We start from the raw sequence: 107,152 nt of genomic DNA on the forward strand, positions 1-107,152 counted from the left end.
TAATGACTTAGTGTCTCATAATAATGACTTAGTAAGTCGAAATTTCGACTTAGTATCTAATTATTATGACTTACTAAGTCATTATTATGAGATACTAAGTCATTATTATGACTTACTAAATCGAAATTTTGACTTAGTATCTCATTATTATGACTTAGTAAGTCGAAATTTCGATTTAGTATCTCATTATTATGAGATAGGCTACTAAGTCATTATTATGATTTACTAATTCTAAACAAAAAACCCAACCCTGGCGAAAACGGGCTTCCATACATGCGGATATATCGGATAATGTCACGATCGTTTCCAATAACATTTTCCTAATAATTAAAAATAACACTTTTCACTTCAACCTAATCTTGTACGAAATGAATAAAGATCCTTAAAACTTTTAAGTTAAAAGTGGCCTGTGCGTGCACCTTGAACACGCGTTTGTGCATGTGTACGAGTGCGCATGCGTGGCTGAGAGTGCGCCGTCTGCAGACAGATCAAGCAGTGTGCACCTGTTATTAATGAACTATTTAGGAGGTGCCTAACTGTGTGCTGTCAATGAAATCGTGTTCGACCTACGAGTATAAAAAGTCTGCTGTAGGAGTGCTTTGGGATCTGCTCAAAATGTCTTCTGTGAAGTTGTTAATTTTAATTGTAGTTTGTCACCAACGGGTGTATGCAGGTATGTAGGGACGCAGGGAATGTATATTAATAGCACTTATAAATAGGCACAATTCTCTTAGCATTTCTGTTATGCTTATTTTAGCTTAAATATATTTTTGATTATTTGCTACTAACATGAATGGGCTTTCTAAACCAAAATGCTATTGTAATATTGCCTGTCAGTCTTTGATGGTCATGAACATCCTTTTTTTTGTGTTTTGTGTTTGAATGTTTTGTCCCTAGGTAACAACCACAATGCAAGATCAGCCGAGGTTGAGCGAGTTGTTGCTGACTTTCTTTCATTGAAGGAAGCATCTGATTTAAGCATAAAAGGTGTGATTTATTTTTATTTTTGTATTCCCATGACTGAAGTTTTCAGTTTATTGATAGTTCTTACTGCCTAACTGAGCAACTGATGCTTCTATTTAGGAATGCCAAGAGATTCTTTGAAAAGTGTAATGTCTTCTCATAACATCAGTTCTGAAGAAACCGTTGCCAGACAAGATAATGCTGTTGCTATGGGTCCCAATTCCGGCCACCTAAGTGGCAACAACAGCCAATATGCTGTTGCAGTGGAATCCGGTTCAGACCACATGTATAGAAACAACAGCCAAGGTGAAGCTGCACTGGAGCCCCCAATTAAACCCGGTTCAGATCTGGTTCGTGGCAACAAGAGTCAAGATTATGTTGAAGTGAAATCTGGTTTAGACCACATATATGGCAACAACAGCCAAGGTGAAGCTGCACTGGAACCCCCAATTAAACCCGGTTCAGATCTGGTTCGTGGCAACAACAGTCATGATGTCGAAGTGAAATCTGGTTTAGACCACATGTATGGCAACAACAGCCAAGGTGAAGCTGCACTGGAACCCCCAATTAAACCCGGTTCAGATCTGGTTCGTGGCAACAACAGTCATGATGTTGAAGTGAAATCTGGTTTAGACCACATGTATGGCAACAACAGCCAAGGTGAAGCTGCACTGGAATCCGTAATTAAACCCGGTTCAGATCTGGTTCGTGGCAACAACAGTCATTATGTTGAAGTGGAATCCGGTTCATACCGCGTGCGTGGCAACAACAGCAAAGATGTAGCTGCACTGGAATCTGGATCTGAGGTGGATGGCAACTACAATGAATACACTGGTTCTGAGAAATCCAGTTCTAACCCATCAAAGTCTGGAGACTCAAACAAAGATGCTGGTTTCACAGAGGAGTTCAGTTCTAATCCACTAGAGTCTAGTTCTAGCATTGTCATTCTTTATGGTAACTTTAATCTGAGTGAAAATGCAACAGCTAATTTTATTTCCATTGCCTCTGATGTATTTAGTATTAGTGTACCATAATAAATCTTAAAGGGATTGTTCATCATAAGATGAATATTCTTTCACTTACTCGGCCTCAGGTTGTTTCAAACCTGAATACATTTTCTTTGTTGAATAAAGACATTTGGAAGAATGTTAGCAATTTTCCTGAAGGGACAGTGCTAACATTCATCCAAATATCTTTCTTTGTGTTCAACAGAACAATGTAACTTATACAGCTTTGAAATGACGTGAGGGTGTGTAAATGGCAATTTTCATTTTTGGTTGAACTGTCACTTAAGTTATTTTGAATGTTTTTGCCTCTTGTGTTTATTTGTACTTTTCTCCAAATGGCATGCAAATGCAATTAAGCAGAATATTTAAATGCATCCAATGTAGTGTATGGTTTGGTCATATCTTGGGTCCTAGCAATGTTTTTTTTTTTTTTTTTCATACTAAGCTGTTGGAATTTCTGATCTTTTATATTTGTAATTTTGTTAACTTCAATGTTTAGGCTACCATTTGGCGTAGACGTAGCCTATATAACAAAATTGCTTTCACATTGGAGCAATATAAAACACACCATTGATTAAGTTAAAATGGGTTTCCTTTGTACTGTATTGTTGTTGATTTGAATCATTGGGGTATGTTGGACAGGTATCTGTTGGCATGTGCTTGTTATGTGGTAGACTTGACACGTGTTCAAACTAACATTCTTTCAAAAAGTGAAAATTAACTGTTGCCTTCAATTAGAGGAGGTTGTTGGGGGATATAGTTGTGGGTTGGAGTCATTTTCAGGCCCTATCTGCTCCACGGATGACTTTGAATAGAACAACACGAAAAGCATTCAACACTGACTGATTTGACTATCAGAATAAATTGTGATGTGGCGATTCATCTGAAACCCTTTAGACCAATAAACTACCAACAAAAGATCATTTGAAGTCATTGTGTTTGATTTCTGGCTCTATTATAAAATATGATGCTATTTGACTAAATGGACTTTTTTATTTATTTTAATTTTACCATAAACTTCACTTGACGTATAGGCTATGGCCATGACATTTTTTTTGGAAGTGTCATCTGAATTGACAAACAAAAATAATCCTTATAATGCATTTTTCATTACCAGGGCTTAATCAACTCTATTTTTTTGTATGGAAATTTTAAATATGAATCCTAATAATTTCAAACAGATATGTTGCCCGGACAGGCCAGAGGTGTCAGAAATAGTCTATGAAATATTTTTTGTTAGCAATATGGTTGCTAATCCCCCTCTGTAAAACTGATTTATCACTCAAACACAATACACACAAAATTAAGCATTTCATTGTAACAACATGGAGAGGCTGTCGATTAATATTACATCTCCACCCTCAGGTTAAAAAACGCAGATGCGTAATTACACCTAAAATTTGCAAAAAAATCTAACAAAACCTTCGGCTAATAAGGTTACAATATAGGCTAATACGAATACATACATCTGCCCCACCTAAAGTTATGATCGGGGGTTGCTACACATACCTCAACTTCTGAAGAAGTCTTCGAAGAGAAGTTTGCATGTCTTATTATCCTGGTTTTATGAATAAAAACAACTGAGAAACTATGAAGTCTGACCTCACCTTCACCCAGTATAATTAATTAATTGATAAAACATTTCCAGCTGAGCCCATATCTATTAAATAGCATGACAGGAACAGTTTGTTAATATTAAGACATTTTTTGAGTGTGGTAAAGTTTGGAATTTTCTTGTATAGGCTACTTCTGTCATTTGGGCTTCAGAACCTGTGAAGGTTGAAAAAGTGTCTGTTCGCCACAGGCTATGTGTTTCTAATTTTCTGTGGACTTTAATGTTGTGTATGCCACACTTAGACATTTGAATAAGAATATTGTAATCCATTGCTTTAGTTAAAGCCCTTCCTTTAATTTTAAGGTATAGCCTTAAGGTTGCATGAAGTTGGCAACAAATGTTTTCTACCAAATGTAAAAATGAATACCCTCAGTAGCAAATCACTAATGATTTAACAGTAGGTTGTAGGTTTTTTGTTGTTGTAAAAAACAGCCGAAATAAACTTTTGTATTTTTTTGTAAAATTAGGCTTACAATAAAACATGATTACACAAAATGCATTGTATACACTAATAAATCAGTTAGGTGGGTTCATATGCTACGAAATATGTATTACATCTTTTTATAAATTTGTGAGCTCGAGCACCTCCCTCAACACCATGGCAACAGATGTAACGGTTTCTTCAGCACAAGACACGAAGAGTCGACATTTTAAAGCTAGTACAGCATGTAATGTTAGAGAAAACTGCGCATAAAACTATTAAATATTCTGATTGAGTTTGTAAACTTGTAGCCTATTTGTTAAATTTGGCGAATTTAATTGACTGTGGCTGAGACCAGTAGGCTACGTTGTCGCGTAATGTTTTTGTTGCTACAATCAAGTCTTATTGTGTTTCAGAGACCTTAAACAATTTGGATATATCGGGGATTGAAAAAAAATGGATGACACAAATGACAGCAAGCAGGATGATGAGGTGTCTGGAGTATATTCTCCGAAGCAGCACATTGTCAGAGTGTGGAATGTGTTCATTTCTTTAACGTGTTTGGTAGCTGTAGTGCTGTGTCTGTATGAGGTAAGATATTTTTTCCCAAAAGTCCCTGATCGTTTTGAAGATTACAACTTTTCCCTCCACACAGATAAGAAAAGTATTTGACTTTTAAAAGGTTTTCGTGGCAGGGGCAGGTTAGGTTGTGCTGTTAAACAATACCTGATCCAGCCAACAGGTGCCACTGTTTTTAAAAAAGGTCATTTATGCAAGAGCTGCTGAGCTTTTCCTGCTGACCCGCAATATTGACTTTAACTAGACTCCTTAATATAATATCTAAGCTTAATATACTGTTTACAACGTAAACATATGTTCAAATCAAAGATAAAAGGAAAAAATCTTCATTTCTGAATATTTAAAAGGTTCAGTTACCGACATTAACATTTAGTCAGTTAGCAGTTTAGCAGTTACCTATATTTTTGAGGCTTCCACATAGAGCCAACAGGTACCAAACAAAAAATTAACTAAGAAACGATTTTGCTCATACTTCTCATTTATTTAATTTTACAGCTGTTTTTTAACTCGACCGTCCAATGGATTGTCTTCATGAGATACTGTCTTGATGTGAGCTTCATCTTAAACATCATATCGCGTTTCTACATTGGACATGAAGATCATGGGGTGGTCATAATAGACCCCAAGAGGGTCCGGAAAAAGTACCTTGAGACTTGGTTTTTGTTGGACTTCTTGTCTGTTTTGCCACTCGAAACTTTGAAAATGGCCTTCTCTGACCTGACGTTCATCCAAGCAAATAGATGTCTGAGAGTGTTCAGGTTGTTTGGTTTAATATGTAGGTCTTGCTTACTTCATATGGATTCTCAAATATATACTTTGATAATATATGTTCAGTTTATGTATACTGATTAAGTTGTTATGTTTGTAGCCTCATTCAACAGGGAGCCAGACATCAACAAAGTTTATGTTACAGCTCTTCATTGCTTCTCCATTGGCATCCTGTGTTTTCAAACATCTGCATGCATTTGGTGAGTCTCTGTACGCTCTAAAAGGGTCTGTTCATAAAAAATGTCTTAACTTCTTATCACAAATAGAGAATGGGAAGTTAGGTCACATCGTGTTGAATGTTGCGGCATCTTGGGAGGATGGCTGCTAGTGCGTTCAATGCAGTGTTTCGTTTTTCTTGTTTGATAAGGAAATATAACTATGGTAGGTCGGTGTTGCTGTGTTAAAAACTGCCACAGCATTACACAGAGTCGTTCAGGAAAAGCATGGTTCTTTCACTTTCGATTTCTCCGGTACAAATCAAAACAATAATAGTAGTGGAGTATTATCCTTACAAGATGGCGGCACCACTGCAACATGCAACATAGGCTGTGACGTCAGCTTCACATTCTCTATAGAGTATTTCATTTTCAGTGCAAAATGTTTAAGACAACACAATAATATTAGTGGTTTGTTATAAAAAAGAAAAGCAAATGGGATCTTGTGACTTGTCAGGTTTCGACAAGCATGTGTTGGAACTTCTGAAGGTCATCCAAGGCGATGCTTAAAAATGAGTTGGTTGCAGCTGCGACCAGACTGTAAGTTTTCCATAACAACAAAAAAACAATTACAATTAAGAGAGCAGAACAATAAAAACACATCGAAAGACAGCAGAATTCGATGGCATGAGGGAAAACAACAACACAACAGCGATATGAAATCCTTAGAGGGAGTCCTTGTAAATATGTTGGTGTTTCCGCATCTATATTTTAATATCGTTTCGTACAGAAGATACTTGTACTTTCGCTACATTTCAAAAGATTTATAGTCATTTAATTATTGTATATGTTTTTTTAAAACTATAGAATTAAACAAAGGTAACTGGGAATCAAAGCTACTTTTTTAGCACCCTTTAATCACCCTTTGTTTAGAATTAGTAAAAAATTTGTTTATGTACAGGTGACAAGTTTACATATGCCTGCGAAATTATCCTTTTGATATGATCACTGTTTGGACTACTACATTGATGTCTGCTTTCTCTCTTGTGATGGATGATAATAAATAATGTTTTTCTTACAGTTTCTACCAATGTGACAGGAATCTCAGATGTGGAGTACTATACTGCATCATTGTACTGGGCAGGTATCACACTTTGTGCCATAGGGTAAGTGAAGAAAAAGCATGTCGAAGAAAAAGCATATGCTTTCAGCATACATCATAATCGTGATGATAACATGAAACACATGCGTTTTTAGATATGCGCAGGCAATCTATTCACTGTAAAAAAAAAGATGAGACGACTTAAAATAATAAGGCAACCTATCACAACTACGTTTTTGAGTTGACTGGTTTTTGCACTTACACTTTAACATTGATCACACAAACCTCAACCATGGTAACATTCAAAAACCATCTAAAAATATTTAATAGTTGTCATTCGTGCTATATTGAACAGATTTGGGGATGTACATGCTACATATTTGGAAGAGGTCACTGCTGCATCATTTGTGATGGTTCTTGGACTGCTTTCCTTTGGAATCATCATGACCAATATGAGCTCATTGATAAGCAACATGGATGCACAAAGGGGAAAATTCTATCACAGAATGGAAACTGTTCATCATTATGTGGTTTGTAAAACAGGGCAATGTTGGCTTGCTCACCGGGAGACTGCATCTATTTATTTATTAGATACTATTCTTTAGAATGATCTTGCTTGTTCTATAAACACCATGCACTGTACAGTGTTTTACCTTTTTGTGTTTTTCTGTTTTTCTTATTTGCTCCTGTAAAGCTGCTTTGGAACAATGCACATTGTGAAAAGCGCTATATAAATAAATTTAATTGAATAAAAACAAGATTGTAAGATTTAAGTTCTCCATACGATATTCCTGTTTATAGTTGTCTTCCCTTCTTATTGAAGAAACATATGGGATTACCAGAGGAAATCCAAACATGGGTTCACGCGTATTATTATGGTCTATGGACACATCAGAAGGGTCGGGTCATTGCAGGACTGATGGATGATCTCCCGTTTGTGCTGCATTCGGATGTTCTGAGCTGTTATTACAAACCTCTGATAGAAAAAGTAAGTCAGCTTATAATTTCTTGAGATTTAAACAGCGTTTAGCACAAAGAAAAGTAATAAAAGTAATTGTTATTGATCTTTCAAGGTTAAGTTATTCAGAGAAACCGAGAGTGGGTTTAAAAGGGCATTGTCGTTGAAATGTAACACCTACACCTACAGCCCTGGACAAATTCTTGCTGAAATTGGAGAAGTGTATCCAAATCTGTATTACATTAAACATGGACTTGTGCAGGTATGCCTAACATAAGCTACCAACACAACCAAAAGCACATTCATGAGTAACTTTGTATTACACTAGCTATCAAATTCATAATATCGACAGTTTAAATGCAATTTAAATGGTTTGATTGGAGGTTTATGGTGAAGATCCTGGTGATGAGATTGCCACTCTACTGCCTGGCTCATTGTTCGGAGAGGTAACGTATGACCTATAAATGATTAACTTAATAGACATTTATTATGGACAGTATTGACCACTTTCCTCATATACAGTACATCACTTATTTTAAAAGCTTTCTTTCCAACTGCACAGTTTAACCTCATTCATTTGTTGTTTTAGGCACATTTGCTGTTCAGCATTCCCAGAAATGTAACCATATGTTCGTTGACATTGAGTGAAATCTGTGTTTTGGAACGAAAAGATTTTCTATTGCTCTTTGCTGACTACCCTGAAAGTAGGAACATTTAAATTTTGAACTTGTATTACTCATCTTGAATTTGTCACTAATAGAGTTTCACATCATTTTCTTAAAGCCGGCGAGAAGATTGGCAAAGCTGCGAAAGAGCGTCTTGAAAATTTCACGTATCCGCTACAAGAAGCGTTTGCATATGGACTTGCTCTGCGTCCACAAAATGTAGTATTTCAAAAAGACCTGAGTACCAACTTTCAGGTAAGTCGCTAATAGTTTGATTAAATTTTTTGGAATGAATGTAAACCTTGTTTTAGCTGGTTTAGAAACAGCCGAAGGATATAGTAACATGAGAGTGGTCCTTTGATCAGTTTCAGTATCAAGTTCAAAGTCAAACGTGACCATTTCTAAGCATGACTTTAGACCTGTGTTGTAGGAAAAGGCTAAAAGGATTTTCAGATCGTTGTTGGATGGTTTTTCAAACCAGTATAATCAGATTAAATCTCAAATAAAAAGCAAAAAGACCAAGGTGAGAAAAAGCATCACATTGAGTCCAAAGACCTGTTTTTTACGCTTGAAATACAGTCCAGCCCGAAATTATTCATACCCCTGGCAAATTCTGACTTAAAGTTACTTTTATTCAACCAGCAAGTTTTTTTTTGACCGGAAATGACTTTTCTTCCAAAAGATAATAAGACGATGTAAAACAGGCATCATTGTGGAAAAAAAATATTTCTCAGCTTTTATTTACATTTGAACAAAAAGTGGCATGTCCAAAATTATTCATACACTCTAAAAAATGCTGGGTTATTTCTGTAAACACATTTTTGGGTTAATTGTGCTGGGTCATAATTTTGGGTTGTTTGAGGTACTGTAAACACACAGTTGGGTTGCTCATGCTGGGTCAAATGGACTGTAGGGGTTCTTTCACCACTTATTTTGACCCAACCGGTTTGTTCCCTTTTTCCACTTCATCGAACCTTCTGGATCCTTCAAGCGTCTCATTGTCAGACGGCAACGCACATCACAGCAAGCTGATTTTATAAGGTAAATTAATATGATAATATGATTATTTTTAATAACTTGTGGTCAGAGCACACTGATTTTACTGTTTAATGCAGTATTTGATCTGTCTCTGTGCGGAGGAAGTGTTTTATTCTGTGATTGATTAACGTTAAGTAATTTAGCAGCTTAGCATGCAATTTTTTTTACAAAAAAAGTCCTTAACAATCGCTTTATCGTTATGTTATATATATATGTGTGTACGTGTGCATATTTTTACTTTAAAGGTTTTTATCCTTCACGTTAAATCCTCATGAAAATGTATGAACTAGCCTTAGGTCAGAATTACATGGTATAGTTCGGTTACTGTTTGCCTACTGTAAGGCTTTGTAATGTTTAGTCAGAATTAGATAATTTCATGCAAAACTTAATCTAAGGGGATATTTTTTCAAGTGTCTGCGACGTACCGGATCCAACCAACTAGCAATAATTTAAGATTTAGCATTTTCGCACTTTTTTCCCTCAGGTAACGTTACCGTTAGCTGCATTAGCTAAAAGCTAAGCCTCTTAATCTCACTGATTATTACAATTAATGACAAGAATAATGTTTGGAAAATTAAACAGAAATTTCCTTCTGACACACGACAGCAAACGATAGAAATAACTGACTTTTATTCCATTTTCCAGCTGGTAAAAATACTAGTGTTCTAATAATTTTGGCCATCACTGTGTGATATATGTATATCCTCAGAAGTAAATGATATACAATATGAATGTAGTGAATGATGTAAAATACTAAAAGTGAAGTTTGAAGTTTTCTTCTAAAATTAGCATTTTTATAAGGCCTCTGTGTTTGTTCATTAAATGCATTTTAACTTAAATTTTAGTTATGTTTTAAGACTAACTGTCATATATTTAACAGGTGGGGACTTTCATGGTGGAATACTTGCAAAATGCAGAGAACAGTGATGTATTCTGCACATTTTGTGCCTTTGGGACGAGGCAGCAACGACATCCCAGACCTTCACCATTGTTTCGGGACATGCCATTGAAACTGACTTGTTGCTCGGTTGATCTGTTTCAAGTCCTTTTCTGTGCTTGATGTTAACTAAGCAGTCTCTTCCTACTTAGAAATTTCTCCGGCATGCAGTTTATCGTATTGATGGACATGAGTGAAGAGGGAAGTTTTTGAGGACACTTGTAACATGCTTTAAGTTGTCACATGTATTGTCTGTTGTTTGGAGTCTTTGTTTGGCTTAGTTTTAATGGCACACTGTTTGGACTGATTCTCATGTGCCAATAATATATTTTTGAGTGTTCTAATGCTGCAATGTTGACATATAGAATAGGAATCTACAGTGCTTAATTCACCCAGTTTTGTGTTTTTAAAGAAACTGATCTACAATAACTTGTTTTTATGTGTCTGTAGGTGTTGGATGAAATGTATGACAATTGCACCCATTCAATAAATGTAAAGAAATAAATGGAATAAAAATGCATATTTACAATTGCATTTGTTTTGTGTAATTGTATTACAGAAAAAATATAATAATTTTACATTCCCTTGAGATTATTTATTTTTATTGGTAAATATAAAAGTAGCAAGGCATTGGGAAAACATATAACCCAATGTTTAGGTTATGTTAACCCAGAAACACAGTTAACCCGACCCACTAGTTGGGTCAAACAAACAACCCATCATTTTGGGTCAAATGGTTCAACCCAGCACTTGGGTCAAAATAACCCAGCGCGTGTTCTGTCCCATAGTTACCCAGCAGCTGGGTTAAGGTTGGGTTATTTTCTTACCCAGCAATTCTTAGTGTGTACCCTTTGCAAACTGTCACAGTCTATGGGATAATCCAAATATCTATACCATTCCAAATAGTCCAAGCTGTTCTAAAGCATCCTAATTACCCTGATTCATTGGGAACAGCTGTTTTAATCAACTCAACAAGTGAAAAACAGAAGCTCTCTGCTGTTGGTTCGTGGGCAGTCATGGCTAAGATGAAGGAGCTCACTGAGGACCTGCGGCTGCACATTGCGGCTGCACATTGCGGCTGCACATTGCGGCTGCACATTGCGGCTGCACATTGCGGCTGCACATTGCGGCTGCACATTGCGGCTGCACATTGCGGCTGCACATTGCGGCTGCACATTGCGGCTGCACATTGCGGCTGCACATTGCGGCTGCACATTGCGGCTGCACATTGCGGCTGCACATTGCGGCTGCACATTGCGGCTGCACATTGCGGCTGCACATTGCGGCTGCACATTGCGGCTGCACATTGCGGCTGCACATTGCGGCTGCACATTGCGGCTGCACATTGCGGCTGCACATTGCGGCTGCACATTGCGGCTGCACATTGCGGCTGCACATTGCGGCTGCACATTGCGGTATTATTATTATTATTAGTAGTATAGTATTATACAGTGAAGTATTATTAAAAAATACAAGACGTTCCGCACTGTGAAAAATCTTGGAGTACGTGGTTTGAAGCCAAAAGGGACACCTGTGCTGGCCAGGAGGATAGTGAGAGAGGTTAAAAAGAATCCAAGGATCACCACCAAGGCCATCCTGATGAATCTGGGCTCTGCTGGTGGCAACATCTCAAGGCAGATAGTCCAACGGACAGTGCACACCGCTGGGTTCTACGGACGCAGACCAAGGAGGACACCACTTCTGAAGATATGGCACACAAAAGCCCGCTTGGCCTTTGCAAATGCTCATCTGGACAAAGAAGACTTCTGGTGTTCTGTTTTATGGTCCCATTGAAAAATTGAATTGTTTGGCCACAATGATGTAGCCTTCATGAAGAAATGGTTAGCAGACAAGAACATCTACGTTTTGCAGAGGCCCAGCTAGAGTCCTGACTCAAATCCAGTTTAGAATCTGTGGAGGGAGCTAAAGATCAGGGTGATTGCAAGGAGACCCTCCAACCTGAAAGAGTTGGAGCTCATCGCTAAAGATGAATGGGCAAAATTACCAGTGGAGACATGCAAAAAGCTGGTCAGCAATTATCGGAAGCATTTGATTGGTGTAATAGTCAATAAAGGTTTTTCTTGGTGATTATTGAGAAGGGTATAAATAATTTTGGACATGCCACTTTTTGTTCAAATGTAAATAAAAGTGGATAATTTTTTTGTCACAATGATGCCTCTTGGACATCGTCTTATTATCTTTTGGGAGAAGCCTGTGCCATTTCCGGTCAAAAAAAATTGCTGGTTGAATAAAAGTAACTTTAAGTCCGAATTTGCCAGGTGTACGAATAATTTCGGGCTGGACTGTATGTGTTTTATACCTCAGTATTTATATCAGTTAAAGCTGTTGAATATTTGGTTATGTTTGTTTCATTAGCGTTTTTGGAAGAGAACTATTCACCCTGATCAGGCTTTTGCGAAAAAGTGGGATATTTTTTTTTTCTTCTGCATCGCTCTTTCGGTTTTTCTGGAGACATGGGTGCTGTTTTTCACCAACAATACACACACAATGGGTATGTAACTGTTCATTGTTCACTAGCGAAAGAAGAAACAGTTTAATCTGTTATTAATGATTGAAAATTATCAGAAAATTAAGTAATTTCTTATTTGCTAGAAACTAGTGGTGGGCCAACCCCGTTAACGCAGTGAGACTTTTATCGCGCGATAAAAAAAATGTCGCCGTTAATCTATTCTCAAAGTTGGGTTGGCAGCTGGGTCTATACTACTCAAGCTATGATGACTTTCACCTTGATATTTTAGCGCGGATGTATACCAGCTTAACTGCACTGTACGGGGCGAGAACGAGATTTTTCAACTCGCGTGATTCGCGGAAGCAGAAGCCGGCTCATCATCTCATAACCAGGGCTTCATTCGCGCGATTCGCCCAGCAAGTAGGTCTATTGGCTCTTTGCATTAACATATAAATCACTCGCGCTTGACACGCCATTCGCGTTTGGTCTGAACACAACATTACGTTACTGTGAAATTACCGCATCAAACGTGACGTGCTAACATGGATGCAGCTATGAAGCCGCCGGGTTTGCTTCAGGGAATATTCATTTTTAAGAAGCTTCCCAATAGAAACAACGACAAGACTAAGGTTGTTTGCACCTTGTGCAATGCGGAATTGGTTTTAAAAAAAACACTTTCTCTCAACAGGTAGTTGAAAACAGTAACTTTGTATTGAGATCTAATGTATTATGGCTCCTGTATGACATATCGCTTGTTGCTCCCTCACTCTTTGTAAGTCGCTTTGGATAAAAGCGTCTGCTAAATGACTAAATGTAAATGTACTGTAGGAGCTCTTCCAGTCTCAAGTACCACCTAAACACAAATCATCCCTTAGCTAATGCGGAAGTAAACACAAGTTCATCTTATTGAACATAATTTAATTTTCATCACCAATTATCATAGTAAAACAGCTTTCTCAAGCAGTTTGTGATGCATTTTGGAAACAGGAGATGAGCCCCTGGTCTAATGCGCCACCTGACTTGAGAAACCCGTTCTCAAAGACTTACTTTTAGTCATTATTTGGGTAGCACACATATTCTGAATGCCTTCGGCAGAATTCAAATGAGCCATTTTAATCTAGATTAATCTAGATTAATTCCAAAATTAATCTAGATTAATCTAGATTAAAAAAAATAATCTATGCCCACCACTACTAGAAACATAGGTAGAGCTAGAGCATATGTAAAAAAATATACAGGCACACATTTCCATGAAATGATAAATCAGGTTTTTTATAACATCTTACAAAACGTCTCAAGGGCCAGAGCTGAATGTTTTATAATCCTGGTTTTTGTTGTTGTCTATCCAGGACTTTACAGTGAAAGCTGGGGTGCTCTTTACCTCGCAGTCGGTGCTCTGATTGATATTGCTGCTGTGTTTGACATACTCGTAACTCTGCGGACTAAAGTTCTAACCGAAGATGGTAATATGACAAATGTCTGGCTTTGTTGTGTCTCTGACAGTCTTCATCATAGAGTTTTATGATCAGCAACATCATACATGAACATGAAATCTGAAAGAATGAACTACTCTAATTGATAGAAGTTAACCCTAAACTTCCTTTGACTTTTTCCGCTAGGATATGTGACCAGTTTAACAGTGATATTTAAAACATATCAAAGATCTCGGAACCTGTATTATGATGTCCTTGCTATTCTACCCCTGGATTTCATTTCTTTTGCTTACACTGGTACTAAACATTGGATAATGTTAGGCTCATTAAGAGCAAATAGGCTTATTTGGCTTCGTAAGGTACGTAGACATTTTACTGTTTTTGCTGCATGCTATTTTATATAGAGAATGTTTTGGTCCTTTTTTATAATTGGAATGGTAGAAACAGATTATTTTGAATGACTTTGGTTAAATTCCTGATGCCTGACAACATCAGTTATATTACGGTTTCAGATTTATCTGTATTTCTGCAAAAAGGAAAGTGACATATATAAAAACCTGTTTGTACAAAGGACAGCAAAATGCATCTTTCTCCTCACTTTCTTTGTGCACTTTTGCGCTGGCGTCTTGTACCTTTCAGCATGCTCAGAAGTAAAGTGAGTTTAGTTTTGTTTTATCTAATAGCTCTGTATTTCCTAGATCATATTTGACACATTTTGTTGATTTATTCTTTTTTAAGGTGTCTTGAGGATTCATGGGCAGGAAATGCTGGACTTAATTCTAGTCAGAATAACTTGTATCACTATATATATGCCACATATTGGACAATTTCAATAATGACAAGTGTGGGTAAGTTCTTGATAAAGCTTTTTAGGGGAATTTGAATCTATTTGCCTATAAGTCTTTACATAGAAATAACAATATATTATATAGTCCTATTAAATCTCAATCATAACTCTAAACCTCAAAAAGACAAATTGTTGTTTACAAAATTGATAAAAGTATGTTTTGCAGTGTTATGACACTCTTCTTGTTCTTTTCAGGATATGGTGACATTTTGCCTACTTCTCCGTTAGAACAAATGCTGGCTATAATTGTTGGTCTTACTGGTTTACTGATCTTAAACTACATTATTAGCCAGATTATTGCCACCATATCTGGTGAAAATGCTAAGAGGTGAATTTTTGACCACAGACAATCATTTTAATCTGATTTCATGTAGAAAAGGTTCATCCAGCGCTTTTTTTACTTGTGCTTAGTGCTCAATACAAACAGTTTCAGTTACATTTGTACAGATACAATTCTGTTGCAATATGTTTCGGTAATTGTGATGAATTTACACACGTTTTTTTGCACAGGGTAAGTTTCCAGAATCTTCTTTCAGCAATGCGTCACTTCATGGAGCGTCACGACCTCACTGTATCCCAAGAAAACCGAGTTATGGAATACATGAAACATCTGTGGTCTAAATACCAGTATGTTTACCTTGTTCCTTTTCTCCAGCAAATGTATACAGTATTATGTCACAGTTGTGGCTTCAATCTGACTATTTTGCCTTTTTATTTTCATCAATGAACAATTAAAAATGATGTACTGTATATAAAGTGACCTCAGCAGAGGTGGCTTCTGTTACTATATTCCTAGGCAGACACATTACAAATTTTGAATGGCTGTAATTACAAAATACCTTTACGTGAGAGGCAATATGATACTTAAAGTCCCTGTGAACCGGAAGCGATTGTTCACAGGGACTGTGAACAATCGATTGTTTGCAATCGATTGTTGCGATTGTTTTTATTTCCATATTGAATTTTGACGCATTTCCAAGTGAAATGGAATTTTGATTGAGAAAAATAGTAGCGTGGCTTTCGTCTTTCTCTGCGATTTGATTGGATGTATAAAAACAGCAGTTGCGTTTTGAAATAGATCTGGCAGCAGACTTACAGTTGCATGGGAGGAGTTAACGGATGCTCCGCCCAAGCCGTCTAACATACGTCATCTGGAGAGTCCAAGATGGAGAGTCATTAAAGGAGATTTTCTGATTTTAACTAAAGATTATGAGGGCACACACATTTTTAAAAGAGAATCATCAGCATTGATAAACTATTTACAATAAACTCAGCATTATTTCATAAAAAAATAGGCATTGTCATTTTTTATCTCACTGGGACTCTGGGAATACATTCAATGCCTTATCAATGCATCCAATAACAAAAACTTGATCATTCTGTTTATCTCTGTGCAAAGACCTCTCATTTTACCAGGACACTTGTGAAAACAGCTTTTATTTTTTTCAGAGGTGAGGCGTACCCAAGAGGGCCCTTTATTATGCGGGACTTGCCAGCTGAACTTAAGAGGACTGTTCTCATGGCAGAAAGAGGGGAACTTCTATCAAAGGTTATTTTATTACTAACCTTATCAAAGAAGTAATCTCCTTTAACCTTTATGAAAAAGATGTATTGTTCTAATAAGCGAAGGCCTTTAACACAGCACTTTTAACATCTGGGGAAAGTAACAGACCTAAAGAATCGATTTTAATTATAATGAGAGGTGATTGAAAAGAAACACAAAGATTCCTTTTTTCCTACAGATTCCTTACTTTGCAGAAGCGGGACATTCATTCATACAGGAAATTGCTTCAATCTCAGCTATGTACTTCTTTCCTAAAGGAGAAATAGTCCAGTACAGTAACACTATCACAAGAGAGCTCTTTTGTATTCGGAGAGGAACGTGTCAGGTCAGAATAAATGTTCATTTTAAATGTTGTAAAATCTCCAGTCCAGTACCATTTCAGTTCACATTTAAAGCATGACTACTACGACTGTCAATCAGTTCAGAATTTTTATTTAAGAAATGACATCATTTGCATACCAATTTCTTTTGTGTTTTATTAAACATAAGCCTTAATTAAAACAATACTTTGTGGTAAATTGTATGAACCGATGAGTTGTACTATTACCTGAGAGAGAAATATTGAAATATTTTTGTAGATTTTGAGCGATGACCTTTCAGAAATAGTTGGTCGCTATCGGAAGAGGATGTATTTTGGAGAGGTACAGTAATGTTTGTATGGTCGGCTATGTATTGTTTATTTGTAGTTTACATGTTTTCATTTGATTCACTTTTTTTCTGTCTTTGTTCCGGCAGGCAGGATTTCTGTTCGGAAAACCCGCCATGTTGACAGTGCGCACAATGACATGCTGTGAAATTTTATCTATCGATTTTGAAAAGGTCAGAGTAGTTCTTGAGAAGTATCCTGTGCTGAAACGGTAGGTTTTCTCAACCAAGTACGAGCCAATTACAAAACGTTCAAGTTAGAGACCCTTTCATGAGAAAACGGTCCCTCCTCTAGGCAAATGGAAGAACTTCAAACAAATTCCGGATACCACAAGACCTTGGAAATGATGGTGGAGAACAAAATGAAGAGGCAAAGGAGAACTGAAGAAGATGAAGCTGATGCTGTACACAAGAGAAAGAAAGTCCTGTTGACATTTCATGGCCGTAGATATTGCAAGAAGTCAAAATGCTGTGAGTCATTTTAAAAGCTTTAAAGGCCAAGCGAGGACATTTTTCTATTTAGTGTCAGTATATCGGAATATCTGTTCTATTTTTATGCTAAGCTCACTTTGCATTTTAGAAATAAAATATGATAAATCTTTCTAGATGTTGAGGATTTTGGAAACATTCCAATCTATGCTGGATTAGAGGAAGAAACAGCTGCTGAAAAATACCAGAAACTTCAGAACAAACGATTAGGACAACGGAGGCCAAAGTAAGCAAAAAGTTTTCTTGTGGTAGCTTAGATGAAAATAAAATGTGCCACTGTTATTGACCTCTGACAGTTTTACATGTTAGCAGTTGTTCTTCTCAGTAGACAATAGAGGAGTTTAATAAATATTTGCAACAATTTGGGAGGTTCGAAATTAGAGATGAATCCCTTTACCTACAAATAAATACGAGAAAGGAAATTCAATCAATTGACTGTTTAATTGATTACGTGCTCGTGTGTGTTTGTGTCTCTACAGAACTTTTTGGGAAAACATTCTTCATTTCATCTTATGGTCTTGCCCATCAGTTTTCTTAATGAAGTAAGTTTACTGATAAAAATTGCCCATATTACATTTGGAGAAAACCCCTTTGTGCAAAGTGGTTATTATTCCTAAAATACTTCAGGAAAAGTATTGTTCTTAACAGTGGTTCAGTGAAATACAAGCATAACCCCATCATATTTTGCTCTCTAAAAGCGATTTTTTCAAATTTGTTTTAGGAATGCAATTGTGCCCAGCAGTACAATTTTTGTAAAATGGGTGATTCTTCGGATCGTACTAGCCATTGCAGTCAGCGTCATGTCCTCTTTGCTTTTTGCGTTTTTACATTACAAAATCGAGCTGTGGATTGCTTGTTATGCACTCGGAGTTCTGTGCTGGATAGACATATACATCCGCATGCATGTTGCTTTCTACCAAGACAACGATCTTCAAGTCGACCCGCTGGAAATAGCGCATCACTACATCAAAACCGGCTTTCTTGTGGATTTCATAACTTGCTTTCCCTGGGAAATTGTGGGTTGGCTGGTAATATCACCCCACAGTGAAAATGGCTTTTATGCCAATAATGAAGCATTGCATCTGTACGCATACCTGAGGATCCCTCACGTTTTCCAGTTATACCGCGTGCCTCTTGCGTTTTCATACCTGCAGGAAGATATTACTAGAGAAAAGAACATCATCACTTTCCTGAAGTTGTTGTTATACTGTGTTCTTTTTATACACTTCAGCACTTGCGTTATGTTTGCAAGCGTTTGCCCAGCACAAGATCTTCCCGGCGATGAGCACAGTTATTTTTTACCGATGATAAAGCACAACTGTACACCGTCGTCTTGGGTGTCACACTTGAACAACTCATTTGATGTGGACTATGGTATGTATTTCTCTTCAGAACATTGATTAGTGATTTGATTTGAAGATGGATTTGCCTTTTTTTACCATGTTTTTCATATTACAAGTATAACCTTTGTATATAGTTTTTAATATACATACATGTTAAAATGGCAATAAAACAAAACGGATTTCTTTCTTTCAGACACTGTTACTTTCCCAGAGTTGTATTTAGTGAGCTTTTACTTCGCCACCACAACAATATGTAGCATTGGATTTGGAGACATCTATCCTCATGAAACTTTTTCGGTAAGGACCGTATTATTCATAATATGAGTGAATCTCATACATCTAGTAAAATATTTATAAAAGTCTACATTCAGCAAGATGATACTTCTACGGTAAAATATGATTAACATTCAGGTTTTGTTATTACAATAAACTTGTTGTTTTTTATTTTTTATAATTATTTTATAAAATATATTTTTATTCTAAAAGTAAACAATCAGGGGCTTAAATGTTTTATTCAACGTTTAAGCTAGATTTTTTTAAATTGAGTCAAATGATAAAAAAAATTCTCCCCACTGAGATTTCTTTTGGGCATTAAACAGAAAACCATCACGATCGTTGTCCTTATTGCTTCAATGCTGTTTTGGGGCTGGTTATCCGGAACTATCACCGCTATGCTGGCCAATGCAGATGCTGTCAGATCTGCTTATTCAAGGAGAACCGAGAGCATGAAATTATTCTTAAAGGTACACATTCTTTATATTATAAACACGTATTTCTGTTGTATTAAGTTCTTATAAAACCTTTTCAACCTACACAATTTTTTATTTTATGAAGAGCCACAATATAACTGGGCCTTTATATGAGAGTGTCGCTCGATTTTACACTTTCCGATGGATACGCACAAAAGGAATTGATCAGGACAAACTGTTTGAGTATTTGCCCACTTCACTAGTTGGTGATATATCAACGATTCTTTATGCAGATTTTATAGCAAAGGTAAAATATATTCTTGCTTTTTATTTATGTAAAGTGTACTGCAGTTCTGTAATTGTTTGGTCTTCTTTTACCGTAGGTGTTTGGTCTGAATATCCAGAGGGAGGAAAGACAAGAATCTGAGACACATGTGTTGTCTTCTCTCAACATCAAAAGAGCAGGAAAACTCAACGTAATAGCTTTTATAAAATGAAACCTTCATTTGCTTCTTAAAGTCCTTTACATTTACTGTAGTTATTCAAATGTAATAGGTCAAATAACCTGTCAGTCTAATATTAACGAGGTTCTATTGCAGAAGCCATTTTTTGAGATGATGTTGACAAAGGATTGCCGGGAGGACCTAGAAACTGATGGATGCTTCATTCGCCTGTTAGCCAGAAAAATTTACCCGTCCCTTTACAGAGCCAATGATTACATATACAAGAGACATGACTTTGGAGATGAGGTATATTTTTTTTATTATATGATTATTGTCCTTGCACTCCTTATAAAGATTCCTTCAAATTAGCAAATTATATATCCACCATTTGACCTGAAAGCAGTTTTTTTTCCAAATATGTTTTTCATAGATGTACTATATCGAAAAGGGAGAAGTGGATGTGTTGTCTAACAATAAATTAACAGTGGTTGTCAAATTAAAAGCTGGACAGTATTTTGGTGAAAGAAATTTGCTGTTGGGAGAACCAAGAGCTGCCACACTAAGGTTCATATTGCTTTTCTTACTCTTCTTTATTGTGGTATATCAAGGATGTTGGTATATTGGGAATGATGGTTAGGCTTGAACTGTGTTTCTTACACACACGAAAGTACTCGGAGGATGAATTTTAGATGAGATTTACATGCAGAGTTAACAAAGTTAAAGGGATAGTTCACCCCCCCAAAAAAAATTCTGTTATCATTTTCTCACCCTCAAGTTGGTCCAAACCCGTATAAATTATTTTTTTCTGTTGAACACAGAGAAAGATATTTGGAAAATGTCAGTAACCAAACAGATCTCATCCCCCATTGACTCCCATAGTATTTAATTTGCTTTGGCAGTAAAGGGGAGATGAGATCTGGTTGGTCAATGACATTCTTCCAAATATCTTCCTTTGTGTTTAACAGAACAAAGAAATGCATACAGGTTTTTAAACAATCTGATGGTGATTAAATGATGACAGAATTTTCATTTTTTGAGTGAACTAGCCCTTTAAGTGTCTGTTTACTTTTCTACCCTCTACTTTCTTTATAGAGCTGCAACAAACTGTGATTTATATGTTTTATCAAAGAAAAGTCTTGATGAAACATTCCAGTATTACCCAGACATGTACAAGCAATTACAAAGAGCAAGTGTGATGATGAAAGAGGAGTTACACAAGGAGCATCATTGCATTAAAATGTCCAGAAAGCCTAGACCTGCAGAAGAGTTTTCCCTCAGACAGACTGGATGTAAGTGTTTTTTGACAATTGCTGAGTCCCAATTCGCCTACTTATACTATGCACTATGAACAGTTTTTTTAATGGAAAAGTATAAAAATTTTAGTGTTTAGCAAAAAAATATACACGCACTGGGACATACTTACACGAAGCGGAAGTGGCCGGTGTTGCCTAGACAACATTGTGGCCATTTACTGTCACACACATCATAATACAGCTCTTCTTTTCATTAAAAGGGGTCATATGGCGCTATTACGCTGTGTGTTATAAGTTGCCCATGGCATGTATTATACACATAAAATTGTAAATATTTTTTACATAATATTTTTGGTCTCGTAACAAGTTGCATACCCCCACAAATCTATGTCAGTTTGTGGTATGATTCAACTACTACCCTAATGTATACGGGTAAGGTGGGCATACCTGTCAGCACATTTGTTTTGGAACCTGATGTTTCAAATATGGTTAGAGGAAGTTAAATCTGAACCTTAAATCGTATATAAACATTAAATTACATCTAAAACAAACGATAACATTTGTTTAAGCCGTATCATATCACCCCTTTAAGGTATTTATTCATTCATTATTAGAAGGGTCATCGGAATGTATAATTCTGATTGGACAGTCACGACATTTGCAGGTTCGTTATTCCCAGATAACAACCTTGCAAAACACAATCTAACCCGGATGCAGCAAATAATTTTGACATTTTGACAAATTAAATATAAATATGTCTTTTAATAATGTATACATAATATTTACAAATGATTCAACCAATGTTACGAGAATAAAGTCGAAATGTTACGAGAATAAAGTCGAAATGTTACGAGAATAAAGTCGAAATGTTACGAGAATAAAGTCGAAATGTTACGAGAATAAAGTCGAAATGTTACGAGAATAAAGTCGAAATGTTACGAGAATAAACTCAAGTTTTTTTTAATTTTTAACGTGCCACTTAAACGCCGTTGTAATTTAGGACGGATAGTCTGCGGATTGGAAAGCAGAAATTGATTTATACTGTATTAGCCCGGTCACACACACTGCGTAGTATCTATCCAAAATGTACAGCCCACTGTAACCCTGACCTATAGCGAAACAGTGCGACACAACAGTCAAATTTTCACTTATTCAAAACCAAATGAAGAACTAAATACATAGATTTGACACAAAGAGCATAATCTATCTCGACTGATAAAGCAAATCTATGGAAGTCTAGAACTTCGTCAGATGAACCCATGTACTGTGACGCTTGTTTTTCTTACAGATTTTAAACTGCATCGTGAGTGTATGGCTGAGGCAGAGCAAACGGCTCTGGACAGCACTTGGTGGACAGCAGTCAAAGAAATCTTCATGAATCTTTTCATCCTCTTGAGAAGAATACACAAAAAAACCATTGACCCTGAGAACACTTTCCGACTGGCCTATCAGTATATTTCATGTCTCCTGATCACCGTCCTTTTCTGGGCAATAACATACATGGTGTGTATTCTACACAGTAACAATTTACATGTTAAAGGGATGGTTCCTCATAAAAAGGAATATGGTCTCCTCTCTCATTCTTTCCTCAGCACTCTGTGTCTGACGTTGACTGGTATATCTTCCTGCTAACACTGATTATTGAATCCATTATGATGATTGAGGTATGTTGCATACGGGATGAAGGTCAGCACTGTTTTACATTCAGCTCTAGATTATTCCCAAAGCTTAGACACTTTTGCTTTTTCGTGCCTCCTTTCTTTCAGGTCATCCTGAAGTTTCACATGTGTTATTATGATGATAGCGGAGCATACATTTCAGACTACGAATTGACATCCCAGAGCTACTTGAAGAGCAAAGTGGGATTCGTCTTCGATGTGGTCTGCTCCCTTCCATACAGTATGCTATTTTTGCACCCAATGTTCAGCAAGGAGCTGTCTACGTTCCTCTCCGTGATTGTTTATGCTCGCATGGCTCACTTACCTCGGCTTATTACACTGTTAGTGTTCATGTGGAAGGAGGAAAAATTAATAACATCCAAGTATGTGTTACTGAAATTGATCATTGAACTTGATTTGAACTTTTATTGAAATAAGTTTAAACAAAGTGTTCATTATTCAATTGTTGTACAATTACATTTAAATAGTTTTCTTGTTTTTTTTTCAGTCTGTTGTGGATAAGAATCATCAAGTACTTTGTACATGCAGTTCTCTTTGTGCACTGCGGGGCAGTGTTGTGCATTTTATTTGTTAGGATGTATGGCATGTTGTCATGGGTGGGTGCGACAGGTAAAGCATTTTTTTTAACTTTAAGAAACTTCTGTATGATTTTGTTTGCACCCCAGATTTCATGTTTAATGTTGTTGCTTTGTTTCTCTTTACAGAAATTTACTTCTTCCCTGAAATGTATAGATATGCTTCCTACTGGGTGATCCAAATCTACACAACAACGGGTTACGGTGATATAGTCGCAAAATCCTTTGGGGAAATTATCATGTGTATTATGATAATGATCCTGTCAAAAATGCAAGTCGTTTTTATCATGGGACATCTCACATCTACGCAAACAAACAAGAGGGTTCTCCAGGAAGCCTATGAAGAAAAGCTAGAGGTAATTTGAAAACAGTATAGTTACTGAAAACTAAACTTGCTATTTGGGATTTTGAGAGGACAAAGTGTGCGTTTTTCCTTCAGTCCTGTTGTTCTGTACTCAACAATGACTTGAGTTTTAAAGGGTACTACACTCAAAAATTTAAATTCTGTCATCATTTATTCACCTTCGAGTTGTTCCTAAGAAAGATATTTGGAAGAATGCTTGTTACCAAACCGATTTTGTCCCCCATTGTCTACCATATTAGGAACAATACAATGGTAGTCAAAAGTGCTCCAGGGCTGTTCTTCAAAATGTCTTCAAATTTTATACAGATTTGTAACAACTCGAAGGCATGTAAAAGATGACAGAATTTGAATTTTTGGGTGAAGTTTCACTTTAAAAAAGCATGATATCTGTTTTAGACTATTAAGACATACATGAAGCAGGAGAGAATCCCAACCAAGATACAAAAGCGTGTGATGGCGTTCTATAGTTATCGATGGAATCGCACCAGCGGGACAGACGCTGAAGACTTGTTCAAAGACATCCACACCTGTTTGAGAACAGAGATTTTGTCAAGGTAGATAAACGTAGCTCAAAAGCTTGTCCTGTTTTGTTTTCAACAAGCTGAAATTCCCATAGATATACTGTATCTGTGATTATGTCAGTTTCAGCCACATTAAGCATTTTTACTGTACTTGAAAATATTTGAATGCTTTTGAATGCTTAGTGTGTAATTATCTACATCATTTTGCTTGTCTGCAACCCCTGTGGAAACACTATGTAGCATCTGCGAAAAAACTTTGAAACAGGATCTGCTGTTCATCAAATACCCCAGCCCATTTCTAAGAGAACTTTGCACACGTATGATCATCAGATGTTTTCCTATTGGTGAGCAGCATTTATTGGATATTTCCATTCAATGGCATTCTCTTTATTTCTTGGAGCAACTGAAAACATTTCTCGTTTCAGGGGAATTCATTTACAGAAAAGGAGACGTTGGCACTGGATGTATTTAATATTAATTGGCAAGGTGAAGATATGCGCAGACTCGAGAGGATCAAAGATCATTCATCGTTTCTGTGCGGGAACACCTTTTGGGAATCAGTTTTTAATAAAACGCACCCTCTTCAAAGACACTGCCATAGCAGAAAACTATGTAGATGTCGCCATACTGTCCAAAGAATCTTTTGAAGCTGTGGGTTTGTTATATCCAAGCATTATGAGGAAGCTCCTTAAGGAAGCCTCTTCTAACAGTCCAGTACAGTTGTAAAGCACATTTATAGTGGCCAGTAGTTGCTTAGTGACTATATAGAAAGTGATGATTATTGAATTTGATGGAAAATACGTTTAAGACACAGTAGTTTAGTAGTGTAAGATGTATTAATTGAGTTTAAAAATTGGTTAAATAGATAACTACATTATTCATTTATTATTTATTGTTATGCATTGTTACTCTGACTTCAAAGTGTTTATAGATATATGTTTATATTTTGTACTGTCTTTTAATTGTAATGTTTTATAATCCACATTCTTCCTTGTAGACATGTGCAGTATTGTGCAGCTGAATAGAGGGTGAAATACTGCCTTGGATAGAATGAAAATACTTTAGGAATTAAACGTTGCTTTGTGCTGATAATTTATCTAAGAAAATACTCTTCACCCTAGAAAACGTATGAAACGTTGACAAGGTATTGAGGTGTGTGCTAGTTTAAATTTAATTACATTTTATTGAATAAAAGTATTTTAAATGGTAGTTTGTAAACATGACATGTTTCTGATTTATTTGTAACGTTTGTATCTGGACACTAGATGGCACTCCAGTTCACACTCAATTCCTCCCTTGTTATGGCGAGACTGTTTTATTTATTTATTTATATGAATTCACTCTTTCGTGAAGCACCTTCTCTTACAAAAATGTATTTCTCTTTGTATTGAGTCTAGGGGGTCGGAAATTCACGATTCTTTTTAACGAGGCAATTAGAACGTCTAAGTATAAATAAATGTCCTTTAAAATGTTTTGCAGTATAATAGTTAAAATGAGTTTGCCCGAATGCCTGGGGGGAAATGCTTGGTATGTATTGTTCTCAGTTGCATTTGAAATAGTCGTGGTTTGAAGGTTAGGTTCTGTTGGCATGCCGTCGTGTTATGTGGTACAGTTGACACGTGTTTGAAAGAACAAGAAAAACAAACATTTTATAGAGGGCGTAAACTTCATTTATGAAATGTTGCCAGAAATAAAAATAACAGCACGATTAAAAGAAGAGATCATCTCCAATTTTTTTTTTAATATCAGTCTTTGGCATCTTTCCGTTTCTTTAAATGAAGTTCAGATTATTCAAAATGTAACCTGCTTTCCGAATGGTTCATTTTTAATGCAGCCAACCCAGACGTCATTGACACGCCACGCACATTGGTAGGCACTTTCATCTTAAAATGCTGATTGGCTGAGATTTCACGGGACGCGACCAATCAGCGGCTAGCTCTCTTCCCCTGACATGTTTCGAATTCAGCTTCCGTTGTGAGTAACAAATGAAGGCTGTCTTTGAAGGCGACGCTCATGTTTGTTTACCGATGCTAGTCGCTAAAGATTTTATATCATCAAAAACTGGGCAGACCGGTTTTACTTAAGAATTCTACAGAACTCCAATTTATGGTCGGTAATTACCAAAGAAGATACTTCGTTTCGCCTAAGGCTGCATGAAAAACCGGTGATTCTTCTCAATCTTTGTTGTGGGGTTTAAATCAGTCAGCGATCGAGGATTTCAATGAAACAGGTCATGCCACGTCCAAATAGTAAAATAAGCTCGTCTGATATCAAATATAAGGTGAGCGTTGATCACATCAGGTGAGAATATCAATTTGTTGCTATTTTGATGCAAATCCATCTCTCTCTTGATGTCGTATGCTGATCGGTCTGCGCAGCGACGCATCCTCAATAAATAAACGAACACGACTTTGACTTTTATAAATACACGATACACCTGATTATTGTTTGTTATTCCAGAACAGAAGTAGATGTTTTTGTTTGTTTGTTTCAGGAGGATGTTTATAATGTCAAGAGGACGCCCTCCTCTCCCCAGGGAGGCCCTAAGAAAAGATCCGCCTTTGTTGATCTGACTAATGTGAGCTAAGAACTATAGAATGGCTTTTTGTAACCTTTATTAACATCATGATGTTTTGTATTTGTTATAATATTTAGATAAAATATGGATATTGCTATCAACTGATAAATGTATACAATGACAGAATTGTAATTTGCTTCGGATAGAAAATTTATGATGCACAAATGCATAAATGTAATTGAAGTGTAAAGTCACACTCACAAATGTGAATAAGCAAAACATTTCACTAAAAGAAGTTTGATATGTTTGAAATGGTATCGCACAGTGACAAATAAAGAAATTGTAATTTATATGTATCATTGTATTGTGTAGAAATTGTGTTTAATGGGCCTTTAAATATTGTTGTGGGCAATGAAGTGGACCTTGAGGTCAAAGACTGGGATTTCACTGTATAACAAAATATAAAAAGGCTTAACTGTTCAGAACACCATTTTTGTTTCCACAGACGACCAAAATCCAGACAGGCATCCAAGGAAATAAGTCAATAACAGTCTATAAGGCTCCAAACCGCAAAGTGATCACCAAGACTCGTGTCATCCAGAAAGAGTAATTCACTCATTGAATGTAAATGTACTGGTTCAGAAGTTTACAGGTCTAATTGGCTAATTTGTCCTTCAATTCTGCAGTTGTAAGGATTCCTCTTCTGAAGAACAGCCTAAGAAAGCTGAATTTAAAGCAGAGGGATTGCCAGAAGATTGCTTCAGTGTGTGTCAACCTGATGAGCAGTCGACAGTCCAACAGCAAAAGGTTTAACTCCTATGAACTCTTTTACTTTAAGTGTCACAAATTTTTTTTTTCAGCATTCCAATTTGGCCCAGAGCAGAATATCTGCTGATCCGTCTCTTTACACTACGTAATATAAATATTTGACAATATTATTTGCCTTTGCCTGAAGGAAACCCCAAACCTTTTTTGTCAGAAATCAAAGTATTATAGTACCTTAAATTCATTCTTTCTTCTGTAAAGTTTTCTCTTGCTGTCTGTGTTTACAAGGTTTGTGTTGCCCGGGTGCCTGAGGAGTTTGACATTGATAAGGAACACATCGGTGATTGTTTAATGACACCAGAGTATGCCAAAGACATCTTTGACTACCTCAAGAACAGAGAGGTGGGATTTGTTGCATGAGATGTCACACATTCAGATGGAAATGTGAAAGTTGGTAATGCATTGGACGACTTGGTTAAAGCTCTCTTTGCTGTTGTAGAAATGGCAGAGACTCACTAGTTGGGGGACGTTTCTCTTTTTTTTTTATACAATAGATGTGGAAAATTCCACTATATTTTATGTATCAAATGTCCATTGCATTTGGGGGATATTTTGTGGATTAAAGATTCATGGATTTGACATTTTCAGGGGGAACTTGCTCTGCCCTTGAAATTCACTCTCTGGACTCAATCCCCACAATTCAAACCCTGGTTATACCTGCAGTATAAACAGAGCACAGGCTTTATGTTAGATCAGGGAATTTTTTGCTCGTGGATTGCTAACTGAAAATGTGGACAATACTCATGCATGTAATTGCAATTGCATGCATGTTTAATAATTACGTTCTTTATGTTTTGATGTCCAACAAAACCTTTTATGTAATTTTACCATAATAAGAGTTTGTTTCCAAAATGACAACTTTGTTTAATCATGTTTTTATTGTGTTACTTTGCTGTATTTGTTTTTTAGATATTGTGGCTTAAATCAAAACAAACCAATTGCAGTTTGATATATAAAAAATTAACACATAAATCATCTCGCTCTCATGGGTTGACGGGTGGGCGTGCTTTTAAATTTTTTGACAAGTTGACCATGTCAGGCATGAGATGAAAGCACGTTTAACTTTGCAAAGAACTCAGATTGCAAAAAAAATCCTTTAACTTTAGCATATAGGGTTTCCGCACAAAAATGTTAACTGATTTTTTTTCCCTGCACAGGAGAGTTTTGTATTAAGTGATTATATGCAGAAGCAGCCAGACCTAACACAAGACATGAGGGGTGTTCTGGTTGACTGGATGGTGGAGGTACAGGTGAGTGATGTAATTTACTAAGGGTGGGAACCAGCAGGGTCCTTGCAACACAAAATGCTTTTATGTTTAAATCACAGTTTGATAATATTGTTTAGCTAATCTTAAGTCATATCTTGATGTATATAAACTATCACTACTGTTTTACATAGAGATGACTACATAGTGGTTAACTTTCACTGTGGTAAGTTATTGTTATTCTTTGTAATGTGTCTTCATTGTCTCCCTGTGGATGAAGGAAAACTTTGAGTTGAACCACGAGACGCTTTATTTGGCTGTGAAGATCACAGATCATTACCTGTCAGTGGATGTTGTTATGAGGGAGTCATTGCAGCTCATCGGCTCCACTGCCATGCTCATCGCTGCCAAGTTTGAGGTGAAGGAACAAGATATTTTGCTTTCTATCAACAATAGAAAGCAAAATTAATTTTTAAACCGCAAAATGAAAATTTTCTCCGAACTCACACCTATGCCATCCCATTTGTACATAAATGCCTTTCTTCAGTCAAACACTGTTTTAAATACTTTATTTTCACGTAATATCAGTATGTGGGTCCAAAAAGTACATCCATCCATCATGAAAGTTTTCTAAACAACTACAGTGGGTTCAAAATGTCTTTGAGGGGAAACAGATAACATAGCGAAATTGTAACCAAAACAAACCCATAAGAGTGCTAAATGTGAATGTAACGAGAAGATTTATGTACTGATTTTGGATTATGCTTTATGGAGTGTCAATATAGATATGTACTGTAAAGATGGATGTTTTTACATTTAGCTGAAAAAAGGAGGTCGTATAGGGTGCTTAACAAATTTATTCCTGCCATAATAGAAAACACCAATATTTTAGGAAGCTGTCAAAAACTTGTTTAAAACTTAAAAGGTTATTATCAACATTCAACCATTAAATCTGTGCAAGTAAATAACTGTAATTGGGCATCTGAAAGAAAAATAGCAAATAGCTTTTTTGCTATTTGTATTGCCTTTCTTCTAAAACAGTAAATTTGATAATTCATGGATAACTAAAATGACAATATTTGACATGAGAAGTACTACAGTGAATAAATAGCTTACATATACTGTTAGATAGTCATAACCGAAACAAAACAAATGTATTGGTAATCACCAATACTGTTAGTTTCAGGCACCTGTGGCACATACCTTCCATTGAGGGCTGATGATCTAATGAATCACTGTAGATCTGTTTCTGAACTGAACTGTTTCTTTAAAGGTATTGCTCACACAATAATTCAAATGTGTGGTCTTGTCACCAGGAACATTGTCCTCCGTGTGTTGATGACTTCCTTTACATTTGTGATGATGCCTACAAAAGACGGGAGCTACTGTCTATGGAAGTGAACATTTTGCAGGCACTCAACTTTGATATTAACATTCCCGTGCCTTACCGGTTCCTGAGACGCTACGCAAAGGTCAGGATTGAGGACAGTTGTAACCATATATTACATTTTGTTGCCATGTTACACTTGACTTCTACTAAATGTTCTGTTCTTCCGTCAATTTCTCATAACAAAATGAACGTCATAGGTAGCCGGTGTGAATATGGAGACGCTCACACTAGCACGCTACATCTGTGAGTTGAGCCTACTGGAGGTAGAGCTCGTGTCAGAGAGATCGTCTCGACTGGCCTGCGCCTGCCTTCTGTTAGCTCTCATTACCAAAGACCTGGGAGGATGGGTAAGAAAAAAGGGACACATTAAGGTCCAAGGAGAATTTGTTGACTGGATGTATTGAGAATGGATGCATGACATATTACCTTTTCACTGTTGCCAATTGACTTAAAGGATCATCCTATTCTTTCATTTATTTACAGTTGAAAGAAAAAGTATGTGAACCCTTTGGGCTTACTTGGATTTCTTCATAAATTGGTCATAAAATGTGTTCTGATCTTCATCTAAGTCACAACAATAGAGAAACACAGTCTGCTTAAACTAATACCTGACAAACATTATACGTTTTCATGTTTTTATTAAATGTAAACATTCATAGTGCAGGGTGGAAAAAGTATGTGAAACCCTAGGCTAATGACTTCTCCAAGAGCTAATTGGAGCCAGGAGTCAGCCAACCTGGGGTCAAGATTGGATGTGTTGATTAAAGCTGGCCTGTCTAATAAAAAACACACACCAGTTTTGAGTTTGCTGTTCTGAAGAAGCGTTGTCTGATGTGAACCATGCCTCGCACAAAAGAGCTCTCCGAAGACCTACGATCAAGAATTGTTGACTTACATAAAGCTGGAAAGGGCTACAAAAGTATATCTAAAAGCCTTGATGTCCATGTGTCCACGGTAAGACAGATTGTCTACAAATGGAGAAAGTTCAGCACTGTTGCTACACTCCCTAGGCGTGGTCGTCCTGTAAAGATGACTGCAAGAGCACAGCGCAGAATGCTCAATGAGGTGAAGAAGAATCCTAGAGTGTCAGCTAAACACTTAGAGAAATCTCTGGCACATGCTTACATTTTTGTTGACAAATCTACAATAAGGAAAACATTAAACAAGAATGGACTTCATGGGAGGACACCACGGAGGAAGCCACTGCTGTCCAAAAAAAACATTGCAGCACGTTTGAAGTTTGCAAAAGAGCACCTGGATGTTCCACAGCACTACTGGCAAAACATTCTGTGGACAGATGAAACCAAAATTGAGTTGTTTGGAAAGAACACACAACGCTATGTGTGGAGAACAAAAGGCACAGCACACCAACATCAAAACCTCATCCCAACTGTGAAATATTGTGGAGGGGGCATCATGGTTTGGGGCTGCCTCAGGGCCTGGACGTATTACTGTCATCGATGGAAAAATGAATTCCAAAGTTTATCAAGACATTTTGCAGCAAAACTTAAGACCATATGTCCGCCAACTGAAGCTTAACAGAGGATGGATGATGCAACAGGACAACGACCCAAAGCATAGAAGTAAATCAACAACAGAATGGCTTCAACAGAAGAAAATACGCCTTCTGGAGTGGCCCAGTCAGAGTCCTGACCTCAACCCGATTGAGATGCTGTGGCATGACCTCAAGAGAGCGATTCACACCAGACATCCCAAGAATATTGCTGAACTGAAACACTTTGTAAAGAGGAATGGTCCAAAATTTCTCCTGACCGTTGTGCAGGTCTGATCTGCAACTATAGGAAACGTTTGTTTGAGGTTATTGCTGCCAAAGGAGGGACAACCAGTTATTAAACCCAAAGGTTCACATACTTTTTCCACCCTGCACTATGAATGTTTACATGTTGTGTTCAATAAAAACATGAAAACGTATAATGTTTGTGCGGTATTAGTTTAAGCAGACTGTGTTTCTCTATTGTTGTGACTTAGATGAAGATCAGAACACATTTTATGACCAATTTATGAGGAAATCCAAGTAAGCCCAAAGGGTTCACATACATTTTCTTTCAACTGTATATTGTAATTCTAAACCTGTATATGAGTCTTTCTTCTGTCAAACACAAAGAAGATATTTTGAGAAATGCCTCGGTGGTTTTGTGTCCATACAATGGAAGTCCTCAAAATATCTTCTTTTGTGTCCTGCAGAAGAAAGTCTTCTTAATTCCACCAAAAACACTCCATGCCATAATCACTTCCTGATGAATTCATGAAGTCCTGCTCAAGATGTTTTTTCTCACTGATAATCCTCAATAGAAATACATCACATTGCAGAAATAACATGGGTTGTGAAGACATTTCATGTGATTTCAGTGGAACAGAGGTTTAGTTCCATCATTGGCAAATAGCAAGTGTGATGATTTCTGTATTAGAATACATTCTGACAGCTTTTGTTTTTAGAATCATCTTAATGTCTATTGTGAATCTAGTTTGTAACCTTTGCGGATGTTTTTTCACAGACTCCAATTTTGCAGTATCATACCGGCTATGCATCAACTGACTTGAGTTGTTTGGTCAGGAGGTTGTATGCAATGCTGGCAAGCCCTTCAAATGACAAACTTAAAGCTGTTGACAACAAATACTCTCACAGGTAATTCTAGACAAATCACTAAGGTCATATTACAGAGCATTAGGTGGAATTTTCAATTGGTTTATATCCTCTTTCATTCATGATCCTTTTGTCTTTGTGTGTATTTGTGTCGACAGAGTCTTTTTTGAGGTGGCAAAAATTCCCTTGGTTCATATCGATACACTGGAAGAGGCATTGACAGTGCATTGCGAATCTTGAGATTGTTACACGTTATTCCTGCATTGTAAATACATTATTTATTCATTTGTATAAAGACATGTAATAATGCTTAGTGCTGTTGTAGTTTTGTAAAATAATTATTAACGTGTGCTAATGTTTTGGCACGCATTAGACCGAAACTCACAAGACTGTTACCAGATTATTTTAAGGTGTTCTTAAACTTGTTTTTTTAGCAATTGTTTATATAAAAAGTAATATTATGCCTTTATTGTAATTCAAATGTTTTTGCATTGTTATTTGCAAATTTATATGGATAAACGCAAAATAATTTGTATTTTATGTAAATGTCTTTTACAATGTTATTTATCATGATATTTCTTAACAAAACCATTTTGTTTCAATATTGCTATTTTTAAATAGCTTTGCTTTAAAAAAAATAAAGAAGATGGTCCCTCTTGTTCTATTCTAGTTCTGTTTTTTTATACCTTATTCAGAACATAATTGCACTCATATTATGCACAATACAATTCATCGAATACATTTTGAATAGCAGCATTATTATTATAGTTTTAAGGGTAGTGTTTTAAATAGTGGAATTTTTTACTACAGTGAGGCGTTTGCTTCTGTTTATGCTGCATAAGGAAAGCAACTGTTACAATTGAGACAAAGTGTCAAAACACATTTTTTGGTTTGGAGTGCACTTCATGTCTGCGGTTTACCGTCTAAATACCTTAACTGTTTATTCAACAAAATGTTATGTAAATGGACAGAGTGCCTGCTTTCTGTACTTTAGATTGTGGAATATAGTATTACATTTTTTTACCTGGGATATTTCTAGTAAATCGGTTGAAAAATATGTGGGATGGAAGATGAAGTTTCTCCATCGGATGAAAAATGGTCTCTGTATGTCAAACTGTGGGAGGGGCAGGGTTGAATTAAATATGTGTTAGGCGAAAAGGAAGTTCATTGTCTTCATACATTTTTGATTAAAGATGATAAAGGCAAACATTTGGAATTTATAAGAATTCACCAATGTGTATTTAGCAGATGGAATTGAATTAATTGACTTTACAGAACAACTATAACCAATCTGCTGTTGCAAGTTGCCTCAGGTTCTTTTTAAATGAGCAACCTGCACTGTGAAAAGTGTCTGTTATTCCTGTCTCACTGGACTCTGAAAATGTCAAACACAGTCAACGTTTTGACCAGACTCGGCACCACTGAGGTGATTCTGTAAAGATCGTTGTATCAGTTTATGCACAAAGAAATAACATGAACAAGCAATAAACAACTGCATTGTGTTAACTTATAAAGATAAAAACGCTGTAAAGATTTAATTGCTCATTCTTGCCTTACATTAACAAATGCATTAACTAATGTTAAAGAATGAGAGTATTATTGAGAAGTGTTATGTTCAAAAACAGAAATATCAATAGAAATTAGGAAACAGTTTTACAAATAGATCATACGTAAAGAAATTTGACAGTTTTCCTCACCCCCACATAACCATGTACAATTCTCTTTTCAGTATTTACACTTTTCCATAATACTGAATTATTATGTGCAATGAATGACTTCTGTGCGAACCAATCCCCATAATTCACTTGAGCAGCAACCTCATCGCAACCTGTTTCTCATTTGGCAACACCTTTCTTCAGCAGTGATAAATGACACTTCAAAAGAAACGTTGGGGATCTGAAAAACAGGCTCATTATGACTTCACATAAGATAATAGGGTAAGAGTCTTCCTGCTTGCTTCTCTTTAATTGGAATAAATTGGTTTCTTAAAATTTCAATGTCAACTTTTTAGAGACAGAATTGTGGAAAAAATGATCAGCATATAACTTATAACATGTGACATTAACATATAATAAAACTGCTAGGGAAAAAAGTGGACATCGATTGTAAGAAATGAACATTGAGGGACCGGATCTCAGATGTATCAAACTTAAAAAAAATTATATATACATATATATACATATATACTTTATATAATTTTGGCAACAATTGTGAACGTGATACACCTGACATTTGCAGCAAATCGTTTATTCCTTAATTGTATTATTCGTTACACTTTTCAGCTGTAAGTTTCTATAGTAACCTTCCTTCTTTACTAGCAAAATATCATACGTTTTTTCCAAACATTTGTTTAATGATCTTCTTACATTTCCTTGAGAACAAGTGCTGCTATGCATTCTTGTTGACTCTTGTTTGAGCTTGCAAACCGCCTGTGGCATTCTTGAAAGAATGCAATAAGGCTGGGAGAACACAATTTGCATACGTACAATATATATTTGCTTGCAAGATTCATTTCTTAAGGAATTCTTAAAGCTGACCTGTGCTTTATTGTAACATGTCCATATTTCTCACAATGCAAATTAATGTTCTGTTCTCTTGCCACGGAAAAAAGGGATTGAGGAAATGGATTTGAAATACAAAGTAGCAGTTTCTCTGTGACTGTTTCAAATGGTAAATAACAGTTGCCAAATATTGTGCAAAGCGATAAGGCACAAGATGCTGTGCATGTTATCAAAGGTTATCAGAGGGCTTTAACAACTCAACTCTTTGAAAATTAAAGTAATGCACAGCAAAATGATTTTGTTACTTCAAGTAACATGATAGTGCTGAGAAGGATACGTGTACAGATCCAGAAAAATGTTATTGCTCAGAAATTGCTCTTTCATAGCTCTAAAAGTTTGACGGAGTTCACAGTTGTGTTATGTGTATTTGAGTATCAAGTCTAAGATGTTTCTGCAAAATTGCAAATAAAGATAAAATAACAATAATATCATAAAAATATAACTGGATTTGGAACGATTTGATGAGAAATGTTCTGAAACTCTAATGGAGAAAATTGTGAGATTTTCAGTCTTTTTTATCTCATAGAAGACTTAAGCAAAGTTTCCACTTTCCATTTATTCTGATAGAGAAACACCTGATATAGCAAAGAGATCTCATTTGTGATTAATGCATATGGAAACATACAGTGTATTCTAATAGTATTGCATAATACTCTCTAAAATATGCTGGTTTTTTTTGGGTCGAATGGGGGAAACCCAGCTGTTAGGTTAAATGAAGCAAGAAAGTGTTTATTATTGACCCCAAAATCTGTTAAAACAAACTCAACATTAACTACTTAAAAACTTAAGTTAAACAATACATGTTTAAGTAAAACATATTTAGCTTTATGAGTCAAATAAACTTTAAATACATAGAACTCAAGTCAGTTATGTATAATTAAGTTCAATTGTGAAGCTTATATCTTGGATATCTTAAGTGTGATAGGACATGCTGAGTTTAAACAAATGCTGAGTTTGCATGTGTCAATATTTGTTATCAAAGGCTCAGCACGAACTGTCAGGCTGTTTACATGCTACAAACTGAGCTGATGGGAATTTTGACCTTCCCTTCTTTCCTCGCACGGATGATGTAGATCATTTGATAAAACAGAAGTGCCCTTTTATTTTGAGGCAAGAGAGATGCATCAGACCCAGCAGAAGAACAAACAGTAGAAAACACACCGTGTTTTTATCTTCAGGGGTTTTTGAGATATAAAGATGTGAAATTATGAAGGACTGTTTCTCGGGTTTCAGGTTCTAGGTTTGTATGTTGATAGGTAAACATGGCTGCACTATAGTTCACTCAAAGTCAATTAAGCTTACTTCAGGACTAACAGTACTATCATTTTGTGCCATTTTATATTTTAATAATGAAATGTAAATGGGATTTTGTCTTGTGATTGTTTATATAAAAACAATTGAAATGCATTTTATATCAAGGAATTTAGCAGATGCTTATATCTAAATATGTTTATATGCTATGTTCTGTGATGTATGCTAATAGGCATATTGAATATATACCAAGATTTGTGTTGGTGGATTTGATTTTCAGATATGTTTAATTTTGTTTGTTCTTATTCTGTGACTTTATCTAACCTTGCTGTCATTATTAGGTGTGACGCAACCAAGCTCAGCTGATCTGATAAAGACGACCTGAAGTCACTTGACATCAGAGACTGGTTACGTTAGCACAATGGCCACATCAAATGATACGTTTCTGTGGAATCACTCTGTGAACATCAACCACAGCTTTTTCAAATCCAACTTCTCGGAGATGGAGGTCACACAAGCTGGAGAGAAAAACTGGCCAGCCTTGTTCATTCTAGTGATTACATTCTTCACCATTGCTGGGAATATACTAGTCATTATGGCAGTGTCCCTCGAAAGCAAGCTGCACAATGCCACCAACTTCTTTCTTTGCTCACTGGCCGTGGCGGACATGCTGGTGGGCTTCTTAGTTATGCCAGTCTCGCTTATCAATATTCTATACAGTAAGCAGACTTCATTCAAACCACCTACATAAATGATCAGACATCTTTTTAGTTATTTTCTTAATTGTCAAGGACAATGCAAACATCTTATAATTATGAAATAGACGTGAGAAACTTGTAGTTCACCCAAAAACGAAATATTCTGTTATATTCTTTTCACTCTTGTGTCATTAAAGAATTGTTTGACTAAAAAAGGAAGATAATTTGTCCTTACAATGGAAGTTAAAGGTGCAGTTTGTAACAATTCTGGCCAGTGTTATATATTTTGTTAAGCTGAGTACTTACAATACCTCAGTAACACAGTAACACTGGGCTGTGCAGTCGCCTGTCAATGGTGTTATATCCGCGTTCCCCTTTGTTACCGCCTTTAATGACGTAGAAACCACATGACAACAGTGTCATGGACAAATGCGGAAGTAGTGTCTAGCATCTAGCAAGCCACTAGCTTGTTTCGAGCAGTCACTTATTTAAAGGCCACAATTATATTATACTAACATGATTTCTCGTTCCCGTCTGATTGATGGCTTTCAACGGTGTAGTTGAAGACAACAGATCCCATCATTCCACGCTCATTCACAAGCAACGCCATTGTTGTTGTTTGATCGTGCGCTCTTTAGCGGTGGATTTTACAAACTTCAGCTTTAATGAGGGGAATTGTTTGTTTATCAACATTCTTAAAAATATCTAAGAAAGAGAGTTATACAGGTTTGGAATTATGTGAGAGTGAGTAAATGATGAAATAATTTTCATTTTCGGGTGAACTATCCCCTTTATATCAGTATATTGGTGTGTGAAACCTCAATGACGATTAGGTAAAAAAGAAATGTTATCCTCTGTACTGCTCCTGTGTCTTTAGACTACACCTGGCCTCTCCCTGAAGAGCTGTGTCCCATGTGGATCTTCCTGGATGTTCTGTTCTCCACAGCCTCTATCATGCATCTGTGCGCCATCTCTCTCGACCGCTATATTGGCATTTGTAATCCAATCCTTTACAGCCGCAGCAACTCGTCTTTAAAGGCCAAGCTCAAAATCATCACTGTTTGGACCATATCTATAGGTGAGAATGAAAACTGGTAAAGCCACAAAAAAACCTCTTTGCCATTACCTAGACGATAGATAAACACAACATTAGTTTTAACAGGGTGGATGATAGTAACAGTATGCGACTCGAAGAAGATGTTGTAACACGAGGGTGCCAGCTGTTTGAATTTCCAGTCGGCATAAGTAGACAGGTTCCTCCACCCCGCCCTGATATGCGTGGGCTGTGGTAGAAAGTGTAGTTATTTGAGAGAGCAGCCGGTGTGGCAGTGTCCTCTAGCTTGATCCAGGTTTCATTAAGTGCTAAAAGAGAAAGACCAGAATGTTTAGCAATAGCTGTGATGTAATCTGCTCTGTTTACCTTAATTACTTTAGAAAAAACATCACATTCAGGTAGCGCAAATCCTTCTTTTCAGACACATGTTCAATGTTACTGCATTACAGCATCGCCTTAACGCTACGTGACTTTTGAAAAGTTGAAACTGGGCATCACACATCAAAGACAGATAATCAAACACACTGTCATGTGAATTTGAACCACAATGCTCAAACCCACACCCTACTGTTAATCTTGGTCTACAAGACCACCACTGGTTCGACACCCCTTCACTCGCTAATAAAGACTTATGTACCCGTCAGATCCCTACTCTCTGCAAACAAACAATGTCTGTTACCATCCCAAAAAGGGAAAAAATCACTCTCACGTACCTTCTCTGGATCTGATCCACATTTGTGGAATGAATTGCTACAAGATGAGCAGATTCTGTAGCCATCATTAAGAATCGGCTGAAAACGCATCTCTTCCTTCAGCACCTGACCGATTAGTTCTGACTTCTACCTCTTACATTTGTTTTAAATAAATACCTTACCCTTGGTGGATAAATACCTTACCCTTGGTGGTAGGCTATATGAGACCAGTTTTCCTGTGATCATGCTTTTTCTTGTCCTTATGTTGTTCCAATTGCTGCAATTGTTTACCTCATTTGTCAGTCGCTTTTGATAAAAGCATTTGCTAAATGACTAAATGTAAATGTAACTAAGAAACTAGTCACTCAGATGTAAACATGCCAAGCTCATTTGTGTGCAGTCTTAAGTAAAAAAAACGTGACAAGTTTAGCCTTTGAAGACCAGTCTTACCACCGACATGACTGAAATTTTTTGTGAATCTCTGAGCAGCAATTTAATTGTTTGTTCCCATCTACATTTTCGAGAATTGTGACCTTTAAAATATCTGTCAAGTCATAATAAATCGAAATCGACAAAATTAAAACTTACATTTGTGTTATATTATATAGTTACTCATGTCAAACAGCAATTGAAACAACACAATTGAAATGGAATTCAAATGGATTTTGTTTTAAAATCCTGCATTGTTGGAAAACAGCTGTTTGCCTACAGAAAACACAAACAGCAGAGACAATTTTTTTATAAAAACATGAACGGTATAATAATACATATTAACAACTTTTCCATAGGATGTCCCTTTGAGATAATGTCTGCCTATAAAGAGTTGTCTGTAGGACCTGTCTGTTATATTTATAACTCCATTACAGTTAGTTTGTAAAATTTATCTAAAATATCTTGGAAAATGTCAATCTTCAAAGGTGAAGTTTAGGATCGGGAGCAGTCCAGTCCAGCCCATGGGATAGCACATACCTTTGTATAAATGTATAGGATAATGCAATGTAAGTCGCTTTGGATAAAAGCGTCTGCCAAATGCATAAATGTTAATGTAACTGAAGAGCATGTCTGAAAAACACAACTAAAAAGGTAGTGAAGGTGTGAAACTAAATCTAAATGTGTTTGTTGCCTGCCTTCCGGTAGATGCTCCTACAAGCACAACATTTAAATACCTTGCTATTAATCTATAGGTATAGATATAGCATATTGGTATTTATTTAAAGCATTACAACATCTAATGCTTTGATGATCCCTAATTTTTGTCTCCTTGTGTCTCTCTATCCTTTTCCACCCTCAGTGCTGTCACTTCCCATTCCTGTGATGGGCTTCCAGGATAAGGAGAAGGTGCTTGTGAACGGCACTTGTGTTTTGAATGAGCCTTTGTTTGTTCTCATCGGTTCGTTCATTGCCTTCTTCGTTCCTCTGGTCATCATGGTGGTCTGCTACTACCTCACCCTCCGTGTTCTCCAACAACAAAGCAGTGCCTTTCCTCAAGAGACCAAGAGATACTCCAAATGTTCCTCCACTGAGACAAGTGACACTAGTGTGCTTAAAAACAGCCCCTCCTCCCTGATGCCCACATTTTTGCTTAAAAAGCATCAGGTTAGAAGTGAAGCTCAAGTTAGACAAGGAATGATGAAAGCTATTAGAAATGAGCAACGGGCCTGTAAAGTTCTGGGCATTGTGTTTTTCCTCTTTCTGGTGATGTGGTGTCCGTTCTTCATCACCAATGTGGTCATCGCTGTCTGCCAGGACAACTGTGAGCATCTTGAGCACCTCATGAATGTTTTTGTGTGGGTGGGTTATGTCTCCTCTGGTGTGAACCCTCTGATCTACACACTCTTCAACAAGACCTACCGGCATGCCTTCAGCCGATACCTGCAATGCAAATATCAATGAGACATTGCAAAGGGAAGAAAAAGCAAAACTCTTTTCCGGTGAAGCCAAAAATGCCCACAAGTGAGTGAAAAAGTTTGGCTGCAGGGGAGGTTACCATGCCCAAACAGAATGAATACTCTTGACACTGTAGCGTTCTTCAGTTCATAACCAGTTACATGCAAGTGTGGTGACAGTTCTAAACCTCAAAACTCATGGTGCCACAGTGGAAAAATCTATGTGGTTTTAAATCGGGACTTGTTATGAGCTTTGCTTTCAGACCTGTACTGACCGTGCTTTAAAGAGGATATACGAAAACAACTTCTCTGAGAGACTATCACAGTTTATTCAGCTGTGCTGTACCTTAAGTATACTTCTTTATGGTATTTTAAACTAAAAATAACTATGCTGATTTTTTATCTTAGTAATATGCGTGAGGTACTTCTCAGAAGACTCAAAGATTACTTAGGGTATACTTTATAAAATTATTATTTCATAAACTGAAAAGTGGGTCAGTTTACTATACTCACAAGTATATTAGAAGTACTTAGTAGTATACTTAAAATCAGGGCCTGGCCTGGGGGGAGGTTGGGTGCTTAGCGGGGTATTTCCCCCCCATACATTTTTCTTGGGCCTGTACAAAAATACAATTAAACTAAAATTAAAATACTTTACTTCAGTATCCTTAATAAAATTAACATGAAGTGTATGTATGTGTGTGTGAATGAAATGTTAATGAACATATAAGGGTTTGTAAAATTCACAATCATGTTTTCAAATGGTTTATGGTCTCTATTTACTTTTTTATTACTCGAAAATATTTTTTGTAATTATGAATTATAAAATCTCATGCTTGACAGGGAAAATCCTACTGTAGGGATATTTTTACAAAACTTTTGTAAACTTTTTTTCCTATTTAAACCATTTTTGTAATGTGATTTCAGCACTGGTTAAAAAGCACATTTATTGTTTATAACTCATAGAAAACATTAAGCACTTCTAATCTTTGTTTTCTGGTTGCATTTGTTAACAAGACAGCAGGAACACCTAATGCATAAGAGTATATTGCTATCTTTCCCCACCCTGTGAAATATGTTCATATGCAACCTGATCACACAACCTGATCTAACTGCACAGCATACTTCTGTGGGCTCATTTGAATCAGTTAAATTGTTGAAGACTGTAAAAGTCCAGCATTGACGGTGTTACCAAAACTGTTTTTAGTGGAACAGCGCCATCAAGCGGTGGCATCTATTTAATGTGGATATGAATTATTCAATTAAGTTGTTACGACGATGATGCTTAAAACACTATCATGTCTAATTTGAAACAAGATAAACCACAATAAAAAAATGTGAATAACGTAATTATATTTTTGATCTTTTCGAAAAAAGGATTTTACATATTCCATTCCATTCTCTACCGCTTATCCGAACTACCTCGGGTCACGGCGAGCCTGCGCCTATCTCAGGAGTCATCGGGCATCAAGGCAGGATACACCCTGGATGGAGTGCCAACCCATCGCAGGGCACACACACTCACTCATTCACTCACGCACTCACACCCTACGGACAATTTTTCCAGAGATGCCAATCAACCTACCATGCATGTCTTTGGACCAGGGGAGGAAACCGGAGTACCCGGAGGAAACCCCCGAGGCACGGGGAGAACATGCAAACTCCACACACACAAGTCGGAAGCGGGAATCGAACCCCCAACCCTGGAGGTGTGAGGCAAACGTGCTAACCACTAAGCCACCTTGCCCCCGCTTTTACATATCACTTCAGTAATTTAAAGTTTGTCATTTTATGCCAAATTCATATGAAGCACAATTTAGTTCAATTGATCATGAAACCATGTATAGACGTCACTCTTATGAAAACCATAATTTACTTGTATCTTCTCGTGAAACCATCCCAAATACAAGTGATACTCTTGTCAAAAATGCTTAGTTACTACACTTTTACTCAATTAAAGCCATGATTATTTTTCTAAGAACAACATTTCAATAAATGTTTAGCTTTTACAGAGGAGCAACATGCTGCTGTTCATTAAAAATCCGTTTATGTTGCATTGTAATTTATTCCGGAAACATATAGGCTGACAACCTCAAGAGAGTGGGTGAGCTTTGAAGAGGTGTGTGACAGGAGCACCTCCAGAGAGCTTTTTGGTGACGTTGTCCTCCAGCACCATGAATGGAGCTTTTTAACACACACTCATAGCCCAACAATAGCTCTCCCCCTCTACGGTTTCTTTCCCACAGTGGCCACAAGAGGATCATCGTTGTTCTCAGCCTGACAAACAGTTTAGGAGGAAGTCTTGTCATGACTGAATTGGGTAATTTGCATAATATATAGGACAGAGCCTTAACAGAGGGGTTGTGATGCAGTACGAAGTGTGAAGTCTGTCTTTTAAACAGGGTTATATTGGTGACATCGAATATGGGCCGCTTTATTTTTGATTCTTTTACTTTGACTCATCATGCCTCATTGTTTCCTTGATGAACATGCGGGTGGTGGTCCGTGAATCACTCGCACGCATGCGCAGTGGCATCTCCGCTGCAGCGCGTAGCGAACAGCCAGAAGCGACGCTTCCAAGGCAACGCGCGCGTACATACAGGAAGATTTCAGCACCACCTCCGCCGTCCATCGCACGATAAGCCATCGATAACGATGACACCTAGAAATAACGACATGCGTCCCTGAATAACGACTGGAATACGACTCAAGGATAGGACAGCGTAAAATAAGATCGGGAGGCAACTGCGTTCATTCGTAAGTAAATTACTATTGGAGAAAAAAATGCTAAAACACGCACATTTTGGCACATCTGGAAGGTTTTCATTTGCCTCGTTTGTGATTATGTCATTTGCCATTTAAAATTATGACAGGGCAGAGATTTAACGGCGCGTGCTTGTGTGTCACAACCTATCTCTAATGTGGGCTGAAGTATCTAGATACGCTAATTCGTCAAGCTAATTGATCAAGAAATTCATTGATTTTGTCTCGAATACTGCTAACACCATCGTTTCGTTCATTTGAACCATATCCCGAAAGCATACACCTGTTATCATATCACATGCCAGCATAGTGTTCTGAGTGACGTCATGCCAATACATTGGTATGGGTGACGTCGTGATTATGAGCAAGTACAAAATTAAAGGGTCAAGAACTATACATTTAAGTCTGCCTGAGTAGAAAACTACAGATAAACAAATAACTGAATAAATATTGCAAATAATGTAACCCCCGGGTTGGAGATCTTAATGCTTTGGATACAACCTACAGTACCACATTAACATTGCTATTATTAAATATTAGTTTAAAATGGCAGGTTGGTTAAGAATATGTAACTTCACAAGACTTCACTATTTATATTTGATGTGCAAAATTACAACAGGAAAACTGTGTGATTGTACACTTTACTCACTGCAGAACTGTACTGAGTTACTACTTTGCAGCTTTTCAAAATGCATTTTATTTTTCATCAATTATTCAGGGTATTTTATAAAAAAAAATGTACAGGTTTAGAGTTGTGCTTAGATACCATAGGGGATTATCTTCATTGCTGAGTACTGTAGGTTCACATGCACAATGTGTCTTGATAGATTCAAGATTTTTTCTGTCACAAACAGTTATTATCTGCATATACAACCTGCAGTGAAATGATAATCTTGTATAGGTGCAAAATAACGTTTGTTTATTTAACAGCTCATGAAGAAAACAGTTTGACGCCTTATAGATTAATTTTCTTCTGAATATCTATTCACAGGGAGTCAACATTTCACTATTAAGTCAGTGCATGACTTTAAACACGTGTTTTCTGTCATTCACCAACCCAATTACCCACCCACACTACAACACTTATCATACCCATCCTAGCACTACCACTGACATACTGAATGTGCAGTCTAGCTCTTGTTCAATAATTGAACATTAAATAACAGTATCTGCAGCACATTAAGAAACCACATAAACCTGAATCATTTTCATTTGTGGGTTATTTTGATCATGTTATATCATAGTGTGCCACGCTTCCCCAAACTGGTGCATGCCAGTGACTCAAATCCTCCTGCATTGGCAGAATTAAAAGCAACTGCATTTGAGAGAATGTGGATTTAATTCACATTCCAGGGTGTAGAGCTGTTAAGTGATTACGTAAATGTTTTTTTGGTGAGGGAACCTTGTGTGCCTTGCCACCAGCATAGCTGAGGCGTTGCCATGGTTTCCTCTCATGAATCAGTTCTGGGCCTCTGACTGTGGAGGCAGGCTACGCATCTCTCAGAAGTGAGAGATAATTCAGCGTTGCGGACAAATGGTGTTGTCTAATGTCTTTAGTCTGTGCAAATAGCAAAATTCTATGATGCAGAAGTGATGCAATAATGCAACACATAACATGTGAAGACGATAGAAATTGCACAGGTAGCCTATAATAATTTAAAATAATTTGAAATCGTTTAAATTCCCAGAGGATGTTTTCCACAGGAAAGCTCAAAACACTTAATGAAGTTGTCAGATACAGTTGAATTCTTCACTTATTTTTCTGCTTCATGGATCTCTGTTTGAATGTTGTTGAAATAGAGGCGTGCTTCGAAGTCTTGTATGTGAGGAATCAAATTTGTCAGTAACCAGGATTTGTGGGCCTTTATTTAAAAAGTAGGTCACCTGTCCAAACGACATATTCTATCTGTTGCCCAATTTCATTAACATTTATTATGTGTGACCTGAAGGAATAGCTTGGTAATCAAACTATAAAGTAAAGTAGTCTTTTCTGCATTGTATGCTTGACCAGTGAGATGTTTGCATTGCCAAGGCAGTGATACTAACTAACATATTAAATATACTGACATTTGTGCTGACATTTAGACTTATTATTGTTTGTCAGAATGTGGTGAACTTGTTCTGATAGAAAAATGTATTCCTCAGAAATGAAGGATTCACTCATGGGCTTCTATGCTGATTGTTGAATAATTAGTCCCTGTTTTACATTCTGTGTGATGAAAGAGTAAAACTGCTTACTTTTTCTGAAAAACTCAAGTGAACACTAAATTCTTATACAATTGCTTGCATAACATTTAGCGTCAGGCTAGTTGCAAGGCTACGCACACAGCTAAAATAATGCATAATGTATAGAGCAGTTCATTCATGATGTCACAACAACACAGTTCATTTGTTCTTGATTACGAAGTCCCAAATTTCAGTCATACACATCAAACATGTTCTGAAGTGGCTGTAATCACCATGTGCACAATTCATCGCCTTGGAATTAAAAGGTTATATCTATCTGCAAAGTTTTTAGTTATTGAGTTTCAAAATTTCTAGAATACAGAATTCTTTGGTCTTTTTTTAAATAATTTATGTAGGGAGAGTAATTGATTCTTTCTTATAATATATATATATATATTTTACAATAAACAGTATTCATTTAAAAAAAAATTGTGTGTGTGTGTGATTTTGTTGTTGTTGCAATAATCAGCTACTTTTTTTTTCAAACGAGACCAACCGTAAGTCTGTATTCCAAAGAATTCATGAGTTACCGCCATTTTAGTTCCAACATGTGTTTTCATGTGTAGGCTCAAAAAGGGCTCTGATAGTTAGCAGGTTAAAATGTTATGGCGACGATGTGTAACCAACAGTATTCCTCATAAGTGTGTAGTTGCATTTGGTTATTTGGCTGTTCTAACAGCTGAGAAAAGGGTTCGTCGCCTCAGGAAGCACTGCGGCCTATTTTTTTTAATCTAAAATTGAAACAAACACTCTTTCTGTAGCATCAGGCATTGTACTGCTGAAGATGATCAAAGAAACTGTAACACAAGACTGTAAACAGAACTTGTATTTAAAGTTGCTTTTCAGAGGGCTATAGTATCTGAATAAAAGACTTCAGCTCGTATCAGTGTTGACTCTAGCAGGGCTAATATGCAACCGAGCATGAGAGAGGGCCTTGGGTGGTTGTCATGGAAATGACCGTGGCCTTGAAGGCAAATGAAATGGAGTGTCTGTCTGTCTGAATGAACCAATACGATGAATTAACCTTAACTAATTTTTTTTTAATATGCTTTGTAATGAACTATTATATTGAAAATATATATTTAATAATTCTTTAGAATATCATGTATTTTGTTGTTCCATATGCAGAAATATTGCAGTGATTAGGTGAATAGAAAATAGTTTTCTTGTGTGTATGTTTATTTATTTGACAAACGGAAACAGTACTTTATCAATAGGTGTGTTCCTGAGAATTCTATGTGACTTTGTTTTAAAAGAAAACTCTATCTTGAACATAGTAAATTACTAGTATGTCAAAATAATAAAAACATTTTTTTCATTTTTTGCACCATAACATATTTTAAAAGAAAATGTGACAATATGCTGTTTGCAAAAGATAGTTACAACCCATGGTAGGGGAAAAAAGTGGGTCCATTTTATGAAAAATGTTTGAAATTTTCAATAATGTTGACTTTTAATTGCAGACTTGCCAAACTTGAGCTCAGTTTAGGACTTATAATTGAGAAAAAAAGAGATCTCATCTGTGATTTTGTGTGTCAGCATATATTTTAGTTTCACAGATATGTCTATTTGACTATAAAGAATCTGCCATATGACAAGCATATTTTTATAATATTTTTTATTTCTTGACCATGATGTGGTTGATGATTACCAACCAAAGTTGCACTTTAGATGCTCCAGATGTGTCTGCATTTAATTTGTATTCTAGATTGGAGAGAGACAGCTTGCTGTTGTTGAAAAATTAATTTATAAGAAAATGTTAAATGTGGTGGAATGTATTGTTTTAGTTTCTTGAGAAAAGGACATGTCATAAATTCTCTTTTCCATGTTATAAACAAACATGTAATTACAGAACGGTTACAGTCATTTTTAAAAATGTGGTTTAGGATCGTTCTTGGTACCATTGGATAATATAAGAAAACTGTTTTTGAGTCCATAAAGTGTGTAAAACACCTTTCTGTCTCCTCACAGGTAATTGTGTTTGTAGTTGCGGTCAGTCATGCCGCTTGTGAAGAGAACCATTGAGCCCAGGCACCTATGTAGGGGAACCCTGCCGGACGGAGTGACTAATGAGCTGGAGTGTGTCACAAACAGCACGCTGGCAGCTATCATCAAGCAGCTGGGAGGACTCAGTAAGCACAGTTAAACTTGTTCGTATGGATCGCAAGTCCACAAGCATGCAGCCCTTTTAATAAACGCTTTTGTTACTGCTTCAGAGGATTCCCTCAGACGCACGTGGGGGTCCCAGTGACTGTACAAAGGATATAAGTAAAGTAATAATAAGTAGGGGTGCACAACGATTATTTGCAGAATAAAAGTTTATGTTAAAATATACAGTATGTGTTTGTATGGTGTATAATAATGATGTACTGTATATATTATACCTACTGTATATTTCTATTTATATATAATAGAAATAGAAAACTTTATATATATTTCTTGGATATATACATGCATGTGTGTTTATCTATATATACATAATTATGCACAGTACACACACATACTGTATATTATGAAAAGAAAAACTTTCATTCTGCAAACGATTAATCGCGACTAATCATTGCACAGCCCTATTTTATTTAGTTTGTGATTAGAATATAATATTACATTTAAGCATTTATGTATAGGCAGATCACTTAGTAAATAATAGATAAAAATAGAGATAAATCACTTTTTGAAACCACTGTTTCATTATTATTTATAGATTTTGATTGCAGCTTTGAATTTCTAGAAATTCCATTTTGTTAAACACCGTGTCTACACCGGACCAGCTCGGCCAGTGTGGAAAAAATGTATAATTATAATGCGTTCTAATGTTTTTCTAACGTTTTTTGTTGTGTCGCATCGCGCCGATCGTGTCCGGTGTAGACACAGTGTAACTCAACAAATTTAAATTTTATATATACATATATTCTGTTTCCTGTCTGTCTTTTGTTTTAAAATATGGAATTTACAAAGCTTTCATAATTTACATTTAAATTGCCACCCTTTAGGAAATTCCATTTCTTAAATGCATAAATATGAATTAAAGTAGACAAATTAGTAGAAAAATTATCAGTTTCTCCTTGCTTTTAAGCTCTTGTTTATTGATTTAGGTCGACATGCAGAGGACATCTTTGGGGAACTGTTTAATGAGGCCAACAGCTTCTGCATGCGCATGAACAATTTACAAGAACGCGTCGACCTGCTGGCGGTGAAGGTCACACAGCTAGACTCCACGGTGGAAGAGGGTGTGTAAAAATGAGGATGCATACACAAGAATTTCACATTAATTCGATCTGAACGTATTTATTAGTAGACGTCATTATTAGTCCACCACCTGTATGGCATCATCAACTAGAATGCTGAACCAATTTGTTTCAAATGATTAATCTCCGACAGAGTTACTACGGTTTCGGGAAACAGTCGTAATTTCCCCATTGGGGTTAAAAAAGGCCTTCTGATGCGAATCAATGCCTTTGTTTAAGAGAAATAAACATATTGGCAACTTTTTTAACTCTAATGTCTAACTTCTGTTATCCGTAAACTACGCAGGAATGAGACGGTTGTCGTTCAGGCAAATGGAACATTTGTGGCAATTATTGAGATTTTCTTGATCTGTGTGCTTGTACTACAGTCTCTCTACAGGACATCAACATGCGAAAGGCGTTCAAGAGTTCCACCATCCAGGACCAACAGGTGGTGTCCAGAAACTCTATTCCCAATCCGGTCATGGAGGTGTACCACCGCTGTGACAAACCACCTCCTCTGAACATCCTCACACCCTACAGGTAAATAAAGCTTACAGAAACTGTTTGGGTCATATTTCACCTTGAAAACAAAAAAGAAATAATGTGCCTTAAGGTTATCATTGCAAATTGTGATTAGTAAACAGCTTTATGTACTTATAATATTATAGTTACACATTTTAGCTAAAGATCATTTTTTAATATTGGCAAAGTTGTAGCACAATTCAACATAAGCTTACTCAAATGTCAAAAATACTGCCTCTGAAAAAATTTTTACGCCAAATAATATTCTTTTTCATTCTATGAATTAGTTACAACAATAGTTTCTTACCATAAAATTTAAACGGGACAGACTGGTCAAAATAACAAAAGATGCAATGTTTTCATATCGTGAATGCTGCAAAGAAAAAAAACATAACTAAACAACACATTATTAATGTTTTTACATTTATTTTAGGATCAGTTAAAAAAACGAATATAACTTTATTTTCACAACTTTTATGTGTCATGGCATTTTCTTAGTCTTTCACATTTCACACGCTGTTGGGTGAGGTTTGTTTCTGTTGAAATTCAACAGACACTGGACGGGAGTTGCCACATGGAGTTGTCTCCTAATTGTTTTTGCGCCTTTATATAACTATCATTAAAATATTCGTACAATGTTTTAGTACATGCATAGACATAATTTGCGGATGGTACAGGTGGGACATGTCCCCACCATTTATTGGAGGAAATTAAGAAATGCTTGCGGAAGGTGTGTATTGTAGGTGTGTTCACACTCGTAAGTTATTTTTGAAAGACAGAGAGTTGTGACTTCAGAAAAATGTGGCCAGTAAGAAATGTGTGCATCATCCACACACACGGTGCTTGCTTGTGCATCCAGTGTACAAAAAGTTGTAAAAACAGTGACATGTGATCTGTTTTTAAGTGTAATGCACAGCAACAGCCAAGTGACCTTCCCTAAACAAAATAGTTTGGGAACCACAGTGCTGGAGGTGAAAAGCGGAGTTGCCAATGGACGGACCACCCACTATATATGATAAATATTCCCAATGAGTTATTACAGAAGCAATTGATTAAAAAAAAATTTTTGTTGTCTTTATCCCCACCACTTTTCAAGTTCAACAAAGTTACGCCACTTTTACTCAATCTCCTAACATACATGTTAGACATATGTGGTCTGTACTAAGAACGTTTTTTTGCCATTTTACAGGGATGACAAGAAGGATGGGTTAAAATTCTACACAGATCCATCCTACTTCTTCATCCTTTGGAAGGAAAAGATGCTGCAAGCCACAGAAAACAAGAGGAAGGAGAAACGAAGACAGAAGGTGTGTGTGTCTGTGCGTGTCTGGCCAGAAACATATCTCAAACAAGCACATATATATACGCAGATATAAGTCCTTTCCTGCTGCATTGGAAGTGTGTTTGTCCTGTTGAAGGGAGCGATAGCTAGAATTACATAGATACTTTGACTCTTATTTTAATGTGTTCAGGTTATAGTGCGCCCTTTGCAGTGCTTAGAATGCTGCATGTGGGTTACTTGCACTGCCTTATGAATGAACAGCAAATTAAATCAAGAATGAGTAGCAAGTATGTATCTTTCAGACATATGTGTGACCTTCCCCTGTACCTGTCTTTTTGTATTCTCCTCTCACCCTCTTCCTCCGTTGGTCTTTTTCATCATCAGCCCCATCATCTTCACCGCATGACTCATTTAGACAGGCTGAGCAAAAGCCCTTTAATCCGATTGGCCTTTGAGTGTGTGTTTTGACAGCAGGCAACAAAACAGAGAAGCTGAAGTATTAATAAGAAGAAATGATGGGTGGCGGAGTATTAAGCAAAGGAAAGTGAAGTCACTCAACAAGAGAGAAATAGGCCGTTTCTCAATATGCGTTCTTCAGCAGTCTGGTGTCCTCGCGTTATCACTCTACGTCATCAATACCATCGAAGTCTGGTTCCAATACTCAAGAACACAAGAACAGAGAATGCTTGAAAGTAAACGGATGTGTTCTCAATATCAAGGATGCATTGAATGCAGCCTTGTGCATGTACAGAACCTGCTGGAAGTCCCAGAAGTCTCTGCGGTGCGTCCATCCAAGTTCATTCTTACGAGGTTGCCTTGCAAGACTGGTCTCAATGAGAACAAGTCCGTTCTTGGCATTCATGGATTTGAGAAACGGCTATAGATTTGCTGGCATGTTGCCCAGACTTGCTCTTTAGTATTCTATACCAGTGCTCTCAAACTGTGGGCCACAGCCCCCCCTGGTGAGCCGTAAGGGTATTCCAGTATAGTGGTATAGTTCTATATCAAAATTTTAAACTTAAAACGGTTGAATTTTATTGGAATAGATTTGTGAATATATCATATAGTTTCTGTTAAATGTAAAGAGTATGCAGTGTTAAAGATTTACCTTACATTTGTAAAAAGAATGTTACCTTCAGCAGAATATGATTTGCATGTTTATTTTAGTGCAAGTTATTCACATTATAAATGCCAAAACGTTCATAGATGATAAAATATAAACTAGTAACTTATAATAAATTCACAGTTGCATTTACATTTACAAACTCAGAATATCTAGCTAACCAACTTACCTGTTTCCTCTGCAAAGTGAAAAATCGTTTTCTCTGTTTCCTCCCTTAGCAAGAGCAAAAACACGTGGAAGATCCCAGTCGTGAGGTGAAGAAAATTCGTAAAGCTCATAACCGTCGTCAGGAATGGAATATGATGGCTTATGATAAGGAGTTCCGTCCGGACACTCGGTTGACACCCTCTCCTTACCATGGCATGTCCTCTGATGGCTCATTGTCACCTGACAGGTGGGTGACAGATGTGTTCTGTATAATCCACATCCTATTCTGTATAAAGCCATACCAGTGTTTGTAAGAAGAAAGAAAATCCAATGGCCGAAAATCTATTTAGTAAATAATTTTTGCGGAAAATTGTATTTAGGTTGCTCAGTTATGTTTTGTTGCGTTATCAACATTTTAATCTAAAACAATTAAGGAGATCTAGAAATAGATACAAATTAGACATTTAAATAAATGAAGGTCATTAATTGTTAAATTCATATTGAATTTGTCACGGTCCTGTCCTTCCAGTCCTGAGTATTCGGGCCTTGGGGACAGAGCCGTGACAATATCATGTCTTGTGTGTGTGTGTTTCGTCTTGTGTGGAGACACGTGGCGGTTTGTTTTTGACATTTCGCTGTGTGTCTTCCGTGTAGCTAACACGTTAATACTCCGTGTTAATACTCTGTGTTAATACTCCTTGTTTATACTCCGTGTTAATACTCCGTGTTTATACTCCGTGTTAATACTCTGTGTTTATACTCCGTGTTTATACTCCGTGTTAATACTTCGTGTTCGTTATTACCTGTTGCTACTTCGTGTCTGGATTACCTTGTTCCTGCTTCCCTTGTGTTTGGATTTATTATTAAGATTATCCTGAACTTTGTTTTGCCCCCTCGTGGAATGTTTTCTGTTTGTCAGTATTGTTTAGTTTCTTGTTTGCCCCATCGTGGGTTTATTATTTTGTGCCTTAATAAATATTGTTAAAATAAATATATTCACTTCTGCCTGCGTCTGGGTTCTGTGCGACCGTACGTGACAGAACTCTTCAATAATATTGACTCTTTCTTTCGAACAAAAGCGTGATATATTGTAGTTTTGCTACACAAATGCTATTTCATTGGTGGAACAAAATATAATTCATAATACAAACTAAAAGCTAATATTGACATGCCCCATTTCCTCTTCTCAAGCAATGTGAATAGTGACAGAGGCTATACGCTTAAAGGATCTATTGACAGAAATGCAATATAATATACATAACTATTTCTTCGGAGGAGTATAAAGACCTTACGTAATGAATTAATATGTTTGTAATAACTTAGAAAAAGCTGTTTATATCTACATAGAGAGTGGCCCTACATACATTGAATTCGCCACCATGTTTTGTACAGCAACCTAAAATTTGACTCGCAGATTAAATGTAAGTTTATTCATCATTGAGTAAGAGAGTAAAATTCTCTCTAGTTTAGCGCTGACGCACTCTCGGTCTCTCTCCTGTATCTGGACGAAAACAATATTAAAGCGGTTCCAGATAAACACTGATGCTCAAAACTGCTTCCCTCACACAAGCTAACATTAGAACTAAAACAAGAACATATCTTGGTATGTTAGTATGTTACTCACATACTTATCCGAATCAAAGCAACCTCCTCGGGGGTGATCTTTAGACAATCTTTCTCTCCAACATCTCTCTGCTGGAGAGTATCTCCATAGCTATCTGTGAGTATATTTGCTAAAAGCTACCACGGGTCCTAACTTGTCTCTGCTGGAAAGTCTTTATAATATTAACGCGGGTCCTAGCTCCTTCCTGACTTTTATTCTTTTTTTTCTACTTTTTCTACTTAAAATCCACAAACCTTTATTTTATGTAATAAATAAGACATCGATCTTTCTACAGTCTTTCTAATACCCGCATGATAATTTCCCTGCGTCAACATGAGAACAACATCTTTTTGTACTATGGTGGCCACCATCGTATACGGACTGAGCGATTCGTTGCAAATCAACGCTAATGGTCGCTGCAAATCAAAAACTGCGCCTTTAAGGATCTCTTAACTGTGTGTTACACTGCCCCCTTTGGACAATGAAACATAATGTGGAAAGATTTTCATTTGTACATTTTCTGACTTCACTATCTGTGTTCTTTGATGGGATTCAGATCTGGAATGTCAGATGAGCACTCGTACCCGGCTAGTCCTAACCACCCACAGGATGCTGGTGGAGCAGGGGCTGAGGGGAAAGACACAGGCCCCACACAGACTCAATCACTGGACCGAGCGTACCGTCCTCAAGCCTCAGGCTCAGCTCGACAGCATTCTTTAGGTCGTGTGCAGGCACACCACGGACCGCCGCCAGACTCCTCCCTCAACGGACCGCGACCAACAGCTGCCAAAGACTACAGGCATGTGCTTTTTTAATTTACTACTGTATACATGATCAGTTCTACAGATTAACTGATAAGTAGTTTACTCTTTTAATGGTAATACTAAATATTTTGTTGTGCTTAAAAATTCTTCCACTAAAATTACTTTACAGCGGCCATCCAATACACGAGCATTTTGTCCCACCGGCTCCTCCACCACCCCCTCCCCTCATTCCCTCATCTCAGACCGCATTCGACAGCACGTCTGGACCTCCGTCGCTAGCTCCGGGCACTGTTGCTACCCTCACACGGCCCTACAGCCCATCTCCTCCAGGGGCGGCCTCTGCCTACGCCCCCTCCCCTTCTCATCCTGTGATGGGTGGCCCACCAGTGGCCCCACCTCCTCCCCCGCCAGGACTCCCCACCCATGCACCGTCCCCAGCCCGAGTCACGCATCCATCTGGAGAGTCCACTCTACCCAGAAAGGGCCAGGTGCCACTTATCCCCATGAGCGACGCTCGAAGCGATCTTCTGGCTGCCATCCGCAGAGGTTAGTATGCAAAACAAAATTGCGTATGCACTGATTACTTTAAGGATGGAGTCTAGGGAAACTGTTCTACTCTTCCAGGTATCCAGCTGCGTAAAGTGCAGGAGCAGAGAGAGCAGGAGGCCAAGAAAGAGCCAGTTGGTAATGACGTGGCCACCATTCTGTCGCGACGCATCGCCGTGGAGTACAGCGAGTCGGACGAGGATTCTGAGCCCGAGGAGAACGAGTGGTCGGATTGAGACAGCGAGGAGACGCCTACTCACCATCATAATGCTGCTATTACCCAAAACTGCACATATACACCGCTCATAGAGTCAGACGTCCTCAGATGTACGGGGCTTTAGACAGAGATGCTAAAGGGGTCACGACACACACAGAGAACGGATGAAGGAGAGTTTGTGCAATATAAAATGAAGTACACAGGTCAGTTGCAGAAACAGACGGATGATGAGTACCGAATAGACATTCTAATGTTATATAGGTGGGCCGGGAAGCACGTGAACTTTGAGAATACAGCATATCTCATAATTACAGTATGTAATTATTTGTGTTAGCATTTATTTCAGAGTTGCCAAGAAAATATCTATGGAAAAAAGTATTTGTGTGATTTTCATTATATTTTTCTAGTTGTCAGATCATAAATATAGAGAAATCCATACGTATCCATCTTTTGTGGTACACCAGGTGGACAATGGTATTAGCACTTGTATTAGCTTTGTTAAATCAATGCTATAGTATTCTTACTAATTCAGATTTATTTCCTGTACCTCTGGTTTGAGTTAGATGCCCTGAAAACGGTGCACACAAATCATTGATATAGTACATATTGAAAGCCGTTCAAACAATTTTGTCACTTTGTTCAATGTGGACAGTGTTGTGATAAATATTTATATCCCTGTATTGCAGTGAGTAAACTTCTTGATGTTTTCAATATTTCAATATTTTTTTTCTTATTGAACAGATGTGGCCATTACTTTGTTATAGCTTGCAGTTGACTAACAGTGTGTGTTTTTGTGACTAAATGTGTCCGGAAGAGTGCAAGACGTTTTCCACCGCAACAAACTACTGTCTAGAAAATTATAGATGTAAACACAGTGTTTCATGACTAAAAGTGTCAGGAACATAAAATTATAATTTGTCAGTACTGTCAAATACAGACGTATTTCCAGCGTGTTTTGAAAGTTACTGTTGTATAGGTTTTTGTACTGCTTGAAAGATGATCTTGATAATGTTGTGTATTAATGTCTGTCACAATGATTACCAATTAATGTGCATGTAAGAGTAACAAATAGACACATCCTGTGTCATATATTCATAATTTGTGCTCATTTATCAATATTCAAACAATAAAAAGAATATTGGTTGTGTTTCATTGATTTTAATGTTTAAGCTTGTTTCTGAAGAGATGAAGTTTTTTCTATTTGATTATTATTCTCAGGAAATTTTTGTCAGTTGGGTAAGAATTGAGTGTGTTCTCACATTAAAATATATACATGAACACATACATACATACATATTTTAAATATTTTTATCAGAATATCAATGCATCATTCAATACTAATACATTTTAGCAGATTATTTTAAATGCAAAGGAAGATATAACACATTTATGGCAATTAAACTATTAAGCTACAGGTCATAAGGTGAGCTTCATTCATTTCCTGTAGGAATGCAGACATTTCTTTGTTCATGCACTTTTGGTTCAATATCTTATTTTAAGGACTTCAATTGATAACCATATAAGTGAAAGTAAATGACTTAAAGTGAATTTTTTTTTATCTCTGGCATGAAAACAAAATTATCATGAGCCAATTAAAAAACACATTTAGGCATATTAAGACAAATTCGGATTTAAACACAAGGAAAACACATTTCTATTAAAGTTTGCGATCTTATTTGAGAGAGATTAATTTTGAAAATATTTTCTTTGTCATCAGAGCTCCAAGCAGGAAGTACTACAACCCTCATCTAGAGATGATGCCCTCATGGCAAAAGATGTCAAATAATTTCAACCAGTCAAACCGTTTACCAAATATAAGCCAATGAAATCTGTGGCCGTAGCCCATTTTATTTGTTAGCCCATGTAAGTATATTTGTCTGGTGTGGCCTACTAATATGCATGTGCCCTTTGTACCGAGAAGTTCCTTTCTGATGAAAGGGAGCGATCAGCGATTTTTAAATCATCGACAACAGCTCACAGACAAAGGCTTTAGTTCATCCAATAGAGGGAGTCACAGTTTTTCGTGTTGTTGGTAAAGGCAAGATGGTGTCTGTTAGGTTGGACTAACACTGAGGCTGTGATTTCAGTATGTGTGAAAAATTGGTGGAGTGTGAACATGGCTTTACATACACAGCCACATTCATCTGAAAAAAATCCCAAAGCCACTTCTTAAGTTGAAATGTTCGCCCCATGTGATATAACATGAGGATGTTACACTACCTGCTTTTACAGTGCCACGTATGATCTTTGTTAGCCTACTGTGCTCTTCAACATCTCGTTTATTTCTCTCTTCACATCCACTGAAGAAAGTATAATTAATTTTTAAACCTAATGTACTCAATTCACTATGAGTCTCACTGAGTCTGTGTTATAATCTAGTTTCTCATTGCTGGGTAATGTTACATCATTATTGGAGAATATTTAGTTTTTTGCTAAACAAAAGCAAAGATCTTTTTCATGATACAGTTCGTTTTTATTTTAAATGCACCTGCTTTTGTTCATTCAAGCGAAACTAAGTTCTGTTTTGTTCTTTTAAAAGCAAGTTTGCTTCCTGTTGATCCACCATTGTCATGAGGTGAAGAAAAAAAGATCATCATGCAGGCTGAAAAATAATCAAAACTCTATGGTAAGTAATTTATTTATTTATTCATTTGACTTACATACTTGTTTTCCATCTCATGTGAGGCTTAAGTGGATCACCACCACAAATAAAAGTCAGTGTGTTTACCTGAAGAGTACTGGCACGTTCACCTCTGCACCACCCAGCTAGAACTCATCAGACAATCACAAATCCAGCCCGAGTGAACATTCCAGTTGCAGTCCTCACTTCCTCAGGAAACAACCCTCACATCCTGTGAAATTAGGGGTTCAAAAGCTGTGTGAAGTGATAACCAAGCCGAGGTGAAGCCCCACATATGCAGCTCCTCCCTTCTACCTCACTGGATTTTGTCGGACAGTAAGACGCACAGTGAGTTTTGTGCGCGGTCATGCAGGTGAAGATCCAGACCTCTCTAAGGATGGGCACCTTTCTCCTCCTCTTATTACTCATCACCTGTAAGGACACACCTTTGACTTCTAGTTATTCAGTGTTGCTTTATGTCGATAGTGAGGTTGTTTTGGATTTATTTTGATTTTTGCCTCTTTTCTTTCCAAACAAATCATTCTCTTCAATGACATCAGCAGATGAAGCCCACGCAGGTCCGTATGCTGCTCATTTTACAGTTTACTAAGTCATTTACTAAGTCGTTTCAACTGAGACATTTATTTTAAAAACATCAGAGTTAAATATATTTGGCCACAGCATATTAATGTGTTTGACTCCTTATGTAACTAAAAGAGGAATTCTGGACATTTTAATATTATGTATTAACCAGAAATCCTTATAAAAAACATATTTATAAATGAATATGAATTAAATATATTGTATTGTTACACTCTGGGGGATGTTGAATGTGAGATGCTATTTGTTTTTATCAACACGTCACATGTCCTGGTTTAGGAGTGAGTAATATGAGTAATACTGTATCAGTCGTGTGACATTCTTCTCTGTTGACATATTACTCTTACTGTACATCTGGCAAGCAAAGATAGAAAACCTTGCTTTTGTCACATGCATGCATGCATTATTTAAGCTTTTTTTGCTTTTTTTTTATTGTTTCATTATTCTTAATAATTGGCTTCTATTTTAGCAGTTCTTAGTTTCATGTTCATTTTAGTCCATTGAATGTTTTCGCAATTTTTGTATGTATGTTTGTCATTTTATTATTTATGTATATTTTTGATATTGCTAAGTTTAATAGATTTTTATTTCAGTTTTCTTCATTTATTTATTTTCAGCGCATCAACATTTAAATATTATTCATTATTTTCAAATACTGTATTATCTGGGTCTTTATTTTATTTTATTTTAATCTCTTTAATTCTCTACAGAGCAATTGTCAGATTTGTTTGCAATAGAAATTGTCGCAGTTATGCACATTAATATTGTCAGTTTGGATTTGATGATGCTAAAACATCTATGTCATTGTTTACAAACTTTTTTAAAGTCTAATTATTTCTTTGAATGGATAATGTAGCTGGATAGTTTTTTGACGAATTTTTTAATCACAAATATTCCATGTAGTTTCTAACTTCATTTTAGGCTATGCTACACGTACAATACTTTACACTTTACAACACTTTTAGGTTAAGTTTAGCATGTTACACTGGTGGGGAGCTCCTGCGTTATAGATGTGACTTTTTTACTAAAGACTTGAAATATAAACTCTCAGACAATGTATATGTTACCAGCATATTGAACCATCTGATAATATTTTAATAATCCCCTACTAACAGAGTCCAGATATCAGAAAAATGTCATTCTATCTCACATTTTCCATTTTAGAAGAGGGAAAATGTAATGCGTTACGGATGTGACAAAAAAGATGCAAGTTCTTAAAGGTATAGTCCACTCAAAAATGAAAATCCTTTCATGAATAACTCATCGTCAAGTTGTTCCAAAACTGTATACATGTCTTTGTTTGATAATACAAAAAGAAAGAAAGATATTTAGAAGAATTAAGGAATACAACAGGCTCGTTTGACTACCATTTTTTGACTACCCCAGAAATCTCAGTTGCTAACATTCTTCTACATATCATATCTTTAATTTATAGAGCTTTGGAACAACTTGAGGTTGAGTAATTCATGACAGAATTTTCATTTTTGGGTGGAGTATGCCTTTAAGAGACGACATACTTTGTAGGATTTCTGTGAATTAAAAGTAAGCTACACTCAACAAATAAAGATGGGATGGCTCAAAGTCCTTATAGAAAATTAAATAGTTACTATATTTCATTTGTATTTTCATGTGCCTATTTATGAGGAAAATGCAGTGTTATGAATGTGACAGTTCCTTTGTGGATCTGACAATTCATCTTCTGACATGGAAAACCATGCTTTAAAAGAGCAAAAAAATAAACTTTAAGAACTTTCAGTATTGTATAAACCTTAGGTAAAAACTTGATGTTTTATTTTAAGGTTGACATTTGAATGGAATTGCCCAGCTGTCACTCGGGGAATTGAGTAAATGGGTGTGAACAGTAAACGATGCTCTTAAAATCGAAGCGTTTTCCTTCCTGTCCCAAATTTTATACTGTGATATGCTTGATATGCTTGGGTACTGTGGGCAGATAAGGCTGCCCTTCCTGTTTGCTATCTTGCAGTGAACCACAATGGTGCTAGAGTATGAACAAGTCACTTGTAAGTTAGTTTAAAGAGTGAGTAGTGCAAACATGTGAAGAAATCTGTCGTACAGAAATCATCGAAATTTGTATTATTCTAAAGGCGCTGTTGCTTTGTGGCGTCTCCGTTGAAAATTCCACTACCCATTCTGACTGATAAAATGTTCTTTTCCATCAGACTTCATCACAAAAAATGTGGAACTCCTTATCAATCCTAGTAGTGAAGTTCAAAGAGGTACAAATGTTACACTCACTTGCCAGGCAGAGATCAGCTACAGCCAAGGGTCTCACCCCAACTACACATACATATTCTACAAAGATTACATCAAGCAATTAAAAACCTTTTCGACCAGTGCTACGAATCAAACCTACTTCATAAAAGATGCCAGAGTGGGTCACTCTTCGATGTACAAATGTGCCGTGGTCATTGATCAGCGTGAACATTACAGCAGTATTAAAAATCTAACAGTCAATGGTAAGATACACGTTTCTCAGCTTTTACCGGTTTCTGAGACATCATTTCCAAATCCTTATTCTGAATGATGTGCCTGCAGGTCTACAGACACCACTTCTAACAGTGGATAAAATAAGGTTAACAGAAGGAACTGCTTTAACTGCTACCTGTTCAGCAGAGGGTGAAATCGGTTCGCTGACATTCCTCTTTAAAAATGGATCTAAGGAACTTCACAGCGAGGTCAGCCATGAACACCGAATTGAGCATAAAATGTCTCTTCCTGGGGGAACTGGGAATTTGTCCTGCCAGTATTTCATCAACCTGGGTAGAACAAATATATTTTCTAACAACAGCAATTTGATCAAGGTTAACATTCAAGGTATGTTTAATGTAATTTCGTCATAAGTGTTTTGCTCATTGAGGAAGAAAGTTAAAACCAATTCAATTTTGTTCCTATTCAGAGTTGGAGATTAAACCTGTTATCACAGTACGCCCATCAACAGATGCTACTGAGGGCGACAATATAAGATTCAACTGCACTGTGGACATGCTTCAGCAGCAAAATTCAGAACTCAGAATCTTTCTCGTTCGTGGACCAACCACACTCGAAAACATGATAAAAAACGAATACAGCATGCAGGTTAAGGCTAATGACTCTGGGAAATATGAGTGCATTTCACAAATGGGTGCTATACAAAAGTATTCCACTGTGAACATAACTGTAAAAGGTGAGAGATTTTTTATTAGTGTGTGTGTGTGTGTGTGTGTGTGTGTGTGTGCGGAAGGGTTATAAAAAGAGATAATGTACGTGCAGGTTTGTTTTTGTAAATCATTTCTGACAGGAGACACACAGCGACGTTTTCTGGGACAGGGATTAGATAAAGCCAGTACGAGGACTAGTCGTTTTAACATACTTGACAGACAAAAAAACATTACTTGTGTGCATGACAATACAATGGCACTGATGTATTTTAAGATGTGTCAGTGCAAGCTGTGTAAAAGTTTAAAAAGCTCTAAGATTTATGTTAGTCTAGGATTAGTCTTAAAGGTGCTGTGTCAAATTTTTTGGAGGATCTATTGACAGAAATGCAATATTGTATACATGAATACGTCTTCAGAGGTGTAAAAATACCTTTTTATTACTTAAGAATGAGATATTTCTCTCTACATACTCTGCATGTTGTGTCTACAGTAGTCCCAAACGGATAAACTCTACAGCCCCACAGAGCACGTTTTTTAAATATGTTATCTCCTTCAGAAAAGACACGGATACGCAATGACATCTTAGATGTGGTTCGTAGAGAGAGGGGTGGAGGGTGCCGTTGGTTGCAATTGTGATCTGGACAGATTTTCAGCATCTAAAATGTAATCTCAAACTTGTTTAAAATCATTTTTTGCTTGCATTGTATGACAAAGAGAAGTGTGAACTTTGAAACATATTTCGTGTTGCACAGTAACTTACATACAGGTTTGCGATAGCATGAATAATTTATGAGAGAATTTTCATATTTATGTCACTCTGTGGCCAGTTGCATAAAACTGCTTGACTAGTCTTAGATGTTAGTCATCAAATTGTTTTCTTCAAGACTGGTCATAATTTCTTAAAATTAGTTACATAAAAAAGGTAGATTAACTTTTCATTGAAACGTGAAAAGTAATACTGATCAGTCCCAACTAATTCCTAGATTGTGAGAATAGCTGTTAAGCGGCTGTCTTATCTTAGCGGCTAATTTTATGCACCTGGGCCCTACTGATGCAACACATTGTTAAAGCACCTGAAAGTTTATGTTTGTTTGATAATTGATAACTTTTTGTATTTTTGTCTCAGAACTTTTCTCAGTGCCAGTTCTGAGCATAAGTGCAGCTCAGGTGTTTGAGGGAGAAAGCATCACTGTCACCTGTCAAGTCAACAGCTTTGCCTCAGAAAGAATCCAAAGTGATGAAATAAAGTACTCAATATTCAGAGACGATGCACTTCTTATCAGGGAGGGCAATTACAGTGTCACGGCAAGCAAAGAGACCAATGGAAAATACATGTGCAAGGCTGAAGCGAAATCGATTAGTAAGAAGAGTTGGAGTTTGGTGTTTGAAGCAAAAGGTGGGCAATATCTTTCTGTCTCAGCTGTCTTTGAACATCCAGATTTGTATTCTTTATTTAAGTTTATTAAAAAAAAAGTTTGTTTACTGCTTTCATACGATTAAAAAACATTAATGCCATAAAACTTTCTGATATTGTAATTCCTGCGTTTTAAAATCATTTATGCAGTTCGTTTAAAAGCACATTTTAACAGTCCACATTCCATTTAAGATGGGGCTTTTGTAGTGAATTAGAGAACATATGTCTAGTGTAAAATTGGAAGCTACAGAAAATCCTTTTATTTGAAGGAATAACTTATTATTTTTTTCACAGTTTTTGTATCCAGGCCTGAGATCAGAGTAGATGGTCCTGTTATTGTGGGTAAGCCATTTAGGATCTATTGCCATTCTGAGAATGGAAGTCTGCCCATATCTTACACCCTAAAGAGGGACCACTTAAATCTGAACTGGACCGAGGTGTCCAGCCTTCACAATGAGGCTTCCTTTTTGGCCACGGTATCAACTCCTGCAGAAATCAGTAGTTACTGGTGTGAAGCAAAGAATACTGGCCCACCCAAAAAAGGGGAAAGGCTTAATGCATCAGTAATAGGTAAGATGATATTAAAGGCGCAAACTGTAACATTATCAATACATACATATGATTTTTAATGTCATTTCAAGGCTTCAGACACTTGGGTTTTTGGCAAAAAACAATGGCTGAACATCTGATTTTATGACATTCATTAGTTTCTTCATGAATAAATTGTTGGCTTGTTCTCTTATGTTCAGTTCCAGTAGGGAAGCCCTTACTCACAGTTCTTCCAGTACCAGGGGACATCAAAGAGGGTGATAACGTTACTTTGATATGTGGCATTCCGAAAGGCTCTCCACCCATAAGTTTTAGGTTTTATAACAGCAGTTCCTCACATCTTCATACCGCCACAGTTTCAAGTAATTCTTTCGCGTACACACTGACAGAAGTGAACAGACAGCACAGTGGAACGTACTACTGCGAGGCGTTTAACCAAGCTCAAGAAACCAGCCAGAGTGACTCCATCACTTTTAAAGGTCAGATCCAGCTTTCTTAAAAACTCTCAAAAAAAAATAGTAAAACTGGTGAAACAAAATGGAATCTAGGCAGGAAGCGGATCCAAGTGCAGTGGATTTTTATAAACAAAGTACAAAACAATAAAAGAATCAAGGTGCAAACATAATCCAAAACAAACATGAACCAATACACAGAAACAATGACGGATAACCAACAACTGAAACACAAGGGCTTAAATACACTGGGATAACAAGCGGGCAAAAAAGGAACACCTGACAACAATTAACACGAAAAACTACAAAGAACTACAATCTACAATTGGTACAATCTCAGTTTTATTGCAATCTGCTTTCGCGCCAGTGAGAGTTAAACAATCTATTCACATCGTGACAGAAGCCACCTCGTAAAGTAGTTACGAATTCCTTTGAGATCAGGATCGCGTTTTTGTAGTTAATTATTAAATCGACAGTTTATGAGCTCATACTTTATTATTACAAACTTTTCTTTTATTGTGATGTAAAATATTCTAAACAGGGAAAATGAACTTTTGGTAACACTTTCTTTGAAGCATGTATGTATAATGCATTATAAAAGTAGTTTTAAAAGATTGTAATGCACCTTTTAATGCATTGTAATGCCTTATAAAAAAAAATTATTACAGTTAATGCATTATAATACTTAGCAATTCATTGTTACACTACACATTTTAAATTGGTTATAATTCTTTACAACTACATGTAATGCATTACAACACACATTATTAAGAATTATAATGCATTTTACACTTTAATAACTATTTATAATGCTTTATACATAATATAACATGCTTCAAGGCAAGTGTTATCGAACTTTTTTGGCTATATCTTGATGTAGTTTAGTTTTCTAGCCCACAAATATTTTTGTCTAGGCATTTGTATAAAACATTTTCTTTCACAAATTTGCCTATATGAAGACCATATTCTACCGTTTGTTCTACAATGCCTTTTCTGCTTTTCAACAATGGAAAATTGTTAAAAGCGATACATAAAGTTCAAATAAGTTTGTCCTTTGAAATATTTAATAATGTGATTTTTTTATCATTTTATTACACTAGTGAGCCTAGCAATGTGGAAAAAGGCCTTGATTGCTACATTCAGCATGCTGTTAGTAGCCCTGCTGGTCCTTTTCTTCATGATGTACTACAAGGCCAAGCAAGGTAGAGAGACCTACAGTCCCCCTGCATCACAAATTGCACACAGGCTTGACCTGTGAACTCTTCATCTTTTCTCTCTGTGACAGGTAAAAGAGAGATGCCTGCCAAACTATCAGTGTGAGTTTGTTGCTTAAATTGGTATTGAGATCAAGTCCTTAGCCAGTTTATGTAATTAGTTAAGACTACACGTCTACGACCATGCCCGTAGAAGTTATATTGTGGTCCCTAAACAAACAAATCTATTGTCAATTAATTATGCAAGACCACCATAATCTTTAATAAATACACTAATAGGATAAAACGAACAGAATATATTTTCCAGTTGATGATTTTTCTCTTGCCGTTTCTCAGAAAGCCTGCAAGCCCTAAATCTGATGAGATTTTAACCCTGAATCTCATCAATGATACTCATTATAGCGCTGACACAGGTAGTCATATTTTTGTTTATTTGTTTGTCCAATCCCCATTCACCGCATTTATACTTAATAAATCTGTGCTGGTCATCAATGTTACCTGCAGATTCTACAGTCTGAACAAATCACTCAATGTGAGACTGCTGACATTATTTTATAGGCTATAGGTAGACGTTACGAATACAGTCCTAAAGACTCTTTCATTTCGTCTCAGTTAGTAATGCTAACATACATATCATCCATGTTTTGGTATTATTGCAAATTCTGCACATTAAAAATGTCTCTGTTTTTATATTTACATTACCTTTATTTGGTCCATTACCATAAGATAAAATTGAGTGTCCAGTTGATATCTATCATGCTAATTGACTCTCAGTGAAGTATCATATTTCATACACTGTCTTCACATAAAGCACTGAGAAAGGCACAAGCTACATTCCATTCAGAAACCGATTATAATCTTCAGTGAAATGTTTTATCTTCAGCTAATATTGCTAATATATCTTATCAAAAAATTATACACACACTTCATAGTACTATAAACAAAACATCTTGATTTCAAACCTATACAGACAATGATTATAATTTAGATTTTTCAATGTAAACCTTACTGAAAAAGTTGCAATAATACCAAGTATTATAATTTTCCTTTTTTTTTCTTATTTCTATACTTTTTTCTCATATGACTCTGTTGTCTGTACTAATACGTACTGTCAAGCTTTCTTGTCATAATGTCTAAATCATCTGTTTACCGCTGTTACTTATTCTATGCTGGTTTGCTTGCATAGTATATTTGCTTTTGCTTCCATTGCTATGTGTTTGTTAATTCATGTCCATTGTTGATTGTAAACTAAAGGCATCTATGTTAAAGCTTCATGTACTGTAAAATACAATAATCCATAAAATGATGTGTCTATATATTCTGGTTTAGCAGAAAAAATACATTTAATCGGCACTTAAAGGCTAATAAAATGCTTTTTGAAACATATCTTTTCGGAATTTGTTTGTCAAACTTTATTTAAACGTCTTCATATTTTTGTGTATTTTAACATGTTTGGACTAGATATTTACATAAATATTCATGTTTCTGATTTTCTAAATAGATTCCTTAATACACAATTGTTTTCTTTAAATATTTATAGTAAAATTAGTACATAAAAATATCATGCTATTACATTATTGGCACAATGACCCATGTCCAGGCTAAACTGTTTTCTTGAGATCCAATGTCTGAATAGAGCCCCCAGATTCAGGAATTGCTATTAAAGAAGGAAAAAATGACACAATATAATGTGTCACTGTTAGTTTATAGAGATGTCACTAAACTAATTAATCTAATAGTTTGTATTTTACATAGTGGCTATCTATAGATTTAATAAGGAATCAAAATATTCAGCTACACATTCACTGGTTTGAGATGAGTTTAAGCAACTTGAATTCAGATGGGTTTGGGCTGATACATTTTTTTTCTGTGTTTTTTTAGTGAGGGTCAAAGACAAAGAGAGTGTTTGGAGTGAAAGACCCCTAGGTAAGTCATTACTTGAATGAAAGTTCCTAAGTGTTCCCCAATCATATAATACAATCAAATTTATTGTAGTAAAAAATACACTAAAAACATTTAATCTTTGTGTTTACTATATGTTGCTGATCAAGAAAGTGCAGGGTCATCGAACGCAGGTGATGTGGAGTACACAGAGGTGGTTCATCCACAGCATCTAGATCCTGCACGAAGCAAGTTCTCTTTCTCTCTCATCCCTTTTGCCCTTTTAAGAGAAAGATTATGATTTCCTGCCATGCGTGAACTGGTCAAAGAAAAGTGACTTTTGGGTGGGGTCTAAATCAGCAAAATATCAAATGACTTAGGTTTTAATTACAGGGGTTATTTTCTACTGAGACATTTTATAAACAGGAAGGGCTGAGCTGATTGCATTTCTCCAGAAGAGATTTACAGCACTTATCTCTTCCAGAATTACATGAAAATGCTGTTATTTTATACACTTTTAAAAAAAGCGTATCTACAATATTGATATCACTTGCTCTTTTGTTTTAGTTCTTCTAAGAAAAGGCACAGACACTGTGTACAGTGAGCTACAGACTTCTCAAGGTATTAACAACATAGTATCTCATGCTACAAAATACATGAATTAGCATTGTTACATTGTGATGCCACTCTTATTATAATTCTGACTGTTTTAAATAGGGGCTCCTGAACACTTAAACCATGTAAGTAACATTGCAACATCCACTCATGCTATAACCTTTAACATTTTGTCCATCCTGCTGAACAAGAGAATGCTGCCTCTCAGTATGCCAAAACATAATATTAAATAATATATTATACTGTATACACATGTATGACTGATTAACAGAATTTACAGCAAGCAGTTAAGCTACTTAAAATTGTATTAGTGTAATTGCTTTATGTTAAATAATTAAAGAAAGTGGCACTAGGTGGTTAGCACCAGTTTCCTCCTACCAAATTTCAAAACTGCCCCAAAGAAATACTGTTGAATCCATGGTGACCTTCGGTAGTGGGAGACTGATTGTGTGTGTGTTTTGTGGAATATGGCTTCAGTAAGGGAAAAGGGAAACACCAGTCAGACTTTCCTGATGGAAAAAATAGAAGACATTGCCGCCTGAGCAGTGTGCCAGAGTTTACATAAACACAGTGACCTCATAAACCTGGTTAAAGACCAGAGAAAAAAAATCTATGCCAAACTACAAGACTGAATGACTAAATCATTCAAATTGCACGACTACACTGTAAGAAAGCACTTCTGAGTTTTGTTTACTGAACAATCAAGTTTAGTGAATAAAGTATCAGTAACAGTATCGTCCCATAAATGGTCATTAATTATATATAGTGGCCCGATAACAAAATCAAGTCTATGTTTTAAATTCATTATGAAACGGAATTTGCGTGTCTTCCATGTCATGATGTATTTTCGAATGAAATGGCTACTGAAATTAGAAAAAATATAGGGCGTGGCTTTATTTTTCCCTGCCTTTTTGATTGGTTTGTCGTAAATGGGGCCGGGAGAGGAGGGCTAAAATGCCTGGCCATTGCCCAGTCAGTAGCCTATAGTCCTACCTCTTTTTTTGTTGCTCACGTCATGTGGTGAAGAGTTGTTGTTGAGAGGGAGAGATGAGCTTAATGTTTTTGATTGAAGATTACAAGAGCAAATTACTAAAATGAATGGTGTCGAGGGATAAATAATTTATAATTATCACTGCAACATTGTGAAAAACACTTTCCAGTTTGATTTCATGGTGACTTTAAAGCTTCTAAATAATAAATCATCTCCTCTGGTTGAACCACTTCAGGTGCATGATGCGACTGTTAAAATACAGTACATAACTGTCATTCTGTCATGATCATTCAAATTCTATGTTGATATGTACTGTAGGTATATATGAATGTGTAAATTATGAAAAAAAAACGTATTGTTTGAAGCGTATTGAGAACTACACTGTACCACCTTATATAGAGACGGTTTCATCTTAACAACATAAACAAACTTTACTACGTATGCGCACTTTTGTGACCCCCAATTTAACTTCTGGTACACATTCACAAACAAAAGAGTGCCCTTAGATTATTTCTGATAACAATCAAAAGAAACCGAGAAGAACCGTGTCCCTCCAATATTTTTAATTTAGACAGCGATACCAATCTGAACCGCTAGATGTCAATGTACCATACGGTTTGTTTAAATGCGACCAAACTACAGGACCCATTCAACAAATTATTTTAATAAAATAAAGATACAGCAAAATTCAACAAATCGTTTATTTAATACAATTATTTCACAGTAAAACAATAATAGAAACTAACATGAACATGAATTAAATTAATTATAAGTAGGTATATTATTAGAGCCCAACACAAACCGGAAGTTAACTGGGGGTCGAGCGCATCCAATGAAACGGGCTATACTAGGTAAATGTACTGACATTGAAACATAGAATAAAAGTATATGAGCAGAAGATTATACAAATATAATTTGATTAAGAGTAACGTTCTGAACTAATTAGTATGGTGAAAAAATAAATGTTCACAACAAAGTTAACTATTTATTACGTCATTGTCTTGTACCAACAGGATTTAGGTGTTTAACAGCTAGTACTAAACTTTATTTAGTATGTGGCAATTATCAAAGATGATTCAATTTACTAAAATGAAATGGAGATGAATGAATGCCGGTGATAACAAGTAATTTGTGTACATTTCTCTGTTTTGTAGCAAGAAATTCAAGAATATGTTAAAATCAACCTTGACCAACTTCCCGAACCTGTGGATTAGCAGATTTCCGTTGCCTCAAAACCTTTTCTGGGGATTGATGTTGCCTATATGTGCCAAAACCTTCTATCCTCCACTTTCACACTATGTACAGTTTGTTCTAAAAACAACATGCTTTCACAAGTTTAAGTAAAATTAAATTATTTTGTGCTATTACCTTTTTATTAAAGTTGATTGAATTTGTTTGACTTATTCTGTTTGTGTGTTTAATATTTTGTTGCTAAAAACAAACTCAAATTTCAAGCTCTAAATAAGTGAATGCCTATTATTCATTAATTATTCATATTTATTATTTTTTAAACTCATTTGTCTACGGCTTTTTTGGACAATTTATAGAAGCATGTAAGAAAGGACAATAAGTACATTTCCCTTACGTGGCTGACTCTAGCTCCTTTTCGCAAGCTCAATAAGTAAATTCGCCGAAAAATGACATTTTAAGCTCCTCCCCTTCAGTGTCACGGGCTTTGTATTTAAATGAACAGCATGGCGAACATTTTGACATTGTAGACATACTCAAATTCCTTGAAATCTATTTTTTTTGTATTTGTTTGCATTCATTTCATTTTTGGTCACGCGCCAATGTAACATGCTTTGTATTTTACTAACGTTAGCTTTCAAAGGTTTCGCATGTAGATGTCTCTCTCTCTCTCTCTCTCACACACTCTCTCTCTCTCTCTCCCCATATCTCTCTCCTCTCACCTGCTTGTACTACAAACTAGTTGATGACTTGGCTTAGATGATCATTTGCAAGTTTATGTATAAGTAATGTTTCAATGATGCACAATTCGCTGGTGTGCTTTGCTGGTGTGGTTATTTTGAAATATGTTTTTTTATCTCTTTCCTTTTTTGTTATATCTGACTAATTCTGTCTAATTTATTTATGTTTATTTATTTTTTGGTAAATAAAGAGACTCAAAATGTCCCTCTATAATATAAGTATAATATAAATGATGATGATTTTCATCCTCAGAAAACCGCATGGTATATTAACCATGGTATATTGATGAATCTCTTGGCAGCTGTCATAACTTAAAAAAATCAATGTACTCAAAAATACCTGAATGTAGAGGGCTATATGATATCCCTCTTTAACGAATAATAGAGTTAGAACCCACTTTGATGTGTCTGTCTTGAAATATCACCCCTAGAAGACCCCATTTCATCCTACAATTGTAAATTCATATATACCATTCCAGCTGTCTTAACTTGCAGAAAATCAATGTTCTCAAAAAAAAAACTGAACGTACAAGATGACATCCGTCTTTAACAAATAACGGAGTTGGAACCCATTCGGATTTGTCTTTTTTTAAATATCACCCCCAGAAAACCAGATTGCATTTAAACCATCACATATTCATTAAGGGTATTGCAGGTGTCTTGACTGTCAAAAAAACCTGAATGTAGGGGGCTAGATGACATCCCACTTCAACGAATGAGTGAGTTGAAGCCCATTTTTCTTTTCTAAAATATCATACTCAGAAGAAAGCATCTGATTTCAAACATTGAATATTTATAAATCTCATTCTTGCTGTCATATCTTTTAAAATGTGAGCATTCTCAAAATAACCTGAACGTGCCCTGGGCTATAGATTAAAAGTAGCCTATTATTTTGTAAAATACTAATTGTTTTTTTCCCAGAACAAACTGCAGCATGTATAATAAAACATTTAATTGCCCATATGACGTGGAGTAATTGTCTGGGATTTGTGTGGAAATAAATATAAATCTTCTCATTCAACAAAAACACTTCTCAGTTCGTAATGTATATCTATATGGATAAGGACACCGTTACTCCGAAAACCCATTGTTACCAAATTAGCAATATCGGAGGCTACTAAATAGAAGGTCAATTGTGTCGCGTGGCGACGTTGCTGTGGACCCAACGCAGTTCACGCAATGTTTGAGGCTTACGTGACATTAATGACATAGGGATGAACATCGGCGTAGCCCGAATTTTTATTTTCTTAAAACATTAAAATCATCTTAAAATAAAGAAGGGCTTCTCTTTATTACATGTAGGCTAATGTCTATATTAAATGCGCGCATGTTCAAGTGTTTGTGTGGACTGTGTGTGGATACATACATTATATACTGCATGACCAGCTGACATGGACGACGGTGAGATCACTTGCACTTAAATAACTCTTTAAAAACTTTTCGGTCATACTGACGAGAATAAATTAATAGTTCGAATCTGTTAACTGTCTACATTTTTTATTTATACTCACAATAACAACAAAACGTTTTGTGCTGTAAAATAATGAAACCAGTTCAAATAGAAAACAAATATTCTCAGATTATGTATAACGTATGAAACGTGCATATTGCGCGTTCACCGGAGAGATGACGATTAAGCATAATAACTTCATCACTGGGCTATATTAACATACACTTTATTTATATTCTGCCGAAATTAAAAAGATCCGTTCATTTTGATAAACAAGATTCAAGATCGAAGTCAATAAACTAGATGCAAATTCCTTAGGCCTACTGTGCACTTTAATGGACAGCACAAGTATTACAGCATCATATATTTAAAACATATAATAGGCAGATTTTCAGTCACAATACTTAGTTTATAAGCGTTATAGCCTGTATAAAAGTCATTCTGTCAGATACAAGTATTTCCATTTATGTGTAGATCGTTTCAATTACATTGAATTAGATTGTATTATACATTTCAAACTGGATTTCTTTTGTGTAAGCAACACTTTTATTTTCAGATATTAATGTTGCACAGATATGCATATGATTCATATATAGCAATGTGAATAAGACACATAATGTATGTATATAAGTTCATCTTTTCTGTGCAAAAATAAACATATATCGAAAAAATTAACCTCTATTTATTTTAGTACTGACTTGACATGACTTGAAATTTATCAGGACTCGACTTGACTTGCTTAGGGTGAACCCTTGACTTGACTTGACTTGCTTGATTTGTCTAAACTGTGACTTGAGATTTGACTCGAGTCTTGATGGTCAAGACTTGAGACTTGCTTGGACTTGACCATGTGTGACTTGTTCCCATCTCTGCTATAAAGTAATTCATAACAATTGTGTGGATCTATTGTTAATATAAATGTTTAGTATCATAATATTGCTCAGTAGCCGGGTGTAAATTATAGAATTAATCTGTGATAATGAATGCAATGTTTGATATACAAACATTTTCAATGAAATAGTGATGAACCAATCTATGATTAACTAATCTATATAAAATCGAAACATAATTGTTATAGTAATCAAATCCATATAAATAACAATCTAATCAAATTGGAAGACTGGTCACAATACCCAGACATGTTATATTTATTAAAAACAATGTTAAATGTATATCAAATAAACTGAAACTATAATAAAATGCTATTGGTTCGATCTCAGGGAGCAAAAATATTAGTTAGGGAAACTAAGATTATATAGCTGTGCAAAGTAAAGTTAAGTGAAATCAACTTAATCTTAATTAATTGGGTAAGTGACGAAAAACATTATTTTAAATTTTCACGCTTGAAATATATGGCATAAAGGAGACTAGCAAATGATAATATTTTTTCCCAATTTCGAATGTTGATTTTTCATGACTGTATGTCTAAAGTAAATTGTAATAAAAAATTGTATGTGCAACATTTTCAATGCTCAAAAGAAATTGAAAACTGACCATAATAGACCTGTTTTTTTTTGGTGGCCATAACTTAACTCATTTAAAGCAACAATATTACTTGTCTTATGTTAAGTTCACAAATCCTTTTTACAGTGCATTATTTTGTGCTAGTTATCAAACGAAATGTGTTTCATAACAAAAAGTGGTAGAAAATAATCACTTGCATAACAATGTCATTCTTTATTGTTTCAGGTTCAAAGTGTTAAAAAATGTAAGTAAAATTCTTTATAGAATTTATAGGGCATGCTATGCACATCTCTGCCTGTACATGATAAAATACATAACAGAAGAATACTTCAGTTAATACATTCAAATCGAGTTCAGGTAAGCAACATTTTTTCTGTTAAGTGTCTTTGTGTTTACAACTCTCTAAGTCTCAAGAATTTAAGTGGTTGTTCCATGTAAAAAAATCGTATTTAAAATTTGAGGTGTCATGCACTGTAAAACATTTCCACATAAATGTACAGTAAAGTACTGGTAGCAACAGATAAGCTGAGCACTAAATTCATATATTAGGGATTAAATTAAAACAATGTAAAAGATTTAGTGCATAAAAAATATAATAAAAGAAACCAATAAACAAACAAGAGAAGTTAAAGACAAAAAAAATATGTTTACAGAGGTGCAAATATATATTAGTCAAATTAATTACAAACAATACTGTAGAAGATGAAAACAATTAGATGATACCCAGGTTTAGGAACTGTTTTTGACCTCCAGCTCAGTCATCTGTGCACATGAAGGACTTTTTACAGCCTCTAGAATAAAAGCATACAAATACAAGTTAAAAATGTGATTAAATAAAATGCATAATAATTAGAGACATTTCACACTATAATACACTATTAGGACTAAGAGTTTTACATTTAATATTAATATTCTTTTGTAGATTTACGAGTTCCAGGCTCCTATTGCAAAGCGCTTACCAATTACAACAAAATTGGGAATCCTATTTTCCCATGTACAGCTCTCCAGTTCACAGTTTTGGCCTGGGTTTTTTTTATTGCCAGCTTCATACACCAGACTGTGTCTTCACATCCACTCCACTAAATAATCCAAGATCAAGTGCCTTGAATGTACAGTACATACAAGACCAATTAGAAACATATCATTTTCAAATTGTTACAGATTCAGTTGAAATTGTACAAAAGTACAATGACATGTTAGAAAAATGTTAAAGAATGAAATAATACACAGCCTTACTTTGTTTTCCTTTTTGGTGGCCTCAGGGAGTCTGTCTTTGACTGGAGTCTGCTGTTCCACAAGAAGTGCTACTATCTTTGCAAGCATGTGTCTGGGGTTAGGGAGTGATCAAGAGGCGGCAGCACAGAGAACTGACTGCTGACAGTGGTAGTTTTATTTACAAAGAAAGACGCAAACTCATCAGCTGTTAAGTTCGATGCAGGTGAGGGGGAAGGCGGGCAAAGAATTCAATTCAATTCATGTTTGTTTAAATAGCGGTTTTCACAATGTGCATTGTTCGAAGCAGCCAAAGAAGAGCAGAGAAGGTTTTAAAGAGAGTACGAGAGTTAGGCGAGTTGTTGATTTTAACATGGTAGTATTGAGTCTTTGTAAAGGAGACATCAGCAGAGAAGGAAGAGAGGAGAGACTGAGGTCAGTGGATTCTTTAGATTTGAGCCACTTTCTCTCAGCAGACCTGAGCGTGGCGCGATGCTCGCGCAGAACATCAGATAACCAGGGGGCAGAAGGGGATGCACGAGATGGGCTAGATGAAAGGGGGCATAAGCTGTCCAAGCAGGAAGTAAGTGTAGAGCAGAGAGGGTCAGTAGCGGTGTTGGTGTCCAAGAGAGAGAGCTGTTCAGAAGGAGCGAGTGTGGCAGAGACCGCAGAGGATAAGCGGGAGGGAGAGAGTGTACGTAGGTTGCGTCGGAATGTGACCAGTGGGGAGGCATGTGTAGTGTCTGGGGGGTTAGGTCGAGATCAAGAGTGATTAGGAAATGATCCGACGTGTGCAGCGGGGTGACCTGCGAGTCATGAGTGGAGCAATAGCGTGTGTAGATAAGATCTTGTTGATTATCAGACTTATAAGTTGCTGATTTGGAAACTCGCTTGAGGTCTGCATTTATCTGTGATGAGAACAGTGACTGTGGTACAGCAGGTCACCATAGTTCACAGTCACTGTTCTCATCACAGATAAATGCACTTCAGGATAAGACACAGAAGGCATTAGATGTCAAAAGAGTGAATATGAAGAACAATAAGGTTCCCTTTCTGTCGGTCTCTCGACGTTGTGTCGAGAACGACAGATGGGGTTCGCCCTTGAGAACCAATCAACTCTGACTACTATAGAAAAGGCCAATGAAATTTGGCGAATGAAATTTGCATGCCGGGCTCCGCCCCCGGATATCCGGTATAAAAGGAAGCCGGCGTGCAGCATTCATTTACCTTTTGTTCTTCAGAGCCTTCGCTCATGACTACGAACTGAACGAATTCAATGAATTCTTCGTCTTCTTCTACTGCCGGATCTACGACGTGTAGCAGCGGATCGTCCCTACCTGCAGCGACCTTCCCCTGGGCGTCTCGGCAGTTCCGAGGGTGTGAGATTTATCTAAAAGTCCTCTTCAGGACTGACTGAGCATTCTCCAGCGCGGCTGTTCTCTTTGGTGCGGAAAGGAATGGATACGATCGCTGCATTAGGTGTGTGGGCGTCCAGCACACTGAAGCAGCGTTCGTTGACACATCTGCCCGCACTGCAGGTAGATTGTCATTCAGAAGTTGCGGTCACGGGTGGCTGTCTTCCTACGGGAACCAGCCACCATTTCGTCTGCTACCAGGGCTGTGACATCTGTGGCTACGGCCCTGATGACCACCCACGTTAGCAGAGTTAGTGATATGGGGAACTCTGCGAACGTAAACCCGCCAGCTAAGTGCTCACGGGCCGATCGCACCCCGATTCGCTTTTCTGAACGTTCCCCAACCGGCGGTGGCATACCGTCCGGATTCTCACGCACACACATCGAGAACGACATGTCCCGCTGTTCTCTTGGGTGCGGCAGGGGACTGACACGATCGCTGCATTAGGTGTGTGGGCGTCCAGCACACTGAAGCAGCGTTCGTTGACACATCTGCGCGCACTGCGGGCAGATTGTCATTCAGAAGTTGCGGTCACGGGTGGCTGTCTTCCTACGGGAACCAGCCACCATTTCGTCTGCTACCCGGGCGGTGACATCTGTGGCTACGGCCCCGATGACCACCCACGTTAGCAGCATTAGTGATATGGGGAACTCTGCGAACGTAAACCCGCCAGCTAAGTGCTCAGGGGCCGATCGCACCCCGATTCCCTCTTCTGAACGTTCCCCAAACGGCGGTGGCATACCGTCCGGATTCTCACGCACACACATCGGGAACGATGTGTGACGTAGATGAGATGTCGCTCGCAGCATCGGAGGGAGACTGACATCCGACTCTGACGAATCCGAGCTCCACCCCCAGCGGTCGAGTTAGGAGGAAGCAGAAATGTCATTCATGCTAACCCGGGGTTCCGGAGGTGCATGAGGAGCTGTGTAAAACTTGGAGCGGTCCACTCTCGGACCGCTCCAGTGAAAACCAGCTCCACCTCCCTTACTTCCCTCGATGGTGGGGCAGCCAAGGACTGCGTCGAGATCCCCCGAGTGGAACGTCCGCCCGCGGTGCACCTGTGCCGCGGACGGCTACCACCTGGGGGGAATCGGCCACGCCTACGGTCCAAAGCACGTAAGACTTCGGCATCACTGGTGTCGAGGGCTTGCGATGCCGCGGACCAGGCTGCCCCCTCTCTCTTCGCCATGGTCATCCTTTAGGTCTGCCAGGCCAAGGCGTTGAGAGAGCCCCGCGAGGGTAAGGCCGACCTGGGTATAATGCAGGATCTCCGTGCCGCCGCTGACAGCGCTCTACGGGCGACTAAGGCGGCGGCACGGGCCCTGGGTCGGACGATGTCCACGGTAGTGGTCCAGGAGAGACACCCCCGGCTATACCTTGTGCAGAAGAGTGATACCAAGGAAGTCCGCTTTCTTGATGCACTCATCTCGCAGGGTGGGTTGTTGGTAAAGACCGTCGAGGACTGCGCTCAGCAGTTTTTGACGGTGAAGCAGACAGTGGCAATTAACCACATTTTTCTCACCGCGACTCGGCCGCCTGAAGGCCTCCGAGATCTAGTAGATAAGATCTAGTTGATTATCAGACTTATAAGTTGCTGATTTGGAAACTCGCTTGAGGTCAGCATTTATCTGTGATGAGAACAGTGACTGTGGTACAGCAGGTCACCATAGTTCACAGTCACTGTTCTCATCACAGATAAATGCACTTCAGGATAAGACACAGAAGGCATTAGATGTCAAAAGAGTGAATATGAAGAACAATAAGGTTCCCTTTCTGTCGGTCTCTCGACGTTGTGTCGAGAACGACAGATGGGGTTCGCCCTTGAGAACCAATCAACTCTGACTACTATAGAAAAGGCCAATGAAATTTGGCGAATGAAATTTGCATGCCGGGCTCCGCCCCCGGATATCCGGTATAAAAGGAAGCCGGCGTGCAGCATTCATTTACCTTTTGTTCTTCAGAGCCTTCGCTCATGACTACGAACTGAACGAATTCAATGAATTCTTCGTCTTCTTCTACTGCCGGATCTACGACGTGTAGCAGCGGATCGTCCCTACCTGCAGCGACCTTCCCCTGGGCGTCTCGGCAGTTCCGAGGGTGTGAGATTTATCTAAAAGTCCTTTTCAGGACTGACTGAGCATTCTCCAGCGCGGCTGTTCTCTTTGGTGCGGAAAGGAATGGATACGATCGCTGCATTAGGTGTGTGGGCGTCCAGCACACTGAAGCAGCGTTCGTTGACACATCTGCCCGCACTGCGGGTAGATTGTCATTCAGAAGTTGCGGTCACGGGTGGCTGTCTTCCTACGGGAACCAGCCACCATTTCGTCTGCTACCAGGGCTGTGACATCTGTGGCTACGGCCCTGATGACCACCCACTTTAGCAGAGTTAGTGATATGGGGAACTCTGCAAACGTAAACCCGCCAGCTAAGTGCTCACGGGCCGATCGCACCCCGATTCGCTTTTCTGAACGTTCCCCAACCGGCGGTGGCATACCGTCCGGATTCTCACGCACACACATCGAGAACGACATGTCCCGCTGTTCTCTTGGGTGCGGCAGGGGACTGACACGATCGCTGCATTAGGTGTGTGGGCGTCCAGCACACTGAAGCAGCGTTCGTTGACACATCTGCGCGCACTGCGGGCAGATTGTCATTCAGAAGTTGCGGTCACGGGTGGCTGTCTTCCTACGGGAACCAGCCACCATTTCGTCTGCTACCCGGGCGGTGACATCTGTGGCTACGGCCCCGATGACCACCCACGTTAGCAGCATTAGTGATATGGGGAACTCTGCGAACGTAAACCCGCCAGCTAAGTGCTCACGGGCCGATCGCACCCCGATTCGCTCTTCTGAACGTTCCCCAAACGGCGGTGGCATACCGTCCGGATTCTCACGCACACACATCGGGAACGATGTGTGACGTAGATGAGATGTCGCTCGCAGCATCGGAGGGAGACTGACATCCGACTCTGACGAATCCGAGCTCCACCCCCAGCGGTCGAGTTAGGAGGAAGCAGAAATGTCATTCATGCTAACCCGGGGTTCCGGAGGTGCATGAGGAGCTGTGTAAAACTTGGAGCGCTCCACTCTCGGACCGCTCCAGTGAAAACCAGCTCCACCTCCCTTACTTCCCTCGATGGTGGGGCAGCCAAGGACTGCGACGAGATCCCCCGAGTGGAACGTCCGCCCGCGGTGCACCTGTGCCGCGGACGGCTACCACCTGGGGGGAATCGGCCACGCCTACGGTCCAAAGCACGTAAGACTTCGGCATCACTGGTGTCGAGGGCTTGCGATGCCGCGGACCAGGCTGCCCCCTCTCTCTTCGCCATGGTCATCCTTTAGGTCCGCCAGGCCAAGGCGTTGAGAGAGCCCCGCGAGGGTAAGGCCGACCTGGGTATAATGCAGGATCTCCGTGCCGCCGCTGACAGCGCTCTACGGGCGACTAAGGCGGCGGCACGGGCCCTGGGTCGGACGATGTCCACGGTAGTGGTCCAGGAGAGACACCCCCGGCTATACCTTGTGCAGAAGAGTGATACCAAGGAAGTCCGCTTTCTTGATGCACTCATCTCGCAGGGTGGGTTGTTGGTAAAGACCGTCGAGGACTGCGCTCAGCAGTTTTTGACGGTGAAGCAGACAGTGGCAATTAACCACATTTTTCTCACCGCGACTCGGCCGCCTGAAGGCCTCCGAGATCCCGCGTGATGTCTGCTTCCCTGCAACCCAGGACCCCTTCGACATTCCACAGGCGGCACCCCGGAAGCAGAGGTCGAGGGGGAAACCTCCACCCCGTCAGCAAACTTCTCACGAGAAGGGACCCTGACGGGAAGACTCCAGGGAGAACAACATCGGGACCGAACCATCACAGCCACGGCTCTGATCGGTCGGTACGTGACGACTCCTGCCTCGTCACCAAAGCCGGGCCCTTTTCAGGGCCTGGCGCCCACTTACTCACAGAGTTTTTCGGTCTCCCCGGGTGTACTTGCAGCCGATCCCACACTCCACTGGACTGTGCTCGGCGAACCGACCTCATGCCCTGGCGAGGCGTGAGGTCGTACACATACGACAGTTGTCACCACTCTCAAACCGACAGTGCGTGCCATTGTCCCGCCAGGCAGGTAAAAAGGCGGAGCCATCCTTCCCTCCGGGGACCCCCCGCGACAGATGGTTAGCTCCGCCAGCCGACGAACCACCCCCCGTGGAAATGATGAAGCAGACTGCCCCCTTGGTCACCCTGTACAGTCCCTGGGAGCTCAAGAGCTGCCCACACTGTCTCGCTGGCTAATGCGGGTGGTCCGTCTTGGTTACTCGATCCAGTTTCCCAGAGACTTCTGGCAAAACAGGCATTGAGTTCGTCCAAAATCAAGACGTTCAGTGGGTCACAACCTGCACTTCATCATTCCCAAGAAAGACGGCGGGTTGCCATAGGTCTGTGTACCCTGAACAAGCACCTTCACGAGTTGCTGTTCAGATGCTCACGCATCTCGCCTCGCTGCAGGGGTGGGGTGCAGTGTGCAACGGGCACGCAGACGCGGGGCGCTGGACGGGCCCCCGTCTGCGCTGTGCAATTGCCTAGAGTGGTGTACGCTCACGGTAACTAACACAACTTACCTAATATTGTATTCTGTATTTATTCACACTGTATATCTGCACTTGCTAATTGCACTTCTGGTTAGACCTAAACTACATTTCGTTACACTGTACCTGTATATGTGTAATGACAATAAAGTTGAATCTAATCTAATCTAACTTGCCCGACGCCTCCTCCTGTGGAGTTAGCAGGTGATCCGCTCCCTGCGGGCCACACACATCCCAGGCAGACTGAACCAGACAGCCGACACGCTCTCTCGTCAGTATACGCCTTGCGGAGTGTGGCGACTCCACCCCCGGTCCAGCTCATTTTGGGTGTTGTTCGGACAGGCACAGATAGACCTCTTTGCCTACCATGACACCACCCATTGTCTGCTTTGGTACTCCCTGACCGAGGCCCCCCTCGGCACGGATGCCCTGGCGCACAGCTGACCACGGGACGGGCGGAAGCACACCTCCCCCCCCCCAGGAGCCTCCTTGCACAAACACTGTGCAAGGTCAGGGAAGAGGAGCACCAAGTGTATTGGTTACACCACACTTGTCTAACCGCACTTGGCTTCAGAGTTGATGCTCTGAACAGCGACTCCCCCTGAACCATTACCCTGACAGAGGACCTGCTCTCTCAGGGGAAGGACACGTTCTGGCATCCCAGATCAGACCTCTGGAACACCCATGTCTGGTCTCTAGACAGGACGAGAAAATCCTGAGATGGCTACTCCCCCTCTATGGCTGAGACCATCACCCAGGCTAGGGCCCCATCTACTAGGCGGTCACACGCCTCTAGACGGCGCCTCTTCTCGTCCTGGTGTCTCTCTCTCTCAACGAGAAAAGACCCACTGAGGTGCTTGATCAGGATTGTGTTCCCCTTCTCACGAGACTGGAGACTAACATCTCCCCTCCAAACTGAAGTGCATGTAGTCGCTATCGCCACTCATCACGACTCAGTTGATGGAAAGTTTCTAGGTCAACTCGACCTGATCACCAGGTTCCTAACGGGCGCGAGAGGGCGGAATCCGCCTCATCTCCGCTCCATACCCTCTTGAGAGCCCCTCAGAGGTTCCGATCTTCCTCACCTGAGTAAGACAGCCCTCCTGTTGGTGCTCGCTTCCGTCAAGAGGGTAGGGGACCTCCAAGCATTCTCTGTGTCCCCGGATTGCCTTAAATTCGGCCCTGGTAATTCTCACGTTATCTTGAGACCCAGGCCCGGATACGTGCCCAAAGTTCCCACTTCTCCCTTCGAGGACCAAGTGGTGGACTTGCAGGCGCTCCCCACTGGGGAGGAAGACCCAACCCCATCCGTGTTGTGTCCTGGACCGCACGCAGAGCTTCAGTAGCTCTGACCAGCTCCTAGTTTGTGTTGGAGGACAGCAGAAGGGGAAGGCTGTCTCCAAGCAGAGTCTGGCGCACTGGGTCGTGAATGCCGTTACGACGACATTTCGATCTCAGAATCTCCCATGCCCATTGGCAGTGAGGGCTCACTCCACCGGAGTTTAGCCACCTCCTGGGCACTGGCAGAAGCACCTCTCTAGCAGACATCTGTAGAGCTACGGGTTGGGTTACGCCCAAACACCTTCGCAAGGGTTAACAACCTTCGCGTAAACCCGGTGTCAGCCCACGTCCTGCGTGGCGACATGTAGGACTGGCATCCGGGGGGGCGTATGCCTGCGAAAGCACCTCCCCACCCTCCAAGAGGTTGGGTCAGTGTGCTATCTACCCTTTTCTTCTTACCCAAACACATGGCTAAGAAAATTGGTACCTCACCAACCTTCCTTCTTACCCAGACACTGGTTAAGAACAGGCATTCCATCCATCACTAAGCAAGCACCTCCTGGGGGTTGGCTGGGCAGAGCAGCCTTCCCCCTTAGGCCGGGAAACCTAATGACCTATCACACATAGTTCTAACCGGACCTGTGCTATCGGACGTAGAAACACCCCCACCGTGGGCTGTTCCGTCTGTTATACCCTCATGACAATGGTTCCCACACATGGTAACCCATGAGCTTCCCCAGGTGGACCTCCACCTCGCGGTACTACCCAGTCCGCCCGTTCCATGCGTTCTCCTCCAAGGACGAGACCATATCATATCTCCACCATATTCCTCCCCACGGGTAGGAGGTGGCCTCTGCAGCGCTTCTCTGATTAAGAGTTGCGCTTTTCCCGGTGTAAACCCGAGCCAGACGGCCTCTCGCCTGTGGAGAGCTAAGGCCCCGTCCGTGAAAGGTTACCGGTCAGGGCTGTACCCATCTTTCTCCCAGAAAGCTCTGGAACCCCCCGACCACCACACTGGAAGGTTACAAGTTTCACGAAAGCGTCGAGCTGACACGCCCAGGCTTGTTACCGTCGCTTCGCTGAGATTGTGACGCGATACAGCGTTTGTGGCGTTTTCCATAGATAACCCCATCTGTCGTTCTCGACACAACGTCGAGAGACCGACAGAAAGGGAACGTCTTGGTTACGTATGTAACCTCAGTTCCCTGATGGAGGGAACGAGACGTTGTGTCCCTTATGCCACAAACACGTATCGTATTCTGCTGCAGTCGTGAGAGGATCTCAGGCTCTTCAGAACAAGAGGTAAATGAATGCTGCACGCCGGCTTCCTTTTATACCGGATATCCGGGGGCGGAGCCCGGCATGCAAATTTCATTCGCCAAATTTCATTGGCCTTTTCTATAGTAGTCAGAGTTGATTGGTTCTCAAGGGCGAACCCCATCTGTCGTTCTCGACACAACGTCTCGTTCCCTCCATCAGGGAACTGAGGTTACATACGTAACCAAGACGTTATTCTGTGTATAACAGGGAAAGGTAACAGATTATTTTAGGCCTTTACTGTGCATCGTGAAATATGGTGACCTGCTGTACCACAGTCACTGTTCTCATCACAGATAAATGCACTTCAGGATAAGACACAGAAGGCATTAGATGTCAAAAGAGTGAATATGAAGAACAATAAGGTTATTCTGTGTATAACAGGGAAAGGTAACAGATTATTTTAGGCCTTTACTTTGCATCGTGAAATATGGTGACCTGCTGTACCACAGTCACTGTTCTCATCACAGATAAATGCACTTCAGGATAAGACACAGAAGGCATTAGATGTCAAAAGAGTGAATATGAAGAACAATAAGGTTATTCTGTGTATAACAGGGAAAGGTAACAGATTATTTTAGGCCTTTACTGTGCATCGTGAAATATGGTGACCTGCTGTACCACAGTCACTGTTCTCATCACAGATAAATGCACTTCAGGATAAGACACAGAAGGCATTAGATTTCAAAAGACTGAAGATGAAGAACAATAAGGCTATTCTGTGTAAAACAGGGGAAGGTAACGGATTATTTTAGGCCGTTAGTAAGCATCGTGATATATGGTGACCTGCTGTACCACAGTCACTGTTATCATCACAGCTAAATTCTCTTCAGGATAAGACACAGAAGGCATTACATGTCAAAAGAGTGAATATGAAGAACAATAAGGATATTCTGTGTAAAACAGGGGAAGGTAACAGATTATTTTAGGCCTTTACTGTGCATCGTGAGATATGGTGACCTGCTGTACCACAGTCACTGTTCTCATCACAGATAAATGCACTTCAGGATAAGACACAGAAGGCATTAGATGTCAAAAGAGTGAATATGAAGAACAATAAGGTTATTCTGTGTATAACAGGGAAAGGTAACAGATTATTTTAGGCCTTTACTGTGCATCGTGAAATATGGTGACCTGCTATACCACAGTCACTGTTCTCATCACAGATAAATCCACTTCAGGATAAGACATAGAAGGCATTAGATGTCAAAAGAGTGAATATGAAGAACAATAAGGCTATTCTGTGTAAAACAGGGGAAGGTAACAGATTATTTTAGGCCTTTACTGTGCATCGTGAAATATGGTGACCTGCTGTAGGACTACAAGGTTACTCTGTACATTATAAACAAATAATTATATAATATTATGTTCTAATGTACATTTTATAGCCTATAATGCATGTATAACACACAGCTCATTTATGTTCATGTTTCTTAAATGGACAATTATTTGTGTTTATAGTGAATACGCACTCACACACACATATATTTATATATATATATATATGTGTGTGTGTGTATTCACTTTATATATATATATATATATAAATATATATATATATATATATATATATATATATATATATATATATTTATACATATGTACATACACACACACACACACACACACACACACACACACACACACACACACACACACATGGCAATCACAATAATTCCAAACACAATCAGTAGAGGAATTAAATGATCCTGCTTTGTACAGTTCAATCTGCCTGTTCAGGCACTCACGTCACCTCAGCACTCTTAACAGACTTTCCGAAAAGCCCGCTCACAGTAACGTGCACGAGAACAAAGCGCGTTATTGCACAAGATGAAAAAGCTGCGCTCGAGCACAAAGCGCATCCTCGCCTGAATTTACGCTCTTTGCGTAGAGAATTGTCGACAGTGACAACAGCGCCTACTGCGGTCACAAAATATCACGGGTAACAGAAAATTTTGTAACAACACTTACGCGCTTCTGTTGCCTACTGCTGCTCAATGCTTCTCCGACTGAATACTCTAAGAGCACAGTTTAAAAACCCTACCTGGCGTTGGACACGCTTTCACACTCTCACAATAACAAGCAAAACCAGCTTGAGAACAACGCGACTTCACACGTGACTCGGCGGTCGAAATACACAAACAAAGCAATGACACTGTGGTTCAACTCTATAAGACAATATATTCCATTCCATTCCATTTTCTACCACTTATCCGAACTACCTCGGGTCACGGGGAGCCTGCACCTATCTCAGGAGTCATCGGGCATCAAGGCAGGATACACCCTGGATGGAGTGCCAACCCATCGCAGGGCACACACACTCACTCATTCACTCACACCCTCACACCCTCACACCCTCACACCCTCACACCCTATGGACAATTTTTCCAGAGATGCCAATCAACCTGCCATGCATGTCTTTGGACCAGGGGAGGAAACCGGAGTACCCAGAGGAAACCCCCGAGGCACGGGGAGAACATGCAAACTCCACACACACAAGTCGGAAGCGGGAATCGAACCCCCAACCCTGGAGGTGTGAGGCGAACGTGCTAACCACTAAGCCACCGTGCCCCCCTATTAAGACAATATATATCTATAAAAAATATGAATATATCAAGAATATTCCTAAAAAAGCAAATCTGTTCAGTGATTTATCCATCAAAATGTCGTCATCCAAAAACCTGTTTGCAGCACAGCAAGGTGTCGTAATTCATCTCTGAGCCTGACACTTAAGATGTAGTCCTACAATTCGCTTAAATTACTACTGACCTGCTTAATGTCTAACTTTTAAGCGCAGCTTTGAGCCAAGAATTTTTTTACTCTTAAGTCAATTCTTAGCAGTGTTCTTGTGAGTAATTAACTTTTTTAGCACTGTCAATCTAGCTTCTGTAAAATGCACAGTACTGAAAAAGCTTTGGTTAAGGTCACAAATGATTTGTTAATTGCTTCTGATTCTGGTTGTGGTTCTTCTCAACTTCAGTGCCTCTTTCGACACTACTGATCATTGTATTTTGCTCAACCCTTTAGAGACTGTCTTTGGTTTCTCTGACTCTGTTCTGGTTTAAGTCTTATCTTTCAGACCGCAAGCAATTTGTTGTTTAGAAAAATTAACAGATCTGCAATCTGGTGTTCCCCAGGGTTCAATTTTGGGCCCTTTACATTTTAGTGTATACATTTTCTCTCTTGGCCAACTTTTGAGGTCTCTTGCTCTTAATTTTCATTTTTAATGCAGGTGACACCAAGATATACATACATTCAAATGTTGTATCATTGTAAAAAATCTAATTCCAAAATTCTAATATGTCTGATGTTAAGGCAGCTGTTTCTCTTCTTTCAAACTGTATCTCTGAGATAAAAAAATAATCTTTATAAATGGATACTTTTCTATGTTTTACAGTTTTTCTTGATTGCTAACACACAATTCATGAAACAATTTACCATTTTCTGACAACTATAAACACATTCTCAGAACAATACACCAATGTGTACAAAGTTTTAACCATGTTCTCAGAAAACACAAAAACACTATACAATGAACTGAAGTGTCAAGATGTAAACTCAAATAGCAGACATTTTAACCATAAGTAAACATTCAGTAGCAAAACTGATGACACAACAATCAGAATCTCATGGTAATATCAATAGGAGCACAGGTCATTGTGCATCCTAGAATCATCTAGAAAGCTTTATGCTACTTAAACATACAGTATAATCACAGTACACACTCTGAAACCTAACACTCAAACACCAGAACCACACACCAAATCGGCAAAACCCTACACCTTTGTGTATGACCTTTGACTCAATTTTCAGTTTCATAAAACACTTTTTGGCAAAACACAACACACATTCTTTATGTAACACACAAAAATCTTACAGCAAGTATACTGATTTCCTTTTTCAAACACAACCAATCAAAATGCCACACTCATTCATCAGTGCCACTAAATCCTCACATGTGGAAACACACATTGTTTACTTACAATTTCTCAATTGTTTACACAAATTTTCTGAAAGCATGCCTCATATTCTCAGAACTCTACACACAAATCCAAAAAAACACACACAATGGGCAAAACCCCCCAATTCTCCTGCAAAATGAAACTTTACATTCAAAACAATGTTATTTCTTCTCAAAATGGGATTTTGTTTTCAAACGACACACACAAACCATCATATGTATAGACATTTATAAGAACCAGCTGAACACTGATGTGCTCAATGTAAAACACTATGATAAATGTAAAACACTTCTCCATTCATCATAATGACTTAGGCCTTTTTTGGTTCAGTGTTACACTTACTGACAGTACACACATAAGTGTGTTTTTATACTCAGAACAGAAAAATACACAGTACAATTTATTTTCCTGTTAAAACAATGTACACAGTGTACATCCCATTCCCAACCAACACAAAGTTGCACATACACTACATACAAAACAACAGAAGAATTTACTGTTTACAGTTACAGTAAAAAGAACAAAAAAAAAAAAATGCTACATCCTCTCTTCTGTTGCGGTCTGGCCACAGCACCTCATCCACAAAATGCTACATCCTCTCTTCTGTTGCGGTCTGGCAACAGCACCTCATCCACATCACAAGCAATGTTTTCCCTGGCCAATCAGCGGGGGAAATATCGCCTAGCATGGCGATTCCAGCCATGAAAAGCATTAGCTGCTATATCTCCACATGCATCCTCCATAGCTTGGAGAAGAGCTATACGCGTTTGTGGATTTCGGTCATACACTTTCCATCTCCAGGCAGAAAAATAGGTTTGAGGAATGGAGAACCAGTTACGAACCAGAGCAGCCCTGTGGAAACGTACGTTGTCCCAAATGACAACATACCTGAGCTGCTCTGGGCCATCTACCTGATCTGGTGGAATGAGCGTGTTGTGTAGGGTGTCAAGGAATGTGATCAGATGGGCGGTGTTGTAGGGGCCAAGGGTAGCATGGTGATGGATGACATCGTGGTGGGTAATCGCTGCACACATTGTGATGTTCCCTCCGTGCTGGCCAGTGACTTCAACAATGGCACGCTGGCCGATGATATTCCTTCCCCTCTTTCGTCTTTTTGTGAGGTTGAACCCAGCCTTATCAATAAAGATGAACTGGTGCTCCACTGCAGCCACCTCTAGCTCAAGGACTCTCTGAAACACACATGACAATATCAGAAATAGACATGGAATGTTCACTATTGTGAAGCACAATCATTATGAATACAATATTTAAATATGTATAATTTACTGTATACAGTTTTGAGAGTATGCATCAATTGTGGGACTCACTTGCACATAGGTATATTGCAATTATTTGACTCTTTCTGAATTGCGTTCAAATGGCACCCTGTAGACCTGCTTCATCCTGAGATGATTTCTGCGCAAGACACGGTCCAGTGTTGATAAGCTTACCCTATCAATATTTTGGAAACATGTAACTGTTTTCTATTATTTTTCTTTGTATTTGCCATAATGTTATGCCGTTGTTTCCATGTTCATGATTTCAGTTTCCTGTTCAGGAGACAGAACACGTTCCCGACCACCTTGTGTTGGTAATCTTTCAGTTCTGCCACACAAATAGTAAAATACTGTAAATACAAAGTAGGTATACATTTTCCTAAATACATGAAACATACTTTACAGTTTTTTTTTAACAGTCCTACAGAACAGTCTTTATTGACATGCAGTACTGCAATTTTCTAGTGAGAGTAGATTTCGTACCTATTCTCATTTCAGAAAGTCTGGATGATGGATGCTACAGTGTACCTGCTCAAATGTGGCTGTACTCTTTGCCCAGCCTCCCTCATTGTTAGACCCTGGCTGACCACATGATCAACTGTGATCAACACATGAACCACTGTCTAGAGAGTGATGGAGCTAGAGGCAGATGTCATGGGTCATGAGCAGTTTTTGTGGATGAGGCTGGTTTTAACATCACTAAGACAAGGAGACGTGGCAGGAACATTATTGGACACCGTGCCATAATCAATGTCCCAGGACAACGTGGTGGTAACATAACTACAGTTGAAAGAAAAAGTATGTGAACCCTTTGGGCTTACTTGGATTTCTTCATAAATTGGTTATAAAATGTGTTCTGATCTTCATCTAAGTCACAACAATAGAGAAACACAGTCTGCTTAAACTTATACCGCACAAACATTATACGTTTTCATGTTTTTATTGAACACAACATGTAAACATTCATAGTGCAGGGTGGAAAAAGTATGTGAACCTTTGGGTTTAATAACTGGTTGACCCTCCTTTGGCAGCAATAACCTCAACCAAACGTTTCCTATAGTTGCAGATCAGACCTGCACAACGGTCAGGAAAAATTTTGGACCATTCCTCTTCACAAAAGTGTTTCAGTTCAGCAATATTCTTGGGATGTCTGGTGTGAATCGCTCTCTTGAGGTCTTGAGGACTCTGACTGGGCGACTCCAGAAGGCGTATTTTCTTCTGTTGAAGCCATTCTGTTGTTGATTTACTTCTATGCTTTGGGTCGTTGTCCTGTTGCATCGTCCATCCTCTGTTAAGCTTCAGTTGGCGGACAGACGGTCTTAAGTTTTCCTGCAAAATGTCTTGATAAACTTTGGAATTCATTTTTCCATCGATGACAGTAATCCGTCCAGGGCCTGAGGCAGCAAAGCAGCCCCAAACCATGATGCCCCCTCCACCATATTTCAGTGTTGGGATGAGGTTTTGATGTTAGTGTGCTGTGCCTTTTGTTCTCCACACATAGCTTTGTGTGGTCTTTCCAAACAACTCAATTTTGGTTTCATCTGTCCACAGAATGTTTTGCCAGTAGAGCCGTGGAACATCCAGGTGCTCTTTTGCAAACTTCAAACGTGCTGTAATGTTTTTTTTGGACAGCAGTGGCTTCCTCCGTGGTGTCCTCCCATGAAGTCCATTCTTGTTTATTGTTTTCCTTATTGTAGATTTGTCAACAAAAATGTTAGCATGTGCCAGAGATTTCTGTAAGTGTTTAGCTGACACTCTAGGATTCTTCTTCACCTCATTGAGCATTCTGCGCTGTGCTCTTTCAGTCATCTTTACAGGACGACCACGCCTAGGGAGTGTAGCAACAGTGCTGAGCTTTCTCCATTTGTAGACAATCTGTCTTACCGTGGACACATGGACATCAAGGCTTTTAGATATACTTTTGTAGCCCTTTCCAGCTTTATGTAAGTCAACAATTCTTGATCGTAGGTCTTCTGAGAGCTCTTTTGTGCGTGGCATGGTTCAAATCAGACAACGCTTCTTCTGCACAGAAAACTAAAAACTGGTGTGTGTTTTTTATTGGACAGGCCAGCTTTAATCAACACATCCAATCTCATCACATTGATTGGACCCCAGGTTGGCTGACTCCTGGCTCCAATTAGCTCTTGGAGAAGTCATTAGCGTAGGGTAACGACCCAAAGCATAGAAGTAAACAACAACAGAATGGCTTCAACAGAAGAAAATACGCCTTCTGGAGTGGCCCAGTCAGAGTCCTGACCTCAACCCGATTGAGATGCTGTGGCATGACCTCAAGAGAGTGATTCACACCAGACATCCCAAGAATATTGCTGAACTGAAACACTTTTGTAAAGAGGATGGTCTAAATTTCTCCTGACCGTTGTGCAGGTCTGATCTGCAACTATAGGAAACGTTTGGTTGAGGTTATTGCTGCCAAAGGAGGGTCAACCAGTTATTAAACCCAAAGGTTCACATACTTTTTCCACCCTGCACTATGAATGTTTACATGTTGTGTTCAATAAAAACATGAAAACGTATAATGTTTGTGCGGTATTAGTTTAAGCAGACTGTGTTTCTCTATTGTTGTGACATAGATGAAGATCAGAACACATTTTATGACCAATTTATGAAGAAATCCAAGTAAGCCCAAAGGGTTCAAATACTTTTTCTTTCAACTGTATGTGTGCAGCTATAAGTCAAAATAGTGTTATTTACCATCATGCAACCCTGGGCCCATATAACACTACACACATTACATTCCTGGACACCTTACAAAACATTCTCACTAATGTTCAGAGACCAGAGCAGACCAGATACGTCATCATATGGGACAATTTTAGTTTCCATAGGGCTGCTTTGGTCCGCAACTGGTTTACAGATCACCCACTCTTCACTGTACTCAACCTCCCCCCCACACTCTCCATTCTTGAATCCAATTGAAGAGTTCTTCTCTGCTGACCGTCGTCCCCATCAACGCAAAGCCCTTTTACAGGCAATGGAGGAGGCATGTGGGGATATTGACCAGGCATCATGTCAGGCCTGGATACGCCATTCCAGAAGATATTTTCCCCGGTGGCTTGGACTAGAGGACATTGCATGTGATGTAGACGAAATTTTGTGGCCAAACCCATAGAGACTACATGATGTAGACTTTTTTTTTTTTTTTTTTACTATTTTGTTTTGACTTGGAAAAAAACACTTTTTTGTTTTGATGTGTTCAAATAAACACCGGTACTTGAAGTTTGGAACTATGACAAGAGTATGAACTATGACAAGAGTATGACCTCAAACTGACATAGCCTACCTTGTGCACAGAGAAAGCAAAAGCAAGATGTGTTTTTTATTCATACCATCAGTGTGTAGTTGGTGCATTGTTTGCTTATTAATGTGATGGCTTGTGTTTACTGTTTGATATGAAAATACAATTTTTACGAAGGTTTGAATAGTTAAGCAAGGTTTATTAGCTTTTGCAAGAAAACTACAATGTTTTGCTGATTTGGTGAAGGGTTTTCTTATTTTTGTGTGCAGTTTTGCAAAAATAGGCAATAGTTACAAAAAATGTGCTTAAGCCATCAGAAAAAAACTTTAAACATTTTAAACATCCATATGTGGTGGGAGAAATTAACATAAAATAATAATTTTAACAGCACTAAATGTGAATACATTCATGAAGAGTATTTGTATTTAAACTCCAATTACAATACATGTCTCTTACCTTTGTAGTGATATTACATTTGTAAATCAAATATATTTTACATCATGTTGAAAATATTTGCCATTTATTTATATATATATAAATATAAAAACCAGAGTACAAGATAAGTGCTTTTAAAAAAATAAAAAATTCTCAACGTTTTAAAAGGCAAAGCAAACAAGCAAAAGATATTTACACGTGGAAAATTGTCATTTACTCTTTCCAGAAACCCATCGCTGTCTTTCCATATTGTAAAATGTAGACTTTTGAAAGTCTTTCCAGGTCATCTCTTTCTCCATACCCTGCTTTCTGTATATGGAAAATACTTTAGCAGGACAGTAAACATATTTCCAGGCAATTCCAGGAAAGCCCGTATGTATGTGTGGACCTTGTTTGAGTTCCATGTTAGAAAACCTACACAGGCGACCTACATGTGGAGATTCAGGCATTTTTCGTTTTTGCTGTCCCTTCTCTTCCACCCTTTTTTTGTGTCATTCAGTTCCCTCTCTGTTTCCGTAAAATCTTTAAAAGGCATTATGGGATTTGTCAGCCCTTCACCACTATAAGCCTTAAAAACCTTGGTGGAACAGTAGAAGTACCTAACAGGTCCTTGCTGGTAAAAAAAAATGGATGGAGGAGCCATCACTTTCATAGCGAGACTTGGGCTGTCTGCAGGCAACACAAGTCTTCATCTGTTTCTTTTTTTTTATTCTGGTTGTTGTTGTTGATGCTTCTCCATAATACCCTCAACGATCCTCTCAATGGTTGCGTGTGAAAGTGGTTTGGTCAGAGCAAGTGCTGTTGGGTTTACAACTGCAGGATTAATTGTAACCACTGGCACACTAGTAGTCTCGCTCCCCTCTGTCAGAGAGTGCCACAGTCGCTGTGTCTGAAGTAGTTTTTCAGGAGAAGTATTTAACCAAGAACTGGTGTTTAGCAATTTGGCCAAGTGCTTGACATACTGAGCTATGTGCAGTTTTGAAGTAGGATGGAGCATGCTTGGGATCAGTACTGGAGTTATGGACAATTGCTGCATACTCCTGATCCACAAGTTTAAGCATATCCTTCTTCCCATGATGTTCAGTAAGCAGGTTGTCAATTGCCTCCTTCATTGGCGTTGTCCACCGTTTGTGGTCTAGCACAAACACCCTTCCACCAGTCTTCACAGGTCCAGTACGAGCGCTCGCAGGTGAGGCCACCATAGGCAGAGGCGGTACATGTGTTGTTCCTTTAGCACAGAAAATCAGACAATCATTATTTGTGCTCTCATACCATTTGTTAAATTAATTTGTTATTTTTTGAATATTTACCTGGCTCTGACTGAGGCTCTTTGCAGGCACGGTAAAACGATGACACAGGTAGCGTATCAGCATATTCTACAACAGCAGCAGCAGAAATTCTTTTTTCATCAAGGTGTATTTTTAGCAAGTATTTAGTTTTATGTGTAAAGAAAAAGGGCATTTTAAGCATGACTCTGTTCATATGTAAAATGTTTACCTGGCTTAGGCGGAAGATCCACATCACCACCATGGCATGAGGACAGCAAGGAGGCAGGCAAAGTGGTAATGGATCCTAGAGGAACAAAACAGCATTAATAGAGTCGCTTTAAAGACATTGAGTGTATGATAACGTCCTATATATTCTTTTAAAAAAACTCTGGCTGCGGATCAAGGTCAGATGAAAGGTATCCAGCCCTGGCAGTGGACGGTCTGCTTTGCTCGGGAGGATCTAAAGGCAGATCAGTTTTGCTCTTTTGCTTTTCCCAATCTAGCACAACAGGGCGACATCCAGGTTCCACATAGTCTAGCCCAAACCTCTTCCTAGAATCCTTGCTGGACACTAAAAGGGCAGGATACTTGGGCATTCCGAACACCCTTTCTGACGCAGTATTGAGATCTGCGATCAGGGATGAATCAAATACACCAGGAAGCCGAACACCTTTTGCAGGGGCTTTCTAATAGCTACCTGTTGTCGCTGGTACTCATAAAGGAGGCAGTCAGTGAGGTAGTGTGCAGACACAGAGATTCCATTCGATCCATCAGGATCATCATACTCGCCAAAGGGAGCAGGCTTGGAATCATTTCTTAGGAATCCTGTGATGGTTTTCTGTCCATACTTTCCAGCCTCAGAATGCAGGACATTCTGGCAACTGAGGAGGTAGGCAAAGTCGGCACGTTCAAATTTCAGGTGCATCATTTCAATCACCTGGTTGGGCATGTCCGAGGGTGATTTTCCGGTGCGCCGCAGCTCATCCATCACAGATTTACAGATGGCCTTCTTGTAAGTAAGAGTTGCTGTCAGTACATTTGTAAACCTTTTGGGGAACTTTTCCAGCCACTTTGGGTTGTCTGCATACCTCCTTTTCTTGCACAGGAGACAGACGCAGTTCCTTTCTAGTGCCCATCAGTGGTTTCGAAAGGACAGTAGATGGTTCTGCAAGACATAAAATCTTGTTAATAAGATCAATAGTCTTAAGAGATCTGCTTCCTTTAATAGAATAAATGAAATGATGCATTATGCGTTATCAAATAATGACACGAACATTTTAAACTAAACAGGGAATGTAAAAAATGTAATTACAAGAACATGCACGTCTTCATGTATTAATAAACTGAAATATTTATAAGTTAACAGTAAAAGCACTTACCCAGAATGGGGGTTTATCAGTTCATCGTGGTGGGGGAATCAATTCATAGCCCCTTGAACAATTAGTATAATGCCAACAGCACACAGATTTGTTAGGGACACGGCCAACACACTGACACATTTAGACAAAAATAATTAATATTCAGTTTTGGAGAACATTTAATTTCATAATTCATCAACACGAAAGTGTTGAACCTAAAGTGTTTAAAAACCTGTCGTTGTTTCTGTGGAGTGTTTTACTTCAGCAGCTGAGGATGCAGATGATGCTGGCACTAACAAATGTAAAAAATAGGGAACATTTATTAAATATATCAACTCATTTAATACAAGCTGTAATTTAAGAAAAAAAACACTTACACTGCACCAGTAGCTAAGAGGGGGTGATGTTCAGCATTGCAGTCTCCAGCTCAGCGTCTCCATCCATCTCTGTATGGTTGACAAACAGGAGTTACAGGTTGCTTTTATGATGCACTTGGATTTTTTCAAATGTAACTGTACAAAGAATAAGGTGCATGAAAAGTATGTTCATACTTATTGACATAACTGTAAAGATTCTCTTCTGAAGGGCAAATGAGGGAAAATAACAACTGACCTGTGGGCTCAGATGTGGCAGGCACATGCGGACGGGCAGACTGCTGCTTCAGCAAGTATTGTTGCAGTTAATGCATCCGTGTCCCTCGGACACACTTAGCCCCCACTATAAAGGAAGCGTAACCATCAGCTCTGCCGTCCCAAATCTCCTTCCATGTAGTCTTGGCACGAGCTCCGAAACCAACCAGCTGATCGTCGTCTGGTGATCCCGCAGGTGCAGCTGGAGTTTTGGACGTGTAGTGTAAAAGAGACAGAATTTATCCAAAGCTGTGGCCCTCTGTCATTGTGACTCCTGCAGCCTCTTCTTGCTGAAGGGTCTTCATCAGGTAGATGGTGTACCCCACATCATTTTCAAGGAGCAACCGGAAGGACTTCCCCTTGTATTTCCCCAACTGCAGGATATACTCACAAAAAACGTATTTTTGGTCTGAGGCATCACCTCCTCTTTGACGCACCACATTCAGAGGATTTTTGTTTGACAAGCTCGTGCTTAATTGGTGCCAACTTGTCCTGCAAAGATGGGTTGTTTTTTATCGTTCTGGCCTGGTCAGTTGGATCCTGCAGAAGATATCCCAGCGGTCCCTTACGAAACGCAACCTTAACCCTTCCAGGAAAAAAAAAATACCCTTTTCTGCATGATGACCTGCGAGACAAGAATGGCAGTTTTTAAAATGTTAAAATTTACATTGGAATGAAAAACATGAAAATCAGATGGGTTTTCACACATGCAGTACACACAGTCCCACATAACAATTTTGTGTTGGCCCAGCTCCGGCCCACACCAATACTTTTCCCTCGGCCCACATACAACATTGAATGACGGCCCTAGGGTGGCCCAGATCCAAATTACAGACCATGACCAGATATGGGCCGCAACTGGTCCGAGCCTCCGCCAATTAATAAGCCATAACTGGCCCTGAACTGGCCCAGAGTAGGTTTAATACTGGGTGCCGTATCGTAGCCAGAAGTAAACCAGATCAATGCCGGCTTTTAAAAAGAGACCCCCAAATTTAGCCATAGTACAGCCTATGATTGCCAAAATCATGTGAAAAAATAACTTCCAATACCTGAATTGTTTTTCAATAAACATTTTTTATTTACAAATAAAAATAAAGTGAACACATTGTGTTGAACATATTTTTATGTAAAACGGAAACCTTTAGACTTTAAATGAACAGTACCTTAACACTTGAAAAAATGAAACCGAATACGGACTAAATGAAAACGTTATAAACCAAAGAAAGACAAAATTAAACTTTATAAACAACATAACACATAACTGCGTGTGTGCACATGAAAAGGAAATGAATGTATTTCGTATGTGTTCGCACGCATAAGCTATTATGGCTCTAAATGAGAGGCACAGCTATTTATCATCTCCTTTCTCTTCAGCCGTTCTCTTCTTCCTCCATCCCAATCCGGAGCAAGCTGAAGCCATCTCTGGATATGACCGTTTTTTTTGTTAGGGAATTTTTCTCACCGCAGCTGAAAGACATACATAATTATTAAATATAGTTTTGGTAATTTAAAAAAAAAAATTAAGTTCATCGTTTAAAAAATGTTTAAGTGTGGAAACTATGGTGTAAATAAAATAACGGATAATGCACATTAAGTAAATGCAATAAAAGGTGTAACTATTTTTTATTCATATTATTTAAATACTTTAAACAATCCCTAATGTACTTTTTTAGATAAAAATTAAAATGAACATAACCTATAAACAGCATTATTTAATCTTAAGAAATAATTAGAGGGATTAATCCGCCTGTAGTTGTTCCAAGCATGTATACATTTCTTTGTTCTGTTGAACAGAAAGAGAGATATTTTGGAATAATGTTAGCAACCAGCTGTTCTGAAGCACCATTGACTGACATAGTAGGAAAAATGTAAAATGTAATCAAAAGTTCCCCAGAACTGTTTGTTTTCCTACATTACTCAAAATATCTTCTTTTGTGTTCAACAGAACCAAAAAATGAAATGTTTTTCCTACTACGGTGCTTCAGAACTGTTAGTTGTTAACATTATTCCAAAATATCTCTCTTTGTGTTCAACCGAATAAAGACATTTTTACATGTTTGAAACAACTAGAGGGTGAGTAAATCAGACAGAACTTTCATTTTAAATGTCCATTACAATTTGTGACCCTGTCTGTGAAATCTAATTCTGAGAGAATGAGTATCAAAGTGTGATTTCAGTCATTCATTTCAATATGATTTAGATCTTTGACATGGCCATAGTCAGTCAATATTTAATGTATCAACATTATATTTTCACATAATGTTATGTACATTATGTTATGATTTTAGGTCCAAAACAACTTCAGCTGGGATTTCAAAGGCAGGGTCACATGTTTTAGAAAAACAATTTAAAAGGATTAATGCAATTTATACACAATTAGTACAGAGCACAGTGCTCTTGATTATTGATGATATTAAGCAGAAGAGCTGCAAATAAGTTTTTTATTGAAAACTTATTAAAATCCATATAAAACCAAGCACACAATCTCATATTTACTAAAGATATTTTTTAGAGATATAAATATACACTTACAAAAGTTGAGGATTTAGTGGTCCTTTTGGGTCATGGCCAATGTTCCTCCTCTGAAATGGGTCAGCAGCTTATCTGTAGCTGGACTGGAGGAGTTCGGTCTCGCTGATGGTGGATTGGAGGACTTCTGCCAAATTAATTCAAAAATTAGGGCAAATATTAAGTGAATAATCCCATGTCAAAGATGTATATCATAAAGATGGAAACAAATTTTAAAGCTCATATTATCTAAGAAGTAGATTTTCATTAACAGTTTAGCCATTCCAGAATATAATGTGTTTAAGGATCCCTAATTAGTGATGTCTAAAACAATAAAGGACATTAATGAGTGCCATTCACTTGTATATAACATGCAGACACTTGAGCAGTTACAAATTAAGAGATTTATACATTTATAATCAGATACATTTTGAAATTATTGTATGTGTTATTTCATGTGAATACATTTTTAAATGAATATGTATCATGATTATATTGTATAAATCCTGACAAACAAGTAATACATTTTTAAACTGTATAGTAAAACAAAGGTTAAACGTTTTAAATCAATACATTTAGTTGTTCCAAATGCCCCTATGCAGGCTGATTATCTTAATATTTGTAAGCATAAATAATAGAAAAACATTGATCCTGTTGCATATTAAAATATCAGATGCAAAACCCTCTAAGAAATCCTCAGTCAACCTACGTTACTCAAATAATTTTGCTTCAAACCCCACTAAATAACACACTCTGGGCTCTGAAAATACATGGAGGATTCAGATAAAATTACTCGTTTAAGAAAATTGTTCCAATTAACAACAACAGCACCGACCACACTTACCTAAAAACAGCCGTTGAAGAAGAGACGAGAAGAATCCTGGGCGGGAATATAGTTTTCGAATCCAAAGTATCCCGTGAACCTGACTCAAATCAACCAATCAGATGACGCGAGAAGCTGTCGTGATCATGTAAATCGCGCCAAAACAATTAACCAGCCAATGGATGAACTGATCCAGATGCAAACTGGTTGAAAACTTGGTGGGAGGAGTCGGAGTTCTGCGCACGCGCATAGACTGCACATTTGATTTAATTGCCAACTGCCACCGATTCGTCTGAGGTAAGCAATGTTTTTTGAGTTTACACAGTTCCTTATACTAAAATATAAAATAAGAACCAACTTGTTGTTCTTATACTGTTCTGGGTTTTGAAACGTTCTTGCATTATAATCTTGTAATTTATTGTCGTGATAGCACACGGTCTGTCTGATGTGGAAAATGTTGAAAGGCCACATGCAGCATCGATAAAGTGTAAAGCATAATTTAAGATAGGCGTTTGGCTATTTCAATGCTCGAGGTAGATGCGATGGTTTATTACAGCAAATAGCAAACAATTACTAAATCTTACTAAAACTTACAACAACACATGAGCTCATATATGTAAATAAAACGTTTATTTGTTAAAAAGCAGCAAAAAGTAAGTAATGAAATAAGAACAAAAAATAATTAGAACAGAGACAAATGATGTAAACAGTATGTTATATCTAGATCTGAAAGTTATTTAAGCGTTCATGAGTTGAACTTTATATTCACTGTAATTAAATGTACAGACTGCTATAAACGGAGGCAGTCACTGTTGTGCTTAACATATGTCTTTTGAGTGTTGTTGAATTCTTATAATTTCTGACTGTGATTGAATGTAAAAAACATTATTGTTCTTATCTAATCTTTAATGGTTTCAGGTTGTGTCTGAACATCCCCTTTATCAGAGTGTTCTGGTGCACTTGCTTTGCATGCCGTGCTTGTCCTGTACCACTGTAGGTGAGGAAGATATTAAAAATCCTTCAAATGCTAATGTTGTTTGGCCAACAACCCTCTGACACGGTTGTGTGTTTCAAAAGTTTTTTTAGCACATGTGCTGTGTATAAATGTTCTAATCTGTTAACATGGCTGCTGAAAAACAATATGTGACTACAGGAACTATTGGAATTCAAATTATTAGAAGCTTATGTTAACAGATGTCCCAATGTGTGTACCGTGATGTCATCAACAACTAGTTGTTCAGTTTTGTTCCATACACACTGATTGGATATTTTATTCAGGTGGAATATTTTACACAGAGAATTGTTGTGTTGTTGTACAATAAATTGAATATTATTGCCACATGAGTTTGTGAGTGAATGGATTTGTAATGGGTATGAATTGTTTGATTTTTCTTGCAGGTCTTTTTTTTCTGTGAGACCCAGCTGAAGATATCAAGAGCTCAGATGTTGGCCTACAGTTCATTACACTGACTTCTTTGATGTTCCCTGAAAGACTGACTACTACCATTTCATTAAGCTAAACCGAGAACCTGTGACAGTTTGTGGAGTTTGAATTTAAAGTCACACATGTCTATCAATAAATTGGATGTTTTGTCATGAGCTGCTGTTTTCTATTTGTCTTTCACAACATCACTTTTACCTTTTCAAAGTCTTGCAGTTTGTGTTTACATTGTGTTAGCATATTTTTTTACTGGCTCAATGTTTGTTTTACAAAGTAAAACATTTTTTTGCTATTAAACATATTTTTGTGGGCGTATTATTCATTGTTATGTGTATTTCACAAATATACTTATATATTTGCTATTTATATATTTGCTCCAAAATTAGATTTATTTTCAAGTGTTGGTTTATTTTGATTTAGGCCATAAAACTAAAAAGTACAATAAAATGTGAAAACATAATAAAAACTTTTCTCTTTATTTAAATCGTTAACTCATTTTGAAATTATTTTGATTATGATATTTCACTTCACTGATACCTTATTAACCTATTCTGTAACTGATACCTTAAATATAGCTCAGCACACTGCTATACTGCAAGCTTGTTCCCTGCTGAAAAACAATAGAACCTAAAAAAATTCTTAAGGTTTCCATTAAAATACCATCATGAACCAATAGCCTTTTCTATTAAAACCACAATCTATGTAACCTACGAAAATAATTAGTTGTATGACAAAGCATTAAATAGACAAAAATATGTGCAAGTGTTTTTTAAGGCCAGGTTACTTTAAAAAAGAATCAGCCTGAAGTACTTTTAATAGACAGAGTGCTGCTTTACTTGATATTTCAACATTTTAGTAGAACAGGCTGAGCGGAGTTAACCAAATCTGCCTGTAACCTGTTGCCAAAATGTACAAGGTAAAACATGTTTAAATGTAACCGTGCAATAATTGTGAATTACACAATGTCAAATGTGGCCTACAATCGCTAGACTGATCTGGGCCACAGACCTAATATCAACAATTGGTCCAACACCTCCATCCACAATCGGCCTAATTATTGTTTGCCGTCATGGATCCAGTACCATCACTGCCGCACATGGCCCACACTCGGCTGACTTGTTGCATGCCAGTGCCAGCAGTGCGCCAGCAGTGCCATTCTGAGGCCACATTCGGGCCGAGTCTGTCTGCTATGTGGGGTGTTGTGATGAAACGGACAACTGTATACTTTGTTTTCTAATTAGCACTCCAATATTTTACATTTCAGAAAAAAAGCTCTATTCATATACATAAAACACTTCCAACCAATGATGGTTTTATTGCAGTTAAAATGGAAAAAACAGGATTACTGTAGTAAAACCATAGTTAAAGCATTGATACTGTGGTAAAAACCAAGAAAACAAGGTTACTACACTGTTACCACAAAAAAACATCCTCTAATGTGATTTATAATAAACTGAAAACACGAATTATGTTTATATTTAAGATTGTAAGTAACCAGCGACACTCAACTAGAGGTCAAGATGTGCAAAATAATCCGTTAAATGTCCAAACATCCCTGAATAAACAACACACAAATATATATGTAAACATCACACAACAAAGGAAATGCACAGCCGAATTAGGCAAGGCAAGGCAAGGCAAGGCAATTTTATTTATATAGCACATTTCATACACAGTGGCAATTCAAAGTGCTTTACATAGAAGAAATTAAAATAATAAAAAGAAATAAGAGTAATTAAAACAGTTTATAAAAGTAAAATACAGTACAGTACAGACAGTCGGACGAACATTGGCACAGTGCTCATTCATTAAATGCATAGCTAAACAGATGCGTTTTGAGTCTGGATTTGAAAGTGACTATTGTAGGAGCACATCTGATCTCCTCTGGAAGCTGGTTCCAGCTGCGGCTGGCATAATAGCTAAAAGCAGATTCGCCATGCTTTGAGTGAACCCTTGGTATTTCTAGCTGATATGATCCTAGTGATCTGAGTGATCTGTTGGGTTTATATTCATTGAGCATATCTGCAATGTATTGAGGTCCTAGGCCATTGAATGATTTATATACCAGTAATAATACTTTAAAATCAATCCTAAATTTAACTGGGAGCCAGTGTAAAGACCTGAGGACTGGTGTGATATGTTCATATTTTCTAGTTCTGCTCAGAATCCTGGCGGCAGCGTTCTGTATGAGCTGCAACTGTCTAATGGTCTTTTTGGGAAGGCCAGTGAGGAGTCTGTTACAGTAATCCACCCTGCTGGTGATGAAAGCATGAACAAGTTTCTCTAAGTCTTGTCTGGAAACAAAGCATCTAATTCTTGCAATATTTTTCAGATGGTAGTATGCTGATTTGGTTATTGCTTTGACATGACTACTGAAACTAAGGTCTGACTCTAGTGTCACACCAAGACTCCTGACTTGATTTTTAATTGTTTGACCCCTAGAGTGAAGGTATGCGTTCACCTTGAGAACTTCATCTTTGTTTCCAAATGCAATTGCTTCAGTTTTGTCTTTGTTTAATTGAAGAAAGTTTTGACACATCCAATTGTTGACTTCATCGATGCATTGGCACAGGGAGTCAATGGGGCTGTAATCGTTAGGCGATAGAGCTAAGTAGATCTGTGTGTCGTCTGCATAGCTGTGGTAAGCAATTTTGTTCTTTCTCATTATTTGGCTCATTGGGAGCATATACAGGTTGAACAGGATTGGCGCAAGAATTGAGCCTTGAGGGACTCCGCATGTCATGGATGTCCACTCAGACTTATGATCTCCTATACTCACATAATAACCTCTCCCATCTAAGTATGACCTGAACCATTTTAGGACTATCCCAGAAAGCCCCACCCAGTTTTCCAGCCTGTCAAGAAGTATGTTATGATCGACAGTGTCAAATGCAGCACTGAGGTCGAGTAGTATCAGCACTGATAATTTGCCTGAATCAGTATTTAAGCGAATATCGTTTATTATCTTTATGAGCGCTGTCTCTGTGCTGTGATGTGGTCGGAAACCAGATTGAAGATTGTCAAAGTATCCATTCGCGCATAAGAATTTATTCAGCTGATTGAAGACAACTTTTTCAATGATCTTGCCTATGAAAGGAAGATTTGAGATCGGTCTATAGCTGCTTAATATGGTCTTATCCAGATTGTTCTTTTTCAGGAGGGGCTTTACAACTGCAGTTTTCAGGGAGTTTGGAAAACTCCCAGAGAGAAGTGAGGCATTTACCACTTCTAGAAGATCTGCTTCTAAGCTGTTTAACACACTTTTGAAAAATGATGTGGGAAGTGTGTCAAGAGAACAGGTTGATGTTTTAAGGTGTTGTATGGTGTAGTACCTGATACCGATCAGACACGCATAACAAATTAAATTTCTTAAATATTACAACAACACCCCTCACCCCACCAGCAAGCTAGTCGGTTGGGGTCTACCCCCAATCTGTAACTTACACCAAGAGCAGGAGAAGATCTCTGGTGACCATAGCAACTCACACCAATCCATCAAGATAGAGTATTTTACGACCGAATGGAATGTATGGAGCTGAACTCTCTTTACTCACTTTGGGGACAGACATACAATTCTAAATGCATTTATATGGAAATGTACATATATTCATTTATACCATTTCCATGTATTAATGTTCTTGTTGTTACGTCTGTTTTAAACATTAATCCAAAGTATCCATGGATGTGTGTTTAACTACTGGAATTAGTAGTAACTCATTTAACCAAGATGATATTTAGATCATGTTTGGTGTCTATGAGCTACATTTGTTATTTCCTTAATGTTGATGTTTGTTGTGTTTTGTTAACTCTTTTCATATTAGTTTTATCAAACTCTTAGAAATCTTCTTAGTGAACATCCAATCAGCTCTCACATGCAAAACACCATCTGAGAGACAAAGACAATTAACTTTCCCTCCAAAGTTGCCATCTCCTGATTGGATCAGTCACGTCTGTAGGATGTGACATCCTTACAGTTTAAAAGAGACCACGAGAAGAGTCTTTTTGTCTTTGGTTCTTGTGTCAAGGTTTTAGGAGTTGTTCTTCAGGTTTGCAGTTTGTGGGGGTTTGTTCTTTCTCTCCTTGCGTTCTGCATCTCCAAAGGATGAACTAGAAGAAGACTTCACCTTTGACCCATAAGTTTGTGCCAGGCTGCGGCCTCGTCTTTCCAGATACAGATCCTCTCCATAAAACTGGTTCTCTCTGATCACTTTCAGCCAAGATCACCTGGAGCCTTAAGAAATTGCATCAGGACACTTTCTTTCTTTTGATGGGCAAGACGTGCAAGTATCAAACTTAGTCTTATTAATGGATGCATAGGGCATTATTAATCCTTTTAACAAAGGTGCTTTACAAGAAGAAACTGATGTTTAGTTCAGGCTATTGATCTTCTGAATATCATATACTGCCATAAATCCATACTCTGTTCTTCTCTCTGCTTCAACTTCAACCTTCTTCCAATGCTAAACTGTATGTGTGTGTGTTAGATTAGTATGTGCCTAGTCTAGGTAATAAAGTCCTGTTTTATTTCACACGTGATGTTGTTTGTAGTTCATGCTCATAATCCGGAGTCCCTAAACATGCCGATTCTTGCTACCTGCTCGTAATGCTAAGTGATTTCCCCAAATCATGAATTTGGTCCAGATAATTATAATTGATCATTATTAATTAAATTCATCCCAATTCGGGTTGATATTTGTTTCCCTTACAAAGGGTGGTGGAGAATATATTACTTATAATTGTGATCAAAGCTCATGATGATTCTTACATATTTGATGAAGAATAGTGTTTAAATAATACTGTTCCTCATTGAATTCACTACAATGGTTTCTTCCAAAATTGTGCCATCAATTTCTTTGAAGTCAGACATAGTAACAACTTTCTCAGGTGGTTTGATTATCTGTCTAACCCCAGGGCAACTCAAGGATGTGCTGATCACCTTTCTGATATTATTGATTTTCTCACAGAAGAAAGAAGCAAACTCACTGCACTTGTTGTCTGAGAGCATTTCACTGGGAATCTGGTTTGGCGGGTTTGTCAGTCTCTCTACAGTAGCAAAAAGAGTTGTTTAAATTACTGTGTATAATATTTGAGAAGAAAGTCTGTCTAGCTTTGCCTAGTTCCATATTAAAAGCATGTAGGCTGTCTTTGTAGATGTTATAATGGACTACAAGTTTTTTCTTCCGCCATATGCGTTCTGCTTTTCTGCATTGTCTTTTCATATTTTGCACTGCTGTTGAGTTTCTCCAAGGTGGTTTTTGTCTGCCACTCTTCATCCTGACTTTCACAGGAGCAATATCATCAATTACAGTTTTAACTTTTGAGTTAAAGGAATCAAGGAGAAAATCAACAGAGTCTGCAGATATGCTTGGTGTTAAGGATATAGCCTTCATAAATAGTACACTAGTGTTCTCATTTAAGCATCTCTTCTTGACAGACACAGACCTAGCTTCAGTGGCAGGAGAGATCAATATATCAAAGAAAATACAGAAATGATCAGACAGTGCTAAATCCTTGATAACAATCGATGAAATGTTTAGACCCTTACTGATAAGTAAATCTAGAGTGTGCCCACGATTGTGTGTGGGTGCATGCCATGTACATGCTGAGTAAGATCAAAAGTTTTTAAAACAGTATTGATTTCTTTTGCCATATTGGTTTCTGCATTATCTATGTGGATGTTAAAATCTCCAGCAATGGCAAAACAGTTAAACTCTGAGGTAATTGTCGATAACAGTTCTGTAAAGTCCTCAGCAAAGGCTGGAGAGTATTTTGGAGGCCTGTAAATAATGATAAGTAAAATGCGTGGAGCACCTTTTAACACAATACCCAGATATTCGAAAGACAAATAATTCCCAAATGATTTTTGCTTACATTGATAGATATCTTTAAAAAGAGCAGCTAGACCCCCACCTCTCTTAACAGCTCTGCAAACACTCATAAAAGTAAAGTTAGGGGGGGCTGCTTGGGCTCAGCTGAGATTGTGTCCGTGAGCAGGGGTTGTTGTGGCGGAGTGGTGTTATCATGTCCATTTTGCTGCTGAAGTGAAGTCCCATGGTCATTCATACTGTGTCCAGATGTGTGTGTGCCGTTCAGATTGAGTGGATTGGCACAAACTGCAGAAGGATGATTGAGGGAGAAGTAAATATTATCCTTTAACACTATTGAACCAAGTTTGTTTGGGTGATGCCCATCCCGATGAAAGAGTTGTCTCTGACTCCAGAAAAGATTGAAATTGTCAATGAAGTTCACTCCTTTTATATTGTTTTTTGCAGCCACGTATTTAGCCCAAGTAACCGTGAAAACCTGTTTGTTCCTCTTGCTGGGAGAGGTCCACTGATGAATGTTTGAACTTTCAGTCTTTCAAGTGTTTCAATTACGGTCATGTTCATTCATACATTAGTGAGCAAATGACCCAGCCATGTGTT

General features: G+C 38.2%; 6 protein-coding genes and 3 long non-coding RNA genes across 16 annotated transcripts; 7 read left to right on the forward strand and 2 right to left on the reverse strand.

Annotated features, from left to right (window-relative positions):
* Positions 1-584: 584 nt before the first annotated feature.
* Positions 585-2,026, forward strand: LOC130408439 (uncharacterized). The gene is made up of 3 exons (XM_056731971.1): positions 585-673; positions 898-987; positions 1,084-2,026. Exons 1-3 carry the CDS (start codon positions 616-618, stop codon positions 1,995-1,997), a joined length of 1,062 nt encoding a protein of 353 aa, XP_056587949.1. The 5' UTR covers positions 585-615; the 3' UTR covers positions 1,998-2,026.
* Positions 2,027-4,188: 2,162 nt separating this feature from the next.
* LOC130407384 (uncharacterized) lies at positions 4,189-25,732 on the forward strand. The gene is given in 44 exon segments (XM_056730174.1): positions 4,189-4,258; positions 4,423-4,597; positions 5,081-5,360; positions 5,454-5,553; positions 6,026-6,108; positions 6,590-6,674; positions 6,966-7,140; positions 7,434-7,598; positions 7,684-7,830; positions 7,952-8,014; positions 8,158-8,272; positions 8,352-8,488; positions 8,664-8,756; positions 12,585-12,720; positions 14,028-14,141; positions 14,298-14,470; positions 14,624-14,766; positions 14,850-14,959; positions 15,154-15,286; positions 15,469-15,585; positions 16,408-16,507; positions 16,701-16,847; positions 17,101-17,163; positions 17,258-17,379; positions 17,463-17,638; positions 17,774-17,882; positions 18,136-18,198; positions 18,378-19,030; positions 19,193-19,296; positions 19,599-19,742; positions 19,834-19,995; positions 20,072-20,164; positions 20,288-20,437; positions 20,562-20,695; positions 21,224-21,420; positions 22,673-22,887; positions 22,977-23,048; positions 23,151-23,425; positions 23,551-23,672; positions 23,768-23,994; positions 24,399-24,556; positions 24,764-24,867; positions 24,949-24,981; positions 24,984-25,732. Coding segments are annotated over 43 exon segments (6,393 nt in total). The 5' UTR covers positions 4,189-4,258; positions 4,423-4,462; the 3' UTR covers positions 25,250-25,732.
* Positions 25,733-26,508: 776 nt separating this feature from the next.
* On the forward strand, positions 26,509-33,724 carry LOC130407435 (G2/mitotic-specific cyclin-B3-like). Its single transcript, XM_056730253.1, has 11 exons — positions 26,509-26,804; positions 27,018-27,101; positions 27,547-27,647; positions 27,728-27,848; positions 28,095-28,208; positions 29,024-29,116; positions 29,352-29,489; positions 30,388-30,543; positions 30,659-30,808; positions 32,978-33,108; positions 33,225-33,724. Exons 1-11 carry the CDS (start codon positions 26,745-26,747, stop codon positions 33,304-33,306), a joined length of 1,230 nt encoding a protein of 409 aa, XP_056586231.1. The 5' UTR covers positions 26,509-26,744; the 3' UTR covers positions 33,307-33,724.
* Positions 33,725-34,886: 1,162 nt separating this feature from the next.
* On the forward strand, positions 34,887-42,479 carry LOC130408303 (5-hydroxytryptamine receptor 2A). Its single transcript, XM_056731791.1, has 4 exons — positions 34,887-35,003; positions 37,220-37,597; positions 38,454-38,654; positions 40,614-42,479. The coding sequence occupies exons 2-4, from the start codon at positions 37,300-37,302 to the stop codon at positions 41,213-41,215; spliced, it is 1,101 nt and encodes a 366-aa protein (XP_056587769.1). The 5' UTR covers positions 34,887-35,003; positions 37,220-37,299; the 3' UTR covers positions 41,216-42,479.
* A 1,241-nt stretch (positions 42,480-43,720) lies between these two features.
* si:ch73-362m14.4 (actin-binding protein WASF3) lies at positions 43,721-56,787 on the forward strand. Its single transcript, XM_056731790.1, has 9 exons — positions 43,721-43,965; positions 48,169-48,329; positions 49,293-49,427; positions 49,814-49,967; positions 51,139-51,256; positions 52,573-52,748; positions 54,661-54,903; positions 55,038-55,414; positions 55,493-56,787. The coding sequence occupies exons 2-9, from the start codon at positions 48,197-48,199 to the stop codon at positions 55,648-55,650; spliced, it is 1,494 nt and encodes a 497-aa protein (XP_056587768.1). The 5' UTR covers positions 43,721-43,965; positions 48,169-48,196; the 3' UTR covers positions 55,651-56,787.
* A 1,758-nt stretch (positions 56,788-58,545) lies between these two features.
* On the forward strand, positions 58,546-70,529 carry pecam1b (platelet and endothelial cell adhesion molecule 1b). 6 transcript variants are annotated; one of them, XR_008904759.1, is made up of 16 exons: positions 58,546-58,685; positions 58,812-58,829; positions 61,032-61,328; positions 61,408-61,686; positions 61,769-62,035; positions 63,136-63,405; positions 63,718-63,993; positions 64,173-64,451; positions 65,525-65,626; positions 65,710-65,740; positions 65,975-66,051; positions 67,520-67,564; positions 67,694-67,767; positions 68,087-68,140; positions 68,237-68,259; positions 70,280-70,343. XR_008904759.1 is itself a non-coding variant. In XM_056732072.1 (16 exons), exons 1-16 carry the CDS (start codon positions 58,619-58,621, stop codon positions 70,337-70,339), a joined length of 2,223 nt encoding a protein of 740 aa, XP_056588050.1. In that variant the 5' UTR covers positions 58,546-58,618; the 3' UTR covers positions 70,340-70,529. The 6 variants fall into 6 exon arrangements, 3 of the variants coding, with proteins under 3 accessions (XP_056588050.1, XP_056588051.1, XP_056588053.1); XM_056732072.1 differs by having other exon boundaries at positions 67,690-67,767; positions 70,280-70,529; XM_056732073.1 differs by having other exon boundaries at positions 58,815-58,829; positions 67,690-67,767; positions 70,280-70,529.
* A 4,042-nt stretch (positions 70,530-74,571) lies between these two features.
* LOC130407393 (uncharacterized) lies at positions 74,572-75,327 on the reverse strand. Its single transcript, XR_008904618.1, has 3 exons — positions 75,204-75,327; positions 74,927-75,069; positions 74,572-74,758 (listed from the first exon to the last, which is right to left on the reverse strand). It is a non-coding gene; the product is annotated as an uncharacterized LOC130407393 (long non-coding RNA).
* Positions 75,328-92,516: 17,189 nt separating this feature from the next.
* On the reverse strand, positions 92,517-99,444 carry LOC130407465 (uncharacterized). Of its 3 annotated transcripts, none has more exons than XR_008904643.1 (10): positions 99,308-99,444; positions 98,488-98,611; positions 95,939-97,422; positions 95,704-95,772; positions 95,559-95,618; positions 95,348-95,458; positions 94,906-95,133; positions 94,198-94,272; positions 94,011-94,076; positions 92,517-93,928 (listed from the first exon to the last, which is right to left on the reverse strand). It is a non-coding gene; the product is annotated as an uncharacterized LOC130407465 (long non-coding RNA). The 3 variants fall into 3 exon arrangements; XR_008904644.1 differs by lacking the exon at positions 99,308-99,444 and having other exon boundaries at positions 94,906-94,977; positions 95,057-95,133; positions 98,488-98,962; XR_008904642.1 differs by lacking the exon at positions 99,308-99,444 and having other exon boundaries at positions 98,488-98,962.
* LOC130407464 (uncharacterized) lies at positions 99,048-101,697 on the forward strand. Its single transcript, XR_008904641.1, has 3 exons — positions 99,048-99,583; positions 100,205-100,283; positions 100,685-101,697. It is a non-coding gene; the product is annotated as an uncharacterized LOC130407464 (long non-coding RNA).
* Positions 101,698-107,152: the final 5,455 nt, after the last annotated feature.

The sequence above is a fragment of the Triplophysa dalaica genome, chromosome 19, assembly GCF_015846415.1.
Source record: "Triplophysa dalaica isolate WHDGS20190420 chromosome 19, ASM1584641v1, whole genome shotgun sequence".
In the NCBI taxonomy this organism is placed as follows: Eukaryota; Metazoa; Chordata; class Actinopteri; order Cypriniformes; family Nemacheilidae; genus Triplophysa; species Triplophysa dalaica.

Bases quoted from the DNA above. Each gene is read 5' to 3' on its own strand.
- LOC130407435 (XM_056730253.1), top strand. From the start codon at position 26,745: ATGAAACAGGTCATGCCACGTCCAAATAGTAAAATAAGCTCGTCTGAT. The intron at 26,805-27,017 runs GTGAGCGTTGAT...TGTTTGTTTCAG, and splicing joins CGTCTGATATCAAATATAAG to GAGGATGTTTATAATGTCAA. The intron at 29,490-30,387 runs GTGAAGGAACAA...TCTTGTCACCAG, and splicing joins TCATCGCTGCCAAGTTTGAG to GAACATTGTCCTCCGTGTGT.
- pecam1b (XM_056732072.1), top strand. From the start codon at position 58,619: ATGCAGGTGAAGATCCAGACCTCTCTAAGGATGGGCACCTTTCTCCTC. The intron at 67,768-68,086 runs GCAAGTTCTCTT...CTTTTGTTTTAG, and splicing joins GCATCTAGATCCTGCACGAA to TTCTTCTAAGAAAAGGCACA. The intron at 68,141-68,236 runs GTATTAACAACA...TGTTTTAAATAG, and splicing joins TGAGCTACAGACTTCTCAAG to GGGCTCCTGAACACTTAAAC.
- LOC130408439 (XM_056731971.1), top strand. From the start codon at position 616: ATGTCTTCTGTGAAGTTGTTAATTTTAATTGTAGTTTGTCACCAACGG. The intron at 674-897 runs GTATGTAGGGAC...TTTTGTCCCTAG, and splicing joins TCACCAACGGGTGTATGCAG to GTAACAACCACAATGCAAGA. The intron at 988-1,083 runs GTGTGATTTATT...GCTTCTATTTAG, and splicing joins ATCTGATTTAAGCATAAAAG to GAATGCCAAGAGATTCTTTG.
- si:ch73-362m14.4 (XM_056731790.1), top strand. From the start codon at position 48,197: ATGCCGCTTGTGAAGAGAACCATTGAGCCCAGGCACCTATGTAGGGGA. The intron at 48,330-49,292 runs GTAAGCACAGTT...TTATTGATTTAG, and splicing joins CAAGCAGCTGGGAGGACTCA to GTCGACATGCAGAGGACATC. The intron at 54,904-55,037 runs GCATGTGCTTTT...ATTACTTTACAG, and splicing joins ACAGCTGCCAAAGACTACAG to CGGCCATCCAATACACGAGC.
- LOC130408303 (XM_056731791.1), top strand. From the start codon at position 37,300: ATGGCCACATCAAATGATACGTTTCTGTGGAATCACTCTGTGAACATC. The intron at 37,598-38,453 runs GTAAGCAGACTT...CTGTGTCTTTAG, and splicing joins GCTTATCAATATTCTATACA to ACTACACCTGGCCTCTCCCT. The intron at 38,655-40,613 runs GTGAGAATGAAA...TTCCACCCTCAG, and splicing joins TGTTTGGACCATATCTATAG to TGCTGTCACTTCCCATTCCT.